The sequence below is a fragment of the Mytilus trossulus genome, chromosome 10 (assembly GCF_036588685.1).
Source record: "Mytilus trossulus isolate FHL-02 chromosome 10, PNRI_Mtr1.1.1.hap1, whole genome shotgun sequence".
Lineage (NCBI taxonomy): Eukaryota > Metazoa > Mollusca > Bivalvia > Mytilida > Mytilidae > Mytilus > Mytilus trossulus.
In genome coordinates, this window is record NC_086382.1 from 34,428,273 (window position 1) to 34,572,451 (window position 144,179).

At 31.6% G+C, this 144,179-nt stretch overlaps 6 protein-coding genes across 7 annotated transcripts in view; 2 read left to right on the plus strand and 4 right to left on the minus strand.

The window, feature by feature from the left end:
• Nucleotides 1-13,806: 13,806 nt before the first annotated feature.
• LOC134686188 (protein mab-21-like 3) lies at nucleotides 13,807-15,085 on the minus strand. Its single transcript, XM_063545863.1, has one exon. The coding sequence runs from the start codon at nucleotides 15,067-15,069 to the stop codon at nucleotides 13,894-13,896; it is 1,176 nt and encodes a 391-aa protein (XP_063401933.1). The 5' UTR covers nucleotides 15,070-15,085; the 3' UTR covers nucleotides 13,807-13,893.
• A 5,669-nt stretch (nucleotides 15,086-20,754) lies between these two features.
• LOC134687256 (epithelial cell-transforming sequence 2 oncogene-like) lies at nucleotides 20,755-95,800 on the plus strand. Its single transcript, XM_063547400.1, has 26 exons — nucleotides 20,755-20,820; nucleotides 34,527-34,759; nucleotides 35,238-35,273; nucleotides 36,004-36,243; nucleotides 36,723-36,860; nucleotides 37,355-37,460; nucleotides 38,570-38,817; nucleotides 39,599-39,738; nucleotides 41,076-41,232; nucleotides 41,940-42,055; nucleotides 42,870-43,054; nucleotides 43,936-44,025; nucleotides 44,743-44,775; nucleotides 45,044-45,193; nucleotides 45,654-45,757; nucleotides 46,476-46,559; nucleotides 46,863-47,073; nucleotides 47,421-47,581; nucleotides 48,361-48,506; nucleotides 49,289-49,357; nucleotides 49,727-49,951; nucleotides 50,364-50,520; nucleotides 51,195-51,260; nucleotides 51,675-51,763; nucleotides 72,962-73,134; nucleotides 93,076-95,800. Exons 2-26 carry the CDS (start codon nucleotides 34,544-34,546, stop codon nucleotides 93,195-93,197), a joined length of 3,462 nt encoding a protein of 1,153 aa, XP_063403470.1. The 5' UTR covers nucleotides 20,755-20,820; nucleotides 34,527-34,543; the 3' UTR covers nucleotides 93,198-95,800.
• Nucleotides 95,801-101,977: 6,177 nt separating this feature from the next.
• On the minus strand, nucleotides 101,978-103,658 carry LOC134686189 (protein HP-25 homolog 1-like). The gene is made up of 3 exons (XM_063545864.1): nucleotides 103,555-103,658; nucleotides 103,225-103,299; nucleotides 101,978-102,378 (listed from the first exon to the last, which is right to left on the minus strand). Exons 1-3 carry the CDS (start codon nucleotides 103,637-103,639, stop codon nucleotides 101,978-101,980), a joined length of 561 nt encoding a protein of 186 aa, XP_063401934.1. The 5' UTR covers nucleotides 103,640-103,658.
• Nucleotides 103,659-105,681: 2,023 nt separating this feature from the next.
• Nucleotides 105,682-109,652, minus strand: LOC134686190 (heavy metal-binding protein HIP-like). The gene is made up of 2 exons (XM_063545865.1): nucleotides 108,901-109,652; nucleotides 105,682-106,109 (listed from the first exon to the last, which is right to left on the minus strand). The coding sequence occupies exons 1-2, from the start codon at nucleotides 109,361-109,363 to the stop codon at nucleotides 105,709-105,711; spliced, it is 864 nt and encodes a 287-aa protein (XP_063401935.1). The 5' UTR covers nucleotides 109,364-109,652; the 3' UTR covers nucleotides 105,682-105,708.
• Nucleotides 109,653-110,715: 1,063 nt separating this feature from the next.
• On the minus strand, nucleotides 110,716-140,089 carry LOC134687259 (complement C1q-like protein 3). 2 transcript variants are annotated; one of them, XM_063547406.1, is made up of 4 exons: nucleotides 140,024-140,089; nucleotides 136,334-136,415; nucleotides 112,571-112,642; nucleotides 110,716-111,728 (listed from the first exon to the last, which is right to left on the minus strand). In XM_063547406.1, the coding sequence occupies exons 2-4, from the start codon at nucleotides 136,404-136,406 to the stop codon at nucleotides 111,328-111,330; spliced, it is 546 nt and encodes a 181-aa protein (XP_063403476.1). In that variant the 5' UTR covers nucleotides 136,407-136,415; nucleotides 140,024-140,089; the 3' UTR covers nucleotides 110,716-111,327. The 2 variants fall into 2 exon arrangements, with proteins under 2 accessions (XP_063403476.1, XP_063403475.1); XM_063547405.1 differs by lacking the exons at nucleotides 136,334-136,415; nucleotides 140,024-140,089 and adding an exon at nucleotides 113,170-113,274.
• The window catches only part of LOC134687258 (sestrin homolog), a 50,876-nt gene continuing 22,593 nt past the window's right edge, over nucleotides 115,897-144,179 (plus strand). The window contains exons 1-3 of the mRNA XM_063547401.1: nucleotides 115,897-116,029; nucleotides 118,374-118,696; nucleotides 141,406-141,474. Of these exons, the coding sequence (XP_063403471.1) occupies nucleotides 118,382-118,696; nucleotides 141,406-141,474 (384 nt within the window). The 5' untranslated portion in view covers nucleotides 115,897-116,029; nucleotides 118,374-118,381. The remainder of the gene's footprint in view (nucleotides 116,030-118,373; nucleotides 118,697-141,405; nucleotides 141,475-144,179) is intronic.

Sequence of the window (144,179 nt, forward strand, 5' to 3'; positions counted from 1 at the left end):
ATTAAAAACATGCTCGATTTTTTTTTTACTCTTTTAACAATATATTTTGCCGTTTTTTCTAGTCAATTCGATAATTAAAAAACTCCGATATTATTGGGATGCATTTTAGTTTTTGTGTGTGTCTGTATTCTAATAATCAAAAGTCTAGCTAACAACTAAATGATTTTAGTAGTTTTAAATCACTAGTTTTTCAGAATATTTATTTATATATAATGAATGAAATAAAACTTTTCAATAGATAATATAATATTCATACATAGAGACTGCTATACTTACACAATTGATAACTTATATATCAGGTTTTCTACACATTGATATTGTAAAATATCAACAGCGTACTACAATGTATATTTTCCTTGGGCAACAATTTCAAGTTATGACATAGGACACAGATGCCCCGGCTTGTAAATATACAATAAATTCTACAACTTTTCAATTGAGTCGATGCAAACTAAAGTCAGAGTGAGGAAACGGCAAATTATGTATAAAGGAACGTAACTCACACGGTGAAAATGACCCCACAAATATTTTTGGTGGCACATCTGAACAATCATTGTGTAAAAGTTTCATTAAATTTAGTTCAGATAATGTAAAATTAGGTTAGGAAAATTGTCAATTTTTCCTTTCATAAAGGGACATAACTCGAGAACTGTGAAAGTGCGGCCACCCAAATTCCAACTTGATCTATACTTTATAATAGTAATTATAAGCATTGTTTATAACGTTTGGTTGAGGCAAACTAGTTTTGGGGCCAATTGGACGTAAGGACAGACAGACAGATGGAAGGACAAGGGTAAAACTAAATGCCCCCTCTGCAGACGAACTAGAGGCTCTAAAGAGCCTGTGTCGCTCACCTTGGTCTATGTGAATATTAAACAAAGGAAGCAGATGGATTCATGACAAAATTGTTTTTTAATGATGGTGATGTATTTGTACATCTTACTTTACTGAACATTCTTGCTTCTTACAATAATCTCTATCTATAATGAACTTGGTCCAGTAGTTTCAGAGGAAAATGTAATTAAAATTTTACAAATTTTACAAATTAACTACAAAGGACAATACCGTATAGCGGGTTATTTTCGCGGGTTTAAAATTTCGCGATTTTCATTAAATAAGGTATACGAAATATTTTTTCGGTTATAATTTTGGCGGTTTCGAAACTTTTATCAATACCTTTGCATGTACACTTTTAAATTGGCGGAATTTATTTTGGCGATTTTGTTCTATCCGCGAAAATAAGCGAAAATTAACACCCCGCGAAAATAACCCGCTATACGATAACTCCTTAGGGAGTCAATTGACCATTACGGTCATCCAGACTTATTTGTAAATCTTACTTTGCTGAACATTATTGCTGTTTACAGTTTATCTCTATCTATAATAATATTCAAGATAAAAACCAAAAACAGTAAAATTTCCTTAAAATCACCAATTTAGAGGCAGCAACCCAACAACGGGTTGTCCGATTAATTTGAAAATTTCAGGGTAGATAGATCTTGACCTGATTAACAATTTTACCCCCATGTTAGATTTGCTCTAAATGCTTTGGTTTTTGAGTTAAAAGCCAAAAACTGCATTTTACCCCTATCTTCTGTTTTTAGCCATGGCGGCCATCTTGGTTGGTTGGCCGGGTCACCGGACACATTTTTTAAACTAGACACCCCAATGATGATTGTGGCCAAGTTTGGATTTATTTGGCCCAGTAGTTTCAGAGAAGAAGATTTTTGTAAAAGTTAACAACGACGGACCACGACGGACGACGCCGGACGCAAAGTGATGGGAAAAGCTCACGGTGAGCTAATAAAAAACTGAGGAAGACCATAATAATGTAATGCAATTTTTCGTATCAAGGCCATAACTTCGGCAGAATTTTCTTATGATATAACTATAACTAAATATTAAATCAAATTAATTGTGCATTTCAGAAAAAGATGCAGGCATACCAATGACCTTTGATGATTTTTTAAGATGTGTTCACTTATTCACTTCATTGAGCCATCATTTGCGATAACAATGTTGCGCCATCTATCGGAAGATAAAAATCACGCCCATTCCGAATACATTATTCTTGACCAATGGTAGCACTTGAACTCTTCAATTTGGAGGTAAAAACACGGTAGCGTCTAGATTCTACACACTTGGTAAAGCCAGAAATGAAAATATACGTCAACATGCATGCATTTGTCCATGAAACATATAAAGGAACTTCTATTGGTTGATTTAAAACATTCAAGTTGTCACTAAATATAGTCGTATGTTTAGGGATGTATAGACTTGTTGCACCATAAACACGCACTGGTAATTGTTTACAAACACTTTATACATTTACACCTGATCATGTTACAGGCGCTTTTTGATTGGCTGCAGCGAGTTTTGAATGCAACCAATAAAAATCCTTATTTTGTGTCTCCGAAATTTCATCTCAATCCGTCAAGGGTCTAGAGAGCGGGAGTGGATCGTAACCCTTGGCTAGCGAAGATGACTTATTCAATATATGTTTACCTATTACTTTTATTACTCAATTTTTACATGCATACTTCAAGTGTACAAATGGGCGGGATGTATCAAGTTTGCAGTCCCGTCCGGTAAGAATGGGGACGTAAAATCCGATGCCTAATGTTAAGGGAATGCCAGGCTCAACCCTTGCAACAAACGAGTCCATAGGTGGCCCATTGAAAGGCAAAATTTATGTCCATATCCAATATACGCTCTATTTTCCAGTGGTAGTCCAAATTTCCGCGACCATCATTCCGGGTGGCCTCTATAACAGGACCTCACTATTGTATTTATATAATTGTTAACTTGTTCTCGTCCTGAACATGCATAAAATATTTGCCACTGGACGCTAAGCAACCAACATTCAATCAATCAATCAAATATCCAGCATTAGTCGTATTTGCAAGTCTTGACTGATTTGAAAATTTGAAAATTAAGATCAAACATTTTTTAATCCTTTTTGTCTGTATCCAGTTGCTTAAATCTAATTCAAATGCTTTTAGAAATAAAACTGCCACTCTGTATTGTTTAATAATCAGAAAGGGTCTCAAAGCATTGGCATGATGTTCGCAGAAAATATAACTTAGTAACTAGTAGTCCAGCAGATAGGTGCAATATATGAAGGAATTGTGCACTTCGTGTTAAAAGCACCAAATTTTGCTCAAACATACTTCTATCTATACTCTTCAATTTTAGATATGGAGGCAAGCTGAAAATATAGTTTACTTCCGGTAAAATCCAAAATGGCGGATGCATGTTTAAATTTTAACTTTTCTTAATTCTCTTTCAATTTTTCTAGTTTAAACTAAGAGAACTGATGTTTTAATTGATCTGAATCACATTAGTAGATGGTTTTCAGTGTTGTTGAAGCAACAATTTGGTGAAGTTTGGTTGACTTCCGGTCGAAATTTCATGTCAAAATTCAAGAAAAATGTCGACTTTTAATTTGCAAAAAGTAAAAAGATGGGTGTAATAGATGCAGGTATTTGTTTTTTTTTGGAGACCATTAAAATACTATTGATATGGTGAACTCAATTGTTTCATTATTATAATTGAATGAAGATAGACATACACTTCGATAAATCAAGAGTCTAAATAACCATTCAAAGATGAGCTCTTAAAGATTTAAACTTATTGAGACTTTAAGGTAGCACAATACAAAGATTTTTTTACTTCCAATCACTAACCTTTGAAATGCTGTAACTTTCTTATTAATGCATAGAAAATAACAAAAGAGGTATATATAGATAGATAAAAGATTAATCTTTTAAATGAATGAAATATTTTTATTATGCAATCATTATGTAATCAATTATTATGTAATTAGCGGCAAAATCTGGGTAAGTTCACTCGAATGAATTTAGCTCTAGCATCTCTTTAACTATACAGAAAATTTTAACGAAATCTTAATCAACACATCATGGGCTTCAAAAGGGTGTCTCAGATTGTCTCTATGGTGTTCCATTCTCTCATAAATCTCTAATTAGTGTGAACATCCTAACCACATAAAAGAAGATAATGTTTAATTAGGTGTAAAATTTGTTCTATACATTCTATCTGAAATCTGAGACACCCTTTTGTAGATAATGGCCATAGGAACAACATATAATAAAATCAACCCTCTAGGGATACCTATGCAGAAGCTAATTTCATTTGAAAGTGGAAATTTGGTGAAAAATATTTTAGACACAGTTAACATTATAATTGGTTACATAATTGTTGCATAATACTAGTATTGCATTAATTTGAAATAGTAATCTGTTAGCTATCCAAAACTACCACTTTTATAAATTTTCAAGCATTATTAAGAAAGTTACAGCATTTTAAAACTTGGGAGTTGGAGTTATAAAATCTTTGTATTGTGCTACCTTAATTCATTTATAAGTTTTTGAGTTTAATGTGACATCCATTTACACTGAATTAGTACACAATTTTTGTATAGGGACCAGCTGAGGACCACATCCGGTTGCAGGAATGTCTCGCTGCATAGAACACCCATTGGTGGCATTCGGTTGTTGTCTGCTCTTTGCATGGTTAGTTTGTTGTCTTTTTGATATATTTTTTATTTCCATTATCAATGTTAAATGTATTATTTGTCAAAATATGACAGACGAACGGCTTCAATGCCCTACACCCACAAAGTGTATCAATATTGTTGCCGGATATATTACTTTGGCGGGAAATCTCGTTAAATACAAAGAACTTCCATGTTTATAATCTACGACCAATCTGTATCCACAATATGATGGCAGGGGTCTTCCACGTACTACGTACAAAAACAATGCCACATGGCATAAAACCTGCCATCTAAACACAGAACTCAAGAGAGCTAAAATAAGACATCAAAAGGATACAGATGATATGTAACAAAAACACAGGTAATCGGAGCTAGAAACTCGCCCACACCAGCTTACCATGAAAAATAGCAATGTAAAAATGTGTATGTTACTTTTGTTGTTCGTATAAACCAGATGAAAACCTCCACAGAGAAACAACAAGTACATGAAGTAATGTTGATATCCCTGTTCGTCAATGTGTACAAAAGCTTCAGTACACAACTTTATTGGAGAAGCTCAGTGCTGAGAATCTCATTGTACAAGAAACGAATATCATGTCCAATGTTTTGCATATCTTTATCGGCAGGCATCAAAAGTCTCTAGTGAAGATGAGACTGAATAAGGAAGAGACGTACAAATAAGCCATGGGATTGTATTAGCTGACATCATCAGCTACATTGAAGATTCCATAACCGAAGAAGATTTAGCACCAGTATTCAAGATGTCAGGTTTTTTCTAGGCGTGTTTTTGCCTGTGAGAGAGCATCCACATGTTTGACTTGGATAAAGATTCGTCTCAATGGCTCTCATACAACAACTTCTTATATCTAATGCTTGCTTATTTACCTGATTATCAGGAATAAAAAGGGGAGATATAATTAACTTGCTTTCAAAGATGATATAGAACCCTTATTTCAGAAAGCAAGTGATGATGACTTTGGCTCAAACTAAATGCAGATTTATAAAGCAGTAACATTATTTCGCGCAGACATGCTTATTGTAACATTTGGGTTTGACGGTAGTTTTCCAGTGATCTGTAAGTAGGAAACTTATTCGCAGGAAACACTAACGATTGCTTAGATGTTAACATTCAACAGCTACAAACGAACCCTTAACGTCAACTCTCCAAAGATCCGTCAACATGGTCATCATGCATCAAAATAAACCCATTACACATGCACCTAGGAATGTTGTTAAGTCAGATTGAGGCACTGTTAACAGAAACCCATAAGCCCTGTGAAGATGGATGGTAGCTTGACAAGAAATTGCAAAACTTGCTAAAGAGTTTGAGAAGAGGGGTGAAAGAAACCACATGCACAGTCATATATCAATTTCTTGATGAAGAGGACACAAGTGACCATGAGCAGAAACTAAGTGCTCAAATGTTGTTATCCATGATGTAGCTTCTGTGGTAGAGGAAGTATAACCCCCTTTACAAGTTAAAGATACAAGACCTAACTATCAAATATTTTTATATTGCACTATGTATTACGAAGTAAAAATTCTTACCCTACTCCAATTAACCATGATATCCTAAAAATAAATTATTTGATATACAGACAATTACATCATCCATATCATGACATTTTTAAACGCTGTTCCAATTATAGTCAGGTTATGTTTTTTAGAAATACATTTTTTTTTATTGTTTTTACATGTATAAGTTTTTTTAAATAGGACCTTTCAAATTTGCATTTAGGTTATTAAAGCAATATCCCATATATCATAAGGCCGTACCTTCTTACCATCCTTTTAAGTCAGAATTGCTTGCTTATTCATTTACAGGGTCTGTATTGATCTACCATAGTTTGGCCGTTTTACAGATCTCCTGTATTCTTTGTCTCTGTGGATATCATTGTTGATTTTTGTTAAACATGTTTGTACATAAATCAGGTAGTAAGTTCAATTCTTTTTTGTATCAAGCATTTTTATATAATAAGACTATACAAAATCATGTTTGCTTTGCATTTCTATTTTCTGGGTCATTATAATTTACTATGCCTTACAAGTTTTACTCATTGTTCACGTGTGTACAGTGACCTCTAGTTGGTGTATTTTACATTTTTTTTGTCTCAGATGGTGAACTGTCTCATTAGCAATCAGACCAAATCTTTTTATATCTATATAACAATTAATGTACGACAAAAATATTCAAGTGTTCTGTGTAATATACATGATGTTTTGGATCAGGGTGAAACATCAACTTCAATACCCGTAGAATCCTGTGTATCACATTAAAGTCCGTACTGGGAAATAGTCTATATTTGTAATATATATAAATATATATAATATATAAATGACACAGCTAGATGGAATTCAATCAACCCTACAACTGTTTGCTGATGACACTATTGTTTAAGTCATATAGTATCAAAAGATGCCGCGAATCTACAAAGGGACGTTGACAAACGGGCTACATGGGAATCAAAAAAGCTTAATATAATATTCCATCCTGATAAATGTACTAGTAACATGAGTAATTTATACTCACTACATTTTGTATTTTCAAGGAATGAGCTCCACTTACCGGTAAGTACAATTACACGTTACATGTTCATCCATGCAAATACATGGGAAGCTATGGCATCAGATCTTAAATAGAGGAAACACAAGCATTATCTGCTCCGACGCTAATAGTACTATCAGTTTTCTGAAAAAAGCAGTTTTTGAAGGTCGGTGACGATGGTTAATTTAATGGAGTTTAGTCTGAAATACACATGAAACGCTGATACATAATTATGAGTTGACGCATCTTAACATGTTTATTTTAAACGTTTTATTAGGAAATACATTTAAGTATGTTATAACTCTAATATGAAAATTAAAGTCAAATCTGTGAAGACTAATTTGACAGCTAGTAGATGGATAAAGGAAGATGTGGAAGAGTGCCAATGAGACAACTCTCCATCGGCAAGTAACAATTGACAATAAATGTAAACCATTATAGGTCTAGGTATGGCCTTAAACACAGAGCTTTGCCTCACATCGAAGCTATAAAGGGCCCCAAAAAATACTAACTAGTGTAAATTCACTCAAACGAGAAAACCAACGGTCTAATCTAGTGTTCCTTTAATGTGAAGTTAAACATCTATTAGTTTACATGTATTAAATCTTTAAGTCTATGTGAAAATTTTATATATGAATGCAAAAGAGTACATTTAATATCAAAACATGAACGAATGGATCTTTTACAATATTTAAATTTACCATAGCGGTCATAGATGACCTTAAAAAAATTAACACGACACATTGAAAGCGTATACCTCAGTCAAGCACACACTATAATTACTGTTTGTTCTTACTACACTTACCTTAGTTTTATCAGACACCATTCGAGTCATTAAACGTGTGCGTGTGTTTTGTGTCGGCAGATCACAGGATGAATGCATTCTGTGTTTAGTGATTTGTGAAATTCAATTTAAAATCGTAATTCAATTTGAAAGTTTTATATGTTTTATACTCACAATTAGCCTTAATGTAGGAATCAATACTGAGAATCAATATCACAAAACATTACTATTATTTGACCTAGCTTACGCTTGTTTTTTTTTAAATTACCACCGCTTCGGGCATGTCGGGTGTAAACATATCCGGTGGCGATGCTACACTGATAATATTTACCTTTAAATCATAAATGCTGTTTAGATTTGTCACAACACAAACTTTTTATTCTTTTATTTCAAGGATTTTATATTGTGGAAACAACAACAAAAAATTAACAATAACAGGATTGGCCAATTATTATTAGGTCTTTCCACCTTTTTTGTGGAAAGACCTATTGAATTTGTTCTGATTATTTTTTTTCTTCTTCCGCCTAATTTTTTTCTTGGGGTGTAAAAAAGTTTAAAAAGATGTCACTTATTTTTTTGGTATATGATATTAAACAGTCTATATGCTTTTGAAACTCACCCTGTTTAACCGAACACTTTTCTTTGTAAGAGTTATCTCCCCAAACACTGTTTTTCTTGTTATCATATCTCAACCGCAACCGTAAATGATTTTTTTCAAATTGCTTGTTATACCCTCAGGATGTTAGTTTTTATTTTGACCGCAGCTTTACGAAGACTCCATATGAGAGTTATTTTCCCTTTTATATTGAAATAAATGAAATAAATTTGTAACTGGAAAACCATAAGTGATAGAGGCCTAGGGTCTTTTGATTTGAGGTCCTTGGTCCAAAAAAATCGAAAATGAGGTCAAGGTCAAGGTCATGTTCAAAATTTTGGTTTTGGCTTGTTATCTCTTATTTTCAGAAATCATACAAGATATCGACAAAATATTTTCATAAAATTGTTAGCTGCAACATGTTGTAACACGTAAATTTTACTTCCAAAGGGTATGTAACAATTAATGCAAGTTTTTCCCCCTTTTAACTCATTAACAATATAAAGTAACGGTCTACAAGCTTTTGATTTGAGGTCCTTGGTCCAAAAAAAGAAAATTAGGTCAAGGTCAAAGGTCAAGGTCATATTCTTAATTTTGATTTTGCCTCATTTTCACTTGTTTTTTATAAACCGTATTAGATATCGACAACATATTTTTTTTATAAATTGTCAATTGTAACATGTCGTAACTTGTGAATTCTTGTTAAAAGGATGTGAGACATAAAATGGGAGTTTTCGCCCCTCTTATAGTTAGAATTAAGTGTAAAGTGATATAACTCATTAACTTTACATATTTCAAACCTAGGGTCTTTTGATTTTGGGTCCTTGGTTTATGACCTTGAAATTGAGGTCAAGGTCTTCAGTAAATTTAATGTTCTAGATTGTGATCTTTGCTTTAAATTCATATTTATACATCATAAAGCAATAGCAACTGACATTTTCAAATGAATTTTAATATTTTTATACAAAAACAGATCCTTACTAGTGGAAAGACCTTCAATTGTTCTCTGAACAATTGGTTTTTAATTGTAATACTCTAGTTCAGGGAAACCATGCGCATGTGCAAGATCGATCGTGATTTTCGTTATCGACTAATTAGATACGAGATTTGATAAACTGGAGGCATTATCAGTTTATTGATCAGATCGGCATCGTTATTACTGTAGTCAGATTAATGCATACTTTATTTTCACATGCTATGGCAAACGAAAATATATACAAGTTCAACATATGACAAACAAAGGGCATCAGAGAACAGAAGTTACAGAGTATACACTAACATTATGACATTATATGTGATCTAATTTTCCATGCGGCTGCATTTGAATAAATACATAGTTTTACTGTCAGAGATTTAGAATAAATTATCTAACTTGGCCAAGAACAGTAGAATAAATATAAAATCCTATATGCACATATTTATACGTTGGACATGATAAAACAAAATGATATTCGTCCTCCAAAACATTCATACTGCATCATATACAAATTCTATTTTCTCTTTGAGTATTCAGATAACACCCAATTTCAACATTTAATCTAAGTGTGCTGATACGCAATTTTGTTAATATAGATAATATAAGTATCTTTCAAAACCAAATACGACTTTATATCGTTTATAAATACAAAGTTTGTTACATTCTTCTAAAGCTGAAGATTCCACTGACATATTAAAACAGACTATTTTGACCGTTATGTTAATTAATCTTAATTACAAAAGGAACGGTTTGATATATGTCACCTGACTTTGAGTGTTACCTTCACGCAAAAATGGACAGATTCATGCTGTGATGTTCACTTAGCAGATCGTCTGTATATTCAAGAAGGTTCGGGTGCTATTTCATAACCATATCTGAGGAACTGATCTTAGATCATAAAAATAAAAATAAAAGTCAATCAACACCTAGGCCATGTGGCAGCATAAAGTTTTACCTTAAACTATTAATCTCACCAGGCGACAGTTAGACACAATTAATATACCCTTAATAATCTTATTCATGTTCTGAAAGTTTGGTACCATTAAAATATATGTTCATAATGCTAGCCCTAATTGCATGAGTGTATTTACATAATTTTGATGTGCCTAATTCAAATGCATCGGATATTGACAATTTTTGAAAGGAGGGGGGTCTGGGTCGTTCAGTATAAGATCTTAAACAGATTTTTTTTAAATATATTTAATATATTTATATAGCTGCCTACTTGGATCTTTTGACACACGTCCTTCTTTTTGACAGGTTTTGCGAAAGCGATACTTAGCGATGCTATGTTCCGTCGTCAGCATTCACGCCGACTAATTCAGCATTTAGGTTCAGTCTGTGGTTAAAGTTTTGTTTTACATCAAAATCGTTGTCAAACATAATAGAATTTCGGGAAATTGGGACATTGGCTTCTTTTTGTCCAAAATACAGCATCCAGGGCAAAACTTTGCATATATTTATTTTTCATTTTTCCGTATTTTACTACTATATGGACTTCGTTTTTCCTGAACAGTTAATTTCATGTTTTGTCTGAGGTTAAAGATTTTCGTGCAGCCATCAATAACCGTTTTGTTTAACCGTACAGTTGGAAGTTAAATGCATATATCCATGCAGGTCAAGATCATGGTAATGATATATGAATGTTGAAACTATTTTGTTATACATGGCGCTGGACTTTCACTCGTTTGTTCAAAATGCAACAGTCAGAGTAAAGACATTGCATGTATATATCTTATAAGTGGGTGCGGCTTTTTTGCAAAGATTTTCATTCCATATGACGATCTGTAGCTGTTTGATTTTATGGGAACTTATTTTATTATGGTTTGAACAAGGAACGTATATATACTATACCAAGGTTTAACGGTCAGATTATTTATACAATTTTGAAAACATAACATTTATGAAGCCATGATGTTTTTTTTTTATTGAATACATCGCATAATATCATTCATTACGACTATGTGTTTTGACCAGCAACAACTTTCAAAAAGCTCCGTCTTACATGACAATCATATAGTTTAGGTTGTTTATCAATATTCTCCCGAAAAAAGGCTAAAGAGAATAAATTATGTAGTGTTATGTTAACGCTAACGCTCAGTGTAAAATATCGACAAATATAATGCCTACCTATGTTAAAATGAGCATAGAGCATGACATGAAGGAATTATTCCTTAAATAATAGTATGGATCCAAAGCTATGCACTAATATATTTGATGTGGGACTTAGTAAAAAATAGACATGGAAATTCTCGCTGGTTTGTTGCATGTTAAGTTATCATAACCTCACATATTTCTTGTTGAAAACAAGATATACGACGGGCTATTCGTTCAAGTTCAAATAAAACCTGACAGACTGACATTAACATCGTTAAATATTTTTTGCACCTATTTTAGAAATACAGACAAAAACACAAACACTTAACCGACTGAACCATGAAAATGAGGTCAAGGTCAGATGACAGTTGCCAGTTGGACATGTCCCCCTTAGTTACAATCATAGTAGACAAGTTTCTTATAGTAGCTAAGATATGGATTTGATCACGAAAACTTTACCTTGTTCACTCATCCACAAACGAGGTTTAGGTCAAGTGAAAACTGTCTGACGGGCACGAGGTACGCACATACCAAATATATTATATGTCTCTGCTATCAATATAAGATATGGATATCAAAATTTGTGTCAGTTATCTAAATCATTGTACATGTAATAAATTACTTTGCTTTTCGTGTACCCTTTAGAGGGGTTGGATCCACGATTTTGAAAAGGGGGGCGAAGGTTTTAAAGTTCGCCAAGCGGAGCGAGGTTAAAAAAATTTGAGACCTTTTTTGGGCTAAAAAAACATAAAATAAGTGTAATACGTACTATTTAACTGTTTCCTGGCGTGGGTCATGTATATTTTATAGTTGCTGTAAAGTGTAAGGGTTGGAAATTTTTGATGCTGTATTCTCCCTGTCTATCTCATATAATAATAGTATGGATCCAAAGCTATGTATTCTTTCACTTGTTTCTTATGACTTTAAGGCATGCATCAGAGTTATTTTGTTTGTTCTCTCAAATATCTCACACTGCCACCATCAAATGTTTCGTACCTGAGACTTGAAATCTTTCTAGAGCTTATAAATACTGACTGGGGATCATTATTCAACTTTGTTATTTATAAAATAGGCTGGGGATCACTGAGGCATTTGGGGTTAAACATGTTTTCGTAGGTAAACAATATGGTGGAACATTTTTTCATGAGATTGACAATTTGTTATAGTCTATAGAGCTAGTGTATTTACTTTTACTTTCTGTTTGGTGGAATAGTGAAATAGAAGTAAATACGTTCTTGCTCAATCCTGTGTCGCTTTGAAGGTTTCGTGATTGTCATGACATCCTCAGCCTAAGCAATCATGTGTTACTGTCATTTGAATTTCAAAATGACCGAGTGACGTTTTTCAACGCACTGGTCAACTCCACCATAGCAAATCACATTTCTTTGACAATCAGTAAATACCAGCGAAAATATCTTTATAAGGAAAGAATTGTCGTATAAAAATTAAATACATGTAATGTAATGTTATATTATATATTATTGAGAGATGAGACTTTAACAAAATATTGAATTAAATTGAATTGAATTGCATGGGAAATGGCAAAGTTCACGAAGTCTAGTCTGATACTAGTGAATCATTTTACAAAAAAAAAAGTCCGAGCAAAAGGGGGGACATACGCCCTCTACGCCCACTCTGAATCCGCCACTGCTTTAATTGGAAAAAATATCTTATCTATTCTTATAACGTCAGGGGCAGATACATCAATTTTAAAAAGGGGGGTTCCTCACCCATGACAAAAAAGGGGGGGGGGGTGTTTCCAAACTACATGTCCCAATTCAAATGCATTGATCGTCCAAATAAAATGGGGGTTCCAATCCCCGGAACCCCCCTCTGGATCCGCGCCTGAACGTACTTCTTTTGTTGAATTGTGTACTTAAAATTCAGAATAAAAAGCAGATAAGAATTGTTATCTCCGCTTCTTCTTGATTTCATTTTTTCTAACTTCTATGTAATACTCTACATCCTGAATTCCACTTGGACGACATGCAATTAGTCAAATGACATAAAATTTAAAGAACACCCCCTTATGATGCAGACCAAGTTTGGTTTCCATTGGTGTCAAATAAAGAGTTTTTTTTGTATAATAAGTACGACACTTGACGACAAATACCGTACTAAGTGACGACAAATGAACACATGCACTAGTGAGTTATTCCAACTGATAAAAAACTAACATTTTAAAAGTACAAAGTAAAACACCGCGCATGTATATATAACAAAAAGTGTATTTACAGAATGACAGATATTAACCCAGAGCATGCTACTTTTAACAGAATATTATATTGATACATCAGTACTTTAATCTGTTTATTTCTCAATATCATCGGTTACACGGTTTTATGTTTTGTACAGAATATGTTTATTTATACTTAATATTTTATTTGTATTTCTTATTCAAATACATTTCTGGGTTATTTATAAATTGCTTTATGTATATTCCAGCTTCGTCTAAAGATCGATGGCTTTTCTTTACAAAAAGATTATTCCGTCTGTTGAAGTACTGTGGCAAGTTTTTGTTTTGAATATGCTGAAGAAGCCGTCCCAACATAGAGAGGATTCTTTCCCCTATAAGACTCATACGCCATTGATGATCCTCTGGGTAGCTGTCACACTCGAAGAATAGAATGTTGTTCAAATGATACGATGTTAAACCGTCGGTCACCACTTTAGGACACCAATTTAGCTCACAAAGTCGTTTCATTATCCTAAGGGACCTTCTCCGACATGATCCATTCCTATCAATGTCCTTTAAAAGTTCTCTTTCACATGTGGCAAATGAAAGTTTCCAATATAGAAGGTCTGTTGTCACTAAGTTTATGCCGATTGCAAACATTTGCTGTACTTTTGCAGAGGACGGCCACTTAGCTCCAGGTATGGGCCATCCAAAGTTAGGCTGCCATCTCGTCTCAGACTGAAATGGTAACTGTAACTTAAGCAACGGAGCCATGTCTATGTTTATATCGTCTTCCTCCAGTTGTCTTATGGTCAATGTCAAAGCTGGCGAATCGTTAAGATTTTGCACAATAACTTTGTGATTACTGGGAGTTCGGGTTTCATTGATGCAGTGAATAGCATCACAAACTAGAGTTTTAAATAGTCTTTTCACACTGATTGGAACAATAAAATCGCCATTCGTAACACAGTTTGGTCCTTCATTTAATCCTTCAGGCTTCCATATTTGAACCGAAGTGTTAACAAGTAAGGGAAATTTCAATAACATACTTGGTAGTGGATTCCTGGAATGTATAACTTTTTTCGTCTTTCTGTCAAAGTCATAGAATGGTGTTTGATGTAAATGTAACCACTGATGCGTCATCCCGGTATCAAACACTACACTGAAGTCAAATTCATCTGCTTCGGACACTTTGGTATACGAATGAAAACTCCCAACGCACTCTTTATGTATCGAAAATCTCTTGTCTGCATTGTGGACGTAAATTAGAATTTCTTCAACTATTTCTTTTACAAACAGGGATTTTCCTCTCGTTTGTACTATATCCAATTCCACATTTTCTTTGTAAAAGTATTGAAATCGTCCATTTAAATATGCCATATTCGAAACTCGCGGGTCAAATTATGTGTACCAAAATTGGGCGTACTGAATTGTACTAAGTAAAACATAATATTCGACGTATTCATGTGTATTGTAATGATCTAATCGGATTATCCTACACACTGCAGTTTCTGTCTTCAAATTTACTGTAGCTGAACAATAAAATGTTATCCCACCATAACCACAGCATTGCACATTAAACCAAAATAAGTATATCATATAAAAATAAAAGGAATGGACAAGAAATATCAGAATTTTTTTTATACCTTTGATATGACGACGTGTGCCAGTGTCGAAAATTATTAATCAAGCACTGCCATTTATATATTATTCCGAAAGGCAATCTATCTTTAGAACTGAATAAGTAATGATATTCATTAAAAATCGTTATCATAAAACTCAAAGTTTATTATCAGAAAGTGCCCCTGCAAGTAGTCCTATAATATAAGACTCTGGAGGTTCATATCATTTACATTCAACGTTTTTTATCGGATATATTTTTTTTTACTATCAATGTTGAACCCCAGGACTCTGGAGGTTCATATCATTTACATTCTAACGTTTTTTATCGGATATTTTATTTTTACTGTCAATGTTGATATCGATAAAAAACGTTGAATGTAAATGATATGAACCTCCAGAGTCTTATATTATAGGACTACTTGTTGAGTACAACCACCCCATAACTCACATGCATATTCCATACATTGGGAATGCATTATGGATCTTATAAAAGTTAAATTTATTTGTAGATCTTATTGTGCATAACATCAATATGTTATTTAGAATGTCTCTTATCTATAATTGATTCTTCAAATTTGTTGATTTAATTTTAGAACTACAAAAACGCCAAGATGATTTCAAAGAAAAGATGATTTGTTCAGTTTTTAATTTTTTGAAGATTCGAATTTTAATGAACCTATTTTTGAAAGGCTCTCGATCTCTACTGCATAGGGATCTACTCAACCAGTTTAATTCCTAAAACAAAATGCTAACTGGTAAAAATAAAAAATATAAACTTTCATTTCTAGAATATAAACATGATAAAAGGCGAAACCCTTTGTTTTGCTGATCATTATTCAGTGGCGGATCCAGAACTTTTTATAGACTGACTGACATACTGTAAGGGTGGTCCGCTCCAGTCTGTTTCTGTCGGATAAAATTCTTCTTCTTCTCTTCTTTATAATTCAGCACTCCATCAACATACTGATGATAACGTGCCGGGCACTGATTTTACGATGCCGCGCGTGCGTGGGATCTAATTTTTATTTACAATAAATAATATACAAAAATAAAAATAAAAATTTCAACATATTAACTTCTTTTTCTTCTGGTTTTGTACTATACATTTTGGTTAAAGCTATATACATTGTGGAATTTATTTAAATGTTTATAGATGTTTATTGAGAACAGATATTCAAATCTGTTCTCGGAAGCTTTCAATAGTAGTACATTGAACTGCAGCTACTGGGAGAAGGTTCCATTGCAAGATTGTTCTAGGGTAGAATTAGTACTTGTATGAGTCTTTAGTGGTTTGTATGGGTCTGAAAGAGTAAATATGTGAATGTTGTCGTGTTCTTGTATCAGATTGTGTCATTGACGTAGGTCTGTAGGATATATGGCAACGAGATGATGTATAATTTTGTAGAGGAAAATGATGCGGGTTCTAATTTCTCAAGTGTTGCCCAATTTAGTGTTTGTAGCATTTCAGTGACTGAGCTGGTGTTATGGTATCTGTTGCATGTGTACCTTGCTGCTATGCGCTGGACCATCTCAAGTTGGTGTGTTTGAGATTTGGTATGTGGTTCCCAGACGCAGCTGCTGCTGAGAGCTGCTGTATTCTAGCTTTGGTCTTACTAGTGCAATGTATGCTTTTTCTTTGACTGTTTTTGAATTGACTTTAAGATTCCTTTTAATAAAGTTCAGCTTTTGAGTGGCTGCAGCTGTGATATTGTTTACATGTTTGTTCCATTTTAGATCAGTTTGTATAGTTATTCCCAGATATTTTGTGGATGTTCCTTTTTGAAGTACATGTTGGTTGAGATTATAGTCAAATTTTAATGGGTTTTTCTTGGTTGTTATCTGAAGGACTGAACACTTGTCTGGATGGAATGACATGAGCCAGTCCTTCTCCCATTTTGCAGCTGATGTGAGATCTTCTTGCAGTGTTTGTGTGTCTTCTTTGTTTCGTATTGTTTTATAAATAATGCTATCATCTGCAAATAGTCTGAGGGTACTGTGTTTGATGTATTCGTTAAAGTCATTTGGGTCATTTTCAAAAAATGGCGAATTTTGAAATTGAAAAAATTATTAAAAGTTACTTATTCAAACAACCCTCTACATAAGCAAATCAAAACAAATAGTACTTTAAGAACAATATATTAAAAGATGCAATCTTAATGATGTCAAACAAGAATATGTTGAAACATATTTTGATCGATGGTACATTATTTTGTCTATCCTGTTACCATTTTCAAAAGAAATTTTGGATTATTAAGAAAAGGTTTAGATAAAATGTTAAGCTTGTTTTACGTAGTCAATTAGATGGTTTTCAAGAGAATAAACTTCTATATATATTCATTCTGTAATATAATAGATTATTTGCCCATTTTCCAGGTTGTACTGAAAAATGCCTCTAAAAATTGGTTTTCAAAGGTTGTAAAAAATTACTACCAGTAATGCAAGTCTAAGATATCAATTCATATTCTTAGGCATTTTTTCACCCTTTCAAATAAACCCAACATCAAGTAAATCCCTCATAAGTTAGTTTACTTTTCTCTGTATTTCATTGGTAACAGGAACGTACGTTTCTGATATATCACTATATAAAAGTCTATCCTGTTACCTTTTTGTCTATCCTGTTACCGATATCAGTATTGCACCTGCGAATGCTTAATTAGGAAGATTAAAACGTTATAACCTTAAGATGAGTTCAAACAACGAAATATTTTATTCGTTTTGCACCTATATGTTAAGATTAAAAAAATAACGACGTTTTTGTCTACAATTGTCTATCCTGTTACTGTAACCATAGCAACCATAGCAACAGGATAGACATAACAGGATAGACATAACAGGATAGACATAACAGGATAGACAAATTTCATTGTTTTTGATTGCTGTTGTGAAATAACTACTCCCTTTGGTGAAGTGATTATGTTTTTCTATTGTGAATTTGGTTTCCAACACGTTATTGAACTTTTAACAAGTATACTGTTGGTGTAATTAATCAAGATTGGTGGTAACAGCATAGACATGAAAAAAAGTACGCTCTTTTTTTTCACTTAATGTCTTGAAATTTCCTTTCTCTACACTGTCGTTCAAGAAACGAGGCGTTTTAATTGTAAAGATTACTTTGCATTTTTGAGATCAACACTGACTGATTCAATATTCAAAGGGAAAATAATTTAACGGCTGATTTAAGTAGCGGTAACAGGAAAGACATGAACCTCCTGTACGCTGATTAAATTTAGTTTGTAGATAATATGTTACATACAATGATAAAGAAGCTACGATTTTTCGTTAGAGTAATATTTAACTTTCTTAAAAAGTCCCTTTTGCAGATATCAAGGCGATCAGAAAATCGCAAAAAAATCATTTAAAATGTGTTTTTCTGACACTGTACGCAGACAAATACCCCCAAAATCGGTCTTAAATGCAGTTTAATCTTATCAAAATAGATGTAAGGTGTGTTTATTATTAATGTTCTGAATCACAAATCCGACAAGCTTTCATTTAAACCATTACAACTGAAATTTCCATTAGAAATAAAAAAAATTAGCATGGGTGTACTGAAAATACGACATTTTTTGAAAATGACCCATTTATGTATACAAGGAACAGGATCGGACCCAAAACTGTTCCTTGGGGAACACCAGATGTTACGTTTATTTTGTCTGACTGAATACCATCAATAATCACTGTTTGTGTCCGAGATGTAAGGATACCTTCTATCCATTTTAAAGTGTTGTCATCAATGCCATAATGTTTCAGTTTGTACAGAAGTCTTTTGTGAGGAACTTAGTCAAAGGCTTTGGCAAAGTCCATCACAATTATGTCGGTTTGGATGTTACTTTGTTATTTTTTGCTAGTTCTTGGATGAATGATACTGGTTGAGTTTCGCATGATCTAGATGCTCGAAACCCGTGTTGAAGGTCGTACAAGATTTTGTTATTTTCTAGGTGATCCATCATACTACTGGCTATTATGTGTTCCATGATCTTACAAAGTATGCATGTGAGAGATATGGGTCTATAGTTTATTGCGTTGTGTTTGTCACCTTTTTTTAAAAGCAGGACAGACATTTGCATGTTTCCAATCTTTTGGGATTTTTCCTGTGTCAAGTGATTTTGGAAGATGTAGGTGATTGCAGTTGAAATGTCGCTACTAAGTTCTTTAAGTACTGTTCCGCAAATTTGATCTGGACCAGTTGCTTTATTAGGATTGATCTTGTCCAGTAATTTTATAACACCCTTCTTAGAGATGGTGATCTTGTTCATTTTTGGATAGTTCTATTTCCCTTTATCCGGAATAGGTTCACTTGTTGTTTCTTCAGAAAATGCTTTTTGAAACTATTTAGGATGTTAGTTTTTTTTCAGATGTATTGTCAGTAAGTTTATACCATCTTTTCTAAGTGCAGCAATGCCTGTATTGTCATTTTTCATACTTTTTATGTATGTAAACAAGTTTTTAGGTTGTTGTTTTTTTTCTGATGTTGTCATCTGGTTCTTCTACTGGCAGGTCAAATATCATTTTTTTCACGGATGATGTAATTCCAGTAGGCATTACGCATTTCTTTTTGTAATGTTCTTTTTAAGTATTTGTATTTTTTCATTTGCTCTTTTTATGCAGTCTTTTAACTTTGTTTATCATGATTTTTAATGCTTTATCAACCCAGGGTAGTTTTTTCTTGTTTGTGATTGTTTTCTGGGGGATGTTTTTCTTGACTGATAGAACTATCTGTAAATGTATTCCATAGTTCAGTAGATGAACTATGATAATGACCTTTGCCTGATTTCTTGTGTGAGTTTGTTCACATCTTGTTTGATGTTTTCCCAGTTAGCTTTTCTGTACTGGTAAGTTTTTCTTGGCAAACTTATATAGCCTCCTTCAACAAACTGAAGATTCTGCTATATATGTTTCTGACGAGTTCCGTTTGCAGGAGAAGACATCCAAGTAAATTAATAGTTGAAATAAATCAGTGTAACTAACTGTATACAGTGAATTTTTAATCAAACTTTAAAAACTGGCTTAGTAAAAACAGTCATCAGGGATTCGGTGATTTCGGAATTATGTTCTATTATAATCAACCAAATCCGAGTGTTCCCACACGAAACTGAGGAGGCCAGACCCTCAGGATTCCTGGATCCGCCTATGTTTGTTTTTCACGTCAGTTTTATTATAAATACCTCAGTTTTCATATATGTATCTGCGTTCCCCATAACAGACTAACTGTGTTCTATTTTTAGAAACAATGTCCATTTTTTTTTTAAACATTCAGACAAATTCAAAAGTTTACACGACTGACGGACGGACGACGGACGCAAAATGGTGAAAAAAACTCACATATGTCAGGTGTGCTTAGAAAGATAAATATGTACGATCATCAATCCAACGACGAAAATGACTATCCTTTTTTTAATAAACATACTGCTCCCTGCTTTCATTAGCAACACCAAGCCACGCATGCGTATGATTAATGGCGGGGTGGCAGGAACTTGTCAGATGAAAGTGTAAACACAACAAAAACCAGTAAAGTTTACATTTGCAATACACTTTAACACATACAAATTATCTTTATTGAAGTTTATGAAGTGAAAACTTCTCAACCTGCTCAGTTTTGATCACCATGCAGGGCAGATAATCAGACCAATTATCCTCAATAATCTCGATTTATAACTGAATCTGAAACTGTTAAAACTTAAGGCAAGGGCGAATATTGTAAAGTGAAGTGGAATGGGTTAAAACGTCAATTTTATCTAAAACAGGGATCTCCTGTAGTTGGTGATCGCAATACTGGTATAGTATTGTGGACAATACTGGTATAAAATTGTTGTACCAGTATTGTATTCCAGTATTGTACCAGTATTGTGCTATTTTTAAAATAAACAGTATAGGTAATTAATCATTTATTAAAAGTGTCACATATATGCATAATGAAATTAGCACTGTATGACATGACAATTTTATTAGGAACGATTGTGTTTAACTGATAATGCCATTGATGGTACACTGTGATTGTCATCAAATAAAGTTTCAAATCTTCTGATGTTTTTTTCTTAACCATTCTGACTCAGCATTTTAACAAACTCTTTACTTTCTTCTATGTTTTCTTCCATTTCTCTCTTTCCAAGACTCAATATTATATTTTAGTGAATTTTATATTGACACTAATTCTGTAATAGCTTCTGTATCAAAAAAAAATATTATCATCATTGGTATTGTCTATTTTTTCTTCTGATGTGATTTCTGCTATCCCTCCCCCTTCCTATATTGGCATTTAGGTATTCAGTCTCTGTGGACTTTCTCTAAAAGTATGTGACTTGACTTTAAATCAACACAGAAACATTATAAATATATGATAACAGATTTGTAATATAATTGTGTGTGGGTAGGATCTCACTGTGTAAATAGTCTCAGCACTGCAACATATTTGGTGGAAGCATCACTGTATATAAGAAAGATCACAAGTTATACATACTAGCGTATGGTTCCTCTACAAAGGGGGTTAAACATACAGAGGTAAGGTAAGGTAAGGATTATAACCAGGTTCCCCTATACAGCAACTAATTTTATAATTGATATCTTTTAATTTGTTGTGAGAGATTAATAAGAAAATAAAGACAACTGAAAGAAATGCACAATATGACCTTAGTACACAAAAAAATGTATACATGTATTAAATATCTGTCAAAATATTTGATGGCCAGGCATACATGTAAATGCTGAATTTACAGTGTTTAATATAAGAGTGTAATAATTTGCTTGAATTTATTAAATATTTACTCAGATAATTAATAAGCGTTTCTTCTATTTTATCTATATCATGTATATTGAATTAAATAAAGTAAAGAAATATGATAAATTATTAGCAATTGTTTAAATAATAATGATGATATTAATTGAGTTTATTTCAATAATCCTTTGTTTATTTGTGCCAGTATATTAATGACTTTTAACAGGTTGTTAATTGATTTCACAATTATCCTCTATAATCTTTTTGAGTTCATTTAATCTCCCTTTGATCTTCAATATAGTCTAGTCAACAATACAACTACAATACTGGTATATCAGTAATGTACCAGTATTGCTGGTTTTTTAATAAAAAGTTACAATACTGGTACAAAATTTGTATACCAGTATTGTGGACAATACTGGTATACCAGTATTGCGATCACCAACTACAGGAGATCCTAAAACAGTTAGGCCTACTGATGAGCTGCTTTTTTGGGGTTATCAGATTACAATATAATCCTTGATCCCTCAGACTACTCGAATTAACAATTATTTTGAAGTATGTACACCTTAATTGCTGTCCTCCTATTAATTGCTGTGCTTGATAACATTATTTATTTCACATGATGTGCTTCATGTTTTTTGTGTTTTATGTATTGTGCTTGTCTTATATGTATGTCGGAAAAAAGCTCTATAGAGCTTATGTTGTATTGTCATATGTATAACCGACTTTAAATAAATCTTTTTTATGCTTTTATTTATAAAATGAATTCGGGTTCGTTCGTGCCCAATCATGTTTGCACCCACTCGCGTTCACCCCCTTTCGTGTTTGCACCCACTCACGTTCGCCCCCTTTCTTGTTCGCACCCTACACGATTCGCACCCAAAGTCTGTTCGCACTCTACATATTCACACCCAAACAACTATGAATTATACAAATCGTACATTGTATCTTCAGATCGTTTTTTTGTAAAAAATAATTAATTAATGATCGAGTCAAAAATGGTTGTGTTTTTAATAATTTGTAAACGAGTCTTTGAAAGTGTATTGCTATAAATATTTAGCCATCATATTGTCATACTTGTCCAATCACACATGAGATCAAAGGAGACAAGCTGTTAAAACAATTATATTTCATGTTTTTAATTTTAAATCTTCAAAGTTTTAGTCATAACAAGCTAAATATATGCAGTTATTTACATCAAAGCAAGTTAAAAGATCTTAAAAGACTTAAAACAACAATCATGTTTTTTTAAACACTAAAAGATAACACCAAATTAGGCTGTGTATAAATACCAATTAGCAGTAATCATACTTAATTACATGTAACATTTAAATATTAATCATCAAATAATAAAAAAAGAAAATTATATGATAATTCCTCAAATTTAGTTCAAGAAATTAAAATTATTTGGTATGTAGACATATAAAAAATATCTAATAATTTAACTAATATCAACCTCCCTATTTCTTATACAAATTGGGTGGGAATGTGAAGGGTTCGAACAGACTTAGGGGGCGAACATGTGAGGTGCGAACGTGTAGGGTGCGAAAGTATATTGGGCGGGAAAGTATATTTGGCGCGAACAGACCTGATACCTTAACACACGGGGAAAATATGCATTGACGTCACTACGCTACTTCCAGCGTAGAAAAACAGTGCAGAATACAATTTTTCTGCACTTTTGAATAAAAAAACATTTCTTAAGTTTTCATTGTTCTCAATTATTGCTAAAAAAAATGCCAATTTCAATCCCGACTTCCGAAAGTGTAAAAACATTCTAGAACTTCACAAGAACATTACAAAAAGAAATGTGTAATGCCTACTGGAATTACATTGAAAAAATAATATTTGACCTGCCAGTAGAAGAACCAGATGACAACATCAGAAAAAAACAACCTAAGAACTTGTTTACATACATAAAAAGTATGAAAAATGACAATACAGGCATTACTGCACTTAGAAAAGATGGTATAAACTTACTGACAATACATGTACATCTGACAGCATTTTTTTTTAAACATTCAGACAAATTCAAAAGTTTACACCACTGAAGGACAGACGCAAAATAGTGAAAAAAACTCACACATGTCAGGTGTGGTTAGAAAGATAAATATGTACGATCATCAATCCAACGACGAAAATGACTATCCTTTTTTTTTATAAACACTAGAACCAACCCGTGATATCGCGGGTCCGTGACTGAATTAAGGTATATAACTATGCGCAAGCCTTATTTTAGTATTAGTATTGTCATCTGATAAAGTCATTCCGATTATAAGATACGCAGTTTTTCTCTGCTTTCAAATCTTTCTGTTTGAACCCGTCGAACTGGAAATTATCAATTATTGGTAATGTCTAAAAACATTCTAGATCTTCACAAAATCCCACTTCCGTCCTCCATTGCTTTGTGTACATTGCATTCAGCATCATCAATCTTGTGGAAGGCAATACAAGTCAAGCAAATCGTATTTTTAGGAATTTCAAAAAGACACGCTCCTTACATCTTTCCAGAAATAATCATACCTGCCAACTTTTGAAAGTGCCCATGGGGGTTTTAGTGCGCCACAACAATTTCAAAGGTTACAATACATTGTACTTTGCTATGACGATTTTGCGCGTGCTGTTTTGTGGTCTAGAAAAAGTGTCATATTTGTAAGATGAGCTTACATGCCTTTTTCTTAAGTTTATTTGCATGATTCTAGTTATTATATATCCTAGTTATTATATATCAGTAGAAAAGATGAACATGTGGTTGCAAGACCAGGAATTAATTTCATGGCAAGGATATTAAATAGTTGTTGACTCTTCCAATTTGAAATAATCCACAAAGAAGGACCTTTATCAGGTTTGGAAGTAAAATTGAGCACATATTCATATTATTTGAAGAAATTTTTCCCAAAGAACTATACATCTTATGATCTATCTGGTATTATATGGTCAACACATGTCCAAGAATTTTGATATGTTCTTGGCCTTATACATTTGTATCTTCTTCATTTTTCAGTATAATTGGACCAGGGCTTCCAAAATTTTTCTGAGCCAGCCGGACATTTCATATCTGATCCGAATTTTAATGCACACACGTGTTCTTGTTCACACAACGTAGTTCTGACGATTTTTCATTTAAAACCTTTTTAAATGATTTATCAAATCATGTTTATAAATGTATTTATTATATATTTTAAATCAATTAGATACAAGCTGCTGAAATGTACGAAAATAATTGGGAATGGACCGATTAATTTATACAATGTCCGGTACTGAAAATAGTTTACCTGTCACCTGAACAGGTAGTTTTCAGCTGTCCAACAACTAATTAGCCTTGATTAAAATTAGAAAGTTCTAAAGTAGGGGTTGTTTTGATAGTAATTAATCATCATGTCACTTTTATGACCGGAAATGTATGGCTGTTAAAGGCAAAATGTTGGGTCAAAAAGATCGTGAATTTATATGTTAAAATGACCGAAAAAGCCTTTGAAACTAAACAGTATATGACCGTTTCATGCTTTGCCCAGCCGGTCTTTTACCAGACATTATACAAATGACCGGAATATATGACCGTTTTGGAAGCCTTGAATTGGACCCTTCATTTAGAAAAGTTGTTCTAAATATAATGTCAGAATTTCCCTTTTTTAAGTTAAAAAATCTACATGTAATGATTTATCTATTTTATTTTAACAAGAGTAAAATGACTCCTTGACTAAGGGAAGTCCCTCGCTTAAGAGATTTCTCATGTGGGGGGTTTCTTGATGATCACTTTCTAAAGTTTTTTCTCCCTAAGCTCACTACTGATGACCTCCATTTTTCGGCTGGTGACCTATACAGGAAGTTGTCTATATGACTGTTTTTCCCGGAATGAACTAAATAGCGATAAGGTGTGTTTCATCATGAGAAACATGGAATTTGATTGGCTGAACACAATTGTATTCCATTGGACACAGTTCAAAACTGGGAACAATTGTTTTTTTTTGTGTAGATTCACAAAATCGTGTTTTAGATGGTTTATCACGATCGTGCAGTTGTGATCAAGGGTCAAAATCGTGTTATACGCTCCTAATTGACAGTAGAGCAATTTGATTGGGTAGAACGATTTTACATCACGTGAAATTGGGGTCTCAAACTCAAATGAACATTTAAAATGATGAAATTAAGTTTTTTCTCTTTAATGGTTCTTTAAAAACTTGTACATTGGATTTTCCAGGGATAGAACTTTAGACTTTGGCAATGATAGCCCACAGCATAGATTTTGTAGCCCATATATATTCCTGTACCATGTATATGTCGTGTACAAGTTGCGATTTTGTACAGGTTATAACATGTACAAAAATATTGTACATGTTATAACTTGGATGATGCAAAAATACAAGTTATAACATGTACAAAAGTACCTCATACATGTTATAACCTGTACAAAATATTGCTTAAAAATGGTTTTAACTTGTACAAAATTTAAAATAAATCTTAAAGAAGGAAAATATACATTTAAATTCACCAATGCATGAAGAATACCAATGAATAGGCCAGAACGTGTCTTTTTCTGTAGAGGACAATGATCACAAAGTTTCAGAAATATATGTTTCATGAATAATGTTGGCAAAATGTTCTCATGTAATTGTATGTTTTATGTAGTCCATCATGGTTTAAATAAGTGTGAAACTATTTACTAAAAGCTTGCATTCCTCAATGACAATTACATTAGATACTAGTTTCCAAATTCTTCCAAAAATTTTAAGAACGATTCTTAATAATTTTGAGAAATACTCCTCACTCTCGTTTTTATATGACCGCAAATTTTGAAAAAAATTTCGTCGTATATTGCTATCACGTTGGCGTTGTCGTCGTCGTCGTCGTCGTCGTCCAAATACTTTTAGTTTTCGCACTCTAACTTTAGTAAAAGTGAATAGAAATCTATGAAATTTTAACACAAGGTTTATGACCATAAAAGGAAGGCTGGTATTGATTTTGGGAGTTTTGGTCCCAACATTTTAGGAATTAGGGGCCAAAAAGGGCCCAAATAAGCATTTTCTTGGTTTTCGCACTATAACTTTAGTTTAAGTTAATAGAAATCTATGAAATTTTGACACAAGGTTTATGACCACAAAAGAAAGGTTGGGATTGATTTTGGGAGTTTTGGTTTCAACAGTTTAGGAATTAGGGGCCAAAAAAGGGCCCAAATAAGCATTATTCTTGGTTTTCGCACAATAACTTTAGTTAAAGAAAATAGAAATCAATGAAATTTAAACACAATGTTTATGACCACAAAAGGAAGGTTGTTATTGATTTGGGAGTTTCGGTCCCAACAGTTTAGGAATTAGGGGCCAAAAAGGGACCCAAATAAGCATTTTTCTTGGTTTTCGCACCATAGCATTAGTATAAGTAAATAGAAATCTATGAAATTTAAACACAAGGTTTATGACTATAAAAGGAAGGTTGGTATTGATTTTTGGAGTTTTGGTCCCAACAGTAAAGGAAAAAGGGGCCCAAAGGGTCCAAAATTAAACTTTGTTTGATTTCATCAAAATTGAATTATTGGGGTTCTTTAATATGCCGAATCTAACTGTGTATGTAGATTCTTAATTTTTGGTCCCGTTTTCAAATTGGTCTATATTAAGGTCCAAAGGGTCCAAAATTAAACTTAGTTTGATTTTAACAAAAATTGAAACCTTGGGGTTCTTTGATATGCTGAATCTAAAAATGTACTTAGATTTTTGATTATTGGCCCAGTTTTCAAGTTGGCCCAAATCGAGGTCCAAAATTAAACATTGTTTGATTTCATCAAAAATTGAATAATTGGGGTTCTTTGATATGCCAAATCTAACTGTGTATGTAGATTCTTAATTTTTGGTCCAGTTTTAAAATTGGTCTAAATAAAAGTGCAAAGGGTCCAAAATTAAACTAAGTTTGATTTTAACAAAAATTAAATTCTTGGGCCTCTTTGATATGCTGAATCTAAACATGTACTTAGATTTTTGATTATGGGCCCAGTTTTCAAGTTGGTCCAAATCAGGATCTAAAATTATTATATTAAGTATTGTGCAATAGCAAGTCTTTTCAATTGCACAGTATTGTGCAATGGCAAGCTAATTTTTTTTTTTATTAGAGTTATCTTTCTTTGTCCAGAATAGTAAGCAAGAAATATCTTATTGCAAGATTTTTTTTTAATTGGAGTTATCTTTCTTTGTCCAGAATCAACTTAAATCTTTGTTATATACAATATACAATGTATATTCACTTTTTACTACCAACTGATAAATTTAAATAATCTTTACCATTCAGTGATAACAAGCAGTTTTTTTACATCTTAATATTTTATGATGTATTTAAATGAGTAGTAATTGTTGCAAACTCCATTAGAATATTTTAATTGAAATTAGTTTTGGAATAAGGAAAAAGGGGGATGTGAATAAAAAATTGGGTTCAATTTTTCTCATTTGAAATTTCATAAATAAAAAGAAAATTTCTTCATTTTTTGGAGAGGATTAATATTCAACAGCATAGTGAATTGCTCTAAGAGAAAACCAAAATTTTAAGTTCATTTGAATACATTCATTCTGTGTCAGAAACCTATGCTGTGTCAACTATTTAATCACAATCAAAATTTAGAGCGGAATCCAGCTTGAATGTTGTGTCCATACTTGCCCCAACCGTTCAGGGTTCAACCTCTGCGGTCGTATAAAGCTACGCCCTGCGGAGCATCTGGTTAAAGCATGCAAAGACTAAAACAATGTCTTATATGCTTACTCTGTAAAAGTAAGAGAGAGCTAAAATAGTTTTCATTGGACCACGCTTCATTATCAATATCTTTGGATCTACTATTCAACATTTTTGACCTTCAGCATGACGTAAATTTATAACTCACTTTTTGTTTATAAACTATAAGATCATTGCATGAGGCGAATGTCATTTTGATGTTTTAATTATATATCCTCTACTTTGAAAGCATTTGTTTGTAGCTTTTGGATGTTGTCTGCTCTATTGGCGGGTTGTTGTTGTTAAACACGTACCCGATTTCAATTCCCAATTTTATTTGTAGACACATCTATCCTGGATATCCTCTTATGTCTTTTAGTGTCAACTAGAATGAAAATATTTTACTATTGCCTTCAAAGTGGACACTCTCAATTATAATTCATCAAATAAAGATATGTCCATAGATAGTCATAAGAGGATAATAAGACATGTCCTAAGATATTTATCTTAGGACAGGTCTTAGGAATGCTTCATAATACCGACCCCGGGACATTAACTGTATCAAAAAAGGACAAAACACAATAACATGAAGGAATAATAAAAAATTTATGCAAATGTTATTGAGGTCAATATCATCTGTTGCGATAATAGAAAAATATCCTTATTTTTCGATTTTGTACAAGTTAAAACCATTTTTCAGCAATATTTTGTACAGGTTATAACATGCATGGGGTACTTTTGTACATGTTATAACTTGTATGTTTGCATTATACAAGTTATAAAATGTACAATATTTTTGTGCATGTTATAACCTGTACAAAATCGCAACTTGTACACAACATATACAAGAAAAGCAGAAATTTCAGTAGCCCACACCAAATTTTAGGGGCCATTGGCCTGTGGGCGGCTTCCGGCGTAGAAAAACAGTGCAGAATACGATTGCAAATGGTTCAACTCTGATTGAAAATAATGTTTTCAGGAAAAATAATGCAAATAAGCTTACTACTTTTAAAAAATGTAGTACATATCTTAATGAAAGACAGACACATTTCTTATTTAAGATATATTTTATTATTTAAATATTAAATCTCTTGAATTATTGACAAGCACATACATCCATTTGTTTAAAAAGCTGGATATAAAGTAAATTTAGGTAGGGGATCTGGTTACTCATGCAGCTTGAGACAATAGATAGAAATAAGGCAGTTGCTTAACTCTTAAGGATTGCTGATGCATAAAATTTTATCTGTTCTACAAAGTGATACTGTGAAAGTATTTTAATTCGTGGGTATCAATTTTCGTGGTTTGAGCAATATTTACATGTTCGTGGGTTTTTAAATTCGTGGATTTTTGTTTTCTAAAAAAAAAAATTGAAAAATTAAAGCCTTCAGAAACGAAATTTACAAATAGTCTGGATTGAAGGAAATTGCAAAGTAAACATTGACCTGTGTAAATTGTAGTGATAACACTAATTAACCCATTATAAAGTGATCAACAGATAATAGACCATCAAAGGTGTTAATTAGGCCATAAACACGTCACATAAAGAAAACAGTAACATAAGCAAATGCACTAAATGTATCTTGAATTGTCAAATAATTCTTATTAAAATAAAGCCCAGCATTAAAATATTATTTCCCATATGTACGAGAACTATGAAGATATAAAATGAACACTTTATCATACTAGCATATCAACACCAGAAATCTTGACTTAAATCGATCAAAAATATTTTTATGAGAATTAAAAGATCAAAAGTTGTACAGTTTAGGCAGGAATATATATATTGACACGTATATTGTTAGGTATACTGTTCCCAGGTTTAGGTTATAAAAAATCAAATGGGTATACTCCTGCATGCGGTTGTAGTTCCGTGACTGTTATTAAAGTATTCTCAGATTTGGCGTTATTCTATATTCTCTAGATCATATCAGTAGTCAAACCTACCGATGGGGATCTTTGCATGTCTTGATTTGGACAATGGTTGTTTTATTTCGTTGGACACTTAAATTCGTGGATAAAGTCATCCACGAAAACCACGAAAATTGGTACCCCACGAATAAAAGTACTTTCACAGTAACATACATGTACATATTTTCCTCTGAAATAGGTTATTTTTCATCAAACTATTTGACTAAAGTAATCGAAATGTAATCGAAAGTAATCAATGATTACATCCAAATTTTTGCTGTAATCGATAAAATTACGATTACATGTAATCAAAAATGTCTTCGATTACAGATTACTGTCGATTACTTGAAAAAATGTAATCAATTACAATCGATTACGATTACCCCATCCCTGTGTGGGCCCCTGCAAATTTCATACCCTGTTCTTTACTTATTTTATCAACAGCTAGATGTCTTTATTCCCATACATATATATGTTAAGGCAAAAGGCTTTATTTAAAACTTAGAAAGTGTCAAATGTCCATATTTGAAGGGGCACTAGCTACGAGATATATGAAATGTAATATTTTTGCTCAATCATTATTGAAACGCAAATAGTGAAATAATAATTCGCTTTTAGAAGCTACATGTAGTAAGGTTCAATTTTGTCAAAATAAGCTTAAAAAAAACATTGGTTATGAATTATTCACTTGCAAGTGAATGATTCAACCTCATTGAATCAGTATTCATGTGAATTTAATTGTTTGAGACTTAATATTTTGGATAAATGTTTAACATTGTTATAAATCAAATATGAGAATTTGATTAAAATTGGTGATCATACATTTGACAGCTAGTGCCTCTTTAAAGGGACATGTAATTTTTGTCTTTTTTGTATACATTTGCAATCTTTGTTTTTGAACCAAAAGGTTGTTAAGATTTTTAGAATTTATATATGTTTGTGTCATTTTTAACCTGATAAATGTATTGTCAAAATTGTTCCATGAATGATTTTCATGTGTAAGCAGATTGCAAATTTCATGTATCATATCATGTTGCATAAATTACTAATGAAGAAAATGTTAAAACTAGATTTTTTTCCAACATGGGAACAAAAAGTAACAAAAAGACATTCAACCCTGTAACAGTTTGTTATATTCTTTCCCTGAATCTTCTTCTGATCAGTCATAATTTGTTCCCTGATCTGTGAAAAAAGTACCCTTTGGTTTCAATGAGAATCTACTGATGTTGTATATAATCTCATTTTGGTCCTGTTTAACAAATGAAAAATTAAAGTAACCATTATAAATTGCCATTTTCAATTGATCAACACAATTATCAATATACATTTAATTGTAATGAAATAGAAAAGTTATGATCAAGGGGTCATATATGGTTTTCAATTAATTATATGAACAGTTTTGTCTACAATAGGATAATTCAATATGATGCAAATAATTGATTAAATACTATAGTTGTCTGTAACCATTGTATTGTAGTGAATAAACTTGTTGAAGGATACGAAAACAAATCACTGTTCCTCAATATTAGATGATAGATAAAGGTTTCAAGCACACAACAGTGGCACCATATTTGTACGGAAATTGAAAAAAACATTCATCAGATTTTTAAAATTGTTTTGTTATGTTAATTATAATTGTCATTTGACAATTTGTGTGGCATGTCATGCTATGATATCCATATTTAGGATAATTTCTGGTATCTCTTTTATGGACTTTCAAATTGAATTTTAAGGTACAGCACTAAAACCCCAAATGCAGCACCTTTTAGAAGATGGTAGTAATGCCCTTTAACGACAGACATCAAACAGTCATTTTGGCTACTGTAAGCGTCAAATTGTTTGAAATTTTACCCTGATTTGTCAAATTATCATTATCATGATTTGTCAGAGGTCTCAAATTATTATCCTTACTGTCTTTTTTGGAAAAAGTTATATGTGATTGTCAAAATCAGTCTAAAAGAAAACGTCAGTTTATTGTCATACACCAAAAATTACCATTAACATCATTTGGCAAGAACTTTTATTGTTATTTGTCAATAAGGTACCCCCATTACAACCCTGGGAGAAGTCATTTCAGGGCCGTAACTAGTCTCTTGTAATAGTGAGGCAAAATATGTTCGCCGAGCGTAGCGAGGCGAAAAACTTTGGGCGAGGGGTCTGGGGGCCGCTTAAGGCCCCCAGAAGCTCGGAGCGAAATGACGCAAAATCGTGCATTCTAAGCTTTTCCCGGACTCTTTCTTACATTGAAACATACTGAATTTTTATCTATTTTTCGACAATATACTGGTCTCAAAGCAAAAAAATAGATTCATGGAAATTTAAGACTTCAAGTCTTTTAGGTTTTAGAGACACCATTAAAAGACCGATATGTAGGATGAAGCAAATATTGTAATTCTCATAATCATTTGTACCAGATCTGTCTGTCTGTTCTTGTCTTGTATTGTGCTCAGACTTTGGTGATTTTTAATGACTAGATTAAAATATAGTGACAGTGCAGTATTATACTTAAAGTACTAATACTGCTTAAATCGACACTAGGGACCATCTTGACCGTGTTTTACGGTATTAATGATTCTTATCGTTGAAGACCCTCCAGCAACTTTCAAGATGCAGAACAGAAATAAAGACTTTGACCATTGATCATTTGTATTTTTACTATGCATTGATTTTCTGTGGGATACGGCCCGTGCACAATTACTCCATATTCCTTTATTTTCTGTTTAAGGGTCTGAACACGACTTAATGCAAGTTTAACCCTTCAATGTAAAGGGTCATATGGCAATACATTGTTGTTGTTTTTCTTCAAATTATTTGATACCAGAAATTGGGTGACCTTACTTTAATTTAAACCATGTAAGCTATCTAGTCTTATTGACCAAAAAAGCCAGTTTTGTATTCTTTGAAATCAAATTCAATTCCCCATGTAGAAACAACCATTTTTATTCTGTGTCCAGTCACCAGTAGCATCGTATAGTCTTAAAATATTTTCTCGCACAATATCTGGCCTTGAAGGCATAAAACTTTGCTCAGTGCTCGGAGCACACAAATCATGCTCGAAACATGAAATCCAGCAATTTGGTTGGTTGAGTCTCGAGTCTGAGTACAAAAATCATGTTCGAAAGTTTTATGACCGGTAGGCCTGGACATCAGATGACATGCAACATAGCAAAATCTGACGTTTACAAATGAAATTCAACACTCAGACTATAGTAATACAGTATTGAACAATACATGAATAAAAAACAAACCCGGAACACAGAAGTCAAGTTCAAACAATAGACCATCAACTCTGAAAACTAAAAGTGAAATTGAAACATGGTTCACGAAAAACATGCATTGGCGACACCATAGAGCGAAGATAACTTGCTTCTTGCATGACACTTTGAGTGACTACAATTTGATATATATGAAGACAATCTTTTGTTTCACTTTTTTTTTTTTTTTTTTTTTTTTTTTTCTTTTGAAATTTCTAACATGAGGCATTTGCCTCATTTGCCTCAATGTAGTTACGGCCCTGCATCTGAAAATGTTGACCTGTGCAAATTAGAATAGATAAAAACAAACATTTAAAATTTTTTTTTATGCACTAAAATGTGCTTTTTCATTATCATTCTAAGCAAATTCAGGCAATTTTCAAGGACTTATAACCTGAAAATAGTATGTTGACCCATCCTTTTTATTACACTCTTGAAAAGAGCAAAGTAAAATCTTCATTTTTGGCAAAGTATAAGAAATTTCTATCTCTGGAAACATATACAGATGATCTACCTTAAGTTCTTTAATTGACTAGGCATTCAGGCATTAACCACTGAATAATTCTGATTACATATGATAGGTAAATCACATATTTTTCATTAGTTTCAACTTAATTTTTATTTATTTATTTTTTTATTCGTAGGAACAGCAAAGATCATAATGGATGAACTAGACAGACAACAAGATGAAGAAAGAAGAACCTTGAAAATGAAAACTTCTACAAAAGCCCTAACACGGAATGATAATAAAGTGATAGGTCTAAATACCAACAGGAAGAGAGAGCTGGTGAAGGAAAATGAGAAATATGATACGTTAAAAATGAGGACATACAATAGTACATGGACTCCTGTAGTCCATAAGCCGTCAAATCATCAGGTAAAATATAGAATTATAGATTGTATGTGTTATTTATAAAGTATGTAGAGCAATTTATTGGATCACCTTGGCCTACATTATACACACAGCAGTAATGATGAATAAGTTGAAGTAAAATGTATATGAATATGTGATTATTAAAGTTATAAAAGTGCCATGGTGTAATGAACTTGGAGCATAAAATAAGATGAACAACAACAAAATTAATCATATCTCCATCTTTTAAAAAAAAATTAAAAATAATCTTGAATTTGATTAGTCACTTATAATTAGCTGTAAGAATTTGTTATCTTTTGGCGAAATGGGAACACACCAATAGGTTTCACAAAAAAAGGTCACATTTTAAATATTCATATCATTATTTTCTGTAATTGCAATAATCAAGGTAATCAATTTCAAATTATTGTCCATTATTGGATGTCGCATTAAAATTGCAATTTCTGAATTTACATCATTCAGAATTTCAATTTAATTTCAGATATTCAATGAAAGGAGAGATCTTGTTTCTCATTGGGTAAGTACTACAACAAAATTATCTATGATATGAAAAAACAAGTATAAACTAAATAGAAAAAATTATAAACTTTTGATTATTTTTATTTCCAACAATAACAACATATTCATGACATACATACATTATCGCTATTTTGTGAATTTCCTTTGGTCTTTTTTTTGTGATAATTTTTCATATCATGCTTCTCGCTTGAGATGGAAAATTATCACTAGAAGCTATGCAGGAACGTGGCGTTGCTTACGAAATTGACATGAAATTGACAACGTCGTCATAGGTAAAATAGCGATAAACACATTATCTTTCCTCAAAAGCAAAGAATAATGGATGTATCATTGTATAGAGATTGGTTGTTGGTTCAACATATATTGTCTTTCTAGTGTACATGTCTATCTGACATGGGACAGCTTATCTTTGGCCTCAATATCATGGTTCTGCAATAAATATTTGCTGGAGTAGTCTTCTTAACTTGAATTGTGCTATTCATTTTCATATAATTACATTACATGTGTGTTACCTTATAATAGTTTATTTTGATTGGGTAACACCAACTACGCATCATTCTGAAATCAACCTTCATTTCAAAATAAATGTAATTTCCATGATGACATGAGCTTTCACATTATAAAAGTTAAAAATGTACTTCTGTCAATGCTTTAATTTACACCCAATAATTATACAAAGAGAAGCATTCAATTTTTAATTTCATATTTATGTTATATTTCTGTTCCAGTTTGACCTATGGACAGACACCCAGAGGAAGAGATTTTTTGACATGGTGTTTCAGCAGTGTAGAAGGTCACAGTACAGATTTATACAGGACTGGTTCCAAGAGAAAGTCCCCCTCCAACATCTAGACTTCACTACAGTACTTCCAGCATTCTTGTCAATGTATATATTTTCTTACCTAGAGCCTAAGAGTTTGTGTAGAGCAGCTCAGGCGTGTTGGCACTGGAAATTCCTTAGTGAACAGGTACAGAAAAGGGATAAACTAGCTTTACAAATTCTTGGTTAAAAGTCTCTTTTTGGTTTAAAAGTTGATCATGCATTTATACAGATTTGGTGTTCAAAAAGCATTTCCGGAGATGGCAAAACAGTCTTTTTTTTTAGATAAGTTTTGAATAAAAGTAAAAAGTTATTTCTCATTTCTAGGCTCTAATGTTATAACTTTTTTTAAATAGTTTGCAATAATGTGTTTTCTTGAGAAGGTCCATTAATTTAATGTTAGGATATTTTTAGAAAAAAATGTCACATCTTTGGTATTCTATCAAAAAGTAATAAATACTGTAAAAAATAAATAATTTAGCTGCCTAAATCACTGGCAAAAGAATTCATTAGAAAATTTCTTTTTAAATTTATAAATGAATTTAAAAAGTTTTTGTCAACTCCCACAAGCCTAATTTTAAATTTATAAGTTCTCATGTCATTTTAATTCTACATAATATTTCATAGGATGTAATATGGCAGCCAAAATGTATGAAGCTTGGATGGTTTCTGAGGTATAAGCCACCAGATTGGGAATTTGGAGCCTGGAAAAGACATTTTGGTGGATGTGTAAAGACATTTGATTATTCTACAGGCTCTGACAAGGTATAAAACTAACATTAATTTTTTTTTGTGAAATTTATTCTAATTTAATGTATTGTAACTTTTTAGCACCTAATTCTCAAATAAACAAAATACATATAAACCTGATTGTATCCAATTTAACAAATTTTGTGGAATTTGCTTACCATTTCCCAAAACCACAATGAAAGGAGAGATACCTGATAACAAATGATAAAAATTCATCCAATGATTAAGTGATTTTTTAACGTCAATAGATAATAGTTCCACAGTTTGCTATTATCATGATTACTGTATTAAATTTAAATGCTTTTTTTGGGTAAATATTTTAGATGCTGTTGATATATTTTGATTATTTTTTGGTTTGTTTGAGCATGAACAAAAAATCTCACTTGTCTACAAACTATTTGTTTCCCTTGTGAAAAAGAGGGCCTGATCCTATTAAAAGGTTTTAATGTTTAATGCATTTGCATAATGCCATTTGAATACATTGTATACATATTATTTTTTATTTGAAGGACATTGATGCAAGATATGGATTTAGAACAGTAGAGATGAACTTTGACAAACAGTATACAAAGGTCAAAAGAAGCAAATCAGGAAGACTATCTCCAAACTCTAGTCGTATGTATTACATTTACAAACAAATTTTGTTCACATTTATTTCTGTGACTAACTAGGACTGTTTTAAAATAAAAGACAATGCACTATTTTGGATCTCAACCATCCATAAGAAACTTCTTATAACATTTTAAGAAATATGCAACACAGATAATAAAGTTTTTTGCTTTAATGCAAGGCTTTGGTTTTCTGTATTTCACTACAATAAAGAAAATAATAATTTATATGAATGAAACAAGAGCCAATATTAATCTGCCTTGGTTAAGATAATTGATCTTAAACTTTATTAGAAGTAAAAAAAATAATTGAGAATTCTTTTAAAATGCTTGTAATGTATTGTCCCTATGAAATTGAAGCATCAATTTCTTTTCTTTAGATAGGAATTGACAATTAAGTGCATTTGCTTTATTTCAACTCTTTTTTTTATAATTGTTTAAATAAACCAATAGGCATGGTTTATTTAAACAATTATATAAAGTATGTTCCCTATTGGAATTTTGAAAACAAAAAAAGTCTTTTTTTTTATCCTAATTGCATATTTTTAGAAACAATGAAATTATGTTAATTTCAATTTTATCAAGAATTTAGGTCACTTGAAGATCTTATTGTGATGAAATAATCCCATAGAAATCATGCAGAAAATGTATATTTCATTTGCACTTCTATCGGGTCAGATGTACTTTTAACTCTGTTGACACTTCATGAAAAGCATGCTTAAATAGACAACCTTGAGGTTTTTGTTACTATAAATAAAATGATTGACAGTTGTCATATGAAATTGTTATAAAAGTACATGAGACTTGATTTAAAAATTCAGAGTGAAACAGTCAGGTGAAATGAACCAGTTTGGAAAAAGGGTAAATGTGACATCATAATTTTTGAATGAATGATTTAAGAAATGTTTTTAGTTTTTAGCAATTTAAGGTTGTTTTATTTCTTTGGTTTCAGATTATAAAACTATCAAAGGCATTAATTAATTTTTAATTTATATTTTTTTTTATTTGTTTTTAATTTTTACAAAGTTATTCAGTCATATTTGTTGAGTGGTTGAAATATGTCAGAACAATAATTATTTTATTATGACCTTAGTAACCTTCAGAAATATTTTTCAGGACGAAACATGGATGTACGACCTCCATGGCAAGGAACCTCAATGAAACCACATGACCTTGAAAAATCGTTCTATGCATTTCTTAACGGAGTTAATGCTAATGATCCCAAACTGCCTAAATCTGCATTGGTGCTACACAATAAATGGGGGATCCCAAGGAAACGTCATGAAGATGCTGTTACTCAATCTCTTAACTTTGAACCAGGCTTGCAGTCAGTGACCAGAAGAGAAGGACACAGGGCTTTAACTGTAAGTTTGTAATTTAAGGGAATTGGAGGTGTGACAATTTAAGATTCTGTCACTGAATTTGACATTGTAAAATTTGTCTTTGACTCTGACATTGGCTCCTACACCTTTTCAGCATAATATATGGATGAATTTATTTAGTATATAATTCCTGAGGCTTATTTAAAATGTTAGCAACTCAGAAAGTGTTTTCCGCATGTTTTTTCTAAAATTGTCCTAAATGGGTCAGTAAAAATTTATATTCTGGTTGTCGGTTTGTCTGTCCTTCTATCTGTTGGTCTATCAGCTTCAGGTTAATGACTTTGGTTTTTGCTCAAGGTTGTTTTAATTTTGATGAAGTTAGTCTTGTATTATTTTAACTTTGTTTCTTGTGTACAATTTGGAGTTTAGTACAGCGTTCATTATCACTGAGCTAGTATATATATAGTTGTATAGGGCCAGCTGACTCTGGGTGCGGGAATTTCTTGTTGCATTGAAGACCTGTTGGTGACCATCTGCTGTTTTCTTCTCTATGGTCGGGTCTCTTTGGCACATTCCCCATTTCCGTTCTCAATTTTATTGAGTGATTTGTTTGAAAAATATAAATGACATCTAAGCACAGCTAAAAAAAAATTGATTGCCTGTATTATTATTCGAAAAAAAAATACAATATGATTTTCAATTCAATATCTTCTTTGAAATATAAAATATATGCAAAATGTTGACACAGCTTTTTTTCAAGTCAAGAAGAAGTTGATGATGATTTTAATGATTATTGTTATTTTCCTGATAAATATGATTCCAGGCTGGTGATGAACTTGATCTTAAACATACATCACAGAGACGAGGGTTATCAGAAGTTATGGACTTGGAGAACATGCAAGAGAAACGAAAGAAAGAATTGGTGTTTACAGGCTGGCAACCACCAGAGAAAGTTTATACCAAGTAAGTGTCATTATGATAAAAAAAAATCCTGCATAAAATTTAACAATAGTTGAACTTAAAGGAGTAAGACCCCTTTTTGGCCCAAAAATATAGCAGTTTTACAAAATTGTGAAAATGTAATCTTTTGGCTATTTAATGGAAAGTAGAATGCTTCTGCTACATAAATATGGGCTGTTTTTTACAATACAATGCACATATAGCGGGTACTAGCATCATTAAATCATGCTAAATTACTGAAATCTTCACAATTTGAGCATTTTAGTGGAATTTTAGACGGTTTCTGTCTGAAATGAAAGTGGCCACATTCGTGTTCATTCATAATATTGAAATGTAAGATGTATTTGGTGATAATACATAACATATGTAAAGGTTGAGGATGAACATGGATGCGGCCACTTTCATTTTTGACAAAAACTATCTGAAAAGCAATGTTTTTTTGCATATTTGATAGATTTTTCATATTTAAGCTTGAATCGGAGCATTTTTAATGACTAAATCAATTAAAATCTTCCACATAACTATTTGAATCATTTGAAATAGACACTGTAGTGTTTAAAAAGTGTCCAAAATCTTTCGATAGATAAACCTGAAATTTGAGGCCAACTCGGCCCTTACCTCCTTGGAACAAAGTCATAATGAACATAATTTTTTATCTACAACACTGTCACAACAGAAGTTTATCAGGGAGAAAGTAAATATTGTCCAGAATTAAATACCCAGCCCCTAAAAAAAAGAACCCTCAAATAAACAAAAAGCTTATAATGCACCAAAAACTGACATTCCTTGCACAAGCATCCCTTTCTGCAAGCTAATTTTGAAAAGTGTTCTCTTCCAAATTTTGAAAGATTACATATTAGAATTGGATTAGAAGCAAAGCAACTTTAGAATTTATGAAAAGCTAACTGTTCTATACAAACTTGTCCAAATTATAAGGTACATGTCTTTTGCTTATACTTGGGGTAAAAAATGTTAAAAAAACTTTTTCCGAGGAGAAAAAAAGTTGTACAATAGAGTGAATAATGTAACATTTATATTAAAATCAATTATAGAATATGCTAAAAAAACATCTACTCAAACTGGTGGTTCAACTTGCAATTAGGGTTTTTGCTCCATGTTGTTGAAGACCTCATTCACTGACACTATGACTTTAAGATGTATAACAGCAATGAAAGCACTGTTCCTTTGCTTTTAATGTTTTTAAGTGCATGTAGTTATTTTTTTCATTAATTGAGACACTGAGTTGTTGTTAAATTTCAATGGAGATACTGTTACATACAACATACAGTAAACATTGCACAAGATATTTCTATTGCTAATAATTTGTATTTTTTTTTTAGACAAGACAGAACAGGGGGAGTTATGGATACAATGAATGCCATGACATTATACAAAGGTCTGATGGTTACACAACATACAATGGGTGTGGCTGGGGATTTGGCTGTCACTGATGCTCCTAGGGTGGTGTTTATATCATCCAGAGTTCCTGCTGCCGATGTAAGTATACATGTGCTTAATTCCTGTATTGTAAAATTGTTAATTGCTCTGGCATAATGATCTTTTAAAATAGTGATAATGGTTGAAAAGTTACAGCTTTCAGTTTCTTTTAATTAATGCTTATTTTTTTTTTAATTTGGTACATGTACCATTTTCCCTTCCTAATGTGAATTTCATAGTCAACAGTTTTATTGGTGATAGGGGAATGCACAAGCATAAAACCCTGAGTTCTTTTTAAAGTAAGGGTCTGACCTGAAATAGTCTTTTTGAGTAATGCACAAAAGTTAGCTGGACAGTTTTTATTTGAGATGTTGTTGATATTTACATGATATTTATGCTTATATCTGTTATTTTGCTGTTCTCTTTTTTTTTATGAATGTTGGGGTAGGTGTAAAATACAGATAAATATCACAATGGCTAAGGCATAAAAAAAATTTTTTTTACATCCTTATAGTTAATTTCAATGTTTGAATGAATCAGAAATACTAGTAAGTCCATATTTTTTTAAAAGTTGAAATGAATCCTTGTTGAATAATCTTGTAATAATCTAAATAAAAAAGAGCAACAACAATTAAATTGATTAACATCAATATTGTGAAACAACATTAAACAATACTAAATGTACTCTACAAGATAGACACTTTGAAAATTTATGACTGTTTGAGTGAAGAAAATTGTAAAATAGATTTCTCAATGTTTGTTTACAGTTGATAGTGGATGCTGTCCTGTTTGGAGTGATACCTATAGTATATGAATATGAGGGAACTACAGCACAAACTTTGATGTTCAAATTACAGAAAGAATTAGATGGGAGAAGAGCTAAGTAAGTTATGTCAAATACTTGGAATGTGTTTTGAGACGGAGCATTAACAGGCTTTCTACATAAATACACTTCATGGTAAGGTTTAATGAATTGTTCCACTTCATTTACACATTTGTTCATAAAAACACAAAAATGGAAAGTTCACATTTCAAGGTGTTTCTTATAATTTCGAAACTATGTTTTACTGTTATGAGAGATTTCTGTTTATTTTGTACATAGAAATCTTATTTAACAGTTGTAAGATGTTTGTCAAAGCCAAAACTAATTGTGGAATACTGTGGTGTGAATGGAAATAGGTGCCCTACTTATTTTGATGCCCCAACTACCATAGTTGAAGGGTAATATCATGTTTATTGGTCTGTCTGTCTGTCCAGCCTATTCAGATTAAATTTTGGTTTAAGATAGGTTAAATTGAAGGTGGCCACATCAACTTGAAATTTTGTACTTTTGTTAAATATAAAGTTAATATAATAATGTAAATGCCAAATTATGATTTTGAGTGAATATTGTGTCAACAAGGTGTATCTATTTTGGCATAAAAAAAAATCTAATTTTATCAAATGAAATTGAGAATGGAAATATTGGGAATGTGTCAAAGAGACAACAACAGGACCAAAGAGCAGAAAACAGATGAATGCCACCAATGAGTCTTCAATACAGGGATAAAATCCTGCACTGGAAGTGTGCTTCAGCTGGCCCATAAACAAAAATGTGTACTAGTTGAATGATAATGGATGTCATACTAAACTCTGAAATATATAAAAGAAATTAAAATTAAAATTCATACAAGACTAACAAAAACTGTTTATTATAGGAGTATAGGAATATTTACTCATTATGAACAGCCAGGAGATATAAAACTAGTGGAGAATTGTTCTGTGAATGCAGAGACTTTTGACCTTGCCATTGTAAGAGAGTTCTTTGAAGATGTTGCCAGTCACATTGTAGATGAGAGTGATGGAGGACAGTTCCATATATTCAGTCCAATGGCTGCTTCTGGTGAGAAACAATTTTTCATAACAGGTTTATAATAGTCGATAATGTATGCATATGATTTATTCATAGAAAAAATAAATGATATAGTGAATGGAAATGAAGTTCCAATAATTTCCAATTTATTTTTTACAACAAGGTTGTGAGTTTGAACCCTGACAAGGCAAGTAAGTTAAACTCCAATCTGAGTTGACTGGGATTGTTATTTTTCCTGACCAAGGTTGATGATTCTCACCTGGCACCATGGCTTCCATGATATGACAAAGAGTACTAAAAGTGGCATTAAACACCAATAATCAATCAGTTTGTTAATGACATAAAGTTATTTACTTGCTGTCATTACATTTAATGCTCTTGAACTGTGAAGAAAAAAATAACAGATTGTTTGTAGTTTTAGTGCTTACTTTTTCATGTGACCAAATAGTTCCTCTTAACCTTGAGAAATAAAGAACTTTCACTACAATGATTTTTTGTTTTGCATAACAAAAGATCACCAGGTTCAAAATGATGCTTTAAATTTATAATTAGGAGAAAAAAAATCTTATTTGAATTTATAATGTTAGAGTGTTTAACATCAGTTAGATAGTCAAATAAAACACAGATTTACCCCAAAAAAACTTAGTAACATATAGAAAATCTGTGGAGCCAATCAACCAAGTAATGCAAGTTAGATAATAGTTTTGGTACTTGTCTATATTGTTTATCTTTCCAATGATTGTGTATATGGGTATGTAATAGTAATATTAAGCATATGTGGGAGGAGTGTAAAACACTGATTTTCTGGCATTTTTTTGGCCAAAAATGGATAAAGCTATACATTGGTTATAAAGACTATATTACCATAAGACCAGAAAGTTGTTTGTCACTCTATCTTTTCTATTTTGTAGAACCAGGATTAGACCTGCTGATTCAGCTGACCAGATTGACCGGTGTATTTTTCTCCAGTCCTACTGGTATTATTGGACAGTATAATCATAGTAAGTACTTCATAAACTATAGCTAGTAAGGAATATAGTTTCAGTATCGTTTTTTTGTTGACACAATCATTTTGATTTTAAAACCTGAAATATTGTATACGCTTATGAAATAAGGATATGTTGAATGACTATCAAGGAGACAATTATCCAATCGAGTGGGAATTACTATGATATAAACAAAAACAGAATTACTTTTGTCCTTCAACATTGTACAAATCAAACTGTATAGAATATAAAAGGCCAAGACATAGCAAAATGTGAAACAATTCAAACTTTAAAAAAAAGGGCCTGATTTTTGAGAAAATAATCAACTAAAAACAAATATGACCGACAGAAACCCACCACTGAGGTACAGACTCCTGACTTGGGACAGGCCCATATAAAATATGGCAGGGTTAACATGTTTATGACCACTCAACTCTCCTCAAACAGGGTTGTAATAGCAAAACTCGCAAACAAAAGTAACTTCATTTGGAAATCAGATTTACACAAAGGACAAAAAAAAATATATGTTAAGTTAAAAGACTCACAGTACTGATCTTGGAGTACTTGTATTTCCTGATATCTAGTTATATGTAATTGCTTTTAACAACATAGAAATTTAATGAACAGGTTATTTTACAAATTATTACATTTTCTGTAAAAGAAAATTCAGATTAATTATTGCAGTTTATTTGACTTAGACTTAAACATATCCCTCCATTTCTGTTCCTTTAGTTAACACAGAGTGGCTTTTACCCTATGCTGAAGGTTCACCAATGATAGCCTATTTCTGTCAAAGTAAACTTGATGTGTGGGCTAAAAACCCTGGCCTTACTATTAAACTTATCCATCCATTTCTGTTCCTTTAGTTAACACAGAGTGGCTTTTACCATATGCTGAAGGTTCACCAACGACAGCCTATTTCTGTCAAAGTAAACTTGATGTGTGGGCTAAAAACCCTGGCCTTACTATTAAACTTATCCATTTATTTCTGTTCCTTTAGTTAACACAGAATGGCTTTTACCATATGCTGAAGGTTCTCCAACGACAGCCTATTTCTGTCAAAGTAAACTTGATGTGTGGGCTAACACTGCAGGACAGGCCAAGGAAGCTCTGAGGGTTTGTAAGGAACAACTGACACCATTCTTTGATAGGACACACAAGGACATAGTGTCACAGCTTACAGGTAAGAGTAGATATATGCACTGATTTTGAACAATATAAACATGAAAAGGGGAGGGATATTGTATGTTGTCACAAATTTACATGAATTTGGAAGGAGAAGTTTGGTTTCTAAATATACCCAATTGTTCAAAGTTTGAATGGATATTTTTTATTTAGTTGCTAGCATCTAGTCATTTTGTATGGTTGTTTTTTTAAATTAAAAAAAAATTGATTGTCTAGGATAGTGATCCACAACAACTTGATGATATTTTTAAACATAACTTCAAAGATAGACAGGTTGTCAAAAATATGCATCAACTTATTGGACAAAGAAAAAGAAACATGGAGATATACAAATCTCTTGAAATAACTTATCATATGCTGTTTTAATTGCAAATTTAAAGTCTTCTAAGTAAATTTAAAGTTTACTGATTCTGTACTTTCAGCTTACAAAAGTTACATTTGAAATGTATGTTTTGCAGGTCAGATAGTATTTGATGTAATGGGACAGACCAGAATCCATGGAAACAAAGATATTACCAAGACATTGTCAGAAGCTTTACTAGAGTTAGGAGAAAATGATTCTGTAAGCCTTTTAATTTAGTTTTTGTAGAAACTTAGTTTCTGTGTCAGAAAGATATCAATACATATAACCTTACTTAAAAGTTTCTGTGTCATAGAAATGTGAATACAAGTTACTTTACTTAAACAATGTCTGTAATGCCATACAGATATAATATAAAAAAAATAGATTTTCAACGAATTAGAATAGAATACACAAGGTGCAATACATTGGGATGAATAGATCTGCAGATATTAAATTACATACAAAATGATGAGGGCTATTCCAGAAAATATGTATGGGGGGGGGGGGGGCAGTTTTTGTCAGCACCAGCCACCAAGACAATTGTAATTGAGAATTGTAGTGTGAAAGTTGCTCTGATACCCATCACCCATGTATTATTAATACAATGTGCCTTTCAACCCCCCCCCCCCCCCCCCCCCATACATTTTTTTCTGGAATAGCCCTAAGTAAAATTCATTTTCCTCTATTTTATGACCAATGAAATGTATTCTCTGAATAAATGCAGTAGTATTTTTGTTCCATTTAAATATTAAATGAAAATTTACTGGGTCTATTTTATGGTCATATTGATATTTAACACAAGAAATACTGCATACAACAGTGCAATCAGAATAGAAATTCATTAATTACTGCAATACTATCCTGTAACACTTTCGTAGTATTAAGAATGTTGCAAATATTTCTGAAGTTATTATAAATTTAGTTTCTTTATTCTTAGGTGAATCCACTAGAATTTTTGGGAAAGTTTCTGCTTAATAAAGCTGGAGTGGAAGACTTGACATTTACCTCAACACAACAAAGGGTAAGTAACTCTGCATCAATTTTAAAGATGGCACTTCATTTTAGATGGGTCACCTGACCATTTATAACTTCTTTTTCATGATTCAACAATCAATATTAATTTTATGTGCTAAGATCAGCTTCTTGGTAATTAAAGTAATAGTTAAATTTTATTTGTTTTATTTGGTCAATAATATTGTCGTAAAGTGAGCATGTCCATTTTGTATACACACATTCCAAAGTAAATTTTCCAAAATCAAGTCAGCATTTTTCTTTTAATTTATTGTTGGAAGCAACTACATGAATATTGAACTTTTACCAACAGGTGTCACATGATGACTATGACCAATCAGATGAGGAGGATGAGGAAGATAGAGGCCCCACACCTGATGAGGAGGTTGAGAAAATTAATGGTCATGCTGAGAAGGAACATAAAGATGATGAAGAGGACCCAGCTTTTGTAGAGGATGGGGAGACCTTGAAACCACGTACAGAATACAAGGATTCTGTTGGGGATGGAGAGACCATGAGACCATGTAAGACATTTTTGAAGATTTTGTTAACAATAAAAAAGAATTTCCTTTACTAAAAAAATCACACACACACACTTATTTAATAGTAAAACTTAGCCATTCAAATAAATAAAACATTTGTTTTAAATTTGAAGGTTTACAAGAATTTCATGAACTATAAAAGTAAGAATAATTTTTATGAGTGCCCAATGAGTCAACTGTCTTGCAGATAAGATCTTGATTAATACTTGTTACAATATTACAATTTTGTTTAATTCTGCATATGACATACTTTTTGTCATGTAGATAACTTCATTTTCAATTTTTCATGCATGAAATAAAAATAAAGATGATTCTTTTTTTATATTCAGTTGATTCTCCTGTATCTGAAAAGGCACAGACAGAAAGAAGTGAGAAAGATGTGCAGAGAAGACAGAGGAGAGAAAAGAAAAAGAAAATGATTAGACAAACAGAGAATCTAAGAGTGACATTTGGTAGTATGACGATGGCCCCAGGAAGATATCAAAGACTTGTAAGATTTAAGATATTGATGAAAATCTTTTATTATCCTTGGTTAAACATGTAAACTAAGAAAATGATAGGAAATCTTATTTTGTGATACTCCTTACTTGATATTGCTACATAATCTTATTCTGTGAAGAGTTTGTACTTTTTAAGGAATTTTATTCAATGTGAGAAATTAATAACTGTGTTTCTGACTAACTAGTAAGTCACACAACATGTTTCGCTATCAATGTTTTATCCATTCAATCTGAGAGGAGCAGAGGTCTGTGTTACTTCTGGCAATAAGACGTGATATGTTGAGAGTTCATTTAAGCTGTTTGATATATGCAACCACTACTACATTAGTTTCTAGACTGTTTATTTTAGAACTTGAACTTTTGTTGATCTTTGATATTCTGTTACTGTTTTGGCCTATGCACTTATACCCAAACAATTATGGATTGGGTTTAGTGAAACAAAAACAAAATGTAAATCAAGAAGTCACATATATTGTTTTCAATAATAGACAAGTGTAATTACTGCTAAGCTTTCAAACTTACCTTGAGTCTAGATAATTTATTAATAATTCCAAGAAAAAGGCGATAAATGTCATGTTTTGCCATTTCTTAATTAAATAATAATCTGTAATTGTCATATACATAACATTATACTTGTGACATAATCAAAAGTAACAACAACAAAAAAATAACTGAGTTGAACACACACATATATTAAAAGATTAATTGTACAGATGTTTATTTCTTTTAAAGTTATAAATGCAGTTTAGTGTGATTTTGATTATTTTAGACATCTGAGAAGTACAGTGAAAACCCAGAGAAGAGAACACCTATAGCTCTAGAGATAACCTCCAGTGAAGTAGAATACTACAGGATATTGAAGGGTATTAAACATATCTATGTCAGACCTCTCAAAAGTTCACTCAACTCTAACAGGTGGGTTTTTGCTAATGTATATGTGTCTTTGAATATCTGAAAAACTTTTTTTTTTATTTTTTCATATTTTTTTTAGTCAGTCAATATTGAGGTTGTCAGCTTGAAACCCTCTGGTGTAGGTGCACTCAGTTCCAATCTTAATTGACTATGATTGTCAGTTTACCTATTGCAGGTCTTTGTTATCTCCATGCATTCTGACCTCCTCAACCAATTAAAACTTGCCATCACGAAATTGCCTAAAAGTGGTTTTAAAACACCAACAATCAATCAATCAATTTTTAAGTTCACTTTCCACAAAACTTCTTACTTTGTGTTTTCCATGGTTTAGCTTATTCTAAAACTAATGACAAAACAACCACTTGGCTTGTAAGGACCAGACCATCTGATACATCATTTCTTAAAAATTTAAATTTGTGTCAACCAATCATGGCTTTTGTAACTATAATTACACATAGGCTGAAACTGATATAATTTCTTTGTTTTAATGTCTATCCTTTTGTAGATGTTTCTTCCTGTTATACATTGTTGTTTATTTGGAAGTTCTAGGTAGAATACTTAAAATCTAATTACAGTAATTTCTCGTTAATTTGATGAGCTGAAAATTTGTCTAAGAAATGAAATACTTAAATATGAAAAATGCTGCTGTTCATATTTCAAGAAAAGCAAATCTGTAGACACATTGTATTGAGACTAAACTATCTTTTATAGATCCACGATTAAATCTCATTTTGTTAGAAAGGACAGTATATTATTTTCTTAACTTTATTTTTTTTTATGTTTAGAGCTATTGCCAGTTACCAGAATGTACAGATCATTTTCACAGACTTAATGATGATCTGTGATGTTAGCAAGTAAGTTATTATTTTACCCCTACTTTCATTTTTCTCATAAACTAATTGAATCAATTGAAATAGACACTTAAGTGTTTTTAAATATATGTCCAAAATCATTAGTTAGATGAACCTGAATTTTGAGGACAAAATCAGTCCATACCGGACCTACTCCTTTTAAATAGCATCATTTGTTTGCAGCTTTTTCTAAAATTGCAATCATAAAATTAGCTTTTGTGTTGATTGTCCATCAATAGCAGTGATAAATGCATACAATAAATACTCAATTTACAGTTATGAAAATCTTGAAACAAGTATAAGTAATAAAATTCTAATCATTCATGTTTAGACTTTTGATTCATAATAAAACTTTTTCCTTTATTTTTGTAGAGAACTAGTGGAAAATTTGAAGAACCGTACAGGCGACTGGGATCCAATGAATTCCTGTCTAGGAGACATCTTTGTTAAATTTTGTACGCATTTAAAACTGTATACAAACTTTGTCAACAATTACGATGTGATTTTACAATGTATAGAGAGAACAAAAGAAACCATGCCATCATTTAGAGCTTTCCTTAAACATAATGAACGGATCCCAGAACTTAAAATGATGACGTAAGTAGACTTTGTTTAGCTTGATCCTTGCAGCCTCATTATGGAACTTGTATTTTCTCAATTGAATGATTATTTACTAATGAATTACAATAAAGATCCATATGAATAACTATTGACATCTTTAAATGTTAAGCATAGAATAAAAAAAACTATTTTAAGTTCCATGCATATATCAAAAATTTCAGTCCACATATATAGAAATTTAAAATTCCTTATATTCTGGTCTCTTTATATACAATCATTCAACCTGAAGTAAGAACATATTGCAGACCCTAAAAAAGACTTGTATTCCATACAGCACTTGATTATTGAGGTTCTTTTCGTATTTCTGGCAGTCAGATGTATATGTGTACGATATTTCAGAAATATTAGACTATTGAGTATGTATGTTTAATTCTGGCATTCACTACAGCCTTCAGGAACTGCTGCTGTTACCAGGGAGACGTATACAGGAGTATGTGACCTTGTTAAGCTGGTTTGAATGTCACACACCCAAGAGTCACCAGGATAGAGCTGATCTTGCCAATTCTATACAGTACCTCAAAGTTCTCAACAAACATATACAAGAGGTAATAGTGATTTTCAGAAACCTTTTTATTTCCATACCATTTTTTTTTAAAGAAACTAATTGCAGAAATTAGAGAAAAAATGAGACAAACACCCTAGAAAAAATATGAACCACCATCACCACCAGCCAACACATTAAAAAAATAATTAAATCAGAAAAAAAGAAGTATGTGTCCCAAGTACAAGGATTCCCCATCTGCACTATCATTTTCTATGTTCAGTGGACTTTAAAAATGGGATAAAATCTCTAATTTGGCATTAAAATTTGAAAGATCATATCATAGGGAACTTGTTTACCAAGTTTCAAGTTGATTGGACTTCAACTTCATCAACCAAAAACTTTAACCTCAAGTGGGACGACAGACGATTGAACGAAAGATCAGACGGACGCACAGACCAGGTGTAACGAAACGAAAGATAGACGGAAAATATTATGATATCTGAACTGAATTGAGATCAGTAAAATGACTTCTTTTTATGGCAAATGTTTTTGTGAATTTTCCCAAAATGGAATCTACTCTTGAAAAGCTTTTTCATAGTTTATTGATATATAAAAACAGAACTACACTGAGATATTAGGTATTTAGAACTGAGAAACTTTTGTGTATGAAATTAAAATGAAAAACCCTTTAAAACATCTAAAATTTATGTGTATTTTTCATTTGTTGTATTTCAGAGTAAAACTAGATTAGAAAGAGATAGGAAAATGATACAGTTACAGAGATCTATACTGAATACACCAGTAAGTTTGTCACTAACTTTAAAAATTATTTACAGCAACCATTATTTTAACTTTTGATGAGTCTAAAAAATATGTTTTATTTATTTTGTATTGACTTCATAAATATGAAAACTTTGGCATGATATATGAATAGAAAAAAATTGTGTGAACTTTTTTAGAAACTGCTGATTAAAGAATTGGTCTGATCGATTTCAACAAACTGCAAGTTGGGAATGTAATGAAATTGTCCCTTCAGAATTACAATCAGTAATCATGTCCCACAGAATACATTCCAATTAATAAAATGTTAGCATAAAGTCTATGTCATCTTAAAGGTCAGAAGTACATCTGCTGAAGCCCTTGGATTTCTTGTAATCTGAATATAATTGATTTGGTTAACTTTTTATTTAGTAAAGAAAACGTTGCATTTTTCAGAGTTTACTGGAGTCAAATCGTTATTTGTTGAAACAGTTAGATGCTTCACACTATAAGCCTCCTGTCAAGTCATCAGTACCAGAACTTAAGTGAGTAATTTAGTAGGATTTATATTTACAGTGTTCAGACATTCAGGTTTACATCAGAGAAACTATAAAAAAACAAAATGGTCTTTGTCATAAGGTCAGAAGGTTCCATGTTTGGTAGCAAGTACAAAAAAATTTATATTTTCTACAATGTATATAAATAGTTTTTATGTAACTTACGCCTGACACTTCAAAATTTAAATGTTTAAATCCATGTAGTGGTCACAGATTTTTCAAATAATTTGACATGGTTGAAATGTGGACCCCCCCCCTTATAAAAAGTTCTGGATCTGCCACTGGTATATACTATGACTTTTTGACAAATTTGAAATGAGGTCTGATAATTTCCACTACCTTAAGTTGAAAATGTCTCAAAAATAAAAATTTCATCTTTTTGATATGCTTCTCCTTCATTTGGTCATTTTCTTTTACATTTGTTTTCCCTTTATAACAAAGTCTTAGCTTGTCCTTTAAAAACCATGCTTGACAGTTATTATAAGAACACCTTTGCCTGTGGCAATATTCCAGTTTGTTAAAGTAGTTTAATTCACCATGTGAGGTAAACAAAAATTGTAAAAAGTTGAAAACCTTCCAACTGATAACAGTAATTGCCGACTAAAAGTAAAATTAAATTACCTTCAGAGATTTATCTCTATTTATTGTTTTACATTTGAAAGCTTTTTATTGATTTGGACATTATCTTTTAGGCTTTCAAATAAATTTGTAAAAACTAATGTTATATCTTCTTATTATGTAATAGTTACATAATTAATCATCCTGTTCTGTGATACCAGACGACCCTTAAGTACATAAAATATACAATGTGTCTTCCCTAGAATTGAAAGATGGTTGCAGTATGTGCAGTAAATTTTAATTTATTTGCACTTAAACTTTAAATAGTTTCTCATATCAACACGCTTAAGCAAAAACTACAAAGATGCATTTGAAATTTGTTATGCAATTAAAGAAATGCATTGTTAGCTTCACACATGCAATCAATTTAACAGAAGTATTTGTGAAGAGTGTCTAATGGGAGGTAATTCAAGATAGCTGTCATAATTTTTCAAGATGAATTACCTCCCTTTCATCATATTTATTGTGATTACAAAGTTTTGTTTTTTGTACTTTTCTTAAAACTTTTCCATAGCAGGTATTTATAGATTTTAATATTCTGACATCCAATATTGAAATTGGAGTCCCAAGCTGTTACATAACTTGATGAATCAGCGTTATTGATTTTTGTCTTGAGTGTTTGAGTCAGAATTCGTATTCATCAAGGAAGAATTTCCTAATTTTTTTGTAGATTAGTTTGTTTGCCTAATCTGTTGAAAGATGTTGCAGAGTATTAAATTTGAAATATTTGCATTAAAAAACAAGGATTTTGGAAACATTTCAAGGATGTATATCCAATAGGTTATCTTTGTTGTGTCTAAATCTGTGATTTGGAAACTTTACAAACATTTATCAAAGTGGAGCTTTAGAGTACTGAAAAACTGAAAAAGTTTGCTGAAAAGGATAAATTATGCTCAATTTAACATTCCGTTACTGGTTTTGTTTATGATAACTTCTTTATAACTAAATCTTATGACAGGACATAGAATTATAACTTTAGAATTATGCAGATTTAACTGATTGATTGTTGGTTGCTTAGTGACAAATATTTTATACATTTTCTTGATAAAAATACCCATTGAATCAGATACAAAAGTTTTTATTCTTTTTTCAAGAATTTTTAGAAGTTTTACTCTGCTGTAAGAGATATTGTGGAGGGGACATCAAAATGCTGGGAAAAGTTTTACCAGTATAGCACAAGGTTACAAATTTGCAGAGAAACACTTGCTTTTTATATACATATTTTAAAATTACCAGTAAAAGCTGACTCATATAGAAAAAAGTATGAGAAAGTTAGCATTTCAAGAAACTTGTAAAATTGCTCAATAAAGATTGACAAATGTAACTTATTTTGTCATGTATAAATATGAATGTTCTATCAGATTTGAAAAGGAAACAAGACTGCTGACATGTAATTTAATATTTCACTAATGCACATTTATCATAGATTTGAATAAAACCAATTTGGCTGATTTTTAAGTGAAAATGGTAGCTGTATAAACTCTTCAAAAGATCATTCAGGGAAATTTCCATTACCTCCAAACAAGCAGGACAACCTATGTTTTATTAAATGCTTTAAAAAAAGATTAAACTAAACATATCTCAAAATCATAAAAATAACAATACAATGTGAAACTGTATGGACTTCCCTTAAGAACTGCTTGTTATTGCATAATAGAATTAAATCTTCTTTTTTTCTTCATTATTTTGTGATACCTCAGTAAGTATCTGATAAAAATTATGATTATTATAACAAAATGAAGGCTTTTGGTTACTTTTTTGTGAATTTTCATTTTTTTGCTCCAATTATGGCCCCTTGATTGTCTGAATTTCTTTGACATTTGCAGATACATGTATTACAATATGATTTAGTATCAAATTTACTCAGTGAACTTATAAATTGTTCATGTATACTTTTATATCAATGTATAATGTATATATTACTATACATCTCATAGTTGTATGCAAGACTAACATTTTGTCTAACATCTAGAGTAGACACATTTATTTATAAAAGAAATGCGCATAAATACCAAGAGGGGTTTAATAGGTATTACAAACAAAACAAATATAAATACAATACAAAAATTATATCAATTAAACACATGACCATAAACTGGTTGTAAAACAGTTATAATATTTGTGCAGGTGTGGTATCCCTGTGTCAGATCCAGCCATTTTTAAAAGGAGTTACACCAACCCTTGATAAAAATGGGCTTGGAAAGGGGTGGGTGCAACTGTAAGTCCCCTTTTAAATGCATGGATCACCCCAAAAAAAGGGGGTGCAAATCCCACTTGATTTTCCACTGTATCCACCCTCATCTGCAATGATTTTTAATGAATGGAAAAAGGTACATGTATACATACAATTACTTAAAATTTCAGAATAGACAGACTTTCTCAAAGGATTAACCATATAAATTTTTAATCATTTATCAAAAGTTCTTTTGTCATTGCGCTTATGATACAGAAATTCATAGAAAATTGACATCATATTCAATGTCTTCTGGAAAAAGGTATATCAAAGCACTTTTGTAGACTGTCTGGAAATAAATTATTAACAACTAGTTAAAGACCCTAAGTATTGTGAGATTCTCCTAATTGCAGTATAAGAAGTATTGATTCTTTTTACCAGACTATAAGAGATACAATAAAACCTGCTTACATCAACATTTTAAAAATAAATTGACAAACAGCTGATTCAATATAAATCTTTTCTTTGTGAGTCACCCGATCAGCTGATCCTATTCTCTGTATGGCAACTAGGTATAATTTGTGTCAAAAATACACCTGTCATAAATATATATATAAGTAAAATACTTCAGGAAAAAATCTTTTTTTAACAACTGATGCAATTTCCTTTGTGACTTCCCCCAAGGCTAGACATCTGGTTATCGCTTATCCATAAAATATGCAGATTTAAGTGCACTTCACGTTTGTCTTCAATAATTTATTAATAGGTTTCATGCAAGAGTTGTCATAACTTATCTGTACATGCACTTTAGTGTGCATAATATGCATCCGGTATCCTTGATATTATGTTTTGTATGTTTTATATAGGTGTTGGCCTTGAAAACGACGATATAATGTATGTTCACAAGTCATAGGGAATGATGAATTGCAGTACTAAATTTTAAAAGTTAGACAGTAAAATTAAAGTTCCTGAATAAGATTTAAAGATTTGTTTCCAACTTAGTATCAAGTTTTTAAAAGTTGATTAATAGAATTGCAATGAAAATTGAGGGGTTTGTGAAATTCATAGTATTAGCATTTTAAATAGACACATATGGTCAATTTTTAATAATTTACAGTTAATACTAGGGCTTAGATAGGGTGGATGGGTTTTACTTTTTCAGAAAAAAAACCAGACAAAATCTGATGAGATTTTATTAGTTTGAAAAATAACTTTTTACCATGTGCCAATTTACTTTCACATAACCAGATGGGCCATTTCAGCTGATTTATTTTGATAAAGGCATATTTGTATCATTAATGAAAATTTGACTTTGCAGATATTTTCTGTGTATATCAATTTAAGAGAGTACCAATTTTTCAAGCAATAAAGCTATTATTGGAAGGAAGTGTTAGAAACATGGTATTCATCAACATTTTTTGGATTAATTGTTGCATATATATTATTTTGATTAAAACAATTAATCCAAAAATCACTTTCTAATTTTTTTTTACAACAAAGTCATACATGGCATTTTCATGAAATTATGCCCAAAGTACCACTGAAGCTTTGTTTCCGAACTATAATATATAGTTTCCTTGGGAAAATACTTCTTTATCTTTATCTATGTTCTGAAAAAGGTTATTTTAAAGTAGCATCAGAAATCTAATATATCCCTAGTGTTCAATAATACTTTCACCTGCTAAGGTGTATGTAGGGCAAAACATGTAAGGATGAAAATCATTATGTTTTAATTGAAATCCCAAGGCACTTTAAACCAACACTGTAGTTAAATTTGTCAAGTTATTTGATTTAGGAAGATGTTTTAATTTAGCATAAAGGTCATTAAATAATTAGCAACACAAGATGGGCCTTGACTTAGAATTGCATTTTTTTTGGAAAACAACATTTTATCATAAGGAAGTAATAATAATAATTCTAACTTTATATATCCACTTATTTGGTCTCAGGTGGACTGTTTCATTAGAATCATACCGAATCTACTTATTTTTATATTAGGTAACTAATTAAGCATTTGCGTAATATGCAAATGTTCCCTCAGGCTTTGAAAAAAAGTTAAAACGAAGAAACAAAATTCAAAACTCAGAATACTATTGATGTAAAAAATATATGTATGTAGAATAAATATTTGATAAGGAAATATACATTTGATAGGGTTAAAGATTAAAAAAAAAAATACATGTGATTCAGGCATTCAAATATTTTGGCATCTTCTTGTGTTTCATTGATGGCTCAAAATAAAGCAGGCAGCTATAATGTTTACAAACAACCAAAAAATGTCTTCCTATGCAAACAATAACAATTATCTACAGTAAGATTCTGTTTAGTGTGTATACTGACGTCAAGGATCTCTTCCTTTATCTCGGGTTCAATAATATTTTGACATGACAAGGCTTAATTAAGACATGAACTGTAAGAAACTCAGTAGATAAACCCAAAGTTTGAAGTGTTTTTTAGCATGCTTAAGGTCATTATAATTTTAAATTGGTCTACTTGAGTGTCTGGTCAATGTAATCTTGATGGATGGATGTAGTCAAGAAATATGTCTTATTCTGAAGATAAATAGGTATGCTAAAGGGAACATGAACTAAAATGGGATTTCTGTCTCTGAATTGTGTAATGAATATTTCGTGTCACTCCTGACTGTCTTAAATCACTTCTGTGATTCTATCTTTATGTAGTTACTGTAAAACAACTTATTTTTGGCAGACACTTTGTTTTGTGTTTGGCCCTTTTTAGCTCATAGAGCAGCAATATTATGCAATTTTCAAATATCTTAAAATATCTGTATTTTTCTAAGCATATAATTACGCTTTCAACCAATGCTTTTCAAACTTTGATGATGAAAAAATGAAGGTTTTTGTCAGCTTCTTCTTGTCAAATTTCACTTGATTGCTTAAACATTGACATTTATAGATTTTAAAAAATCCGGTCTGCTGTCATTTTGACAGCCTCTTGTTTCTTTTTAAAATAAAGTATTGCCAATGAAATAACTCCACATAAATTATATATATTTTGATTGATATCTTTTTTTAAATATTGGTTGCATTAAGCCATCAAATAATTTTAAAGCAGAGTTGAATTTTTTTTTAATGAAGATATAATACAATGAAAACAAAGACAAAGGGTCAATAGAAATGAAAGTTTGGAAATATTATAAAAACATCAACAGTTTCAGGCAATGCTTTCAAAAAGGGAAATTACTCTTATTTGAATAAAAATGTAAATTTGGAATCCAGTCTGTTGCCAGTGGCAGATCCAGAAATTTTCATAAGTGGGGGCCCACTGACTGACCTGGGCCTGCCCCCCCTAAATCCGCCTCTGGTTGCAGCAGTTTTATCTGTACCCACAACCTTAGCCCAAGGGGGTTCCAGGGGCTAGTACGAACTCCCCCCTACTTGAAATAAGAATTGTTAAAGTCCACGTTCTGTTTGAAATGTAACTGTTTAAGTTGAGTATAATTGTATAGACCCCCCTCAGGGGAAATGCCTGGCTATGAGCCTGTTACCTTGAATAGTTGCAAAGAACATGCTATATGCATTATGAAATTTATTCTGTTTTTTACATTAACCAAAAAATGAGTAAAATGTTGAATGACGTGATTGTTGCTTAACCCTGGTGTCATTAGCTAAATTGGTGCCAAGAAAAACATGTTTTTGTTCACAATAGACAAGATTTCACACGACCCTTGATTAATAAGCTTGATCTTAGGGAAGATGCTCTTATAATTACATCGTTAACTTATATACATTGACATCAACTGCGGATCTGTATATTACATTATGCAATGCAACAATAAAAGTGCAAAGATGTAAGTGTATGATGTTTTCTATTCTGATGACAATGTTTCTGAGAATTGCGATATTTATTGGTTAAACATGGAATAGCACTTGAAGTCAATGTCATTTCAGCAATGGTTTTGTCCAAAATCTGCCTTAGGTTAGCTTCGTCTAATAATAAACTCATCGAAGATACCAGGACTAAATTTAGTATATACGCCAGACGCACGTTTCGTTTACAAAAGACTCATCAGTGACGCTTGAATCAGAAAAAGTTAAAAAGGCCAAATAAATTACGAAGTTGAAGATTATTGAGAACCAAAATTCCCAAAAGTTTTGCCAAATACAGCTAAGGTTATCTATGCCTGAGGTAGAATAGCCTTAGTATTTCCAAAAATTCAAAAATTTGTGAACAGTAAATTTATAAATATAACCATATCAATGACAATTCATGATATAACCTTTTTTAGTACAAGTATGTGTTTCATGAAATATAATTTACAGTGAAGTTTCATTTTAATTGTGCAGAATAAATGATTCCCTGGGAAGATGGTACCCTTTGTGACTGGTTATCTAGCAGCCCAGACCCCTCTTTGGTCTAGACAAGTACAAAGAAAAAGTTACCAGAGACTATTAAGATCTGCCATCAATACCACATTCCCTGAAAGACAAAAACAATTAAGATAATAATATAAACTATTGAAAGGTTTTTTTCTCCGATCCTAGATTTACAAACCCAATCAATGATAATGTTCCTCACTTGAGACAGGGTTTTAGAGTTCTATTTTTTTTTTATATCTGGTAGTCCCTGAAGAACTCACTACAATTTCTACTACAAAAAAACAAATATGACGGTCCTTTGCAAATTTTAGTGGTCAAATCCCTTGGCCCACTACTTTTGCCAGAACTCTGGGGTTTATATAATTTTAAAATACACAACCTTTCTGCTTTGTTTTTGACTTCCAATCTAGTCATCAATCTAGACATTTGTCACAACTAGTGACTATAACTTTTTTGTTTACATCAGCGTCAATCATAACCAGTGTTGGCTTTATTTGTTTGGAAACATGACTGCTCTATGTTTTGTATAATTCTTATTAGTTTAGAGTTGTCAGGAAACTTTCTGTTAATGATTACAAGATTGGTTTAACACATATTCCCCTTATAAATATTAACCAGAATGACAACAAGGAATTGGTATTGACTTCTTAATGGATCTGAGAGTTTTACATTGATCTACACTGACCTCTGAGGATGGGCAGTACTGTTGGCAATTGAGCTTACTACTTATAGAGTTGTCAGACAGAAAACAAATCTATGTGATGGAATTATAAAATAATCTTGGATATAGAGTTTTTCACATTTGTTTTTTTTATTGTTTGGTTTATTTATGTGTATATTTGTTAGGAAAAAATAAGTTTGGTTCTTTTTACATAGGAGTTAATTTGAATGTTAACAGTAAACACATCTATTGAAGCTATTTTTGTAGGGTTTTTTTATGCCTTGGAGAATTCAATTTACAGAGTGATGTGCAAAGCTGATAAAATTTCAGTTATTTCTGGGCAGTTACATACTTTGGATTCCAATTTCCAATTTTGGAAACATTTCTAAAACCAGATTTTGTAGGTTTTTTTTCTTGTTTTGATGAAATGATGGCAAAAGATATATTGTTTTCTTGAAATTAGTGGGTGTATTGTTACAATCCATATTAAGTCAAAGACAGCTAGTTGTTGAAATGTTAGCTAACTCAATCAAGCTGTTTCAATTGACCACATGACATCTTCTTTTTTATGTAACTAATAGATCTAGATAAGGGAAGTATCCTTATATCCTTGGAATATTTTAAAGCTAAGTTTTCAGAAGTTTGGACATCGACCAGGCTACATCATCTGGAGACAAAAGTGTTACCCTGAGTTCAGACTCTCAACTGACCTTAACCTTTGATAAATGGCTTCAAAAGCCAAAGGGGTCTTCTTCGTCCAATGAGGCATTATTATACAAAGGTCATTTTAAGTAACAACGTTTTTAGCTCATATGTGAAACGTCCAGACTCCAAAATATTGATGCTAAAAAATTGCTCATACAGTCAGACAACCTGAAGGCAGACATAATATGAACCAATTAGGAGTTAAAAAAAAATGCCATCACAAACAGAAATTGAATTTACCATGTTAGTACTTCATATTAGTGAACGAACAATAAAAATCAGTTAAAAAGGCTTAACTCATCAGATGGATAAAAATAAAGTCAATTTGTTGAAATAAATTCTTACTGATTGCTATGCAACTTAAGGTGTTTATTCATAGAGAAATACCTCACAATAGCTGAGAAAGATAAATGTTTCTAAGATTATTACTGTTTAAATGATCTAACTTTTACAATATAGACTTTTCTTTTGTTTAGTACAAACTTGGAGAATTTGGATGAACTTTTCCATTTAAAAAGGAAAAGTATATAGTCTGATATAAACATGATAAATTGTTAATTCATTTAACTTTTTTGAAAGATGCTGACTAAGATTATTTCACTTGAAATAGACAATCTTATTAAAATTGTAACCATTTATATGTTATTTTACCTACACATGTATAGCTGTCATTTTTCATCTTGACACTCACAGTGTGTTATTTGGGTTAACCATAACATTTAATCTGTTTTACCAGAGAAGGAGAAAAACTTACAAAGAACTTTTTCTTTCATTTGTAAATTGACAATATTTTATTTTCTGTACATTTTTACATGACTTTTATGAGATAAGTATTGAAATTTTATAGATATTATTTGAAAACAAAATAACAAAACTGATGTTAGTACATATGTTCTTCTTTAAGATGAACTTTTTAAAAACAAACTTATGTGAAGGACAGGCCTCAAATTTATTTCAAAATAAAAATATTTTCTGTTAAAACTCATATGTGACAGATTAAAGGTGATTGTTCACCTGCAGGGCAGCATAATTTATTGAACTAAGAAATTGATTTCAATATTTTTCTCTGTGAAAACCAATTACCTCCACTGAACCATATGAAAGATACCCCTATCAAAGATACAGGTTAGATAATAAATCTTTTATCTTTGTATGTATATATCTAATGAACGAAACCCAGAAGAATATCAAAAATTCATTTTCTTATGAATAAGATTTTTATGTCCCCCCTTGGGTTGTATACTTTGCAAAGATCAATTGACCTTGAATATCTTCAATTGATCTTTGATCATCTTTTAAGTCCAGAATCTGTTAATCAGCTGTAAAGGTTAAAGACCATTAGGTGTTGTGAAGGTTGTAAACAGATCCCTGCAGGGAACCAGAGCAAACACATTCATGAGAAGAGTTATGTAACTTTAATTAAGAGTCCTGTTATTTCTACCAGAGGGTGTGATTGACACTTTAGTAATATGATATTAGATATGTAATCACATTTCTTTAATGGTTGAGAACTAATGTGTTATTATGTGTTATCTTTCTGCAAGGCCATACAATAAGGCTTTCAGGGCTGGGTGGAAATGGTGTCAAAGGTTATGTCAATTTTCTTTTCAAGCATAAATGATGATGCTTTTTTAATATTGTTAAATTGGTGTGTGAATTGTATGTGGTCAGTAAATTGTCTCAAATTTTAAGGATTCAAGTTTTCCCGCCCAGTTTCAATTCTGACAATTCTTTCTGTAAAACATAAAATTTTAGTAAGTTTCGTATAATTCGGAGTTTAGTATGACGTCCATTATCACTGTACTATTATGCATATTTTAGGGGCCGGCTGAAGGACACCTACGGGTGCGGGAATTCTCGCTACATTGAAGACCCATTGGTTGCCTTCGGCTGTTGTTTGCTCTATGGTCGGGTGGTTGTCGCTTTGACATATTCACCATTCCCTTTCTCCATTTTATTCAATTTGAATCTCAGATTTATACAGTTTTAAATTGTCTATATGGAAAATGAATATTTGTGGTCTATTAATAATTATGAACATAAAAGTAAATGAAAGTTAAGATATGTTTAATTAATGATAAAAGGTGGTGGATGTACATTTGTTTAGGTTGCTATATGTCATATATTGTTTTTGTTTTAAAACAAGCAGCTGGTTATAATGTTATAATTTATTCACTTTTTGTCATTTTGAGGTCTTTCACATTATGGTTACAACACCATATGGGTTTTGCATGTAATTTTGGAGTCTTACATAGGTTACGACACTATATGTTTTTTGCATGTCATTTGAACTCTACAGTGGATAGCTGATACCAAATCTTCTAAACTTTATATATTACCGCTCTCTGTGGTTAAAAAAATTTGCACAAAAAAAAAGAAACAACAAAAGTTGAATAAAATCAGTGTAAAGTGCCCTTGACCTTTACAGTTGAGATATCCTCAATCATTTATAATGTACAAATCATTTTGATTTCACTCTAGAGATAGGGCACAACTGGACATTCCATTATTGTCCATTTTATCTTTCTCTTATGTAATAGGAAATTCCAGAAATTTAGGTCAGACTTATATTGGCCATCTCATTAAGGAGGAATGGGACCCTGTTATTTAAAGATACTTTGATACATGAGAATTGAATAGTCGTAACTTTAAACTAATTCAAATTAAATTATAATGAATGTGTGATGTAAGAAAAGTTATTATGGTCAAATATAATAAGTAGGTGTCATCTTTTTGAAGCCAAGGTTTTTACGCCTTTAAGTTATCTAAAACTGGGACACTAAATAGGTGTTTAGGAATACAATTTTGATATATTTAATGATGATTGCAAAATAATTATACATATTTGAAATTTTCTAGGGATATTTGTAACCCATCTGGCCTTTTTCAATGAAAATAAATAGAAATATTAGCAAACTGTTAAGCTACCTTTTTTGTAACTCAACATTTTTTTAAAAGATATTTATCTTGAAGAAACCTTTCAGATGTATTTTCATGAAGTTCTTCGTATTATTTCCTCAGATTTAAAACAGTGTATCACTGTCTTCAATGATAACCTTAGGAATCTACAGACATGAAGCTGATTTTTTACAAAAAAAATATTAGTTATATTCTATTGGCCTATAGAAAAGATTTTTACATGCCCAGTAGCTTTTTTACAAGCCTGGACTGGTGATGGTGAGCCTGTGGCTGAGTCAAAGATTTGTTCAGCATCTAGTAAAAATTCTAGTTATTTGAATCATTTTTCACTGCTCTATGATTATTCAACATTTTTCTGTTTGGAATTGTAAAATCAAAATCATGCCTCATAGTACCATGATATTATCTTATATCCTTCCTTATAATTTAGATTATCAATGTTGAGGCTAAATACTGAATTGAAATTTAAAATTTCAAAGTCCTTGTTGAAGTGCTTTGATCTAATTTAAATTCTGATGAGTTGGCAAATTGTGGACCTGGATCAAAAAGTTTGAAGTTTTATATTATATGATCAATTTACAGTCTACACAATAAATGTGAAATTTAATGGTCTTTTGACAGGACGTTGGACATTTAAATCTTTTAAATTAAACTTGTTTTAAAAGTTACTATTACATGACCGGTTGTTAAACTTAAATCAATAAATTTATTGACATTGATAAATTGCTATACTGAGCTGAAGGCTGGTTTTACCTTGAAAACTGTCTAAAAGTACACTGAAGGATAATTGTTGCAACCATTTTTCCAGATTAAAAAATCCAAATTCAAGCTGTCAAGTCTGAAAATTAGAATTAAGAGATGTGGTCATTTAACTGCCAAGAAGACAACTATCTACCAAAGATCAAATGACCTGGATGTAAGCAACATATAGATGTCTGCAGATCTCAACAATGTGGCCTTCAACATTGAGCAAATTTAAACATACATAGACTACACAAAAAAAAGAAGACATTTTATGTCCTGAAATATTGAAGGTCTCTCAGGAGTCCTATGGGTTTAATGTAGAAAAGTTAACAATTTTTCTTTGAAAATTAGTAAAATTTATCAGTTGATTTGTAATTTTCTTTACTTATAACATGTAGGCACTATTAATACATCTGCTAGACACCTACTTCCTGTTTTCCTGTACTTTCTACTTTGAATAACCTATGAGTGACGATATGCTTAGAACAATGCCTGCATTCCTGTTGCTACTGGATCCATGCAATGTTTTAAAATTCTTTGATGGACAAGCATTGGGTACCAGTTAGGTACAGCATTTTTTTTGTAAGGTAGAACCACATTGTTGAAAATATACAAGTAGGTTCTCTCCTGACAGTGCAAGACATATTATCTTTACAAAGCAGATGACAAAGTGAAAAAGATTTAACTAGGTTGTTAAATTATCTCAGATCACCAATAAAATAGGTATAAGGGGGGCAGATCCAGCCATTTTAAATAAGGGGGGGGGGGTTCCAGCTATATGTCCCCATTCAAATGCATTGATCGGCAAATAAAAAGGGGGGTTCCAACCCCAGGAGCGCCCTGCCCCGTGCCCCACCCCCTGTATCTGCCAATGTTCAACACAGGTGATGAAAACCCACATCTTTATTCTTTAACACTTGATAGATTCATGTGTTTCCTGAATGTTTTTGGCAATAATCGTGTACTTGAACCACTTCCTCATGAAGGACTAATATAGAAATTAGATCTAAATTTATATACTACGTTTTAAGTATCCTACAAAAATATTTATCGTGTCATCTAATTTTGAACATTATATAATCTTTTTTAAAAGAAATTAAAAAGAAAAATTGTCATTTATTAAAATAGGGAAATGAAGCTAGAAATATTTTAGTTATGTCTTCTTTACAATATGAAAGTATTAAATTGGTTCTGATTTTACTTGAATTTGAAAGGCTTTGGATGAAAAAAGAGTTCTCCGGTGACCTCAAAGAAATGGTTTGGATTTATTGCAGAGCTCACAGACCTTGCCTGTAGTCATTTTCAAAAAATACATTCTCAGATGTTTCTATATATGTATAAGTTTATTTTTGAGACCTGAATATGATGTAAAACAGACCGTTGAACTCACTCCATAGATTTGCTGATGGCTACATGATTGTTTTTCCATTCCTATGATCTATTTATATTCAACACGGATAGTAATTCCATAAGATAACCAAGTATGTTTTCTTTGAATTATTATAAGAGGAATACTATTTCACATCATGGTCTAGTTTGGGTTGTTGCACCAGCCTGAAGGGATTAGGCAAACACAAAAATGGTTAAGCACCTTAGTTAACCCAAAAAATGAACTAATACACAAAATGAAATTGTCTTTTTCAAATAGTTTTGACATATAATACAATATGTCTTGACTGAATTTACATTTTTAGCATTGGATGTCTTAAGCTGTGTAATTGGGTTATTGTCTAATTGATAATACTACATCCTTTCATCTCTTTATCCTTCAAGATTTTAAAGTTAAAAGATTGCATAAATTGTTTTACATTGTCTTATCGGGGCCTTTTATAGCTGACTATGCGGTATGGGCTTTGTTCATTGTTGAAGGCCATAGGTGACCTATAGTTGTTAATGTTTGTGTCATTTTGGTCTTTTGTGGATAGTTGTCTCATTGGCAATCATACCGCATCTTCTTTTTTATAAAAAATTACTTTATTTTTCTTCAATATGTTTGCGGAAGAATCATATATAATTTCTGTCAAAAGAAGAAAATGTGGTAGGATTTTACATACAGAGTTTAGTTTAAACATGTTTATTTATATTGTATTGATAAACGAGTTATTAAAACTTATATCAATCCCTTTTTACTTTGCGGGTGCGGAGTGCTGCCTAACAGTAGCAGAATTAGCCTGCTCTTTTTCAAAATTACATGAGTGTCCTTTTATGTGCAAGAGAGAGCAATATCTCTTTACAAGGGTCAGTATATTAGCATACCCTTCATTGTTCTGAAGACCATACTCGCAAGGGAAAGCCAAAAATACGGAGTATAGCATCGTTAAGCATGTTAGTGGGCAAACATCCATTCGCTAACCTTCAACAGTGGTTTAAAAGCACAATATAAGAACAAACTATAAAAAAATCAGTGGAAAAATGCTTCTAGGTTGAAGAAAAAGAACTTTTAAATACATATTGGTGATAGGTAAATTGAAGTGATCAATGACCTTCCATTTGTTAAGAGTAATGATAAGCTATCAAAGGTTTTTGCTGATGGCTAAAGTTTTACATTGTATCGCGAACTCTGTCATTTTTGTGAACTATAATTATTGAGAGTGTTTTCTTTAAATTAGTAGGTAATATTGTAACCTTAAGTGCATTGTTTAAAAGGTTGTTGTACTGTCCGTCCCTGAAAATAAATGATGCTGAATCATGAATTTTTCTTAAAATACTTATGTGAGGTTACTGCCTTATCTAGTTGTGGCTTTCTTTTATCAGTGTGTGTGTGTGTGTGTCTTCAGTTGGTGTTTTATTTACATTTGTTGATTAAAATTTAGCTGAAGTTGCTAGTACCGCATTAATAGAGAATGAATAATAGAATAACCTGATGCCTTTCAAATACATTCGATCATTATTCAGAGAAGATGAAATCAACCCCTCTACGAAAGAAGAAAAAAATAATAAATAGAATTATAATTACTGATATCTCTGAAGTTTTGCACACAAAGACCAAATTAAGTATGATAGGACTACAGTCTTGTAATGATAGTTAAAAAGATGTGTTCCAAGTTTCAAGTTGATTGGACTTCAACTTCATCAAAATATACCTCTACCAAAAACTTTAACCTTACCTCCGGCTCGCCCAAAATTTTTAACCTGAAGTGGGACTGTGAGACGGAAGAACGGACGGACAGAAAGACACTCTGACACATAGACAAGAAAACATAAAGCCCCTAAATGGGGCATAAAGATTACATTATTATTTTAGATATGTATCCATCTGAACATTTTGCCAGTGAATATGGTACATCAGTATAAATCGTGAATTATTTCATTGCCAAGTGAAAATATGAAATAGCAAAGTGATCACACCTGAACAACTCAAGTGCATTCAATGTCAAGGTTAGAAGTTTATAATAGCCTCTAGTTATAGAATATATACTTTTAAACTTTTATCAAATGAAATTTGATGATGTGTGCCCCATTAATGACCAAGATACATGACTTGGTTTACTTTCGGTCCTGGAGGTTATAGCTAATTAATTTTCAAGAGGGTTCAATTTGACAGGAAAGTTATGTATCTAAATTCTTTATATCACTTTAAGCAATTGTTTGAGGCATCATTTTCAAGACTGTTTACTGATTTGAATTAAATAATGAATATTTTTAATCGTTTCTTATTACAGATGTCATACCTTAATGAATAATGTATAGAAATTTTTTTTTTTACTTTGAAGTATTAGAAGGTCATTTAAATGAGTACTAAAAAGTCAAACATCTTGACGATATCTTTGTTCTTTAATAAGTGTTGCTTTTACACATCATATAGAAAAAAAAGGTTAGAAATGCTATATTGGTCTATTGTTTTTCTGCTAATCCAATTAGAATCAGATCTTTCAATTATTTTTTATGTTGCGTAAATCTTTTTCTTTGATTACATGTAATACAATTTTCTAGAATTTGCACAATTTCATGGCTGTCAGATTTATCACAGGAGGGTATTGACTAAAAATGATCTGTATATAAGATATCAAAAGAAGTATAAATGTATTTTGCCATTGTTTTGTTGCCTGCTTGCTGAAATAATTGGCTTTAAACTTAACAGCTGGTAGATGGCAAAATCAAATGAAAAATACACATCAAACGAATAGACAACAACTGTCTTATTCCTGACTTGGTACATGAACATGCAATTTCAAATGTAGAAAATGGTGAGTTTAACCTGGTTTTATAGTGCTAAATCTCTCACTTGTATGACAGTTGCATCAAATTCAGAACCACAGATACAAAAAGTCTTTGAACATGGTACACATTGCACAGTTGTGGATGCAGGACCAAGAAACAAAGATTGCTTGCCATTTGTTATTAAGGATGGGAGCATGCAATAGTACATATCCACCTGATTATTTATTTTTCTTTAAACTGCACCTACTGAAAATACTTGTACAGGTGGCCTACATTTTATTAGCAGGTTACAAATCCTGCCGGTACCATCTTAAAATCTCATCAAAATTGAAACACAAAAAACATTCCTCTTCAGTTTTACTGTAGACAGTTATCATTTATGATTAATTTGATATCAATTTAAGTAGAAGTTTATTATTTTTCCAATACTTTTTATCATCTAAACGAAAGATAAGATCCAGAGAAATGGGATGATGGCATTCTATAGTCATCGCTCTCTGAAATTGTAATGAAAAGTATTGATAATATATCAGTTGGTTATCATTCTAATGTTTTTAAAAAGAAAGAAAATTGAGTTTATCAAAGGTTACAGCTGATCTCTTATTCTTTGTTATTTTCCAACTTTGAAAAAAATTGGAATGTACCATTATATTAGGGTGGCAACTTCAAATTCAGAAATTTACACAATTTGATTTAAAAACATTATTGAGTTAACAATTCTGTTGCAAATATGCTCTTTGTTTTGAAAATAGAATGTAATTAAAGATAAAATCACAACTGAGCAAATGTTGAAAATAAAAATTTTGTTAAGGTGTTTTACTCCAAGCACTCTTGTTTTCAATGAGTTTAAAAATGCTGATGTACAATTGTTCAGAAAGTAATATTTAACTTACCAAATAAATAAACTTGGTTCAGTTCTAAGGGCCTGCAAAGCAGTCTTCATGATTTATCACTAAGTAAAAATTCTGTTAGACCAGTAAAATCTTTTGCTATGTAGTAAGTCAAAAAGTAAGACTATTTAATTACTGATGAGTGCTTTTCTTAATGCACTTATTACCGATTTTACAGATAGTTAGCTATATAAGAGGTGTTAAGTTGACTAGTACTTTGCAGAATGTATAAATATAAGTTAATAGTGAGTTTGACAGACAAACGGTTATTGCTTTTAAAAATCATCCTGTGGTGTACCTGTTGTGTTTGACAGACAAATAATACAGCTTTAAGTCATCATCCCCTTACAGTACCAAGAGCATCTTTGCATTAACTCAAATTAACCAGAAGAACAACTTAATTCACTCAAGAAGGCAAATCTTGGGAAGCAATTATAAACAATTTGATATGTTGTCTGTTATAAGGAGATATATTATATAATCTGTAGGCTAATACTAAAACTCTGAACAGAAAGTGGAATGGATTGCACAGCAATGATAAAAACACAGAATTGAATTCCCCTAAAATTGTGCATGAAGAGACACAAATTAATTGTGTAGCAAAATTTGTATGGATGCTTACAATGAAAATATTGATATCGGGTTTGATGATATCAATTATAAAATATTGAGATCTGGTTTAATTGCCAATGAAACAGCTATTTATCAAAGACCAAAAGATGATGTGAACAACTATAGGTCTGCACTGATTCTGGAACGAAAAGCAAAACTCAATTCTGTTTAAAAGGCTCTGAGATAACTAAAGTTGAAACATCTATTCAATGAAGAAAACAATCCAACCAGATTTATTCTGAGACAATTATGGCAGACGGTAATCAACAACAACTCAATTTTAGGCTCCTGGCACATTGAGAATATAGCCTTTGCTGTTCTAGCATTTATTTCTCCTACTCCATTCCATTTTTTAGTAGCTACCATGAAATGGAAATTTTACAAAATTTTCCCATCATTGTAATGATGTGCTCTCATAGATATGGCTGAGCTCCAAGCTATGCGAAATATTGTTTTTAAAGATCTATTTGAATGATAGAAACATGTGTAAGTAGGTATTTTATTGCTTTGATGCCTCTAAAAAGCTGACTATGATTTATCTTGATCATTTTTTTTTGAATTTGAACAGATGTAAATTATTCTTTCAGACTTACTTTCTATAAAACATTTGACTGCAGTGTGTTATTAGAAATGTAATAAGATGTATAGCCTAACTTTAATGTAGGAAGTACATATTGCCTACTTTAGTCTGACCTTATGTGTAGAATTTACATAAACTAACAGCATATCGTCAGATATAGTTGAATTACATTTTTGTAGTTCAGAGGGGGGAGAAAGGATGATTAATAGTATGACAATAAAAAAAGAATTATGAATTCTAGGAATTTTGAATTGATTATAACCCTTAGGTTTTGCTCTATAGACCTTCAAACTTCTTACAATTAACTGCAACTACAAAATCTAGCTTGTTTTTTTATGCCCCATTTATGGGCATTGTGTTTTCTGATCCGTGCATCTGTTTGTTTGTCTGTCCGTTTGTTTGTCTGTCTTGCTTCAGGTTTAAGTTTTTGGTTGAGGTAGGTTTTTTTTAAGCTGAAGTCCAATCAACTTAAAGAAACTTAGTACACATGTTCCTTATTATATGTTCTTTCTAATTGTAATGTCAAATTAGAGTTTTATCCCATTTTCACGGTCCAATGAACATAGAAATTAGAAAATGATAATGCAGATGGGCATCTGTGTACTAGGGACACATTCTTGTTGTTATAAACATATTGATATCACTATTTAGATATATAGCAACAGCCAGTATCCAAAAAGATGTTTGCTAGGATATAAGAGTAGCACTGTGAATTTAAAATCTTTTTGATTGAGCTTGTGTTGTTTTTCACCAAAATCTATTATTAAAAGAACAGTTTTAACAATATTGTCTGTCTTTACAGAATTTGTATGAGGCTATTTAATTGCCCTGGTCAAACTATCTTACTTGTTAATTAAATCACATCTGGTCAACAAATCCCTTTGATACTGAATGTTAGTAATCAAAGTGGTATTTGTTGTCTAGTCTATAATTTACTGAAAAGATAATCTGTCCTATAATTAGAATGAGGAAGAGATTGATTATTAATTTTCAATTAAAGAAATGCACACAGGTTGGCCATACTTTAGAACAAGGAGGTTATATTACCAATTATTACAGTAATATTGCCTCCTTACTTTATAGAGTCTGGTGCACACAGGTTGGCCATACTTTAGAACAAGGAGGTTATATTACCAATTATTACAGTGATATTGCCTCCTTACTTTAGAACCAGTATTAGATTTTAAAAGTACAATTAGCCACAGTTGATCATAAATCTTAAGTGCTGATTATATATATATATTATAGATGAGATGATATACTGATATGAAGGGGGAATTGATCTGCTAATTAGAAATAAGTGGAATAGATGGAGGAATGATGTATGCTTGGCTTATCTGTAGAAAATTGTCATTATTGACATTAGTCAAATTGGAGTAAAGTGTTTACTGACTGAGACAGTTGTTCCTGGCAAATATTTAAAAATAACAACAAATTATATATATAGTCTGCATGTTCTACCACTGCACCATGTGGGATATACTTTTCCTCCACGCAGTTCAATTTTCAAATTTAAAACCACAGATTTTTTTAAATATAACATAAGAGATTTAAGCTTGGTCTAATTTCATTTAGGATTTTGTATGTTTTATCACAGTCACAAATTTTATTTCCTGTTTATTCTTTGGCAGTTGTTAAAAATAAAAGTTGATGCCAATATGTTGTCCTAAAAGTGTACTGTCTTAATTTGCAATAGTTAAATTAATAACTTGTATTTCTATAAATAACTACAATAGTTGGTCACCAGTGGTAAAATGTACCCAAACTATTATATTTGGCACCAATGATTATAACTCCCATAATCATAGATGGCAACCAATTTTCTTGTAGCTGTTTGGTTCAACTTGAATGGTAACAGCGCACATTTTTATGTCCCACCTAGGGGCATTATGTTTTTCGGTCTGTGCCTCTGTTTGTTTGCTGTTTGTTTGTCTGTCTCACTTTAGGTTAAAGTTTTTGGTCTAAGTAGTTTTTAAACACGTTGAAATCCAAACAACTTGAAACTTGGTACACATGTTTCCTATGATATGATCTTTCTCATTTTAATGCCAAATAAGAGTTTTTACCCAAAGGAGTAGGTCCGGTAAGGACTCATTTTGGCCTCAAATTTCAGTTTCATCTGACGAAAGATTTTAACCACTTTTTAAACACTTAAGTGTCTATTTCACTTGATTCAATTAGTTTTTGTGAAAGATTTTAACTAATTTAGTCATTAAAAACGATCCGATTCAAGCTCAAATATATGAAAAATCTCTCAAATATGCCAAAAAACGTCACTTTTCAGATGGTTTTTGTCAAAAATGAAAGTGGCCGCATCCGTGTTCATCCACAACCTTTATATATGTTATGTATTATCATAAAATATAACTTACATTTCAATATTAAGGATGAACACGAATGCGGCCACTTTCGTTTTACACGGAAACCGTCTAAAATTAAACTAAAATGATAGAATTTTGAAGATTTCAGTAATTTAGCATGACTAAATGGTGCTACAACCCTATATATGTGTATTGTATTGTCAAAAACAGCCCATATTTATGAAGCAGAAGCATTCAACTGTCCAATAAATAACTAAAAGTTAACATTTAAACAATTTTGTAAAACTGTTATATTTTGGGGCCAAAAAGGGGTCTTACCGGACCTACTCCTTTCATGGTTTACTGAACATAGAAAAAAAGTGCATGGTTTGTGCAACTGTGTACTCAGTATTTTGATAGTTGTTTAAGTTAAGGCACCTTTCTATAAAAATAATGTTAAATATATTTTTTGTTTGTTTTCAGAGCCTTCCAACACCAGGAGATGCTTGGTCTGTTCCTGTTCAATGATGCCTTGGTCATCACAAGAAGAACTGATCGCCACTACCCATTCAGCCGTGCCATTGAACATACTTACAGATTTGAAGTTAGTCTGTCTCTCAATAGGATAAAGATTTCAGAGATTCCGGATAGTAAATGTGAGTGTTGTTATATACTATAGATTTGTTATAATGAGTATATGTGAGATACTGTGGATTCATTTATTTATAGTGGATACCAATTATCTTAGATTGTTAAAAAGGTGTGCATTTATGGGTAAATTCAGAAATTGTTGTGAGGTTTTTATTATTGCAAATAATGCGACAGAGTTGTAAACGCAATAATTAAAACTCACATTTCGTATTATTTTAACTAAAGCATGACTTAGTTTAGAATGACTAAATCGCAATAATAAATGCACGCAATAATTTCTGAATTTACAGTATTTGATTTTATGATTTCGTCAATGTCTGCATACAAGCTTAATAGTAGAAAATTCCTTCTTTGAGTATTGAAATTCATGGTTCAGCATAATAGTTATCAAAGGTACCAGGATTATAATTTAGTACGCCAGACGCGCGTTTCGTCTACATAAGACTCATCAGTGACCCTGATATCAAAATATTTATATTTATATGTATAAAGCCAAACAAGTACATGCAGAGTTGAAGAGCATTGAGGATCCAAAATTCCAAAAAGTTGTGCCAAATACTGTTAAGGTAATCAATCTATGCCTGGGATAAGAAAATCTTTATTTTTTCGAAAAATTTAAAGTATCATAACCCATGAAATCCACAAAAAAATGGTATCCCACAAATATTAATTAACCAATTCACAGTTATAATTTTTCTTTGGTAATGGTTAACCACGAATTAAAATATTAATCAGGTAAAAATTTTCTATATGGTTGTATGTCTGGAAATCAAATGTCCAAATGTGGTTTCAGTCAAAATCATGAGACATGATGTGTATAGGTAAACCACGAATTTAAATGTTAACCAAGTATACTACATCAATGCTTTAACATGTGTAGACTTTGGTAAAACCATGAAATTAGATATCCACGAAATTACAAAATATCCTCAAATCGAAGAAAATTGATATCTCTGAAAAAAATGAATCAACTGTTATATGTCGTTCTTGTCATATGTTTACTGGATTAGAAGGGAGGGGGATTGTGGTGTACTTAATTGTGTTAATTCAGGGGCAGATCCAGCCATTTTGAAAGGGTGGTTTCCTAACCCAGGATAAAGGGGGGGGGTTCCAACCACATATCCCCATTCAAATGCATTGATCGCCCAAAAAAAGGGGGTCCAACCCACAGACCTGCTCCCACCACCTCCCCATCCCCCGGGATCCCCACTGTGATTGCAGATCTGTGTTACATATATTGTCATGCAACCTTGAATCTGATAAATAAAATTCATAAACTGAGGTGATTTTTTTACTTGACAACTATATTGTGTAGAAAGTTTTCCATTGTTGAAGGCCATATATTGACCTGTAAATTTGTGTGTAGATAGGATGGCCAAGGCTATCTTGTTAGATTTTTTTGGTATCTCACCTCTCCTTTTATTCATTCGAAATGCACTTTTGTTACCTTGAATATTTATTTCACAATAATTTATCCTATTTGGACATGTATGTAAACATAGAAGTGTGAGGGTTATCCTATCTCTATGTGTGGGTTATCAAGTTGATATAGAATACCTCACTCATTGACTGATTACAGATCATCTAGGATGGATACATGTTTATTTGGCTATTTATTTTTCTGATGATACTTTAGCTATGATAAGGCAATTTTATTTGATAACTATTGTATTTAAACTCACCGACAATTTGCATGAGGGAGACCAGTATTCCCTTAGGTCAGTCAGTTCCCCCCTCCCCTTATGAAAAGTTCTGGATTCACCACTGTTTGCTACCATCAAATCATCAGTTGATGCTGTTAGAGCTTAAAATAAAATTGTGTTATCTCCATTCTAAATTTCTAATGAAACTGTTAGACAGAAAACAGGGTCCAATCAGCCATTTTAAATTTGGCATAAGTCGCCTGCACTTGCACATAAGATTTCATAGTATCAATTGTGAATTGATGCCATGAAAATTATTGACATTATCCTATCCAAATGACAGTTACTTTGAATAATGTTGCATTACAGGAACACTTTTTTTTATGCATGTATGACCACCATTGTTGACATTTTCAAACTCATATGTTGACCAGATATTTTCTTTCTGGTCAATTGTATTCTCTTTTCTTTAATTTTCTTCAATAAACAATACATTGTATAACAAATTAGAAAAATCTTCCATGAATGATGAAGAAACTCTTCTGACATTTATAATAGATCACCCCAATTTTAATGTTCTCTGTATCTTAGATATAACTTGTTAACTATAACTTGCTACAAAGAGGCTGTGTTAAACCCTAAGATATGATTCAAGATTCAGATTACTGAAAACAGCAAAAAAAATAAAAAATACCTAAGAAATATAATTTATCAATTAAATAGAAATATATTTAAAATGTTTTAAAATAAATATGTTCATTTACATGTACCAACATGGGAAAATATTATTGTGGAATCATAATTCCAGATCAAATTGAGAATGGGAAATGGGGAATATGTCAAAGAGACACCAACCCAAGCTAAAAGCAGATAGCAGCTGAAGGCCACCAATTGATCTTCATCGCAGCAAGAAAATCCCGCACCCGGAGGTGGTCCTTAGCTGGCCCCTAAACAATAATGTGTACTAGATAGTCTTTTCTCTAAAAATGTCAATCATGCTGTTTTCACTTCACCTGTTAACTAAAGGAGGTAGTTGTTAAAAGCAGGAAATCATACCAAAAACAGAAATAATATTTCCTTTTTCAAGGTTAATTGCTTCCACTGAACTTTTGAACTTACTTAATATGTACATTGTAACATCTGCAGGAAATGAAGGAGAAAATTAAAACTGTTTAATATAAATAACTCTGTTTTATGGTCAAGGTCATCTATAGTTCTAATCATTTAATATCTTTGATACTTAGTAAGAATTCAAAGAAATATATTTTTATATGAGCATATAGTAATGTTATCATGTTCATGCATTTTTTTAGCTGACTTTATAGTATGAGTTAAAAAGGAATCTCTTATAAGTCAATTATAGTATTTAGTACGAAGTTAATTGTTTTAATTTTTGCATTTCTCATTTCCACTGAAGTTATAAATGGCCCTGTATGCCTGTACCTTCCCTTCTGATTCAATGACTAAATGTTTTGGAGAGTTTACATGTTATTGCCATTTTAATTTTAGAAATTTTGTTGTTCTATAAAAATTACATAATAGCCAGACATGTTTCTGTGTCAACAGTTTATATGTATTATTGCTTTTAAATTAGTGTATATTCTTTCAAAAACAGTCAGCCATTATTCCTGAATTTAAAAATTCTCTGTATTCAATGGTTGTTCATTTAAAAGTTTATTTTGTTAAAGGCCTTTCAGAAACTGAAAATCTGTCAAGATAAATCTGCAGTAATTATTTACACAATGGTGCATTTGAATCATTTATTTTTTTTAATGTGAAAAATAATTTGACTTGTTAGGATATAGTCCATGGTAAAAAAATCTAGAAGACAAGTTGCTACTAACAGTAAAAAAACTTATCATTTTCATTACCAATATAATGTTAAGGTCAAAACAATATTTAGTCCATTAGTTATGAATCCTATAGATTATTGAGATCACAATGTCCTAGTTTATGTTCTAGAATAGAAAAAGTATTGAAGGGAAAAATTAAAGCCATTAAATCTACTTTATGAAGTGTGTGCTCAATAATATAGGACTAAATATAGACAAGTTAAAAGTACTGTTGATTATTGTTCCTGATATAAATAGATGCTCAAGTTCCATTCACCGATTTTGTTAATAAAAAATTTCCTCATTGTTGACAGGAATTCATTCTTGCATACCTGCTATTTTTACTAAGTAGTCGCTATTTTTTGTGTACAAGATTCATTCACTGATTTCATTTGTTAAAATTTTTCACTAGTGATAGGAATTCATTCCTGCATATCATTAGCTGAATTTTTATATGAAAAGTTTCATTCAACGATTTGAAATGTAAAAATTTCCTTATTTTTTTAAAGTGCATTCTTGCATGTCAGTAGCCAAATTTTTAAGGAATTCGGTCAAGTCCCATGATATTAAAACAGGCGTAATTTGTTTTTGTTATTGAAGAGTCCACTATCAAAGTACTGATTAAACCTGCCCTCAGGTCAAAAGTTTGAATATTAGTAAACAAATTAGTACAAGTTGATATAGGACTTCCCCTTACCTGATGGGAGGTATAAGGATGTTCTTTTTGAAACATGTCAATTCCAAAACAGTTCAACATACTTGACAGTATTAAGTTAATGTATTTTGAACAAATTCTTTTGCGCTATAAGATATGGTATTTGTTCTGGTATACGATGGCAGACGTTTATCTGACCCTCTGATCATTTCTAGAATTCTCACCATTTCTGAGTGTCACTCTTTCCAAGTTATCAAACCAACATTGTAGGTTATCTTCCAATATTTTATTATCATTGCTCTTACATGTAATAATGCTTCATTATCTTTTACATATTAATACAAGATGAAGAGAAGAAGGGGGGATGGAGGGGGTTGATGTTAATTAGACTGCAATCCAGCATACATGTGATGGACTGTCAAACTCAGATCAGGAGATTTGGAAATTTTGGTCAGGAGATTAGGACTCAGATCAGGAGGTTTTTTATCAACATAAATTTTGTCGTAAATGTAACCATATGAAGTAGAAATTGTGTTTTTTCTACAAACTGTAATATGTTTAAAGTACCCTTATTGCCTTTCTATTTGAATAAAATAAAATATTAAGAAGAATCTGTTTCCTGTTTAGTTTTGTTTTGTTTTTGATAAATGATTGTTCACTGCTTGCAAATAAATCATTATATTTATCTATCTTATCTGTATAGATCAGGTTGGGAACAAACCCCCTGGATGGTGATTATACCTGTATAGAGGGATAAACCTTCTTAAGAGGGATAAAATTATCCCTCTATAGAGGGGTACATGTATTTGTGTTTGCACTGGATTTAAAGCAAATTGGATTCCAGGGGCGGATCTATCCATTTTAAAAAGGGGGTTCCCACCCAAGAGTAAAGGGGGGGTTCCAACTATATGCTCCCATTCAAATGCATTGATCGTCCAAAAAAAGGGGGGTTTCAACCGACGAACCCCCCCCCCCCTGGATCCACCAATGCAATCCAATTTAAAAATAATTTTTAGAGACGTGTTTCTTTCAGCTAACTGAAATAATGATCTCAAGATATGAATCGTTCTCTCGAATAGATATCATTGTTAGTGATCCAGTTTGTATATATTGAAAGCTTATTTATGTTAAACATTTAAAATATATTCGGTGACATTTAAATGATTTGATTTTAAGAGTACTTTTTGTCAAAAGTACTTGATGTAAGATTAAGTATCGTGGACGCTTTATTAAACTTGTCACATAAATTTCAAATGGACTTCTTTGTAGCTAAATTAGGTCTTATTATTTTCTGGACATGGCTCTTGTCCAGTACTCAAGTTACTTAAAGGAACTTCTGACCAGTGACTTAGCACAATTGTTTCTTATCAAATATCCGATTAGAGATCTTAACATAGTCTGGTCAATTTATAAATGTCGAACATTTTACGATTTATGAAATACTTAAAGCCATTTGTATTGTTCAAAGTTCTTGGTGAGTTTTTATCTTTGACGTCATTCATTATACCTTTTAGTCCAAATTCTTTATATATCCGAATATTATATATACCCATATCATTTCCTGAAGATTATGTTATCTGACGAATTTTTACTTGATAAAGGCATACACAATTATTTTTGAACACAGATATTTGAACACAAGGTAACTGATATTAAAAAGTACCAGGTAAATGTGTTTTTGATATTGATGTATAGCCACACCTACTGGCCTTGACCTTTTTGTTTATTTGTTAACTTAAGTTCATTGGGGTTGCCTGTATTTCTGTATCAATGTAAAGTTACATTTGGATTTGTGATTTTTTTTATGTTTTTATCTGGAAAAGTGTAATAAAATATTTATATATTAAAAAAGAAATTAAGTCTTAAGATCCCTTTAAAGGGTCCCTTAATATTACGTTTTTATCTGAAACCAAAATGACAGTAATAAATCATTTAGATAGACGTGCAGTGTATTCTGACAAAAATTGGTTAAGTTCACCTTTTGGCTATATTAGGTCCAGCTGACAGTAATACATTTGCATAAATGGAAAGTTTTCGAGTCATACCTGCTTTCTGTTGAAAGGTATCATATTTATATCTTCAATGTTATACTAAACTAATAGTTACCTTTGTTATACCCATGTACATTGTTGTACATATTGAATCACAAGATAAAAAACTTAAATCTCTCAGCTGGAGGTAGACTCACTGTTATTTGGCATAATTTTAAACTGAAAGATCCTTTAAAATGACCTATTGTTAAGCAATTTCCTAACGATTAAATCACATGCAGATGCTATTGAGTAAAGAAGAGATCTGTATGGCAAGGTTTAAAAGACAACAACCCAACATGTTTCAACTACCAAAAGTAATCTTTGCCAAATATAAAATTTATTTTGATTCACTGGTGTTTAATGCCACTTTTAGCACGATGAAGCAATTTTGTGGAGATCAGTTTTATTTGTGGAGGAACCTGGACAGCCAAGAGGTTCAATCTTTGGTAGAAAAACTGACAATCCTAATGTTCACTAAGATTGGATTCAAGCTTGCCTGCCAAATGCTGGATTTTAACTCACAAACTCTGTGTTGACAGTGGCTAGTAATACAGAAGTTAGACTTAACTTAGACCACTTGGCTACCAGGGCCTCTCTAAGTTATAATAGTTCATTGTATTTCCTTTAAGAGAGGAATGAAAGCTTTCTGCATTCTCACGATTATAGATAGATGAAAAGCATGCACTTAAGATTTCTTTGAGGTAATGCCAAATTTTTATGAAAATTGACATAAGCTTTTATTATTGAAAAAGCATTTAGAAATTAAACATAATATCTAATATGAGGTTCATTCTCCTAAATTCAACCCTCCTGTATATAAATTATTCCATTAGTTATATAACTGACACCATTTTCATCAGTGCCAGCAATATTTATTTTTTTTGCCAATATTTATGTCAATCCTAACATCAAATGTGAAATTCTTCACTGATCAAAGAAATTGCTAATTAGTGTAATCTATTTCCATCTTTGCCAAGAAACTTTCATTAAATAGATTGCATGATATTTTAGATGGCATGGGATTTCCAGAAATAACAGCAGTTGTAATGTGGATTGTTGTTTCTAACAAATGATTTATCTCTGATTGTTTATGAAAGCGATGGAGATTGGAAATTGAAGTGTGATATTACATGCTTCCAATTATTTTACACGAAACTGGCCTTTCTATTTAGACTTTATCTTTGTTTCTCCAGGAAACAATGTTGGAAAGTCCTAAAATCAACTAAGTATTTTCTTATTCCAGGCAAAGATTACCTTAGCCTTATTTGGCACAACTTTTTGGAATTTTTGATCCTCAATGCTCTTTAACTTTGTACTTGTTTGGCTTTATAAATATTTTGATTTGAGCTCACTGATGAGTCTTTAATGTAGACGAAATGCGCGTCTGGGGTACTAAATTATAATCCTGGTATCTTTGATAACTATTTAGACTGTCAGCCTTTTAAGGCCAGCAGTCATAAGTTGTCTATCAAGTTTTGTTAATAAATTGGAGATAATAATTATGAAGAAGAAAAAATCTGTCAAGATAATATGTGATACTCAATGTTGAATTTTCATTAATCATGATCCAAGTAATTTTAAACTTCAAAATGATCTTAGGCTTATGTCACTTCAACATAGTTTCACCTTTTTATTTGAAATAGGGCTGACTTTTTAGTTTTTAATATTACCTCCCTTGGAAATTTAGGGGGAGAGGATTATAGGAATCACACTTTGTCCATGTAAGTTTTGTCAAACTCGAGACTTAAATGCCTTAAAAGACGTTAATGATAATGGATGAAAATGGATTCAAGTTTGCCCACTTATAATCAGAATAGGCTCTGTCACAAATACATCAAGGTTCAGACTACCTCAAATCCCCCACCCCCTCCTCTAAGGGATGTTTGATAAGAGACATCTCCTGATTTGAACAGAAATTTAATGATAGATGTTTATCTGACAATAGGATGTGTATCATCACGTCAATCAATAATATCTAATAGTATATGTCATCAAACTAATCATTCATTTTTGGGACACCACAAGAATTGAGGTTGGACATCTATGTACTGATAACATATAAACAGGTCATATCTACTTCGTCTATTATATAGTGAATAGTAGAAAATTAGAATTTTCAGGGCTTATAAAAATTTATGTCAAGATTAAGTAATTTTAGATATTTGTGAACTTTCAAATTTCCTAAAGAACAAATTTCCTCCAACATTATAATGCATTGAGACTAATGTTTTGACCCAATTTCTCCTCAATAGTAAACACTAACAACACGTTTTATAATTCATTTGAATCGCCTTAAAAATTAAATGGAGAATGTGTTCATGGAACACATAAATGCCCCTGCTTGCATATGAGGTAATAAAGGGACATAACTCCACTATGGTAAAATTGACACATCCCAAATTCAAACTTGATCTGTATTTTGTTGTAATAAGCATTGTGTATTTGGCAAATTAAAATCAGAAAAAATGGAAACCATTTTCTGGTCGGAAATCAGACAAGGGTAAATTTTAATGCCCCCTCCACTACTGATGATGACGAAGAGCTAAACATTTTAATAACAGGTTGAAACAAAAGGATGTTTCTGTCAAAAAGTTCTCATCATTTAGCCTAAACCAAAAACAACATTCTACTCTATAATGTAGACAACACATTCTGATTTAATTAACATAGAAATAAAACTGATAAATATATTTTATTTTAACTTTCACCCAAATTTTAAAAAGCTATTCCCTTTATCAATATTATTTTATGTATATCATAAAAATAACTCTTTGAAGTATGTAATAAAAAAAGGAGCAAGTCATCATACAATTTTAAGCAGAAAACATTATTATTAAAGCATCTTGATATACCATATATCTGTGGCGGATCCATCCATTTGAAAAAGCGGGGGGGGTTCCAACTTTATGTCCCCATTCAAATGCATTGATCGTCAAAAAAAGGGGGGTTCCAACCCCCGGAACCCTCCCCCTGGATCTGCCACTGTATATCATCACATTATATTTTGAAACTTACAAATGAGAAAGTGACCTAATTATATAAACCACATGACCATTTTTAGGTGATGTACAATAAATAGGACATTATATTCAAAGTTATTAATCGGTAACAGGGCCTGCAGCTTTTGATGTTATAGTTTGTCATCTTTGTCCCGAGAGAAAAGCTGTGTCTAATTTGGGCCTAAAATATTCATGCTTTTCATGTTAAACACATTTGCAATTTATTTTAAAGGTAAAAATATATAGCATTGTTTCACTTTTTTGAAAGTGACAGTTTATCATGCAAAAAAATGATTTTGTTATAAACTGGGAGTCAAGTTGAAAATGTAGTACATGTATCTCCAGATATGGGAAAGAAATTGTGATACAAGGACTTTTGTCAGCAGTAAATTCAGCTTGTTTCCATCAAATTGCTAATCCTGAAATACAAATCTTATTTCCTAATTTTAACAAAACTTATTGAAATTAAATCTCCACACTCCCTCATTTTTTTTATGCTTGGTCACTGCTTGAGCAGTGCAGATATTTAATTTTGATAAGATAAAATTTTAACAAAATGTAGAAATATCAAGTGAGTTTTATGAATGTTAATTCAACAACAATAAAATACAAATCAACAAATGAAAAGGAAAACTTGTAGCATTTGTCATTTGGGGGCTTTTATAGCTGACTTAATGCAATATGGGTTTTACTCATTGTTGAAGAATGAACAGTGACCCATAGTTCTTAATTTCTGTGTCATTTGGTATGGGGTAGAGATTTGTCTCATTGGTAATCAAACCAGTTGCATCTTCCTATTTTTATGTTTTAAACATGTGGAAGGATTATGAAGTTTTAGAAACTCTAAGCCCTCCTTCCTCTTCCTGTTCTTTTGATTGGTTAAAATAACTGAATAAAATACCATATATATATAAACAGAACCAGATATAATTAAAAACCAATTGTTCAGAGAACAATTGAAGGTCTTTCCACTGAAAATAATGTATTTTAATATGAAAGTTGTAAAATTAAGTTTAAAATGTCATTTCAATCGTCAACTGATTTGTACGCTGATTCCAGAAATATATGGTTTCTATACCAAAAAAAAAAAAAAAGGGAGATAATTTGTTACTTCCGGTTTGAAAAATGTTACTTCCGATAATATTTGAATATTTAATTGACATTGATTCCAAAAAGATCTGGTTCTATATACTTTTTTATTAATAAAGTACAAAAAATAGCTACTTCCGGTTTACACGAGGTCACTTCCGGTTGTTTTTTTCAAGGTTAAATGGTTTGATACCTTTCGCCAAAAGTCTCATGGCTATATCATGTATACATATGAGCTGAAAGCAAAGGTCAAAAACTAGAACGTCAAATTAATCTATGACCTTGAGATCAATTTCAAGGTCATAAACCAAGGACCTCAAATCAAAAGACCATAGGTCTTAAGTATATTTGGTTAATCAGTTATATCACCATACGCATATTTTTAAATACAAGAGGGGAGAAAACTCACTTTTACGTTCGACGTACCCTTGCAATCAAACTTTACGTGTTACGACATGTCGCAACTAACAATTTAGAAAAAATAATTTGTCGATATCTTATACGGTTTCTGGAAATTAGTGGAAATAAGCCAAATTCAAAAATTAGAATATGACCTTGACCTTTGACCTTGACCTAATTTTTATTTTTTTGGACCAAGGACCTCAAATCAAAAGATCCTTGGTCTCTAGCACTTATGGTTTACGAGATAGAAATGCATATCACTTATATCAAATGCATAAGGGGAAATAACTCTCATATGGAGCGTTCATATCACTTCGGTCAAAATAGGACAAATCATGCGAAGGATATAACGAGCAATTTTGTAAAATAAATTTGTCATAATATTTTACGGTTGCGAAGGAGTTGCGCTAACAAGGAAAACAGTGTTTGGGGAGATAACTCCTACAAAGAAAAGTATTTGTTTACGCAGGGTAAATTTCAAAAGCGCATAAACTGTTCAATATCATATACCAAATATCTAATTGACATATTGCGAAACAAATGTTTATCGAAAGAACAAAATTAGGCGGAAGAAAAAAAAAATAATAATCAGAAGAAAAACAATAGGTCTTTCCACAGAAAAGTGGAAAGACCTAATAAGGTAGCCTTTATTTTTTGCACAGAAAACTAGGTCAATAGACAATGACTTGTTATACATCATTCATTAACAGGGCTGACCAAACAAGGGAGAAAAAAAACCAGCTGGTTTGTTTGTAACTCAGAAACTTAACATCATTACTGATTGTCAAAGTAATGTGACACTTGACATACAAACGTTGTCATATTTTATATTAACTTAGTTTTGGAGACCAAGAAGAAAAAAACATCACTATCTTTTCATTTTATTTAGACATTGGAGACAAGAAAGAAGAAGTACTGAATTTATTCTGATATTTTATGATTATGATTGGTAGCGTTTATAATAAAATGTCACACCTAGTGTGAAATTGAAAAGTGACAAATTTTGTATTTTTGATTGTTATATATGTATTGTTCATATGAATACATTAAAATATATCAGATTTCTAACCCAGTTTTCCAAAAGAAATCCTGCTATGTATTTGTGATGGTCAAGTTGTCAGCTCTACTTCTTTCTGTGCAAAAACCTTTTAGTCCAATTTCCTTTTCAATTATGTTGTTCACAGATGACAAAATTTTACATCTGTTGTGCAGGAGTTATGGTCCTTGCTTGATTGGGAAAAGGCATCTAAGGGTGCAATCAACAGTTTTTTTCTATGACGTCATATTTTGAGGGACCATGTATAAGTGACCCTTAGTGGTGGACTGATTGATAAAGATACCTGTATAAAACAAGATATCACTGGAATCAGAATGTTCTCTAGTTTATAATGGAATTAAAAAAAAAGTGTACTTTTAATAGTATAAAAAAGTTTTATCCCGAGAAACCGGGAAAAACATTGCCTAATTTAAGCTTAAAAAACCTGAAATCAGGTCATGTGCACACCCCTGAAGACATGATGCCTGCACATTTTTCAAAGTTGTATGAATTTCATAGATTTTTACCTGTTCTTTCATAAAATTCATGCTTAAGGCTACGTTCACCTGCTCCTAAAAGAGCTACAGTGGCTGCAAATAGTTTTTGAATTTTCACTGCCAAAAAAACAGACTGTTTACAGTGTTGTCTCCCCTCAAAACATGAATATTTAATCTAATTTTTTAAATTATTTTAATCATTCAACCTGTTTTAATTGAAGTTAATTAACATATTTTTACAACCAAATACAAAAAACATGATACTTTTTCACCAATTATGTTGATAAAAAGGGACTTCCCTCCATGTATTTAGTTAAAAAAAGTGTGGCGTGACCCTGGACAACCAACCAAGATGGCCGCCATGGCTAAAAATAGAAGATAGGGGTAAAATGCAGTTTTTGGCTTATAACTCAAAAACCAAAGCATTTAGAGCAAATCTGATGGAGGATAAAATTGTTTATCAGGTCAAGATCTATCTACACTTAAATTTTATGATAAATCAGACAACCCTTTGTTGGGTTACAGCCCCTGAATTGGTAATTTTAAGGAAATTTTGCTGTTTTTGGTTATTATCTTGAATATCATTATAGATAAAGATAAACTATAAACAGCAATAATGTTCAGCAAAGTAAGATTTACAAATAAGTCAACAGGACCAAAATTGTCAATTGACCCCCTAAGGAGTTATTGTCCGTTATAGTCAATTGTTAACAATTTTCATAAAATTTGTAAATTTACTAACATTTTCCACTGAAACTATGCTAGGCGAAGTTCATTATAGATAGAGATAATTGTAAGCAGCAAGAATGTTCAGTAAAGTAAGATGTACAAACACATCACCATCACCGAAACGCAATTTTGTCATGAATCCATCTGCGTCCTTTGTTAAATATTCACATAGACCAAGGTGAGCGTAAGAGCCTCTAGTTTTATAAGTCAACATTCAATATTGATCATTTTCTTTTTGTCATTCTGTGAGTGAAGAGTTATGGCACTTTGATACTTAAAATTGATAATAAAATCCCTATTTGCTTTTATTTTAACAGTCTTTTGTTCAATCTGAATTGAAGACAAATTATTTGTCTGTTGATAAGTCAAAGGAAAGGGGGAAAACTACAAGCTTTACGGTAATATTGCTGAGAAGATGATTGCATTTTAAATATTTTTTTTCAAATCTATACTTTATTTATAATGTCTTTTACAGAAAGAATTGAGCCATAAAGTTTTGTTTTTGCTGTTAGATTGCTGTCTTATTGATTCATACTGCATGTCTCTCTTTATTTCAAATGTTAGATGTTCACACCTAAGAAAAGACAACCCAATAATAAAATTAATCGAAGTTCTCTATTTTTTTTCTTTTGGCCTCTGTCACCTTTTAAAATTAAAGTTTTTCAATAATAAATACTTAAGAGTACAATATTAACACATAAATTATTAATGATATTAAATTTTGTTGACATTTTACAAGTCTAGTCGTATAAGTACCTATCATATTTGTCCCAGTGACCCACAGTCTTATGATATTGTCATGTACTGTTTGCATGATATTTGCATGAGAAATGAAAGAGGTCACCATGACATATTCAATATGTATGCTCATAATAGATATTTCTCTTGTTATTTATTGCTTGGATGAAGGTGAATATCCCCTTTATTGAAAGTATTGGTTATAATGATATATTAGAGGGTGGAAAAGAGGTTATAATGATATAACCTAGGGTGCCAAAGAGAGGGTTATTAGTTTAAATGTATTGGCTTTATTGGTTTAGTCGATGGTGGCATTCAAGAGGGAGTTTGTTGTTGTAAGAGTTTGGTGATAAATTGATAAATCTGAGTCAATCTGCGACAAGGAATAATTGACACTGTAGTCAGAATCCTGCCAATTTTGAGTTTGTGCAGATTTTCCTTTCAGCCCTGATTTTTTTGCTTCTATAGAATTTGGTTAATAGGATTGCTGAAAGTGTGTTGTGATCATGCTTAATGCATGCTTGTTGCATCTCCATCAGTTTTATAAACACGCTTTCTAAGAATGAAAACATTGGTTAAACAGGTTGCTTCTGCAAATAAATAAACTTTAGAAGAGGGTTGATTAATTATAGGGGTACCCTCATGAAGAATTATAGTGATATAAAATGCCAATTACTGACATAAAGATATATTTGTTCATAATTGGTAGACTTTCAAAGAATCTTGTACATAAAATTAAATTGTTGCTTGCTTAAGGTGGTACCCAACACATTCACTTAAATTAATTTGGCTCGTTTAATTTTCCTAAAATTTTGATAGAGTATTTACTTTGACCCTTTGACAAAAATATAAAAATTTCAAAAAATTTGAACCAACCATTTTATCAGAAAAAATACACTGGTTATATAGCAATTTGACAAACTCAAATTTTGATCATTCAGAAGCTTAATATTCCCTCAACAACACAACGTAATTTAAACGTTTAGCTGATATTAGAGAGTTATCTCCCTGTAGTGTTAGGTACCACCTTAAAGGAAGAAAAATTAATGAAAAAGCTATGGTGTTTAATTGTCATGTCATCTTTGCATTTTTATTCTCCCTAGTCATGTTTCAGTCATTAAGTTTGTTAACACAAGAGATAATAGCCATTCACAAAAAAAATATCTCAGCTTTATGTGTCTCATTGACATGTACCCAAACAGTGACTGGGCATTATAGCAGCCTCTGAATGGTCAGTGTGTATTTGTCTTTCATGACCAATTGTTAACCAGGACAAGTTGTTTTGAGTACCACTTTGTTTTTTTTGTTTTTTTTAATTATATAAATCTTGCAAATTGTTCTTCTATTATTATTTTTTTGCCAGATAAGAATGTTGTTCATAATATGAAGATTTTTTCCTTCAAATATTATTTATCTCAAACCCAATTCTCTCCTTATGAGTTACTTTTAAAAAGTAAATTAATGTAAAATAAAACCAATGTAAGTCGAAAAAAGTTGCAGGTAAATTATCTTTCTACACTTAACATCCAGTCCAGTGGTCAGCACAGAATCTATGAAGTTTGGTCTAGATCCTCATGATTAATGCTGGCATTATTACAGATTCTCTATATATACAACCTATTGATTTGTCCTAGAAATTGCCTGTATATTTAGGTCATAATGGAAATAATGAATTTTTAGATCAAAGTAGATATTTTCCAGCTGATCATATTTAGTTTAGGAAAAAATATTCTCAACATGAATAAGTTTAGGCCTTCTAGGCAATTATTGGATTTTAACTTATTGCACTTGTACAGAAATGGTGTGAACTGAACTAATATTTAGAAATCTGTTTATATAACAAAGACCTGATGATCAATGAAGAATTATTTGTTATATAAATGACATTTATTATTCATTCATGATTGAAAAGTGAATACAAAGCAATGGTTGATTTCAGATGAATTATATTTTATCAGTGCATGAATCAAATAAGAAAAGAAAATAAGTATTGCAAATCATCTTAAAATTATTCTTTTAAAGGTGTCAAGAATATTTTAGATGATTTAAAAAAAAATCAGTATATATAAGTTATGTATCCAAGTATTTCACAGTTAGTATACCCATAGTCAGCAAACTGAAGGCAAATAATGACTGTTAAAGTCAACATTCTGTTCCAAATTGTGACTGTTAAAGTCGAGTTTTTGAGGCCAAATAACCCCCCTTTGGAAATTCCTGGCTACGGGCCTGGTTAGAGACTTCGTAAATTTATTTGTTGTTCATTTATTTTTTTGATATAAATTGTACAAAAGTTTTTTTTCTGTTTTGTATTTTGTAGCAAGTGTAGCTCAATGTTGAAAACTGGACCTGTTGTAGATCACACCCTTTTCCTTATGATCTCTTGTAGATAGTTGTCTCATCAACAATCATACCAGATCTCTAAATTCTGTTATTTAAGATTATACTTTATATTATATCAAGTAAACACTTTGAAATCTAAGCTTCTTAATACATATACTGTGACAGGTGGCACCACCATCTGTTAACAAACGTCCTTGAAATGTTCAATACAAATTATGTACCTTATCATAGTTTAAATAGTCCGTCCATCTGGTGCTATACAGATGTCTCTTGGTATGTGGCTGAAACAGTTTATAAAGTTTATATTTGGTTTAAAAGACTGGAGAGTCAAAATTTTAAATTAAGTACTAAATAGTTCAGGTAACCTTTGAAAGTGAAGGGACAGGTGCTGTATTTGGCAAAAACTTTTAGGAATTTTGGTCCTCAATGCTCTTCAACTTCGTACTTATTTATTTTATTTGGCCTTTTTAACTTTTTTTGGATTCGAGCGTCACTGATTGTGTCTTTTTGTAGACGAAACACATGCCTGGAATATATACACAATTTAGTCCTGGTATCTATGATGAGTTAATTTGATACATCTTCAAATCCCTGGTTCACTTTAGAATATATGAATACTGGTACATGGATATAAATAATTGCTGCTGTAAAATATAAGTACATACATTAAATAAAAATGTTTTAAACATGGTTTCAAATGTGACAGCAATCCATAAACAAAAAAGCTAAGACATGAAATATAAGAAATTAATTAAGATTTTTTTTTTATAATTGAAAGAACTCAAAAGTTTAGGAGTTGTGTTTATAGGTAGATCACGATCACAACCATTGTTTCAACCACAATAACGCACCATCATGAAAGCAACTTTTTTATAACAGAAATAATAACTTGCATTTGGACCAATCTTCTTTATGGTTTCACATATAGCAGACTATTGTGGCAATATGTTGCAAGTCTTTTATACCATACAATAGTTGCAACTTGGACCCCAAATATGTAAGTATAAAAAAGAAGATGTGGTATGATTGCCAATGAGACAGCTATCCACAAAAGACCAAAATGACACAAACATTAACAACTATAGGTCACTGTACGGCCTTCAACAATGAGCAAAGTCCATACCGCGTAGTCAGCTATAAAAGGCATTTAAAAGTTCTATTTTAGAACCAATTATTAATAAATGTGTCCTTGTTACAAGCTCTATTCCTATGTTCCTCTAGTTTCACTACTTTGAGATGGGCCATTTAGACGAATTAAAACTGTCCTTGACCAAATAGACAAGATAATATTTGTTATCATCTGACCAGTGGTCAGTATGGGTTGTGTCAATAAATAGGTGTGATAAGTATACTAATTCAGATTGCAAGATCTGTTTATATGTATGTTTACTTACAAATAAACCAAATCTGTTTGATACACAAGACATGATATTTAATATCTGCAAGTATGGCATGGGGTATCTAACGGTTCCACATATTGAACCAGACAAAGCATTGAGTTTGTTTTGTCCAAATAAAGGATTAAATTGCATTTTAAGTACTGGCAACCCTGTCTTTACTGACCGACTGACCAAATTTAAAGCAGGTGAATTTTAGTTGAAGGGAAAATATTTCAAAGAATTGTATAGATCTATCTATATGCTATTTAGGGAGGTTACTGTTTATAAAAACATGATTTGGTAAAAAAGGACATGTTTAATTGGTACAATAATGATCATACTGATATACAAACATTTAACTGATACAAATAAATAAGGCATTGATTGTTTTCCAAGTACCAGTACTTTTTTAGCTTTTTTAGCTTTATTTTCCTTATTGGAGACTACCGTATTTGGGCATGTATAGTCCGCACTTTTTTTCCTTAAATATGTAGTTTGTACAAGGGGTGCGGACTATACACAACTATAAGACGGTTTTCGAAATTTATAAAAAAAAAAAAAAAAAAAAAAATAATTTTTTTTTAAATTTCGTTTTTCTGCATCAACAATGTATATTGGAGACGTTTATTGTATTTACTTCATTTAATTCTTATTCTTTTATTCTTTTTTAACTTTTCTTTTCAAAATTGATTATTAAAAGTAAAGGTGTGACATCCTGCATAGGTAATCAAGAGAGGTAATTAAGGATTAAGTATGGGTGTGTAGCAATTAAATAATGATGTCAAGTTTTGACAGGTGTTAAATATTATAATCCCAGGCAATAAAACATCATGATCAATGAAAAGATTATATAAGATTAAATAGTTTTAAAATTTTGATTACTGCTAAATAATTTAGATAAATGTTTGATCTCTTTTTTCTTTTGTTCCATAATATTCAAATTATTTCTGTTATATTATATATCAGCTTGGACATACTTAGACAAATGTTGATTTTAAAATGAATCTCTTGATTAATAACTACTTATATAAAATTATTAAATATTAACTACCTGATGAAAAGTTCTACCATTTCATTTTTTTATGAAATAAATAAAAAAAAAAATATTTTTTTTATAAAATACATGTAGAATAACTCTCTTGTAATGTTTTTTTAAAAGTGAACTAGACTTTTACAATATTTTTTTTTTTTTTTTTTTTTTTTTTACAAAACTTTTTTTCTCGATTTTAATGGGATGTAAAGGGGGTGCGGACTATACATAAATGCGTACTATACACGGCCGAATACGGTAGTCCAAAATAATTGGATAGAAATAATTGATATTCTGTCAGATTTGTCAGTTTCTATCATCAGTGATGAGGAGCATTGATTTTTTAACTTATTTTAGTGCTTACTCAGCTTATTTATAAACGTTGGACTATTTGTTTAAAACCAAAAGTCTCTCTAACATTGATGGGATGAATAAAATGTTGATCAAAATGAGCTAGTTTTAGTTAATATTCCAATCTGAAGAGATCCGTTACAGTCACTTCAAGCACACCTCCTCCAAAATCCCCCAATCAATAATTGAATTACTTGAGTTCTCTAAACAAGTACAGATGACACTTCCCAGGTACAAATCCCCTTTAGATATACATACAAACACTGTTAATGCTCTGCAAATATACTTCAGATATGTACTTAGGGGGAAATATGACAGTTTGATGATGTTTGTAACGACTCTTGTGTACAAGATATTCACTGGTCAGCTTGACCTGTGTTTTTGAATGAATTAGTTTTCTTGGTCAGTTTGACCAGAACCTTTAATTTTGTTGTGAGCTTATCAGAAAAGTTGAATGAAAATGAATGTTTATTGAAGTCTACCCTGTGATAAACAACAGATTGTGAGAACAAAGTAAAGTGTACTCTTAATAAATTCTCTATTTCTGGTTGTAAATAAATGAAACTCAATTTCTGGTTGTTTATTTTGTTTTAATGTAGCTTCATGCAAAACACAATGCATTGTTATTTTATATCAATGGAAAAGACAAATTTTTAAGCAATCTATAATATTGATTCTTTATATAAAATAAATCTTTTTATGTTTTGTTTGAGGTTCCTTGATATCAAATTTACTGTTCTTCAGATTTAACCAGTAATCCTGCAAACCTAAAAATATAATATATATTAATTGACCATTTCCACATGAAAGTCCATTGTCATCCCAAATTTTGAAAAATGTTGATTTTATTAATACACGGAGGATCTTGTTTCTTTCTTCATACCCTCTTGCATCAGAGTATTTCTCAGTTACTGTGGATTCATTATCATTCGTTGGATACCAATTTTCGTGGATTTTGTGGGTACAGGTGAACCACATATTTAAATGTCCAAAGAAATACAAATTTCTATAAAGTTTAATCCAGACTTTGTGAGGAAAATTGTGTTGCTTATATAGGGAATCACTAAAGCCAGAATGGAGCAAGCCTTGCTTTAGTTCAGTAAGTGGACCACCCTTATAAAAAGTTTTGGATTCACCAATGAATGCTGTTTGAATTCTTCATTAATCCTTTTAACCTTTTTGTGTATTTTCAGACATGCAGAATGGTTTTCTACTGGAAACTGCCAAGAGAGAATGGTACTGTTCAGCTGAGTCAGATGAGGAAAGATACAATTGGATACAGTTGGTACAGCAAACAATTAGAACAGCTATTTAATAGGACCACAGTAACTAAGCACAGAATATCAATTGAGGAAAATCGTTTACAAAGTGTGTGTATTGGAACTTAATTACATTTGGATTTTTTAATTGATATTGGTATTGTTGGTATAAGATCTGGTAATTGATTTTATTGTATGGTTAATATGATGGTGTAGCTTTGATTCCAAAATTTGGTTAAGCACATGTAGCCTAAAATTCAGAATGACAATTTTAGCACGAAATAATGAAGAGAGAAATTAAAAAGATCTCCAAGAGTTTAAATAAGTTAAGGTTAATTAACCGCAGTTGAAACAAACTAATGATTTATGAGGTAATGTAAATTACAAGCTATTTTTGCTAAATATTAAATTGTTTTGTGCTACAATTGCCATAAAATTTATTATTGGCTACTAAGTTAATTTCAGTAGTTGATGATCGTGAAGTTCCAATAGATGAATTGTCCACCAACGCACGGTTTCTAGAGTAACCATTATTGAATAACGGAAAGGAATTGTTTTGATAGAATAACAACATATAGATTTTATAATCAAATTTTTCACATACAGTAGATATGTAGCTAGTATTAATTGATAAATAGAAAGCGAGAGTTCGACTATATTTCTATACCATTTTTAAATAATTAGATTTTGATATGATATTTATTAAAGCTTTTTGTGATAAATAAATGCAGAAAATCATGTTATGTCAATAGAGGTCAAGGTTATGATTATATTCAAGGTCATTGATAAAGCTTTTGAAGTAGTAACTGGATATGCTTCCCAGTTGTTATTATTTGTTGTTAAGTATGCTAAAGGTTTGAATGAAAGAAGATAGATATAATATGTCAAACATTCAAACAGAATTTAAATTTCAAAGTTGTAATGAATGGTACCATTAGCACATATTGTTATAATTGGTTTTTAAAAGATTATTTGAAAGATGAAATTTAAATTTCAATGACTCATATAACTTGGTGTTTATAACAACTGCAGCATATAAACATTCTCTTCAATTTTTCCAGACAGGGCTTTAAAGAGAAGAACCAAAGAGATTGACGTCATTAAGTGCGTAGCAAGGTTTTGAATTTAACTCCCCTTAAATTAATGAGTTTAAATAGCATTGAATGTGTTTTTGAGCCTCCTTTTCCCTTCATACAAGTCTCGTTAATGTCAGAATTTGAATAATGTAAATTTTACAATTTGAAATAGTACATGTATTGTTGATTTTTGTCAAGTCATTTCATAAGATATGGCGGCAAATTAAAAAAGAAAAGAAGAAAAGACCTTATCTTGATTTCATTAAAAACCTTTTAGTTTGAAATGTAAATTTGAAAATCATAGATTCAAGTGATAAACTTTTAAAAAACATTTTGACGATGATGAGTATGACTATGTATGCTAGGAGTCAAAAAATATTTATCAGGTTTTAAACTAGGTTAATAAAAAAATTCAATAAAGTTTAGTCTTTTGCAACTTTAGCTAGATTTTTATGTCTGCGACATTATGTTTTCTGGTTTGTAGATCAGTTTATATATACCCCATTGGTATCATGTGAAAATGTTGGCTAAGGTGGTGTACTGTTTACAATGAAGTTTTGGACACATAAGCATGAACTTTATATTTTTTTTAAATACCGGGGTACCAAGAAGTCAGGGTTTTGAGTCTTTTGACCCAGATTCTGTGGTTCACTAAACATTTATCATTAAAATATGAAAATGAGAGCAGGGAATTTTTGCTCTGGACTCTTGAGAGAAAATTAATGAACAAATGTCTTACGATAGGTTAAAGTGCTGTATGCATAATGAAAATATATTGTGTAATAAACTAATGATTTTTTATTTTTTTTGTTAAGATTTATTTCTTTGTATATTAATATATGCAGTGATTTCTGTGATAATCATTGAAAGAAAATTTTGTTTTGGGTATTTTATTCAATTTTATAGTTTTAATCAGTAAATTATTTGTTATGTTTTACTTTTTCCCTCGTGAGTGCTTTCTTCCTGTTTTCTGACATAATACAATTGTTATTTCTTGTTTAAAATGCTAGCATAATCATTTGTAATGTTCTGTTATCATGCTAGCATAATTTGGATTTGCTTGAATGATTTTAGCAATCAATGTGTATTGTATCATAATTTATTGGATATTTATTTTCTTTGTTGATTTTGTATCTTTTATCTTTGTTAAATTGTTTTCTTTTCTATCAAGTTATTATACATATTTTTAGATAAAAAGAATGAATCATTTTTAGGTTCAAAACTGATATTCACAGTTCATTTTTACTAAGGCAAATTGTTTTTGTATCAAAACAAATAATGTGTGAAGGGTATCATGAAAATAGAGCAGGTATAAAGGACATTTTTGTTATTTTAAGAACTTATGCTATTTTTAAGGATGCAATGGTGCTTAAGTTAAGAAAAAAAAGGTTTTTAGATTACACTAAAATAAATTAATATATGTCACTCTTTTCCAAACATTCTTCATGGACATGCCATCATCCCAAATATGCATGAAATATTTGCCACTGACTTCAAGCAAAGATAAAATGGCTATTACATCTATGCTTTAAGCAACCAACAATCAATCTTGTCATATAATCAATATCTCTTCCCTTACTTTTATCTTTTTTTTACTTTTTTTATCAATTTTGGCAGCTAAAACAGAAAGAAAATTTTGTAAAAAAAAAAATCAAAAAAATCAATGTATGTCTTTACCATAACTGCTTCTTTTAACTTTTATGTGAACTTGTTTCATAAAATAAGTAAACTTATTAAATTTTATACTCTTATCAATTAAGGAAAAGACATTACCAGAAAAATAATGTCCACATTTTCTACCAAATCTAGATGTTAATAGATTGCTTCCTGCTTTGCTTTCAATCATTAAATGTTTCAGCTCTCATTACAATCGGCCATGGATAATCAATTCTCTTATTGTTTATTTACTGTATTTGGAGGTAAATGTTACCATAATTAAATCGTACTTGGCAATCAGTGGCTGGAGATTGTGGCCTACATGGGTTTTAGTTGGTTCTATATGGTTTATTGATCTACTAGATTATGATCCCTTGTCAAACCTGATTAAGATAGATCTTGCATGTAATTGAAAATTCTGAATTTTATATGGAAACTTTGGAAAGCAGACATTTTTATTGGCAGGAGTGAATTAGAGTGACTTTTTTATGCTGGTATCTAGTTAGATTACCTAGTATTATAACTGTATAATGTTATTATCCACTGTAATTTTAGTTTATTTATTTATTTTTAGCTAAGTCGTTTCAGTTTGTGTTTTAAATTTTGAATTAGGCTTCATAAATGCTTTATTATGCTCTTTGATAACATTTCGTTCTGTTCTGTTACTCTGTTAATATTAAGAGCTGAAAGCACAACTTTCACCATCGGCACTTGTTTCATAAGATAGTATTGACCCCATTTTGCTTTCTTCTAACCCTCTAAAATGTAATAAACCCAGTTAGAGAAATTGTTATTGTTATTTATATTATGTTTTTTTTTTCAATACTGGGCAATTTGTGATTTTTAAATATGTAAGAAAATGACTGCGAAGTCTTTGCCATAGGTTAGGTATAATTACATTCCCAGTTTGGATTAAGTCTGTGTCTTTTACCACTTTGTCTGTATGTGGTTTGTTTGTTCCAGCAAGTCTTACCCATTGATTCCGGTGTTATAGATCATTATTTGTTAAATTATTTATTTGAATGTTATTTTGGTACCGGTTTGTAAGATCCTATGTGTAAAATAAGTTTGAATAATAGAAAGTTTGGATATGTTTCTTTGCGCTATTTTGTATTGTTTAATTTCTTTCTCACTTTGAATCAATATTTCTGTCAGAAGCTAAATGTCCAAACTGTGCTACAAGTTATAGATTAAACAAGTGCATCTTACTTTATATAAATTATATTATACAGGATCTAATTTTTCCTAGTCAAATCCTATTTTTTTGTAATGGCTTTTAAATTTTGTTATTCAATCATGCTACTCAAGACTGCCTCATTTATAATTTTAACTTAAGGATCTTTGTTTTGGCTGTCTGTCCAAACACATTTTTTCGAAAACATACCATCCAAATGATTTACTTATAAAACTAAACATAATTCATCTTACTACATAATGGATTAACTTTTATGCCGATACCTTAAATGGTCAGTGAAGTATCTTTAGTTTATCTTTACAACAGGAAGGATTCTAAAGATATTTCAATTTTTTCTTATCTTTTGTATTTTGGGTATTTAAGTATTTTAAATTGGATAGATGTCTGTTGCTTGCTGTTATAAAAGCTTCATATGAAAGTGGTTTAATGAATATGTATTTTCATTTGGCCTTTTTTTGTTGTTGCAACAATCTTGCAAACTTCTTTTGCCTAAATCCGTATTAGGTCAACACTTTAAAATAGATTTGAATGTTTGGCGAGATGATGTAAATCTTTCCTTGGTCCTTGATATGTCAAAAAGAAGGTTCAACTTAGTACATATAGATTTTCTCTCCACTTAGAATTTGGATACTGTGTTATATTTTCAGAAGCATATACTTAACAATTTAAACAGAGCAAATACATTTATTTATTTAACTGAATTAGATAAATATTCTTTGACAAAGACATCTGTAAAAATGAAAGATTTGGATGCCCCCAGCAGGTTAAACTTTGATAAATTAATGTAATTTACTATTCAGCTTTCTGATGTTGAAGTACCAGTATTTACTTTCCATGAACTTTTATTTATTTATTTCAGTCTGCATTTTCAGATTTAGTTTAGATAAATTATATTTTATAGGTAGACCTACACAAAATACTTTTATTTACTATTTTTCTGATATTTACTTAAGCAGTAGTTTTAATAAGAATTTTTATATCATGCACGAAACTGTGATAATTTTAATAATTTTATTTTATTGTGGAGAATTTTTTATTATTTGTTTAGAATCAGTATTTTATACACCATATATATTGTTAGTGAATAAAAATGTGCTATCACCTATTGGAACTTGTTTGAACTTAGACAACAGTATACCATAATATGTAAAAGGAGTTTAAAATAAGAAGATGTGATATGATTGTCAATGAGACAACACTTCACTAGAGACCAAATAACAGAAGTCTACATCTGTAGGTCACCATATGGCCTTAAATAATGAGAAAAAGACAAACCTCATGGAAATGAACAGATATTTTCCCAACAAGCAAAAGAATAAAAGGCATTCAGGAATCAATATATGACTTATTCAATGATAGACAAGTGGTTTTTTATATGTATCAAGACACTATCTTGATAAATGGCTACCAAATAGTTGAGGATCATAATCATGAATATCAAGTATCAACACAATTTTATTAATTTTGGTAGACACACACAAACAAGTAGCAGGTATAAACAAGACAATACTGCAATAAAAACGTTGTGTTTCAAATTTTAGTGGAAAAAAAAACAGTCACTTTTATAAAAGAATGTACAGTAGACAGGGAATTACTGGTTTTGGTAAAACAACATTGAAATAGTCCTTTGGGGACCTATATATCTTACTGTTTGGTTTAAACCAAGGCTGCATGCTGTAGGTTGTACTTTGACCTGTAATAGTTTACTTTTTACACATTGTGATTTGGATAGAGTGTTATCTCATTGGCACTCATACCACATCTTATTCCTGTTGTAACACACATTGCTCTCAGTTACTGAAAAGCTGACAGCACGCCCAAAAAGCTCAACATGCAGATATAAAAACCATACATACCTACCCTATAATACAGCCTACAGCTGTACTTCTGAATTTATGAATGTGGTTGGACAACAGGAGTTTGTGTTATGTACAAAGTATGCTTAAAGAGAATTATAAAACAATATATAAAATACATTTTCAAGTCCTGTTTCAAAAAAAGCAAATTAATATAAAATTCCCAATTTTAAGAAACCAGGTTCAGTAATTTAACTATGGTCCGAATAAAATTGTAACTTTAAAGAAAGATTTGATGGAAAATTAATCAACATATTTGCTTCAAAAGTAATATATAAACCCAATTATGCAGTATGGGCTTAGCTCATTGTTGAAGGCTGTATGATGACCTATAATTGTTAATTCCTGTGTCATTTTTGTCTCTTGTGGAGAGTTGTCTCATTGGAAATCATACCACATCTTCTTTTTTTTTTTACAATAAACTTATTTGCAATGCCCTTTTTTCTACCCAGCAGACCAAAAATCACCAGGGAATGCTACCATTTTTCAAAGGTTTTTTTATCATAGAAAATTGAATCAAATATGATAACAAAGTCCTCAGTATTACCATCCTATACTAATTTTATATTTACAATATTGTCACTGACCCCTATTAGCTGTCTTTACTGAAATAGCAAATGCTCATTAATGAGACCCAAAGACTAAAAAATATCACCAAGCTCAACATAAGGCCCCTGAACAACAAACGGTTGGCTGATATCAATATGTTAAGGTCTTTCCTTATTGCCCATGTGAAAGAAATATTCAAAGGGGTTAACCAAAATTTGCCATCAATATCCTTGTAGCACAAAAGGACATCAAATTACAACTAAAGAAAACCATAGAAAGTGTTCGTGATTTTATAACATGACAAGGTAAACACGGATTTTCAGAGAGTTCTAACAAGTACATAAACTACATTGTGTCTCTGATTCTCTTTTTGTATGGAGCATATATCTCACAGTTGATACGATATACCATAGCATGGCTTGTGTGTCTTGTCATGATTTCCTTGATACAGGCTTGCTGCTCGCCAGGAAGCTATTTCAAATCAAGTGTACCTAGTAGTAAAGTTGAAGTCGTTCCTCCGAATATTCTACGGACGCCTCAGGAGTTGGTTGACCATTATGTAATATCTGTTTCATAGATGGCGAAGGATATGTTAAGGATATGTCCCTATCGTCGTGACCACACCCCCTTCCTCCTTTCTCCCAAATGTGACTTACCGAATAAAACTTCTCCCTGGGTTTGTAATTTTTAAAATGAGCAACACGACAGGTGCTGCATGTGGAACAAGATGTTCTTATACTTCTAAGAACCTGAGATCGCCCCTGTAATGTGGCAGGATTCGTGTTGCTTAGTCTGTTGTGTTTTAGTTTCTTTTGTGTTTGCTCGGATGCTGTTGCACGAATTTTTGTTTTTGTACCGTTCTTTTTTGACACATGACGTTGTCGGTTTGGTTTCCGTCTGATGATTTATAAGCATTGAATCTGAGACTGACTGTAACACTATATAGTGTTATAGAAGGCTAAGTTTTGATATCATAAACTCGCTTTAAACTCAATCGGAAATACCCCCGGTAACTGAGTGTAATTGAAACATAATACTACTATTGCATTATGTCATATTTGTTTTAGTAGTCTCAGGCAGAAACATATAAGCCAAGATGACTGTTCCCAGTCTCATGTAAAACGTGTTCAATAAAAGTGTTATATTTCCTATTTTGCCTAAAGGCCCTTGGGCTGATATTGATGTCTCGGGATGATACGACATATGATACGGATTTTGCCATGTATTATTCTCTATATAAACAGCTGCGCCATGAGTGCATGATACGCCCGACGTCTTGTGAGGAAGTTTTATGCAATAATCATAAATAGTTTCTGAGAAAGTTTTAAGCAATAACCATATATTGTTTTTGAGACACGCCGGGACATGTGAAACCCCCAACCCTGTTTTTTTTTACAAAAAACTAAAATCACTAAAATAAAATTTTGAATCAAAACTATACAAATCTTTAGATTAATATAACAAAAAAGTGTGTAAAGTTTTAAGCAATAATCATGAATCGTTTTTGAGATATGGCGCGACATGTAAAAAAACCCTCCCCCTTTTTTACAAAATACTCAATAACTCAAATATGAAATTTTGAATCAACACCAAAAAGTATACAGATATTAAGATTAATATAACTAAGAAGTGTTTAAAGTTTTAAGCCATAATAAAGAATTGTTTTTGAGATACGGTGCGACATGTGAAAAAACCACACCCCTGTTAAAGTTACAATGTGCCGTAACTCAAACAGTTTTAATCTTATTTTCACCAAAAAGTATACAGATCATTTGACCATCATAAGAAACAACTATATTAAGTTTCATGACGCCACAGACAGACGGACGGACGGACACCGGACATTTGTATACCATAATAATTCCCGTCTTTGACGGGACTTATAAAAAATCGGATATAATCAGTTTGTTTTTGGGATATTACGTTGTTCTTGTATTTCTCGGGAAATCGTGGTACCCGAAAAAGACAATGAACTCCATAGTTCTTAACTTTCCTATTCCCCAAACTTGATTGGATATAGTTAGTATTGAAAGTACTCATGCTGAATCTCATTATTTTGTACAAAATGAAAAAGTAATTTAAGTGCTCTTTAGCAAAATTCAGCACTCCATCAATACACTGATGACTGACCCTCATGTCACTAAGATGTGTAGTGATGTATTTAGTATTCGATATTTTGGATAGTGTTTTGGCATTTCCACTTGCAACATTATGACATTATAACAAATTGTCAAGATATACATACGACCAATCTTATAGTTGTTACATTTTTGCGTGTGCGTATATGATAACCTGCATGGGAACAGTATATCGTCAATATTATATGTTCCTGGTGAAACCGACTCCTGGAAAACGGATATTTTGTGAAAGTTCATGATATGTCTATTTGTAAAATGAATTTAAAATCTAAATTGAACATTCGACACTCAAAGGGTCCAAATAAACATAGACTATGTTCACTAGAAAAACGTCACAACTAAAATTCCATTTTTATTTTTATTATCTTAATCTTGCAAAAAATAGCCGGCAAATGATGCATGATCACTTCCAATAACTGTTTCTGTCTGGCCACTGTGTCTATGCTTTATATAAACACTATCTCCTTTCTTTAATTCAACCAATACACTAATATTACTTGCGTCGTATGGTCCGTTGTTTGAATGTCCACGTACATACAATAAGTCGTTCTTGTTGAGTTGATAACCAACGTCTTTTCCACTGTCCCCATAAATCACACAACTAAAATGATACAATCCATCTCTTTTAGCAGTGAAGATCCCGGATAATGGATCGTAGCCTCCACCTCTATTGACCTTTACTCCTTCAAATATCAACACTTTGTTAGAGTCGGATAAAGCAAAATTTTTCGACAATGTTGAGAAGAATGCAGGTCTAATCTGTTTATCTGCAATGAAAACGTCATTTTTTAACAATATAAGATTTAGTTGTAAAAATGAGTTAGAACAAAAGCATAGCAAAGACAGTGTTATTTAAGACTATTGAGTATATATAAAAAGAAAATGTGGTGTCAATGCCTAATAAGACAACTCCCCACTGTCACTAGAGACCATAATGACTCAGAAATTAACATCTATATGTCACTGTTCGGCCCTCAACAATGAGCAAAGCCTATACCGCATAGTCAGCTATAACAGGTCCCGAAAGGACAAATGTAAAGTGAGAAAACTAACGCCCTAATTTATGTACAAAATAATGAACGAAAAGAAATGTAACACATCAACAAACGACATCCTACAAGACGAGGGACATATGTAAATATAAGATGTAGCGGGATTTTAAAAAACTCTGAAGATTATACTATGCTGTAGTGTTTCAATATTGCGTTGTCATTTAAGAATTGAATGCTTCTTTTTGTAATTTTTTTGGGGTGTAAAAGCGTTGACAGGAGTACATTTTGTAAAAAGCGCTTCTAAAAATGTACGCACGGTTAACGCTTTTACAACCATATAAAGTTACAAAAAGAAGCATTCAATACTTATAATTACATTTGTTAGCTAGGATCATGAAAACACGATTTTTATCCAGTTTTATTTAATTCACCTGTGCACTTTATTGTGGGACCTCGTGTCATAAAGCATGATTAATTTTATTGTCTAATGCAATTGTTTACGGAATAACATGTGATGTGCAGTTAGCCAATCAGAATAACGTATTATAATGAAACTTATATCTAATGTAATTATAGAGGAATAGTACCAGACAGTATCACGTGATATTAAATATAACTCACCCCAATCTCTAGCTCTAGTGCTTTTAATTTTCATGAGCATTTCCAGAAGATCCTCCGTAACGCATGTTGTTTTGCCTAAAACAAAAGACAATTTATTACCAATAATAGATTAGGGCCCGAAAAATTTTCCTCTTTATATATCAAGTGTATTTTTTCGATTTTTTTCGATTTGATTTGCATGAATTTACAGGAAAATTAAATCTTATAACTGTGAGGGTTCCAATCATTGCATTTAACGTAATATCTTAACGATGTACTGTTTTAAATGTTTTTACTCCACTAGCATTAGGAAATTAGCTTTAACGGTATTTCAAGAATAATTTTCGTTACCTCTTCGTGCATCACAAGTAGCTGTAACTCTTACGGAAACATCAATGAGAGCAAACAAAACACAAATGAAGCGTAACCATGCCATTTCAGTAAGACGTTTTTCGTTTGGCGTACTAAATTGTTTTCAACAGTTGTTTATACATTTTAATAAAAATCATTATGATGAGGACCTGATACTTTAATTACACCTTCGCGTGTCTGCTTTTATTGTTTTTTTTTGTTCCTCAACTGCACGGCAGGAAACGGTATATGTAGTGTGGTTCCTGATACCAAAACTGTGTGCATGCAGAAGTGTACTAAAGCTTAGCTTGTTGAATCATAACTAGTTAGATTTAGAAATGATCCATGTAAACTTGTTGCTCCTTTAAATAAACTTATTCTAAAAGGTTACCTATTCAACACTGTAATAAGATCATTGAATATTGTTTTTATTGGTATAAATATTGATTTTGTTATCAGTAGATTATTGAAAAGCTAACTAAAAATTACTAGTATGTTATTTAAGGAATGACTGTAATATTTTTTCTGTCTATGAAGAAATAACATGAAAATGTGGTGCACACTGAATAACGCGCGTACGGCGGGTTATTTAAGGTGGTATGGGAGTCTAAAATAAAAATGATAGAATTTGTTCATACTTTGTCAAAATGTAGTATCTATTGATACATGTTCAAAAATATTATAAAAATGATAGGTCACCGTGCATTTTCTCAAGTTACAGGTGGTGACAAAATGACAAATTTTGATTGGATTATACAGGAAAAAACAACATTTTGTGAATAGAAACTGAACAAAATGATAGAATTGTAAAATAAATTAGGAAAAGATTGCTTTCAGACAATGCTTTGAGAATATCAAAAGAAAAAATAGGGTCACCGTACGTTTTTTCCGGCTAAAAGACAAAATAGGAAAATTTCATGAAGAGTCCTTCAGAAAATGCACTGTTTTAGAGTTACCTCCCCTTAAATTGCCAATTTGAAAATATTCAAAAAACCAACCAAAAATAATCTACACTTGTAAAAATATTAATATTTATAAGTTATATTCCTATAAATTGGTTCTTTAAATGAAAATTCACACTAAAAATCTGCATTCCTGCATCAAATTTTGCTAACTTGATAGAAAATACGGACCGTAGATTCTCTGTTTTTTACAATCCAAGATGGCGAAAGACACCCATACCACCTTAACAGTGAGCACCAATTTTTTTATGTTATTTCGAATAGACAGAAAAAATATAACAGTCATTTCTTATAATTTAATTTCTAAATTCCTTTTTAAACCGTGAAAAAACATTGACGACGTCACGGTCACATGACTAAATTATGTCTATGGGCACATACCAAAATAACGTCACGGCCAATCAGAAGACGCGTTACATCCAAAATTAAATTATATACATATACATTTTCATGGATCTACAATCTGTCGATACCTGTTACTTGGCATTGCACAAGGTCGTGTTTTTTTCTGGCTGTTTATGACGTCTTTACACTAAATCCATTGTATGTTGGATGTGTACGGATTGGGTGTTTAGTCTTAGAGGCATGATTTTTTTTATTATTTGTTAGTGGCTTTGACTGACTAGCTGTCAGATAACTGCGAGTACTCTCAGATCTGTTCATTGCGTCTTTTTGTGTCGGGATGTATAAGTACCCGGCAACGTCCACTTGTATTTTTTATCTATCTGATGAGTTAAGCCTTTTTCAACTGATTTTTATAGTTCGTTCTTATGTTCTTCTGTTATACCACTGTCCCAGGTTAGGGGGAGGGTTGGGATCCCGCTAACATGTTTAACCCCGACACATTATTTGTGTATGTGCCTGTCCCAAGTCAGGAGCCTGTAATTCAGTGGTTGTCATTTGTTTATGTGTTACATATTTGTTTTTCGTTCATTTTTTTTACTTAAATAAGGCCGTTAGTTTTCTTGTTTGAATTGTATTATATTGTCTTATCGGGGCCTTTAATAGCTGACTATGCGGTATAGGCTTTGTTCATTGTTGAAGGCCGTACGGTTACCTATAGTTGTTAATGTTTGTGTCATTTTGGTCTTTTGTGGATAGTTGTCTCATTGGCAATCATACCACATCTTCTTTTTTATATTCACTTGAAAAAAAACGACACAACTAAAATTCTATTTTTATTTTGATTGTCTCAATCTTGCAAAAAATAGCCGCCAAATGATGAATGATCATTTCCAATAACTGCCTCTGTCTGGCCGCTGTGTCTATGCTTAATATAAACACGATCTCCTTTCTTTAATTCAACCAATACACTTATACTACTTGCTCCGTATTCTCCGTTGTTTGAATATCCGCGTACATACAATAAGTCGTTCTTGTTGAGTTGATAACCAACGCCTTTTCCACTTTCCCCATAAATCACACAACTAAAATGATACAATCCATCTCTTTTAGCAGTGAAGATCCCGGATAATGGATCGTAGCCTCCACCTCTATTGACCTTTACTCCTTCAAATATCAACACTTTGTTAGAATTGGATAAAACAAAAGTTTTCGACAATGTTGAGAAGAATGCAGGTCTAATCTGTTTATCTGCAATGAAAATGTCACTTTTTAACAATTAGTTGCTGTTGTCAAAATGAGTTAGAACAAGAGCCGAGAAACAGATTTATTAAACACTAATGAATACATGTATATATATATTAAAAAAAAGATGTTGTATGATTGCCAATGAGACAACTCTCCAAAATACGGTAGACCAAATGACACAGAAATTATACAACTATAGGTCACAGTATGGCTTTTAACAATGAGCAAAGCCTATATATATATAATCAGCAATAAGAGACCCCGAAATGACAAATGTAAAACGATTCAAACGAGACAACTAACGCTCTCATTAAAATTTATGTACAAACGAAAACTAAAGGCTCTCAAGAGCCGGTGTCGCTCACCTTTGGTCTATGTTCATATCAAAATATGGACACAGATAAACTCATGACAAAATTGTGTTTTGATGATGGTGATGTGTTTGTAGATCTTACTTTATTGAACATTCTTGTTGCTACAATTATCTGTATCTATGATGAACTTGGCGCAGTAATTGCAGTGGAAAATATTTTCTTAAACTGATTTACAAAAATTTACGACTATTGGTCTATGTGAATATTAAACAACAAAGGGCACAGATGGTAACATGACAAAATTGTGTTTTGGTGATGGTTATGTGTTTATTGCTGCCTACAATTATGTCTATCTATAATGAACTTTGCCCAGTAGTTTCAGTGGAAAATGTTAGTAAAAATTTACAGTTTATGAAAATGGTTAAAAATTGACCATGAAGGGCAATAACTCATAAAGGGGTCAACTGACCATTTCGGTCATGTTGACTTATTTGTAAATCTTACTTTGTTGAATATTATTGCTGTTTACAGTTTATCTATATCTATAATAATATTCAAGATAATAACCCAAAACAGAAAAATTTCCTTAAAATTACATATTCAGGGGCAGCAACCCAACAACGGGTTGTCCGATTCATCTGAAAATTTCTGGCCAAGTTTGGTTTAATTTGACCCAGTAATTTCAGAGGAGAAGATTTTTGGAAAGGTTAACGACGACGGACGACGGACGCCGGGTGCCAAGTGATGGGAAAAGCTCACTTGGCCCTTTGGGCCAGGTGAGCTAAAAAAAACACAAATTTATCAAACAATGCAACTTGTGCTTCTAGCAATATGATTTTAGGTGGTTTTGTTACACTTTTTATTATACATCTGTACTGCTTACTGACGACTCAGTCCTGGGTGTAAAAGTTCATTCAGTATGTCAACAAGAAAAAGAACAAAATGCTTAAGGCCTACCTGGCCTAATTGATTTCTAAAATTATATTTCTACCTGGCCTAATTGATTTCTAAAATTATATTTCATTGTTCAACATTTATCATTCATTCGTTTATTTTTAAATTTATGTGAATTGACGGTAAATGTGTTTCTGCACTTTCATACCACAACAAAACTGCCTTACTGTACTGGTTTCACTAATATTTATATCCATCTATAACAAAAAAAAATTGAAAACGAGAATATTTTTGCAATACCTTTTTCATTTTGAATACTATAACTTTTTAGATATTTAGACGTATAAGGTAAATGTTCATATCCATTAGAAATTTTTATCAGATGACTTCTGTAGCAGTTATGAGTCCTTGAAGCATGCTCACAAAGGTTCATTTTCAAACTGGTCAAAATTTTGTTTTGCTTTCACCAGGCTTTGGAGAAGTTATTTTGCTTTCACCAGGCTTTGGAGAAGTTATTTTGCTTTCACCAGGCTTTGGAGAAGTTATTTTAGAAGAATTAATAAAAAATAACACAGAAGTTTACTTTCTAGCTCATCTGCCCCAAAGCATCATGTCAGGCATTTTCATTACTTAAAACCATTAAACGTCTACTAATCTGAGAAACAATTTTGACATTTAAAAGAACTTTTTTACCTATGGTACTGGGAAAATTCACCACAAAGTAACATAAATACTAAGAACCATACAAATAGTACGCAAATACATGTTCTCAGATACCATCTCCCACAGAAAAAAATCAATCATGAACAATGGGACCTAATATGTGTTCCTCTCCTAGATACAAAATGTTTCCAAAATCAAAGATGTAAAACATATTCTATCATAATCATTAGGTTGGCTGTCATTGTGCAACACAATTAATAGTATAGAACCCTATGGGAACTAGTAGCTCTCAAGAGCCCGTGTCGTTCACCTTGATTTAAGGGGCAAATCAAACAAATCAAAACAAAAGCTGTAAGCCCAACACTTCCATTTACCCCTCGTCTTTTAGCCTTTTAGCCTTTTAGGCCATATTGGTTGATGGGCGGGGTCATCGGATATTTTTTTTTAAACTAGACACCATATAAAGGATGACTTAGGCCAAGTTTAGTTTCGAAGATTTTTCTAAAAGTTAATGGACGACGACGACGGACGACGGATGCCAAGTGATGAGAAAAGCTCACTTGGCCCTTTGGGTCAGGTACCGTAAGCTATAAACCAGAGAAATTCCTTTGTCAAAAACGCTGTAAAACATCCAAACATATTATCCACATTGATCTGTGTCCACACTTGTATCACTACAATATAATTTTAATTTGGGAGCCTCCATGGGGGAATCCCCCTCAAATAATGACAGTTGGAAGGTATGTATAAAGGCCCGGAAATGGCAAATGAAAAACAATTCAAACGAGAAATAAAGATGCATACTGTTTGAGCTGTTTAAGGTTTAAGAAAACTAAGCTGTATGTGTAAAAAAAAATAGCAAATTAGCATGTAAGTAAGTGCATGTACAATTATATGAAATATACTGTAACAAAGAACCATACCTTTCTGCTCTTTTAAAGCAATTTCTTGCAAAGAGGTATTGAAACGATTTGAAAGTTCCACAAGTTTATCAAACGACGCATCAAATCTGTTTTGTTCTTGGTGAAGAGATGCCTGCATTGTATTCTCTATTTTACGTTCAGCTTCACTTAATTCTTGTATTGTAGAGGAAAACGAATCCAACAGCGTATTCATTTTTGTATCGTACATCTCAGTTTTATTTTCAGACTGCAGTTTAAAATGGTCTATGGTTTCAAAGAAACACTCATTAAACCGCGTTTGGTCCTGAAGATGTGATTCAACAAATGTTTCTGTTTTTTTCTTCGCCTCGACCACTTTATCCAGACTGGAATAAATAGATTCTTCCCAGAGCTTCATCTTCTCCGCATACACTTTCATTTTATGTTCAATGCTAGAAGAGAAATATTCTTCCCATAGTTTCATCTTTTCAGTGTATACTTCCATTTTATGCTCCAAGCGCACAAGTTTTTCCAGCACCTTTTCCTCAAAATCAAACTTTGAACAGGCCGATAAGGATCCGGACTCGATCCTCTGAACCAATCGAGATGGCTAAAATCGCAAACATTGGTAAAATTAAGCATACGAATTGAAAGAAAATCATTTTGGATGTTCTTATGATCTACACTTTACAGAAAATAAAATGTGCACTTAAACCATAAAATTTTGTTTGATTGGAGTCTGCGTATCGTTTGGTACACTATCTGGTGAATTAATAAGTTGTCACTTAAGTATGTTGTTCATATATAGACGTAAGTTGATTTCCGAGGTGTCAAAGCTTTCAAATAAGTGTTTTATATAAGGAGGGTCATGTATCTAATTCGATTCGAAGCTGCACTTGAACTTAATACAGATATATTATGATACATTAAAATTAAATAGATATAGGAGAATGTTGTATGAGTGCCAATGAGACAACTCTTCATCCAGTTCGCAATTTGTAAATGTAAACCACCATAGGTCAAAGTACGGTCTTCAACACGGAGCCTAAGTTGACTTACACCGAGCAGCAAGCTATAAAGGGCCCAATAATGACTAGTGTAAACCACTCAAACGGGAAACCCAATGGGCTAATCTATATAAAAAACGAAAAACGAGAAACACGTATGAACCACATCAACAAACGACAACTACTGAACATCAGGTTCCTGACAGGTGCAAACCAACGCGGCGGGTTTAAACGATTTAATAGGTACCAACCTTCACCCTAGCATAAAAGTGTAACATCACAACATAGAAAGTCACCATAAAATATCAATTGAAATGAACGGATTAACTCAAATAAGAGACAAATCAACACAAGTGAACATACACTGAACGAATAAATTTGATCTATATATATATATGACACAATGAAAATACAAAATCAACAAAATAAGGGGTGGGATGTAAAAACAATTTCAGAGAGACAATCATAACCTTGTACAAAATATCGCCAAATAGAACAATGTACACAGGTAAATGAAAATAATCCATTTGACAAATTATCCATTTACCATCATTTAGCGTTCGTCCATTAATATTAGAATAAAACATAACAGTTAAACTAGTGATGCTAGCTGTTAAGTCTTCTATCGAACCAATCCCTGTATAGATGATGCTTATATAAGTAGGGAAATTATTAAAAGATAATAACGTCATCACTTTTACTAGTACTTTCACTGCTTTCACAGATCTTCAGTTAACGTGACTTGTATATAAATATAGTACCATAGGACGAAATGATGCTGTTAAATCGAATAATCGACCAATGTTTTATAAAGTGGGAATTTTAATCTACTATAGGAACAATGCTTGAAAAAAATCATGCGGTTAAATCTTCAATCGGACAAATGTTCGTATAAATGATGTGATTAAATCAACTTAAAGTGGAAGTTGTGGTGCAGGCTGTCTCCTCGATTTATAGAACAGGACTGGGTTGCTTAAAACTATGGATTAATTTAGCCATTGGTTAGCTTATCGGATCCAATGGATAATCACTATCCTTTAGCTATTTTTTGTCAATTTCATAAACACATGAAACCATAACGCAAATACAAAGACAGGTTCATCAGACTTTGACGTAAATGTCTTAAAAAAATAATTAAATTATAACATGAATTACATTTATACAAGAATATTTTGTTCTATGGCAGCATTAATCAATCAAAGATTTCCGTATTTGATACAAAATTATAAAAGTGAAAATCTACTTTCATGTACTAGATTAGCTTACAACATTATTTCTATATCATGAAATTTCCATTTTTCACCATTACTTATAATAGGCTACAAAATACATGAAACTGAATTATGACTGGAACTTGAAATATCTAGGATCGGGCATTCATCATCCAAAGCGATTAAACAAAAGGAGTTTGCGTTCGAGCACAATACCTCTTACTATATTTCATTACTTTATTTTCAGGATTTTATTCTTGCAAAAAATAGCCGCCAAATGATGAATGGTCACTACCAATTACTTTATCAGTGTTGCCTTTGTGTCTATGCTGGATATAAACCCGATCTCCTTTCTTTAATTCCATCAATACACTGAGAGTACTGGCTTCGTATGCTCCGTTGTTTGAGTATCCCTTCACGTATATAGATTCGTTCTTGTTGAGTTGGTAACCAATATCATCTCCCCTGTCCCCATAAATCACACAACTAAAATGATACAATCCGTCCCTCGTAGCAGTGAAGATACCAGTAGAGGAGTCATATCCTCTACCTCTATTCACCCGTACATCTTCAAATTTTAGCACTTTGTTTGAATCGGATAAAGAGACATCCCCTTTTAGTGAGGCGTAGAAAGCAGATTTTATATTTTCATCTGCAATAGAATTAATCAATTTCTCAAAAGATCTTACTTATTATATCTCCCCATTCTGCAGTTTACAGATGCTTAAAATTATAAAGAAAGCGTATGTATATGTAAAATAAGTTAAATCGTTGGTTAGAAAGTAAATCGAAACTTTGCTAAAATTAATATTAATTGTTTATTTTATTCCGCTTGTCAATGCTAAACCGAGTTATAATGAATCTGTCCTTTCAATGCAAGAGAGCAAACATAATCAGAAGAAGGGACAGTCAGACGTTTTACACCAAGCGGGAAAACGGATTAATCACGAAGATTTCATATTGAAACACAGACCAATTAAGGTTATTTTGAAACCTCAATGGTATTTTTTATTTACATTTTAAGAGTAGCCATTTAATTTGAAACACAAATGGAAATGCCTTTTTGTTAGGATACCCGAAACTTCAGCAACAATGAGTTATCATTATATTGTGCATGGCTTCTGCAATGTCATAAGGTGGAACGCGAATGGTTTTTGGTTTTGCATTTTCGCATTCGCAATTACCTTGAAGATGGACGCAATACCGGGCATACTCACGGGCTCTAATTTCCGCCATGCTTAAGAAGTTAAGAAGTTTGGTAGGTTTTAGTTTGTAACCCGGATTTGTTTTCTGTTAATCAATTTATGACATTTGAACTAGTGTTGCCTTTATTTATAAGCTTAAATGCGTTTAGAATTGATGTGATCTTCAAGAAATTCATCTATGTCTAAATTTCAACCTTTTATATGATGATCCTGTTTATATGTGTCAAATATTTTAATAGAGACAATATAGTCACTGACAATATCATATGATTGTAAATAATTAACTCACCACTCCCACTTTTCCGACTATTAATTCTAATTAGCATTTCCAGAAGATCTTCCGTAACGCATGTTGTTTTTCCTGAAATAAAAGAGTTCTATGCATGATGTATCAGGATTTCCTTGATCATCAAGACTTGCTTCTAAAAGGAAGTTATAAATCCTAGAGTTCCATGTGGTTAAATTGAAGTCAGCACTTCGAAAGTTTTACGAAGTTGGTTGACCATTTGTGTAACGGATTAAAACGAAAATTTGTCCTGTGACATGACCGGATGCAATTTTTTTTCGAATTTGTATTAACCATGATTTACACGATGGATTCCACTGGTGAAGCAGGATCTACTACCTATGCTGAGCATCGGGTTCCTGGCTGTTGCTTAGTCCTTAGATTCTATCATGGAATGTTTTGTCGACTTGTTTGTCTTTTGGTCGTCTTTCATTCTTTGCCATGGCATCGCCAGTTTCATTTCGAATTTTCTATTGCGCATTACTTTTTTCTCTTTATCTCTCATTTTCAATTTAAACAAAGTAAGAAACACATTTTGCCATTAAGATAGTAACATTTAACAATGAATTAGAACAAAATTATCGAAGCATTATTTACGTGACCTCTTTTTGCATTACAGGAAGCATCAACGCCTACCGAAACACCAGTAAGAACAAACAAAACAAAGATGAAGCCTGAACATGCCATTCCAATTGATGGTTTACAATGTCGTCACTCTTTTCCTAAACTGTACAGTTGTTTTTATATTTGAATTTAAAATATTGATCATGGTAACATAAAACTTTAATTACAACTTTACGTGCGTACTTTTCGAAACTTTTGGTGTGCTTTTCAATACCGAACTGCGTTTGCGATAGTCAGGCGAAAGGAACTGCTAAACTCATAAATGTTGTTATTTTCAGTTTAGATCATCACCAAACTAAAACAAAAATACGAAATGGAAAAATTGAAAGAAGACAATAAGTATCGATCAAAGATGACTCAATTATTGAAAGTTCGTTCGATGCTCGATTTCAACTAAAATTAAACATTTTTTGTTTTGTTAGACTAAAAATTTTAAATGTCAATTATTGCATCCTTAACGGATCTAGTGCATGGAAAAATGTATTAGCAGTCTGATAAATGCATGACTTAGCTCAATGCTAAAATACACACTAAACGATACGTTTCGAGCGGATGTATAAGTTCTTATAGGGGAAAACAGCAAACATATTGTGTTATGTTTAAAAAAAAATGCAAAAAAAACCCCACCCAAAACCAATGCAAGTACCCTAGTATACTGCAGCTGATAAAGATCTAATGACAAGGTTAAGGCGAATATTAAATGTATATCCTGTAAGAATAATTTTTTTTCAAAGGACCGATACAGAAGCGATAACATTGATCGCATCTTAAATAACAAGCTCTATACACGGCATCATCATATATTTTGTTATGTATTCATGTAAGGTGGAATCTTAAAACAAAATCGGACTGTCAATAACTATCACTATTAGACTGCTTTCTTTTACTTTGCTTTTTGTTTTCTGAAAGACTCCCCCTTTTTTTATCTTTGAATCCACTTCTACGGCACGCCACTATTTGCCTGGTATAAATGTATTACTTCCATTGAAATCTAAAATAAAATTGGGTATAGTGCAAACTAAAGCTAGACCACTATCCAGAATTACCAAAAAGACAGGCCAAACAGAAAAATCAATTAAAAATGTTTCGGTGAATAATATACTGAGAGGATTGAATTGGAATCATCTCCTTCCATTTACTCTGCCCTGGCCTCTGAAATATGTCGACTATTGCTGTGTGTTTCTTTCTTCCAATTTGTCTAGGGGTATAGTGGGACAACTGCGAACTGCGCCGTATTTTTGGGCCGGCCCAAGTCAGGAGCCTCTTGATTATTAGTCTTCTATGTTTTTTTTTAATTTTAGTTCATCGTTGTGGTAGGTTTATGAAGACGTCTATTTTCACTGCACAGTAAAGCTAAAGCCCGACTCCAGGTGCGGGATTGTCTGACAGTGACTGCTTTAAAGACCCGAGGCTCATTTGTGAACTTCGGCTGTTTTCTGCTAATTGGTCGGGTTATTGTGTTTTTGACATATACTCTATTTCCATTCTCAGTTTTATTCACACAAACTAGTTTCGTCGTTTGTGACAATTTGTCCGCTGACATATTATATCTAAAGATTCCAAGAGTTGACTACACACACTCATCTTATGATAAACTGCCGCAAATTGATATTCAGTCATCGTCAAACTCTAAAATTATTTTCTTGTTTTTGTTTTTATTGATCTAATCATTAGATATATACGGGGCGTGGTGTTTTCTAGTATATAAATAACAATATTGATATGATAACTGTTATACCTTCTCACATAAGAACTTATCAATATAAATATATCAAAGTTATGTAAACATTACCACTTTATAATAAACACACGTGTTGAATTGCATATTACAGATTAGCTAAGTTATGTTTTTTCTAATAGTCAGTGGCGGATCCAGAAATTTTCCGGCATAAGTGGGGGCCCACAGACTGACCTAAGAGGGGGCCGCTCCAGTCACGCTTCAGTGATTCCCTATACAAGCAACCAATCTTTCCCCCCTGCCACCCCCTGAATCCGCTTCTGATAGTTTATTAGTAGGAGCTGACCATGATGATATTTATTACTGTTAATCATGAGTGATCTATAGTTTTGGCTAAGCGATTGCTTGTAGGTTTTTGAGATAATATTGTCATTCGCCGGTACAGCAAAGTTTTCCCATCAACCCGACCCCTTCTGTGGAACAAGTTTAGTTAATTTTATAAGAAATCACTAAATCTTAAATAAAGCGCCCCCTCTAGGCAGTGGGACCCTGAGCATTTCTGCATTCCGCCATTCAGTGTCCCCAGCCTACAAATGTAATATGTTTATTATGTAATTGAATTTTATCAAGGATTTGTATAGAATTTTATGATTATTTAGAATGTTTGTTCAAAATAAATAGTACATAGCGTTTTTTTTTAAATTTAAAGTTGCTTGCATAACGAAAATTGATCTATTCTGCCATTTCTGGTTTGAATTTTTTACGGTAAAAAAATACTTTGGAAATTATCTTAATTAAATGTGAAAATAAAGCAAACGCTTTCTTAAAAATTTAATTGTCCTCCTAATTAAGTTAAATCGTCTATCGAATTGTTAATTTGTATTATTTCACCCCCCCCCCCCCTCCTAAATAGGAATATTTTTTTTGCCGATAACCATTCTGATTTATCTTGCTGAATAAGCATTATAATTTCATTCGTTGCTTTATAGGTGAACCCCGCCCACTTTAAAGTCAAGGACGTCGATCTCGGATTCTTTCTAGATTTTTCCGTCGCATCATTAAGAATTTCATCATGGACGTTTTGGTAGCAAGTTATCATTTATAGACACAATTTTCGTGTAAATCATTAATATTAACTATCTTTTCAACAAATGACAAAGGTAAGTCTCACAAAATACCATTTGACACATATAACCCTCAGATATCTTCTCAAACGGGTGAAATGCACGGAAAACCCCCTTGCAGAAGATGTCATGACATCCGGCACAAGGACGTCGGATCAGCTGATTTATGTAGATTGTGAAAAAGGAAACGTATTGCATTTTTTGTGGAAATTACCTTATGAAAACATAGTACTAAGTAAAACTATAACTTTGTTACCAAATTATCATTATTTTCACAGGTGTGTTCATTTATAATCAAGCTATCCCTGGTCCTACAATCATCAACATCTCTTTACTTTATTGGGGGGGGGGGGGGTTGAATGGGGGTTGGTTAGTCATATTGACTTACACCTACAGATCAATATTCGGTTAGTCTGTCCTGTTGAATTGCTAGGTGGTTCTTTCCAACCTGGACTATACATATCAACAGACTTCCAACATTTTGTCCAAGTGCCCTTACATTCCATTGTGTTGGGTTCGGGATTGTTCTTGATGGTTGGTTGTACATAAGCAAGTGACATATCTCCACTTGATGGTTGGTTGTACATAAGTAAGTGACATGTCTCCGTTGATAATGCTGATTAGGATGTACATTTTTACCACTGCACCCTGGCAGATCTCAAACAGCGCTCTGATTAACGGAGGTAATTACCGGTCAGACATCTGTATACCAGTACATTGTCCAAGCATCTCTTTTGTAAAGATGTATCAGTATGTATACAAATCGTAGATGTAAAGCACACATAAAATCACTATTTTTCTGCCATTTAATACTGTTAATAATGACAGATATATTACAAAAATATACCATAAAACTTCTATTGTCCATGTCCTCATTTTTGTATGCTTTGAAAACATGTACATTTGGGTATATACTATATAGGGTACTAGTTTTTATATCTGACATGTAATTTTTTTCTGTCATTATCAGAATTCTGATACTGTAGTTAATTGTCAGATTTTTGTGGTTAGGTCTGTTTCTCAAATTCAATCAGCAAAAAATGAGCTAAAAATGAAATGAATGTTGTGAAGGGTGCATACATGTAAGAATGTGACCTCATTTTCATAAATCATTGATGATGTTAACTTTATTTGATACCTGTAGTCGGTGTTGGATCCAGAAATTTTCATAAGTGAGGGCTCACTGAATGCCTCCAGTCATGTGTCAGTGCTTCTCCATATAATCAACCAAATGTTTTTACCCAGAAAAGGCAGGTGCCTGTCCCCCCTCTGAAGCAATCTCTGGTAGAAAACACATATTTAAAAAATTTCAACAGAAAATCAATCCTGATCAGTAAAGCAGACAAGACATTCCAGTGTGTTCTTTCTTGTTATATACGGACTTGTCAATTATTTATTTGAAAGTAACAAATCATTAGCTTCACTATTGAGTTTTAAGATATGTTTGGGGATGTATTTTTGATGAAAATTCACAATGCATTAAAACCAATCTGAAGGGGTTGAAAACAAAGTTTATTTATTGTCAAAGAGGGATATTTTGAAATTTATAAAAAAAAGAAATACTCAATGCGAAGGCAGGTATGCAATATTGATAAACATTCTCAAACAAAAATATAAATAAAAGAACATACACTATATTACACATAACAACGTTTACGTCACAATCAAAACTTGCAATGTACTAAATACAGCATCATAACAATGGTTCTATATTCAGATAGAATCGTGACGTAAAGTTTACAATGTCGTGAATTGTTCATTGTGATTTTAGTTCTGTTTCAAATTATTTACATAAACATGAGGTCAGAATTTTCAATAAATATTTAATGGGATGTTATTTCATAACACACTACACAGTATTTGTGCACACAAGATAATTTTGGTGCTGGATGTCCACAGTGAATGGTGGGTATTGTTCGTTATTTACTCTGAAATATCACACTGTATATCAATGTCTATTCTAAGTTGATATGACTTGGACAAAGATCTGAGTGTAACCTCTAATTACCATGTTTTACAGTGAGTCACTTAATGCCATCAATTTGTACCTGAATTATCTTGTGTGTACATTGTATCATCATATAAATGTATTTTTTATCATTCAGATTTATTGATATAAATAGGCCAACAAATTTCGTATGAAACTATTATTTCATTTTACAGCGAACTTAGTTATTTCATTTTTCAAATTACAAAATTTGTATATATGGAGTTAATTTATAACCAAGAATCTTTGTTTTCTTCTATGATGTTTTGAAAAATCTATGAGCACTGATGTCTAAATTTTATGTATGACTATTTAGTATAAAAAACCAAGGCCTAGGTGATATATATATATATGTATTGAGCATTTATTGGTATGTTTTGTTTCTATTTATAGATACATCCATGGCAAGTGGAGTTAGAGATGAGGATTCTCTTCGTCTCGTTCATTGTTTATCTACACGGAATGAGTCTATACGAAAGCAGGGTCTTAACATGATATCCAAACTGACAGACTCGTGGATTGAAGGTTATGGTAGCCCTGTAAATAGCATATATATGAGCAATGGACAGAAAAACGGTACATCTATGAGCAATGGAAAGAAAAATGGTTCTCATCCTCTACTGAAGGAACATTTACCAGACTTTGTTAGATTGGCATATGAGTGTCCCTTTGAAGATGTACGGGAGTTTTTCTGTGAATTGATAGCTGATATTCAGGTTAGTGCATTAACTGTGTTATTTCTATTGCAGAGTTGAATCATCAGGCACCGATATTGTTTTCTTCAAAATTTACTCATCTAAAAATTGTAAGTGGGAACCCTGTCAGATTTCTGATGTGGCAAACCAATTTTTGTCATTTTGTAATGGCTTGAAGAAGATAACTTGTTTAGTACATTAAATAAGTTTGTATAAGGCAGATTTTACAGTATTGTGTTCTGTCTCCTACTTTCATGTTGCTAACGTGACGGAGACATAAATTAGTAACGTTAGCGACATTGGGACATGTCACATGAGCAACAACATCTTTAAAAGTTAAAATGTATGCACACAGTGATGTTTAATATATGCCTGGAGTAATAAAATTGTACAGTCTGGTTTAGAATTTCTAAATATACAGAATGTCATTTGTAGGTGTACTTTATATCAAATGAATACACAAGAAACCAATTCGTAATAGTAACATTAGCAACATCTACTATCATGACATTACGCTTTGTTGCGAACGTCTTTTTGATGGACGGAATACATTTAAGGTCCTCTTGTAACAATATTACATACAACTGACCTTCTTTGCTTCCCCATCATGTGAAGGAACTGACTCCGAATCTATTTCTGCAAAGGGCGATATCGTAACTCCTATACAGGAGAGTTACAGATCTAAATATATGTTGCTCACGTGACACTGATTAGGACGGAAACCTCGAGCAGTAACGTTCGCAAAAAATAAAACAGCCAATGATATTGATTCCTCCAGTCCTTTGACCCCCTTACGTCATCCAAATTTAATATGATTGCTATTTTCAATTATTTATAAAACCCGGGATAAAAATAACTACAATGGCCTGTCTGAGAACCAACAAGAAAATTGCGATCGTGACATACCACAATGGACGGAAAAGATGTGACGTTAGCAACAATATTATTAAATTACCTTTTTTAGCCTTTACCAAAAAAAATCTGCCTTAAAGTTATGATTAAAACACAAAAGAAGACTTTTTATTAAAATATAAGTCCATGTTATTAGGCTCAACTTATAAATAATACTTCAAAATTCCACTCCAAATAAGCTGGATGTCAGTAAAGTAGGTCATGATGTCTATTCCATGTCCAATATTTTGAAATTGAAAACCCTCTAATTCTAACAAAAAACACAAACACAGAGTAATTTTTATTTGTATTTACTCAGAAAGACACATTTTATTCAATAACATAATGCATTACTCCATTACACAGTCTGTTTCACAGTTTCAGCAATTGCTTTTTTGATGGATACAAAAAAACAATAATTCCTTCTTATTGTAAAATCTGCCATAAGGGATTCTAAAACTTAATGAAGGAACAATTATTTTAAAAAGTCCTTTCCAACTTAGTCTACCCACAGCAGACATTTGGATATTGAATGTTTTGTACGCCATTGTGAGTCTACCCACAGCAGACATTTATATATTGAATGTTTTGTATGCCATTGTTGTGTATTGACTTCCAGTTTTATTAATTGTATTAAACGGAAATCTTAGCCAAAGGGCAAATGCATACAGACATAAATGAAAAGCATTTCCTAAACCATTTTGTTCACTCAAACTATTCAGTGAAGATCAAAATGTACAAAATTTAGTTCGGAGAGTTCACTGACATCTTGTTTTCTAACCTCGCTAAACTTGAACAACATGTACTTCCCCTTAAAAAAAAATGAAGTGGTAAAAATATTCAAAAGTACATGTATTTACACAGAGCCAAGGCTACTGTACGAGTTCTATAGTTTATCTGACCAAATACATGTAGTACATTTATCTTATATAGATAAGTTGCATTTCACTTTGTCCTTGATAAATCAGGTTCAACTCGACAGATAATCTTTTTACTAGAGTAATGGCAGCATAACATTTACATGTATTGAAGGTTAAATCTGGAGTAATGAACCTTCCTAATGTTTCTGGAACATATTCTACAGTCATGACAATGACCTGGCAGTTAAGATTTTGAAAATTTGCTTTCCTCAGTCATGTATGTAGATAAGGAAGTAGTTACAGTGCTTATCCAGTGACCTTTGGGGTATCACATTTGCAAAGACCAAAACAGTTTACCAAATTGCAGTCAGATTTCTATTCCAACTAACTGATCAACTGGTAAAATATTTTAGCAGATTGCTCAAGTGAAATGTTGTTAGTTTGAAATGAGTGCTGTAAAATAAAAAAGTTATACTTACCATCCAGATCCAGTCAGTTGATACCTTTGCCAATCATTTCTAACACAAATAATATCTTACTATAGTATTAGTCACTGAATAAAATGGTCTAATTTTAACAAGGAAACTTCTATCATAAATAAATATTATAAATGAATAGTTCAAAACATTGTTTTGTAGGTGTATATTTTATAGCTTTGTCTTCTAAGATGAAGTTATTGTGCAATTGTGATTCGAATAACATTTTCTATGCAAATTACTGATCTGCTGTCATTAAAGGGAAATAATTTATATTGAGTTCAAATGTACACATAAAATTTAATCAATGATACGAGGCTTATGATTTTGCCTACAAAAGATTCATAAAAAAAAAAATGAAATGCAAAATTAGTATGAAATTGAAGGGCAATTGAAACACAAATTAGAAAGGTTTTGCAAAATACTGCTTATAAGATATCTTGTACTCCTTGGTAGACAATCCTTTATACTTTGAACAATTCAACATTTTGCAAAACAGCTGTTAATCTTCTTTCATCATTAAATAAGTTTCATTGTTCGTTTTAGAACAGAGGATAAAAGTTAAATAATAACAGAAATAATGTTACAACAAATTAAATGGGGAAATTTGATATTTATCAGACAGAACAAAATTTTGCTGATTATTTGTAATGTAAATTATTTCCCTTTATTGCCAGCAGATCAGTAATTTGTATACAAAATGTTATTCGAATCACAATTGCACAATAACTTCATCTTAGAAGACAAAGCTATAGAATATACACCTACAAAACAATGTTTTGAACTATTCATTTATAATATTTATTTATGATAGAAGTTTCCATGTTAAAATTAGACCATTTTATTCAGTGACTCATACTATAGTAAGGTATTATTTGTGTTAGAAATGATTGACAAAGGTATCAACTGACTGGATCTGGATGGTAAGTATAACTTTTTATTTTACAGCACTCACTTCATACTAACAACATTTCACTTGAGCAATCTGCTAAAATATTTTACCAGTTGATCAGTTAGTTGGAGTAGAAATCTGACTGCAATTTGGTAAACTGTTTTGGTCTTTGCTAATGTGATACCCCAAAGGTCACTGGATAAGCACAGTAAATTAAATTACAATAAAAAATCATAATTTTTGGACACAGAGTTTAAGAATACTGTTGTCAGAAATTAAGTTTATCCTCTGAGTAAGAATAAAATGAAAAAAACACTCTGATGCCTGTCTGCCTTATTTTAGGACTGAATAAGACAAATTTATACTACTGACTTTAGTGACTTATTGCTTTCTTCTTTAATATGATTGAATTTTTTCCATTAGTTTCATTTGCATGATGAAAACAAATTCAGTCAAACATTGTACCTGTAAATCCATACAATCTTAACTATAGAAATTTGTTTACAAAAAAAATGTAGTTGAATCTGAAACATAGGGACAAAGATAAGACTTGTATGTGGGTTTCGATCCGATTTTTTTCATTTAACTGACTGAATTAATCAGTGATTCCATATGATAGCCTATAGCTGGCTATAGATGTACAAATGTGTTAAACAAAATCTTGAAAAAATGTATTTTCTGCTTCTAGGCAAACCACACATAATATATTAGAAACATCAAAGACAGAATACATGTAATGTTTTCTGGTTACAACTTACAGGGTTATAAACTACAAACATGTAGCACCTTAAAAGTCTTGTCAATTTCAAAACAGGGTTCAAATTTATATCAACATGTTCATGATGTTCCCATAATGCCCGATATGCAGGTAATATATTGACCACTGGAAGTTTAGTGTTTTTCATGCCACCTTTTATCATCAAGTCCTTAGAGGTAATTTTGTAAATTTGTTTGATCTCAAAAATATTATTGGCAATATTGCAACACCTGTAAGTCATTGACTTCTCTAGAGATTGGCTGCTCTTCTGCCAGAGCAATTTTGGTTTCATCACCTTCGATTTATCAGATAAAAATTATCACTTGAAAGAAATGCATGCTTTTGTATGAATAATGTTTTGTGTAAAAGTCAAATAATGTATTGTATAGTTACATGCACATATATACTTCAAGAACTGAAACAATTTCAGAAAAATATAATGTTTTTTCATTGAAGCTAAATTAAAGTATTTACTAGTTCTTAAGGATTAGATGGCAAATTGACCACTATAATACATTCTTTGTACTTCTACTTATTTTGGACAGTGAAAGTTCCTTCAAATCTGACATTTGTTCCTGTCCTAATTAACATGCATGAAACATTTGCCACTGGATGCTAATTAACTAACAATTTTAAATCAATCAAACCTGACATTGAATAAACGATGTAAAACTAATTTAATGTCATTTTCAGCTGGAAAAAAATCCGTCACTGTGGTTTAAGTACATATTCTATGGCTAAAATCTTACTAGCTTTAGTGAGGGGGGAATAGGACCTTTACCGGGACTCCAAAATGGAGTGTTTTTAAGCTCGGGATTCCGGGATTAACCCTTTCCGGATCTGGGAATCCTTTATTTCGGATTTCGGGACGTCGGAATTTACTTTATTTAAAATTCGGGACCTCAGGATTTCTTTTTTTTAAGTCCGGGATTTCGGGATCAGGACCCCTCCTATCCCCCCTCTTTAGTCAAAAACCTAACCTCGTTTAGTTCTGTTTAATGTTTTTGAACAATTTTAGAATTTCAGAAAAGAAATTGTTGATAGTAAATACACATAATAACAGTAAATTATCATTGCACATAGTGAACGGTCAATGAATATGAACGAAATCGACCAGCAATTTGCACGTACTAGGTACACTTGCACTGATGAAGCTAACAAACATGTAAACAACAGAGAAGGAAGATGCTAGAATGATAAACATTCTGTCTTTATTAATGAGCTGTTAATACTATTTACATAACTACAGGATTTACATGTAATTCCTTCCTGACGTGATTTATCATATTGCGTATAAGCAAGGATAAAGTGATGACCTATGACAGCACGTCATAGTAGCTTCTGCTTTAGGTGATAGTGACTTGATTAAGCTATTAAGCTGAAAAAAACATCCTATTACTGGCCAAGCAGTGACTAATGAAAGGATTCTATCCTTTCAAAGTTTGTTAACTGTGGATTTATTAATATTCATTGGAAAACAATTTTAGTGAATTTCATGGTTACCTGAGAACCCCAAATTCTAATGAACAGTGAATTTCAATTTTTTTGTATTAAAGAATGTATGCAGACTTTTGCAAAACTACCAAATCAAATATCCAAGAAAATGAAAATTTTCCTCAATCCAGGAAAATTGGTACCAACGAAAATTAATGAATCCACAGTATTTAGTAGACTTTAATCCATTTACCTTAAAAAAGGAAATCCTATTATTGACAAAGTATGACTGATGAAAGCATTTTATCATGTTTATACTAGCTTTTATTGTACCTTCTGTTTATTTGGAATTGAGAATGGAAATGGGGAATGTGTCAAAGAGATTCATCAACTGGACCAAAGAGCAGAAAACCGCTGAAGTCCACTAATGGGTCTTAATACAATGAGAAAATCAGCTGGCCCCTAAACAAAAGTATGCACCAGTACTAGTTCAGTGATAATGGAAGTCAAACTATTAACTCAGAAACATATAAAAGAAACTGAAATTAAAAATCATACAAAAATAACAAAGGCCAGAGGCTCCTGACTTTTATGACTTAGAAAAAATGTGCAAAAATTACTTGATTTTCCAATTTAGCTGAAAAAATTACATCCTACATTGGCAACTCAGTGACTAATGAAAGCATTTTAGACTACCTTATATTAATCTTTCTGTTTATATAGTTGAATTAGCTGATTAACACAAAATATGTGAGCCTATTAAGTATTTTTGGCAACAGGTTCTCATGTACCATAAAGCAGTGACCTATGGCAGCATTTCAAAGTAGCTTTAGGTTCTGTAGTACCTAATCTTAGTTGACTTGGCCATTCTCATGGAAAATATGATTTGTTATTGGCAGCCAGTCTAATAATAAGTTGCATGTGGAATATACTGGCATGACTGGTAGCCTGGTACATATACTTAACTTAGCTTTTGTAGGAAATAGATTAAGCTGAATTATAAGCCTGGAGGTGGGTTAGAATTGTATTGCCTCTCCCCCTCCTTCAGATCCACATATTTTCAAAGACACATGAACTGTTTTAATTTTTTATACGACTGCAAATTTTTTTTGCATTTTATTTATTATGCTATCATGTCTGCGTCGTTGTCCGAAGACGCTTTTATTTTCCGGACAATAACTTTAGATTTATTAAATGGATCTCTATAAATATTTACCAGAATGTTCAATACCACTAAAGGAAGGTTGAGATTGAGTTTTGGGGTTACAGTCCCAATAGTTAAGTAATAACTTAAATAAGGGGCCCAAAATGAGCATTTTTGCAGTTTTCAAACAATAACTAGTGTTAAGTGTATGAATCTCTCTGAAATTATTCCACAAGTTTCCATACAATGAAGGTATAGTCAGTATTGACTTAGGGGGGGCCGGGGGATTATGGCTCAAAATGTTTAGGAATTGGGGGCAAAAAAAAATCTTGACACTTTTTTTTCTCAGAAACTCATATTTTGTCAAAAACTTTATCACAATCCAAATTCAGACCTGTATCAAGCTTGAATGGTGTGTCCATACTTGACCCAATTGTTCAGGGTTTGACATCTGAGCCATTCTGCAGTCGTATAAAGCTGCATCCTGCAGAGCACCTGGTTTGTACATGTATTAAATAATTAAAAATGTCTTTAACCTGAACGAAATGAATTATATATTAATATATAAATCTAAATAATACCAATGTTGCTTTATAATCAGATTATAATTGCTAATTTAAAATTGCAAAAAGGATCCTCTATTTACATTGTTGGGACCTTAATCTCTATTTTTTTGTACGCAAAGACATGTAATTATAATCACGTTTGTACTTAATCACTCATAAGTACTTGATCTTTTTTTCACCTCACATGTACACTTTACGCAGTACAGTGAGGTTTATAAACAAATGTAACTTGTCACCTGTCCAGGCCAATCGTCATTTTTGGGTCGCAAGTTCAGTAATCCCTGGTTATGTATTGATGTAATCTGAGCTATAAACGATTAATTTTGAACATGAATATAAATTATATTGAGTACTGTAAGTTTCAAATTATATGCTTTTGAGAGTGTATGTTTCATTTAGAAACCCTGTGACCGGGTACTGATCCCAGTTGTAATTAACTTAGATGTAAAATACTTTGACTTTACGGCCAAATTAAAATGTATTTATGGTTCCAGTTATCCTACCTACTTTTTAGTTGAAATAATAGCCTCCACCCCTGGAAATAGTATATCTGACAGTATATATATGTGCCTCCCTACTCCAATTTTTTTTTTTTTCATTAAGCACTATTGAAGTCAGATCGAATGTTGCTCTCAATTAGACTTAATGTAAAAAAACTCATAAAATCCTTACCTAACCTAAACTAACTTTTTTTTGGGGATGTAACTGGAATCACACATACTATTTTATTTGGCCTTAGAAGGTACATTGTCTCCAATAAAGATGTATGTGACAGCCAGCATATTTTGCTGAGCTGTCATTATTTGTCAAGGTCTGGACTCAGTGTAGTGTGTACTTTTCTTTTAACTACCTACCTTTTTACAATTTGTAATACTAGCTACAAGTATATGTCACACAAAGGGTTGAAAAAAATATATCAGACATGAAAAGCAAATATGTGTCTCTTAGGAGCGGATTGGGAAGTTAAAGTGATTTGTCACTTTCTGACTACGGTGTATTCATATATTTTCAAGGGTACCAATTGTTGTGGATTGAGGACAAATAGAAATAAGAAGAGCTGGTATTTGTGCCAATGAGACTACTCACATAATCCAAATCACAATGTGTAAAAATTAAACCATTTACGGTCAAAGTACAGCTTCAACACAGAGCCTTAGTTTTAGCTCACACCTATCAGCCAGCTTTAAAGGGCCTCAAAATGACCATTGTTAAATAATTCAAAAACATTTTCATAAATAATTGATTTCATGGATTTGCTATTTATAGTCTGTATTCATATGAAAGCCTATGGAAAATTTCTATTTTCTTTGAACATTTAAGTTTGTGCTTGACATCAATCCCTATATGTATGAAACCCACGAAAATTGATATACCACAAGATATAATGATTATCACAGCTTCTGAACAGCTACACTGATATTTATAAATTCTTCCCTTGTTAGAACAATTCTGTATCTTTTGAGATACATAAAGATGGCTTTGAATTAAGGGAAATCTTAAAAAATAATTATTTCAAGAGTCTTGTATGTGAGCACTTATAATGTATGTATGATCTTTATTATGACCTTTTTGAATCAGGTTTTATCATTGAATTCATAAAGATTAGATCAGCTGTCATGCAGGGGTATTTCAACCATTCATCTTTAAACACATACTAGACCCCTACTTGCTTTAAGATAGACTGAGGTTTTGACCATGGTATTTTGTCATGGCCTTTGTCTTGTTTGTTGTGACTAACTCATTTAGAATTGATTTTTTTTGCAAAGTTGATTTTCTGAACTTTTAAAAGCTATCCCTATTTGATAAGTCTAATGAAAAAGTATATTTTTCCTGATTTTATCTAGTAATCAAACAGCTAGCAAAAACCCTCCACCAAATTTCATAATTTAGGAGATTTTCAACCCAACAACTAAATCTTTAACTTGCTAAACTGATTTACAAGTTTCTGTATGAATTTGATTTTTGTCACCTTAACCATGTTAACAGTTCAAGATACAGATTTATGATTAAAAGTAAACTATAAATTTTGTTGTATTTTTTAAGAGTAGCAGATCAATCGCTTGGATAAGCAAATAAAACTCTCAAAAATTAAACAGTATCAAAACTCAGCATGAGACCTCAAATGATTAACTTAAAAAACAAGTTTAGTGCATTGTCATGAACACTATTTATGGTCTACATTTTATTCTATCAATTTAGTTGTTGACTAGCCTCCATTAAAAAAAGACCAACTTAAAAGAAAAGAATGCATCAGAATAAGTAAAGATAGGTCCAGCAAATTTATTATCAAAATTGTCTTTTTTGGAGGCCATTATAAGCCACGAAGACTAAATTGATAACCAGTTGATTCTTCTTTCAGTGGCAGATCCAGAAATTTTCATAAGAGGGGGGCCCTCTCCAGTCATGCTTCAATGATTCCCTATATACATTAGTCAACCAATTTTTTACCCCCTCAGAAAGTATCAATTTTTATGGAAAAAGACTAAGCTATATATAGCTAGGGTATTATAGAATGAGGAACTAAGCCATAACTTAGGCTTTTACAATGTATTTTGCGTGCTAACCTTTAACTTACATTTTTGTACTCTAAGATATCCTATAAATTATAAAGCTTGAAATAGTTTGATACGACTGACATAATATTTATAATTAGCTAGTCGATACCATCCTTTTCACATTGGTGGTCATGTCTCCTATGTTTATGTCAGGACATATAATTGTATTACAGCTTTTTGAAAGGTGACACGCTTGATAAAAATCTTGTTTGACAATGTGAGTGACACTGTACTGATTGCACTTGTTTCCTTCTCTGAGACACAACCCAGTTTCTGTAAGGATGTAGAAGATGGAAACAGGAGGGACCAGGTCCCACTTGTAATTGAAAAGGGGGACAACAAAAAGTGACTTAAGAAAATCATTAACAGTCTGCACGGTTAGCCACTAGTCCGATGCCACCAGACTAGTAATATTTCATTAGGACTAGTAAGTTTTTGCAAAACTTTGCTTGGACCAATATTTTTTTTTCAAAATATTGGTCTCTGGACTAGTAGTCAAAAAAGTTTTTGGTGCAGACTGTCATTAAAAGACATTTTGATCTATTATGTAGAAATTTTAACATGTAAATTCAGAAATTATTGCGATTTTGTCATTTTAGACTTAAATGCGATTTTAATTTTAACGATTTTTGAGAAATATCTTATTAAATTCATATAAATTATTTCAAAATGCGAGTTTAAATTATTGCGTTTACAACTCAGTCCCATTTTTCGCAATAATAAAAACCTGGCATTAATTTCTGAATTTACAGTATGTGCTATAGGAGTCACTTAAAGACAGCAACTGAGCAACACAATAGAATATGACAAGACTCGTCAGACTGGTCTACTTGAAACAGAATCCCAAAGATATTTACCCTGCTGCCTTGAAATATTTGCTCAGATAGCATGACAAAAATACTGCCATTTAAAGTACACTATCAATATTACACCAAGGGGAGACATATCTCTGTGTCAACAAAATATTTTGAACAAACTATAGAAATACACAAAAATTGAACTAAGTGTTTCTTGCTTGTCTTGTAAAATAATGAAACATGCACTTTATAATTTATAACTCCTATTTAAACAAGTTAAAAGTGTTATTGTATGTTAAAGTCACCATGACACAAAATCTAGGGTAATTTATTTTAACAAGTCTAAAAATGATTTATCACCAGTTGTGAGCCTTATCTTATATGGTTAAAATTATATTTTTGAATAATATATGTCAAGGATTTGTACAATAGAGGTGATCAAATCTTATTTTTATCAGTTCAATTTAAAAAAAAAATGCTCTAGATTGTTTGTTAATGTGAAGGATCTATTTAAATAATGTCAACTTTAGGAATTGTCTGTTAGGACTTCAATTGTCTTTGAAATTTGATCTCCGTATTATATTTAACATAGTTCTGATATAAGATCTGTTTGTTATGTTAGGACTCTTTGACAAAAACACTTCAGACTTTTAAATTTTATGTTTTGAGATATAATTTTGGCACACTAATTGTTATCTATCATATGTACATATTTGACAGAAAACATCAAGCCCACGTTTGTTGACTAATGTTTTATCCAAAATATTTAGTAAGCTTTTTTTAGTCTTCACCTGGGATCATGATAATATTTTGTCTAAAATATTAGTATGATACTATTTTCATATCACCTGATGATATGACAAAATTATAAAATGATTCATTGGCTACACCTTAGATTTAATTTGTGAAGTAAAAAAAAATATACTGATACCACCGAAAACAAAGATTAAACATACCTAATTTCTACACAAAAAAATATATTATTAATCATTTAAACTTTGAAAAAGACAGTTTTGATATGTTCTTTTATTGAAAATGTGTTAGTTCCAGAATACTGTACAGCCACTTTAGAAGTAGGGCTAAGTGCAATCACATTGTCTGTCAGTCTGTTCCAAAAATAGTTGTGTCTACCTTTTCTCAGAAACTTCCAAACAGAATGACTTCATATTTAGTATGCAGCTTGACTGTGAGTGGTGGGTTGTAATGTCAAAGCACTTTTCAAATCAGTCAATACCTTGTTCCAGTTTTGCACTACCTTGAAATACTATTAAGGGTCATCTTCACTAGCCAAGGGTTACGATCCACTCCCGCTCTCTTCACCCTTGGCGGATTGAGATAATATTTCGGAGACACAAGGTAAGGATTTTTATTGGTTGCAGTAGAAACTCGCTGCATCCAATAAAAAAGCGCCTATAACATGACCACGTGTAAATGAAGAAAGTGTTTGTAAACAATTGCCACGTGTTTATTGTGCAACAAGTCTTTACATCACTAAACATACGACTATATTTAGTGACAACTTGAATGTTTTTAATCAACTTATAGAAATTTCTGCGTATGTTTCATGCACAAATGGATGAATGTTGACGTATATTTTCGTTTCCGGCTTTACCAAGTGGATAGAATCTAGACGCTACCGTGTTTTTACCTCCAAATTAAAGAGTTCAAGTGCTACCATTGGTCAAGAATAATGTATTCGAAATGGGCGTGAATTTAATCTTCTGATAGATGGCGCAACATTGATATCACAAATGTTGGCTCAATCTGCCAAGGGTGAAGAGAGCGGGAGTGGATCGTAACCCTTGGCTAGCGAAGATGATTAAGGGTATGATTAGTGCTATAACAAACATGTGCATTCTTGTTTACATGACCATTTGCACATGGTTTTTTTTTACCAATATTCTATTGAATGTACTTTTTTCACTTATAAGTATTATACAAAATTGCAAAATGAAAAATTTATTGATATATTAAAAAATATTATATTTTAACTGAATTAAACTGATTGGTTAAAAAAAATTAGAAAGACAAGTTATTCGCCCCCCCCCCCCCCCCCCCCCCCCGCCCCAAAAAAAAAGCTATGGTATTTTGTTCAGGTTTACCACCTCTATATTAAAAAGGGCAGTATATACATGTAACACATCCACATTTGACCAGTTGTGTCCAGCATGTAAAAAATGCCAAGTCATCATATTACAGATTGGTGCAAAAACTAGATTTAACCTGTCTTTAGGGATTAACTTTGTTTTCCTTATTTATGTAAAACCTTCTATTGAATTGATAATTTGTATTGTCCAGTTTTACAATTGACCGATTTTTTTCTCAAATTAAATGTCCAGTTCACTCACAGTACTATGTATTATTGCGTAATGTTTGTCATCCATTATTTTGTTGACTTAAATTGTGGAAAGCTTATTATTTAATTGAGAGGGTTTTTGTTGTAAACAGACAGGTACTATTATACCAGTGCTGGTCAAGGGTCAAGGTTAAATTATTGTTTTTTTTCCACAAACCCATGAAACTGGACTTAACTAGGACTCAGAGGCCTAAATGACCATGTTCAAGCAGGAATTAAGTTGGACAGTTGGCTTTTTTGTATTGTTTAAACAGTTTTAGTAAATTTTGAAAGAAAAAAAAGCAAACCTTGGGCATTCGAATGATCCCTGCACTTAATTTTACACTTTCAAAAACCATTTGATATCTTTTCTAACATCAAGAATTCGTAAAATAGTTTGTGCCATAATTTAAACTGTTTGTTTTTTTATTTGCTTTATAGGTCTTTACTATATAAGGAGCACATTTTCAACTTTAAAATTCAACATTGTTTACAAGAGAGATAAACAGACTCTAAAAATACATATGAAAACAAAAATAGGTCTGTTTTATGTTAATAAGACAACATCACAACAACAAAATAATATCAGAAAATAGAAATAAATATTTCATAAATATAGTCTGACATTGCAATGCTCTTGCCAAATCTTTCTGTCAAAAGTATGTGCAGCTTTGGAGCTCACATGTACTGAGAACCGTGAGAAAATCAGATTGGGATCCCCTTTACCTTTTAGAATTGGTAGCCATGAAAATAAATGAAGCCACATTTATAACGAAGAAGGCCAAGAACAGCTTTGAAAATGTTTTATTCCAGCCATAAAATGCTTTGGTTTTTTTTGCCATATTTAAGATTATTATTTTTGATCACTCCACCGTTTTAAATTGAAGCTCAAAATTCATTTAATTAATACAGCAATGATAAAACCACATTTCATATAGCAAATTTGTTGATGACAGTTTTGCATCAGTACCTTTTTATCAACAAACCCTATATGTTTAATTTTACATGTAGATTTTTGAAATCTCATACTTAGTGAAACTTTTTCGAGAATTGAAATAATGCTGTTTTGGCTTTTTCATTATCTCTATAAAAAACAATATTTAATGTTAATTAACATAATCTTGCTCTTGAATGAGAAATTATATACTTGGAGCATGAATGCCTTATTCATAATAAAATACCGGACAAGATACTCTTATTTCTACTATTTCTGTACTGCAATCTATATATGAGACATATAAACCCTTGAAATGTCTCAAAATAGCTAAAAATCTATCCACATGATTATGTTTAATTTGCTAATAGCTACTACCTAATCAAGTTCAATTTCACTGATTTAGAACTTTATATCTTAAGAATTGTCTCAAAATGGTCAAATTAATGGAATCCAAATAATGGTAATTAACTGTGACCTACTTAGCTAAGGATCTTATTTTAGGGTTTAACCTTTCTAATTGGTTAAATGCCTTTGAAGAAAGCATCTTTTAGCTTTCTTTTCTGTGTAGGCAACTTTTAGCCTTGCCAACTTATTATATATATATGGCTTCATAGAACAAAAAACAACGGGAAGGCAGTAACAATTTTATTCCTTTATGATTTATTTTTTTTGGCTAATTAAATATTTATTTTAGAATTGAATTTTTAATTTAAGAGTTAATGAGAACCTTAAGTTATCATTTTACTGAAACAAAATCCCAGTTGTCAAAGAGTAGTGTCATGAGCGGATCCAGGGGAGCCTGGGGGAGCCCCCCTTTTGTTTGAAAAAAATGGTTGATTATATAGGGAATCACTGAAGCATGACTGGAGAGGCCCCCCCCTTTTTAGGCCAGTCAGTGTATCCTGACTTATGAAAAGATCTGGGTCCGCCACTGAGGGTGAGGATAAACAGATAATGTTGTGATCTTATAATTAGTTTTAAGACAAACTTAAAAAATGCGCTAAAACCAGTTAACTTATTTGCACTAAAATCTTTCCTCTTAAAACTTCACCGATTTGTTTTTTTCCCTGGATATGGATAATTGTTTAAGCCTATAATGGAAGGTGTTCAGTACTAGGACACGATGGTCTTAACTTATAAGTGCTTATTAAAATGTTTACAATAAATTGATTGTATTACCAATCCTATGGAATATTTCTGGTTTACGTAAAGTACATGTATCGCCTGATCTCTTCGTAAAACCTTTATCGTAGATTAGTAGTCTATATTGTCTTTTATACTTATATATATAGGTATTGGTGTTAGTAAAGTAGATTTCTTTAAATCTTTGCCAAAATATTTTTGAATTAAATTTAACCCAGTGTAGATCATACGATAATATAGGGCATGTGGGTTGAAAATTAGAATTTAAAAGAGCAGGTTGTTAAACCTAAATTATTTACTAATGTTTATGATAAAAAAGGGAGAGAAATTAAACAGATTTAAGACTTCATATTTTTTTGTTTTTTTCAAATAGCCTCAAAAAGATGCAAATGTCAAAAAGGTTTGATCTATATCGAATATCATATTTTTTGCCCTGATAAGTTTATTGTATTGTTATATGCTATATATTTTAGAAGAAAATTAAAGCAAAACAATGATATTTTAAAGTCAAGGGTCAGGGATTCTTGTCAGGTGTTTAGATTTAAAGTACAGTTGTATTGTAAGATCTTGTATAATTTGGCCATGGGTACCAATGATTTCTATGAAGTAATAATAAATAACATAGAACTGATATTTATGGAAAAATTCTTTCAAGGATAATGCACCTTATCATGATTTGCATAAACTCTGAATAAATTAAATCAGAGCAAATTGAATTGAAATTGTATAACAGATTTATTTAATATCAATTGGTTATAAATAGGTTTTAACTTTTGATGCCAAAATGCAAAGTGAAATATTGCCATTGCTTGGCCTACTTTGTCAATGTTGCTGTTGGTTAAACTTTTAAAGATTTGACTTACTATTTGCACTCAAATTATCATTAAGGTCAGTTGTTGGCCTTAAAATTTCAATAGATGTTGACAAATTATAGAAAGGCAGAAATTGTAAACTTGTTATGCAAATTCCAGAGCTTTAATAAATATCAAAATGACCAAAACCATCTGATGATACCTGTGAACAAGTTATTGCCCTTAAATTATGTGTTTAGCAAGTATCTCAAAATCTATAAAAGATAAGAACAAACTGTAAACAGCAAAACTGATCATCAATACAGGAGCTACAAAAATGTCAAAATGACTCAAACAAGGACTTTTGTCTAATTTTATGTGTTTTTTCAAACTTTTCAAGAATAATCTCCCCCAAGAGTCCGGAAACATTCATATATAATATATGCCAGACATGACTGATTTGGAAACTGAAAAGTCTTAAATGATTTAATGGGATTTAGGTCTTGTTTTTTCTTTTTTTTTGCACTCTATGCATAATTATGCACATTACTTGTATAAGTCATAGTTTAGTAGAGGAAGGAAAACATTCCCTAGAAGACATAAAATAACTACAATTTTTAAAGAACATTTTCCATTCAGTTAAGATTCTGTAGATGTTGGTTAATGATTTACTAGGTTTACTAATTATTATATGGTGGCAAATGTCCAGTAGTTCTATTAACCTAATGAATGAGTATTTACATTTGTGTAGCTTTCACACTCTGATTAAACTGTATAAAGAATGAGGTAAATATGTAGGAGGATTGCCAATTAAACATATTGACCACAAGATTATATTAAATGCCGATTGTTATGGTCAACGTCAGATTGTTGTGGTCAATGTCACGTACACTGAAGTTAATAATGTTTACATAAATGTTACGAGTTCAATATTCAGTGGAAAAATATTCAGTTGTTTAAAATTATATTAATCCTCTGAGAGAATTAATTGCTGGTCAGAAAATTTTTCCATATTCTTGTACGCACCTATAGAATCTGTTTTAGTGTTTTAATAGTACAAATGTAGTAAGTTTTTTAAATTTTATAAAAGGAAACTATATGTTACTCTAAACGGATGTAGCTTTTAACTGCGGCATTTCTCAGATTTGCTCTGTATTCTAGTAAATTTTGGGTGAAACTTGAGTTTGGACTTTTCAAAGTGCAAAAGCAAGTTGTTTGCAAAATCTGCATATCTGTCAGGTTACTAGGATTCACATGACCTTGACATCATTTCGTTGATCAGTCAGCAATGTTAAATTATGTGGTTAAATCCATATCTCAGATACTTTATGCATATTAGTCAACCATATTATGTGTGTGGAATGACTGTAAGAAGTACAGGTCTCCCTGGAAGGAATCATATGACCTTGACCTCATTTTCCTGGTTCATTGATCAATGTTAAGATTTTGTGGTTTGATCTGTTTCTCAGGTACTATTAGAGAAAGGACCACTATATTTGATGTATGGATAGTTGTTAGGTGTATGTCTGTCTGGCATTGACATTTCTGCTTGTGCACTCTTGTTAATAATGGTATCTTAATGGAAGACTAAATGTAATTATTCATTGAAATTGTAAAGACTAACAGAGCCCTATAAAGAAACCATTGATCCTCACTACGTAATTATGTATAGTTTCACAAAAGACAAATTATAGCAACATTCCATGACTTATCTCCCCTCTATTGGTAATTTAAAGTGCATTCTATACAATGATGTTTCACACTCTTATTTTATGCATGTTTTTCTACAGTCATTTAGGTAAACTTATGGTGTTTATATCTCATTTCACAGTAATTCTAGAAAAAGTGTGCCAGGAAACCAATCATAGAGAAACATTTCTTTCAGCCAATGAGATGATTTGATACATTAGTTATATAACTTGCGATATCAACAAGGAAGTTGCTAACAAATTACCAATATTTCAATGTAATTACTTGTTTAGGAAACTCAGTCTTATTAAAACTAATAAAAGTATGATTCTAAAATAGCAATCCACTCTTTGATAATCAATTCTTTATGTCATCATATTATATTTGATACCTGATTGACTTTGATGGCTGTAAATTTCCTGGATATTTCTGGGTTTTTGCTCAATAAAAGTGTCATGCTTCATCGCTTTATTCTGTAAAATAGTGATGATGTATCATGTTTATGGTGATAATTAGGTAATGGAGTCCTCTAAATATGGGATTTCCACAAATTGCAAAAGCTTTCATTTTTATCATACTATGAACTGTACTGCATTTTGTAAAATGTATGGGATTTCCACAAATTGCAAAAGCTTTCATTTTTATCATACTATGAACTGTACTGCATTTTGTAAAATGAAAATGTAGAAGTATTTATTAAATTGAATTATCTATAATGTCTTGCAGAAAGAAAAAGAAAAAATTAAAGTATGGAAGAGATAATTGAATTTTTATGAGCAGTCGACAGTGAATTTGATTAATGAGTTATCTCCCTTTATGGTTTCCTGTTATTAGAAATAGGAGATAACTCACTTGTTTCTATTGACGTTAAGTTATGTGATATTGATTGTTCTTTTACTTATGCATTAGTCCTTTCATATTGTCCTGAACATGCACCAAATGTTTTCTGCTAGGTGATAAGCATTTTATCAAGAATCAATATATCCCCGACCCAATTAAGCTTCCAACTCTCTCAAAATCACATTTAACTGATACACTGTCAAGCTATGCCTATGCTTGAAATAATATATGAAAGCATACCCAAATTTTTGTTTTAGGCAATCACATTCTGAAATAAAGAAGAAATAAATAAGATATTTTATAATTGAATTTCTTGACCTTATTGATACATGACTATAATACTTATAGTATAATAAAAATTAAAGGCTTCCCTATTATTCTTTTATTGACCTCATTTTCATTGTTACATTGATTTCCTTAGGTGAAACAAAAAGATCAATTTCAGATATACTGATTAATAGTTTAATACTAAATATATATTAGTAGGTCAAATCATAACAGTGACCCAATTTAAGTCATCCCAGGTTGAATAGCACTAATCAATAGGACATTAAATTTAAGCATAAAAATAAAACCCATTTTAGTCCTAGACTTAAATACAGCGATTGAGCAAAATTTCTAAAACTTTGAATGTCAGAAACAGAAAATTGACTATTTTACAAGCTGACATCTAAGAATCATTCATCTTAAGTTCATTCCAGCACAATATTGAATTTTTATATATCTATGAAAATGCAGCCTTTCCATACTTTGCAATAAACCATTTTCTGACTTTTGACTTCTGAGAATTTCTTTTTCCTTTTTTTCGACAGGACTATTGATCTTGATAATTTGAAATATATATATTTTTCAGCTTTATCTGTAACTTTAACCCAACATCAATTATGCAGGCAAATTATTTCTATGTCTTTATAAGTGTTTCTTTATTTATTGTGTTTGCTTTTATTAATATCAGTTAAATATTTTCAATTTTGTAGAGAAAAAAAGTGATTTTCATTATATCTATAATTTGTTCTATTAGTAAAATTCCAAGATCTAACATTTTCAAATCTTTAGTCTGAATAAAATTAAAAAAAATATTGAAAAGCCACTGTTCACTAGTTTTATTTCTTTTTCTTACTTTTAAATGAAAATATTAAATATTATGACTTTATTATTTCTTAGTTATGAGAGGTCAAACCATAAAACAAAATATTTATTACAAACTTAAGCAGCCTTAAGTAACCTTGGTCAAAATTTTATGAATTGGTCGCACATATTGTACAATTCACAAGAATATTTATTGCAATATTGTTATTGTGTGTGGTATGACCTCCTGTGAAGTTTCAATAAAATCTGACACATAAAATAATGATTTACTCTAAGAACATTCTCTTTGATACTGACCGCTGTGACTTTATTGGGCTGTTTTTACATTGGACAGTAAAGGAAAATGTCTCCATAAACTATCTTACCTTGTTACAGGTACTTTGTCAGAAGGACAGCTATATAGTCATTGAATATTATTAGTACCTAGTCAACTTGGTGCAAGTTCTTTGGCAGAATGACTGTGAATTTTTGCATGCATTTTTAAATTATTATGACAATTTTTGAACATTTGACAAAAATGTGAGATAAATTATTTCAAAACAATGTTGCATACACATAGTGCATCCAAATTTTGTATGCCAATTTTATATTTTTTGCAATACCTTTTCCAATTGAATTTTGGCAATAAAATAAAATTTGCTTCAAATTTCACTATATGCTAACAGAATTGATTTGTTTTGCAATTGTTAAATTTTAGAAAATTTGTCAGTCAGTAAGGAAGAAAAAAAGCTATTACATGTATCTAATCATGTCAGTTTGATATAATTTCATTCCTGGTCAATTATTTTATCTTGCAAAGACCAAAATTGCAAAATCAAGTATCTGTTATAAATCTGACAGAATCTGAGGGACTTGAGTCATTTTCCAAAATTATATCTTTTGTAATCTGGTTGTCAACTTGACCATATTTTTGGGTGACTCAGGAGTGACAAATTGAATGCTATTGTTAGACAGTCACTAAGGCTTTCTCTAAACCTTATGCATACTTTTCATGTTCAGGTGAAGGACATTAACTTAATGTATGCTGGATGCACATTTGAAATAAAATGTTAGTTCTCAGACTGGAAAAAAACCCAAAGCCTATATAATCTTTAACCAATTTAAAAGCAGTTGGTTTTCACAGCAAATAATATATTTCAAATTTCTAATCAAAATTTTATATTCTGTAACACTGAAAATTGTCAAAGAATTCTATAAAGAACTAATATTGTATTATTTTAGCAGTACATCGGAATTAAAAATATTACCAGCTAGTTTGACCTGTCTGCTCTGGAACAACTGTTGGAAATCAGACCAAGATAAATCACTTTTTAAAACATTTAGTGTCTATGAAAGATAACCTATATTTAGTATGTAATGTCATGTAACATCTAATGGGTCTGGCTGTGAGATGCTTGCAGAATATCATCAATGCAACAACCCTGTCCCTGCAGTTTATAATTCTCCATTGTTTTTTTTGTGGTTTTTGAATTAATTTTAAATAACTAGGAGATTATATTTTCAACATCAAAGTGCATGGGGTGCTGACAGATTAAAATTATTGGACCTCCTGCTTTGTGTTGTACAAACAGGTCATCAGACTTGTCTTTCAATTGTTGCATTATTTGTTTGTGATAAAATGCGTGCACAAATATGATTTGTGTTAAATAAGCATTAAAATATACAATTTGGTGACGAAAAGTTTTGAAATTTAATATCTAGTGATGAAAAGTTTTAAAACTTAATTATCTGGTGATGAAAAATTGGAATAATAAAGTTTTATTTATCCTTTGATTTTGAATGATGTGTAAGTTTCAAGGTGAAGAGAGATTTGACAAGGTCAGGGTCTTTGGTGTGTTTGAAATTGATTGATCAGGGTTTATATATCTGTGTTAATTGACATGTAATATAATTGCATAATAAATTTGTCCTATGTAAAAGAACATCTGCTGTGCAGAAAGATAGATTGTTACCCATGGTATTAAAAATAAAAATAAGCTTGTGACTTAACTTATATTTGTTGTTCCAATTAAGGTCCCTTGGTGAACTGCATAACATTTCTACACACTGGTTGGATTGTTGTCTCATTGACCTATTCCCCATTTCCATTCTCAATTTTAGTAAAATTTGTAACAAAAAAAAATACATTGAAATAAATTTTTAAAATACTTACATAGTTCTAAAGCTGCATATATAGTTCTTCATTTTACAAATAAAATACTATCTCTATTGAAAAAATGTAGGTCTTAATTAATGAATGGCTATTATTTATTTTGAATTTATTGAACCATAAAACTAATTTTTGACTCTTCACATTGAATAATCCGCGAAGCGGATTATGTAAAATGTGAAGAGTCAAAAATTAGTTTTATGGTTCAATAAAATCAAAATAAATTATTGCCATTCATTATAAATAAATTTCTATCAAAACTAAGGCTCAAATAATGTTTTATATTATTTATCTTGACAATAACAATGTACACACATGTTGGCGTATGAATACACAACGTCAGAATGGGCGTGTCGCCATCAAAATTGATAACATTGAAAATAAAACTAATAATTTCAACCAATCAGAAGACAGTAAACACACAAAATTTATTTATTATATAATAATAATAATCCATCAAACCCCTGGGGTTTATTATCCCCCAGGGTATCATCATTCTAAACACTTATATTTTCTTTAACTCCATGCATTTGCACACCTTTTGGGAAATTATTGTTTTTCTAAAACACTTGAGAATAGATTTGGCCTTCCAACAGTTTGGATTTGAGTTCCAATGATTAGTCTTTGATAAAACAGGTGTATGAGGTATACTAAATTACAAGCCTGTTGTCTTTGATAATATCTTCAATGGCTCCTTTAGAAAAAAACATAAAGGATAAACTAAATAATTAACACCTCAATTTTCATACACAATGCCTTCTGTTTTATTTCAAATACATGTTATTTAATGCTTTAAGTAAAATGCTAGTATCATTTAATAAAGTCAATGTAAGTGTTTGAAAATATATTCTTTGCAATCTTTCTATACTTGAATTTGCTGAAAATGAATGCATTTTTGTGCAATTATGAAAATGTCTAGAAGTGTTTTATCTGATTTAATGAATTTGCTGTCTTATTGAAAGCTATGCTAAGAGTAACAATACAGAAATAGTGTGAGATTTCATTCAGGTCAAATTTGAAGACAGATCTTTTGAATTAAATTGGCAGATACTATTCAAGTTATTGTACTTTCGACTTGTGTAACAAATGAAAAATTGAATATGATTTTGAAAGAAATTAAGTTATTTAAATAATTAGAACTTTAAGTGCAGGCCCGCAGTGAATTAACAATTGACCCAAATGTATACAAAATGACACCTTAGACTTAAGTCAGTCTGCTTAAGTAACACATTTCAATGAGGTTCTTAACTGCTTTGCCAGATCTGTCAAGGGTCCAATAAAATTTATATTTTGTTGGAAATTGAATTTTTAAATGATGTAAGTTATGTCTTATGATGTATGTTTTTGAGGATGAAATGACATTTGATTTGTTTTTTTCTTTTCAGGAAAGAGAAAATATAACACTGCCAAAACCTTCCACTTTGGGACCAAGTAGCTTCATACCAAATAGTTCAGTGAGTCTATACAAATTCAATAATGATGACTTGCTGGTTGTCTATCATATTATGTTCACTGACAATGCAGTACAAGAGAATATTTGCTTAAATACTGTGGATTCATTTATTTTTGTGGGTACCAATTTTTCGTGGATTGAGGAAAACTTACATGTTCGTGGATATTTGATTTCGTGGTTTTGCGGCAGTCTGCATACAAGCCATGAGAAAATTTGTCATTTGTTGAACATTAAATTTCATGGATCAACTGTACCCACAAAATCCACAAAAATTGGTATCCAACGAATAATAATGAATCCATAGTAATTCAAAATGAATATTCTCTTTCCATGTGTTCCCAGAGACCCCAGAGAGTTGAAAGATCACTACCTTATTTGTATGTATAAAATGAGACTTATTCTCAGGATAAGACATTTTTGCTTCTGTACATGAGTATGAATTGTGTCTAAGAGACCACAACCCAACTAATTAGAGCAAAAAACTGCTTAAGGCCTGACCAAAGGGATAAAGTAGGGACCAAAATCTGAATTTGCACAAATAATGTTATCACAAGAGAAAATTACAAAAAATGTGACCATATACTGCTTTGAAATCAGCTAGAAAAGACGTATTAACACTATAAAGATAAGCTGGTTTACAGTAAGCATATTTAAGTCAAATTATGTCACACATTTATTGAGAAAAGCCAAACATTTATAGATTTCTACTTACTGCACTGATTTACAGAGTTCAAAGAACTGCACCAAATTGCATAATTTCATATTCTGCAGACTACATGTACAAATTTTGACCAATCAGCAGAATTATGAAATATTATCAGAAGTTAATTGAGATCTATATCCTTTTTCCTTATATTTATATAACATGTACTGACAAATTGTAGTAAAAATAGCTGAAATAAATATGTAAATGAAAAAGTAACACATGTATGTTCCAATTACTAAACTTTCATTCATTCAAAATTTTTGATAAATTGACTTTGCTTCTCAAAGTGCTCAATTTCAGAATGAAATAGCACTTTTGTGATAAAATTAACCAAGTTTCAAGTTAAATAATAACAAAAAAAAGTTTTTGTAAAAGATTAAAAAAAGTATTGTCAAATTTGTTAATGGTATACTATTTTGAGAATATTTGCCCAAAGGCAAAGGACTTTTAGATTCTATCTTAGCCATCAACACTTAAACATTTAGAAAGAATTATCTATGTGTGATATCAAATTGTTATATCTAGGACATTTAATTGTTGAGATTGAACAGACACAAAGGTCCAACAGTTTCAATCTGATCCTGGCCCCCTCCCCACCCCTAAATGAAAAACAGATTTAAGGCAATATTACAATACTGTAAATTCAGAAATTTATGCATGCATTTCTATTATTGCGATTTTGTCATTTTAGAGTAAAATGTGATTAAAATTTGTGCGATATTCAGAAAAATCCTGTTTGATTCATATAAAAAAAAATCAAAATTCGAGTTTTAATTATTGCAATGACCCTGTCTAATTTTTCAATAATAAAAAAATGGCAATAATTTTGAATTTACAGAAATCTTTGAAAAGCAATGGAAAATTATAAAATCATGTCCATGACCATTGGCTAGTTAGATATCAATCTTTTTTTATATGTAATACACAGTTTTTGCTCATAAACATGTCATTTTTAGCCTAGGGTTATCTTTTTGTATCTGATGACCGCTATAAAAAAATGTGCAAGCTTGCAATTTGATTTGCCCCATGTCTATGGTTAATGTCTTTGTCAAAAACTGTTAAGATTTAACCAGATACATATAAATTGACCATAAAGAGGTTATAATGATCAGGTTTACTTATGTATGTACATAGTTACATATGTAATGGTTCAGGCATCAATGGTGGGTAGATGTGGGGGTGGGAAACACTAGGTTTTAATGATATTATGTTTCTTTTGTTAATTTGATACAATAATAGTGAAATATTGTATAATTAAAATGCCATCCATTATTTTGTAATATACTTTGGTACAGAATTTCACATTTAATAAGATGACATTTTATATGACATATGATTATCTAGATTTGTGTAAAGGCATGTTCAAATATTGCAAAATCTATTGGACATGTTTGGTAAAAATTTACTTTTGGAGAGGGGAACCCTTATTTTGGGTGGTCAATAGTGGCTGCATTATATCAAGAAAAATGTTTGCACCAACTTCATATAATATAAAAAAGAAGATGTGGTATGATTGCAATGCAATGAGAAAACTCGTCACAAGAAACCAAATGACACATAATTCACTTTTATAGAGACACATGTAAATCTATAATAATATAAATAAGAATATGTGGTATGATTGCCAATGAGACAACTATCCACAAAAGACCAAAATGACACAAACATTAACAACTATAGGTCAACGTACGGCTATCAACAATGAGCAAAGCCCATACCGCATAGTCAGCTATAAAAGGCCCTGATAAGACAATGTAAAACAATTAAAATGAGAAAACTAAATGGCCTTATTTGTATAAAAAAGTGGTCTATGTAGTAACAGATAACACATTTTCATTTTATTTTTGTCTTTTTTGAAGTAACAAGGCACTAGTGAGTTATCAAAGGATGTTTAGTTATGTTTCACAACATGTCTAGCATGCTATAAGGGTTCTCTGGAGAAATTACCGTAATGTCTAAGTCTGGCTAGTTTTGGCATTTGTGAGATCATTGTTCTGGAT

Bases quoted from the DNA above. Each gene is read 5' to 3' on its own strand.
- LOC134686188 (XM_063545863.1), bottom strand. From the start codon at position 15,069: ATGGCATATTTAAATGGACGATTTCAATACTTTTACAAAGAAAATGTG.
- LOC134687256 (XM_063547400.1), top strand. From the start codon at position 34,544: ATGGATGAACTAGACAGACAACAAGATGAAGAAAGAAGAACCTTGAAA. The intron at 44,026-44,742 runs GTAAGTACTTCA...CTGTTCCTTTAG, and splicing joins TATTGGACAGTATAATCATA to TTAACACAGAGTGGCTTTTA. The intron at 47,582-48,360 runs GTAAGATTTAAG...TGATTATTTTAG, and splicing joins CAGGAAGATATCAAAGACTT to ACATCTGAGAAGTACAGTGA.
- LOC134686189 (XM_063545864.1), bottom strand. From the start codon at position 103,639: ATGGCATGGTTACGCTTCATTTGTGTTTTGTTTGCTCTCATTGATGTT. The intron at 103,300-103,554 runs GTAACGAAAATT...CTTTTGTTTTAG, and splicing joins TACTTGTGATGCACGAAGAG to GCAAAACAACATGCGTTACG. The intron at 102,379-103,224 runs GTGAGTTATATT...TTTTCATTGCAG, and splicing joins CACTAGAGCTAGAGATTGGG to ATAAACAGATTAGACCTGCA.
- LOC134686190 (XM_063545865.1), bottom strand. From the start codon at position 109,363: ATGGAAGTATACACTGAAAAGATGAAACTATGGGAAGAATATTTCTCT. The intron at 106,110-108,900 runs GTATGGTTCTTT...TTTTCATTGCAG, and splicing joins TGCTTTAAAAGAGCAGAAAG to ATAAACAGATTAGACCTGCA.
- LOC134687259 (XM_063547405.1), bottom strand. From the start codon at position 113,254: ATGGCATGTTCAGGCTTCATCTTTGTTTTGTTTGTTCTTACTGGTGTT. The intron at 112,643-113,169 runs GTCACGTAAATA...CTTTTATTTCAG, and splicing joins TTCCTGTAATGCAAAAAGAG to GAAAAACAACATGCGTTACG. The intron at 111,729-112,570 runs GTGAGTTAATTA...ATTCTATTGCAG, and splicing joins TAGTCGGAAAAGTGGGAGTG to ATGAAAATATAAAATCTGCT.